We start from the raw sequence: 117,233 nt of genomic DNA on the forward strand, positions 1-117,233 counted from the left end.
AATTGGTTTATCAATGTGTTTATTCTTGTTTCAAGAGAAATACAGTGTGAATGAGAGATATTATTTTTGCCCCATCATTTAGCTAAATAACACAATAAAAATAATATATTTTATTTTTTGTAATAATAAAAATTATTTGTAATAATAAAAATAGTATAATGTATCACACTATGAGTCCTAAATAATAATTATTAATACCGCTGTGACAATTTCACACAAACTGAGCATTTTTATCTTTGTTTTGGCAGAATTTTGAAAGATTTTTACATCTCATTTTGCGGTATTACTTACATTTATTGTATGACCAGTCTAACTTTTCTTCTCATTCACGTAACTCCAAATTTTGATGATGTGATATATTTTATGATAACACGTAAGAAAAGAGCAAGAGAACACATTTTTTAGTTTTTGGTGTATTTTAGTACTGCTGTGCTGACAGAGACAAAGAGAAGATGACAGGTCAGAGGCTGTGTTGACTTTATTTCACCACCGCTACCCTCCGGTGGCATATCGTTCGTCTCACGCACGCACGCACGCAATGCACATGTCTTGCATCAGCACTTCTTTGAAACCAAGATAAGGTCTTTTTTGGAATATAACTCACATACATTCACCAGACACTTCATACATCGGCACAATGTATAATGCAGTTTAAATTTACGCCCCAAAAAACCTGAAAAGCGGCCTACCGTAAATTAATACTGACGAGTTACACCCCTTGCATTTTTTGAAAATATCTTTTTAAGACATGCATCTTGTACAACAGTGGATATTTATTGTCTCCTCCAAACTCAAACTTATCCTAATGAGGACAAGAGATAATGAAGAAATGTAGTCATCCACTCACATAGTCTATCGCAGTTCACCTTTTGCAGGCTCAGTTAATCACACATTCTTGCATACTTATATGGTGGATTATTCATTATACGCCAGAAGGAAAAAATCTGAATATCCAAAATTTAGAATCATTTCATGATATCATCTAAAGTACAAAGTGTCTATTGCAAAGTACAAGTGGATTAAATAACACAACTATGATCAAATAAGCATCCTTAGCAAATTGTGTCGCTTACCACCGCGAGTTAGAACCAATTGTAATCCATAACAGGTGGTTAGGATAGAGGGGGAATGGAAACATCATCTGGTACACTTTCAATGGCTTTATTGAACAAACAGTAACAAAATACAGTAAGCACAAGCACATTCTCAGCCAACCTGCCGATGGCCTTAACCGACGCCGTCACGCCAGTAATGATTTAAAGTCATGGATATTACAATATGAGGATGGTGACCTCAAGTGGACAAAAATAATACCTGGACCTCACATGCATATATAGTATGATGGTGTTAAAGCATATGCATGTAGCTATCCATCTTTGTCTTTACCGCTTTGTCCCCACGGGGGTCGCGGCCTTGCTGGAACCTATCCCAGCTGTCATCGGGCAGTAGGCGGGGGACACCCTGAACCGGTTGCCAGCCAATCGCAGGGCACACTGAGACGAACAACCATCCGCAGTGCTCAATCGGCCCACCTACCATGTTTTTGGGATGTGGGAGGAAACCGGAGGACCCGGAGAAAACCCATGCAGGCACGGGGAGAACATGCAAACTCACATAGGGAGGGCTGGAGGTGGAATCGAACCCGCACCCTCTGAAGTGTGAGGCGGATGTGCTAACCAGGCTTGCATGTAGCTAGTGATGGGAAAATGAAGCTTCAAATCTTCTTCATGAATCAGTTGTTATATTTTTTTACTCCTCTTGATGGCCCTACCGCCCTAAATATTTTCATGATATTGTGTGGCTGTACCCACTGATTTTATTTCGGAAAATACATGACTCACTTTGACTCAATTTCCCGTCTGTTTCTAAACATCAAAGTGTGTGATGGGTTCGTGTCTTTGTGTGTCTAAAAAGATGTGCATTCAAACCAGACTGTGTGTGTTTCTCCGTTAAGTGACACACATCTACTGCTCACTTGACTTGAGAGACTTTTAACAGTTTGACAGAAGGAGTGTGTGAACGTGATGCCGGCCATTTGGCAGACGCAGAGACAATCCCCTGCTGTTCGCACAGAGGCAGGCAGACAGGAGAGAGACAGACCCGGCCTGACATATGCTGGCTTAGAGGAGACGTGAGCGCCGCGTTGGGCCCCAAACTGCTGGCGTTATGTGCTGTTGTGTAGCTGCGGGGGGGTGTTATGTGAGGATCTCTGTTCGCTGTGCTGGGTATTTTCAGTCTGCCTTTCACTAGGCAAAGCAGCTTATGTAAGATTTTGGGTCCTTGGTGAGATCAAGCAAACAGCCTCACAGGGCCCTCCGAAAGCCGCTGTTGATAAATGTATTGCTGAATCTTGGCCTTTGCTGTTCAATGCTATTGAGTGAATTTCTCAGAGGATTTTTTTTTTCCCCTTCTGCATACTACAAAGTAGCCACAACTGACAAGTAGAAAATAAGCTGATCGCTGCAAATGGCCAGTGAGATGAGGGCCAAGTCACATGTGAGAGGAATAGTTAAATAAATTAAAGGTTGGAGGCAACCACAATTTTTCTCCAGTGCTATTGGATGGCCACATAGGACCACGCTCATGACAAAAATGCCATTTTAAATATGGACAAAATGTGTGCAAAATGCATGCCCTATATACATTTCATTTTTCTTAATAGATTTTTCAATGCACACTTAAAAGTTCCACTATCTAACCTAACAACTAAGGGTTTCAAACAGCAGAACAACTTTTTTTCCCACTGCAAAGGGCTCTCTTGCATAAAAGTTACCATTCAATGGATGCCACAAAACTGCTCAAGCTGCTGTGGACCACAGCTCACTTGCCAACGTCGAGGCCTTGCTTCTTACAAGCAAATATGTAACACACAGGCACTCCCATATATTTTATGGTTTTGTATGTGCTCCAATATGATTAGTGTGTTCAAATAAGTGCAAATGAATTTAAAGCATATGAAAGTGGTAAAACTACACATGGAAAAAATATGTTTTTTTACATGCCCTCTAAATATTGTTCATACTCACCCAATTACATTAATGAGAACTGCAACTGCAATCGTGAGGCAGTTAAATGTGAAGTTCTCAAGCAATCACCCAAACATGAGCATTTGTACAAAAATATGCTTTCAATTAAATTACTCTTCAGATGAGGAAATGAATGACCCTTACCACCATGTGAAGCAATGCGGTATAGCAAGGCCAGCATCGCACAGTTGTTGGAAATATTGTATTGTTGTCTAGATTTTCCGAGACTTCAGCCCATTTTACTCACATCGGCCATGGCTGGGTTTTTTTTTGGAGGATCTGAGAAGTGGATGAGATCCCCCTTGGCAGGAAGTCACTAGCATGATGAATGAATTAATAGCAAGTCAACCACCGTAAAACACTAAGGGCAGAAATGATGGTTTCACATTAAAATACGGTAAGGGCAGCAATCCACGAGAATTGCCATCTTTTTTCACTTATTTGACACGCTGTAAAAACATCAGCCACATCCTTTAGCCATTTTCCATAAGCAAATCATCTCTGCTCCATTGACGCGTGCGCCATCATATTTTCAATATTTCATCTCTGGATCCCTCCGCTTTCAAATGAAGAACTAGATGTGAGATGTTTAAAGTGGGACATTTTCTAAATCAAAACATTAGTACAGAAACTTCAAGATTTCCTTGAACCTGTGAAACAATTCTATTACAAGGCAAACTTGTTGAACAAAAAAAAAGGTAGTTGTTTAGCAAAAAATATTTTCAACTTATGTATATCATATCTATAGTGTGGATGAATAACACCAAATAGTCATTATTTGTAAATAAATATATATATATACAGTACAGAGATATACAGTATATAATTATATAATATGCTTCACCAAAACATAACTATTTTCTGCTGTTGCTCATGTTCTGTTATCACTTATTTTAAAAATATTTTATAAACTGATATGATGGCATGCATAATGAATCTGAATGTAGATTTATTTATTTATTTATTTATTTATTTATTTATTTATTTATTTATTAGAAGTCATTTTACTGATGTAGCTTGCATATCTTATTTATTTTGGATCGGATTTATGTTTTTCTTTGTGCACCTATTCATTTGCTATTATTTATTTATGAAAAACCTACTGAAAGAAGTTTGTGTCTTTTGAGTAATTTAGTCATGACCATCGTCATACAATGTAAATTATTCTCACAATTAAATTTTTGGATTAAAAAAAAGTTTGAAACACTTTGTGTGATTCCTGATGACTCGGCAATTGTGCAACTTTCAAGGTCATTGTTATTGATAAAACTGCAATTATATACACTAGCTAAACTGTGTACACTATATCTACTAAAACAGGCAGTATAACGGGAAAAATATAAGACTGCATATTTTATTTTCAGTGTTCTTGAACAGAATAGAATGCTCATCTTGGCTTGTTTTGTCCCTGACAAAAATACTACTCATAATAATCAATATATGTATCAAATGTTGATGTCAGTCCCTCCCAAAAAAATCCAGAATTTTCTGGGACATCAGCATGTTTGATTTTTAACACGTACCTTATTTTAATTTATGATTTGGTGAATAGAAAATATATTCACAAACTGCACAACGGTAATGGTGGCAGACACAAAATGTAGGAGTTAAAATAACACTTGGTCCTTTTTACTTTGAATGTTGTTTTGTTCTTTTCACTCACACTGATATTTGCTTCCAGACAGCTGAAAATAAAATGCTTTTTTGACAACCATGAGTGATGATACCCTGCAGACACGACGACTTCAGTTAAATGCTAAGCTCCAGGTGCAAACATATGTTGTATGAGCTTGCCCCCTGCTGGCTAAACACAACCAATTCTCGCCCCTGTAGTGTTGGCTCGTGAGTGAACGATTCGTTCAAAAGAACGAATCTTTTCAGTGAACGACAGTGAACTAATAACTTCCTCAAGTGATTCGTTCTTTTTTCAGTTCATATGACTTCAACCAGTAGGTGTCGGTAATGCACATTGAAGCTGGTGCCACCTCGCCGTAAAACAAAACGAAGAAGAAAATGACGTAGCTTCCCGTTCACGAACGAGTCGCGAATTGCATTTCCCGTTCACCAACTGAACGGAACGGATATGTGAGTGAAGGAGTTAGTGCTTTGCATTTCCAGTTCATCGCGAGACCGGATCAGTGAGGGAACGAATCCTGACTTTCCCGTTCGCGAACGAGTCAATAGGTGAACTGCCTTCCTTCCCGTGCATCAACGGATCAGTCAGTGAACGTGTTGCGTCTCCCTCCTGGCGTGAACTATGTAAGCCAGAATGTAGATTTACGATTTGCCAAGGAAAGAAAGAACCACTCACTGAAACACCACTTCTTTTATGCACGTTTAATCCAAGCTAACGGCTAACTTTATTGCATGAAGGGATGCGCCGTTATGCAACAACGGGGAGATTATGCTTCTCTTTGGGTAATCTTTATTTTATAACACTTAAAATAACGTGTATGCATATATACGCCTAAATATTGTTATCCATATATCTACTGCAATTTCACATTAGATTGCTGGTTTGAAATTTACTTTTATTATTATTCATATTTTACTAAACATTAAAACTTGTCTGGTGTTTTATTCCTTGTTTTTATTTTTTTGGGCATGAAAACAAAAATCTGGTTTGAAATGTACTTTTATTATTATTTTACTAAACATTAAAACCTGTTAAAACTTGTCTGGTGTTTTATTCCTTGTTTTTATTTTTTTGGGCATGAAAACAAAAGTCTGGCATTTGGTTAACTGCTTTATATGACAATATGTATGTGTTTTACATTGTGTAAAATGTGTTGGTGTCCCCCAAAATAAAGAGCAAGTAGTCAAATATGTATTCTTGACACGCACAAAAAATGCATAAAGTTATTAGGTACACCTGAAAATGGTGGTGTACCTAATGGAGTGTCCGTGTGACGTCACAGATCAACCAGCCATTCAGGAGGTGGGGGTGAGGGCGGGTGTGGCACGTTTCACTTTCAGTTCAGCTTTGGCCATGATTTTTCCCTAATGAAGTGGCCTGTTATTAGGTACACCTGAAAATGGCGGCGTACCTAATGGAGTGTCCGTCTGACGTCACAAATCAAACAGCCAATCAGAAAGTGAGGGTGGGTGTGGCACTTTTCACTTAAACCAGGGGTGTCGACCTCCAGTCCTCGAGGGGCCGCGTTCCAATATGTTTTCCAGGTTACCCTCGTTAAACACACCTGCGTGAAAAGATTTTGTTCATTTTCACGTTCTGCAGGAGCTAAAACTTTTCACGCAGGTGCACTTAACGAGGGAATCTTGGAAAACATGTTGGAATGCGGCCCCGAGGACTAGAGCTTGACACCTGTGACCTTTGACCATGGTATTTCCCTAATAAATTAGGTACACTTGAAAATGGCCGTGTACCTAATGGAGTGTCCGTGTGACGTCACAAATCAAACAGCCAATCAGAAAGTGGGGGTGAGAGCGGGTGTGGCACTTTTCACTTAAACCAGGGGTGTCGACCTCCAGTCCTCGACGGGCCGCGTTCCAATATGTTTTCCAGGTTACCCTCGTTAAACACACCTGCGTGAAAAGATTTTGTTCATTTTCACGTTCTGCAGGAGCTAAAACTTTTCACGCAGGTGCACTTAACGAGGGAATCTTGGAAAACATGTTGGAATGCGACCCCGAGGACTAGAGCTTGACACCTGTGACCTTTGACCATGGTATTTCCTTAATAAAGTGGCCTGTTATTAGGTACACTTGAAAATGGCGGTGTACCTAATGGAGTGTCCGAGTGACGTCACAGATCAAACAGCCAATCAGAAAGTGGGGGTGAGGGCGGGTGTGGCACTTTTCACTTAAACCAGGGGTGTCGACCTCCAGTCCTCGAGGGGCCGCGTTCCAATATGTTTTCCAGGTTACCCTCGTTAAACACACCTGAGTGAAAAGATCAGTTCATTTTCATGTTCTGCAGGAGCCTAACTTTTGACACAGGTGCACTTAACGAAGGAATCTTGGAAAACATGTTGGAATGCAGCCCTGACAACTGGAGTTTTACACATGTGACCTTTGACCATGATATTTCCCTAATAAAGTGGCCTGTTATTAGGTACACTTGAAAATGGTGGTGTACCTAATGGAGTGTCCAAGTGACGTCACAGATCAAACAGTCAATCAGAAAGTGGGGGTGAGGGCGGGTGTGGCACTTTTCACTTTCATTTAAGCTTTGACCATGATTTTTGATTATTTGATTTATAAAAACCATGATTTTTGATTATTTGATTTATAAAAAAAAATGAAGGTTCAGTGTGTGTGTGGGGGGGACGATTCGTTGAACGATTCGTTTGAACGAATCTTTTGAGTGAAAATATTCTAAAGATTCAGTTCACTTAAAAGAACTGGAATGCACATCACTACTCCCCTGTTCTGTCAAAAGCTGATTTTATTCCCCACAAAATGTAGTTTTGAGATAGTGATTTTTGAGAGGGGAAAAACTATTCAAAGCCACCTGATCTTGAGTGGTAAAAGTAATTGTTGCCTTTGTTAAATCATGAATTTACTGTGGCCAGTAACATTATTCAGTTCATTTTCACCGGCTAAACCAGTGTCAAACTCAAGGCCCGGGGGCCAGATACGGCCCACCACAGCATTTTATGTGGCCCGCAAAGACAAATTGTGCATCAAATTGTCAATATTAAAATTACTAATTGTTTTCACTTTTAAAAAAAATAGATCTATTGCTAGCAATTTTTATTACCATTCATATTTTTAAAATATGTTAAGTTTTTCTTGGTCTCTGTTTTGAAAACTAGTTATTCATCTAGTCATTCACTAGTTTGTTGAGTACCGTACACTATATATAATTTGAGACATTCAGACATTTATTTGGGTTGGCAGTTTCAATGGCCCTTCAAAGGAAACCATGACTATGATGCGACCCGCGACAAAAATAAGTTTGACACCCCTGGGCTACACCAAGGCCTGGCTACATCTACAACCTGTCCGATGCAAAAAGTCACTTGACAGAAGACAACATACCGTTTGAGTCATATTTTTCCATCAGGTGAGGATTGATGGTGAGCAGCTATGTGTTTGTTGTCTAAATACATTTAAAAATGACACATTTGGAGATTGGGCTGACTTGGTCTCAATTAAAAGTTAATCCATTTTCATTATCAAGACCAAAGTCTTGCACAAGTCCGGCCAACATGAACATACCACTACATTATCAGTAACCCTACTAAAAGAGACAAAGATGAAATAACATTCAGGAAAAGTGGGAGAGAAATGGAGAGGAAGCAATGGTTTGATAAAAATATTTTATTAGAGCAGACTTGTCTGATATTACATCAGTTTTAGACACCTTCATACAGTGTTAGAAATACTGAACAATCAATTTAAAGAGGGCATTATTTTGTTTTCTTTTGAAATACGGAATATAGTGGGGCAAAGTGGAGTTGACATTATTTTAAGACAAAATTGCTGATTACTAATTTCAAAGGACCAAGACGTTCAGTCGCCAGGCAAATCTGCTGTGATTTCTTGAGAATAACACACACTTATACACACTCAAACTAGCCCTTCAAAAACAGCAAATTCTCATATGAGTATCGATGCTTTAAAAAAAAAAAGTATTATCAGCCTATTAACTTGATGGATCTGGATTTCTGGGAACTAACCCTTAATTTTGAATTATATTTTTTGGAACAGAAAAATGCATGTTTATCTGAAGAAATTTCAGTCATTTTTTTTTTACAGACAGGAGTCAAAGGTGCTTCTAGGGTAGAACTTGATAATGAATCTGCAGGAGACAGCAGTGTACCAGCCTGGTAAACAGAGAGAGGGGAGGGCAATCAAAACATTGATTACATTTACTCATAATTCCAACAAACAAAAGTGAAAATAATTGTGTGTTGTCGTTTTGTCCGGCCGTTATAAGGCTACTTGCTGATTCAATGAGGTCATAATGGTGCCATTATAATTGTGGGTGGTATTTTTGTTTTGTTTAGTCAAAAATACTACCACCATGAAAGGTGTAATTAAGACAAAAACAAAAAATCCTACGACTTTTGCACAGTGCTTGCTGAACGACTGATATGGGAAGGAAACGTTCTTACCAGCATCCAGCTCAGAAGAGCCCATTGACCTGTTCAGTCTCAGGATCTAAGTCAATGTCATAGAAACAAGGCCTGGTGGGCAGGCCAGGGATTGTGGGCATCTAGCAGCAAGAGAATAAAAAAAAATAAAAAAAAAGGGGCATTGTAATTACACAATATGAAATCCTTATTCATGCACTAATGCAGTATATTATAGGGAAAAACTTACAGTGCCAACGAGTGGGAAGAGGAAGCCTGCACCAACGCTTGCTCGGATGTCTCTGATGGGCACAATGAAGCCTGTGGGCACACCTTTCTTGTCTGCCTCGTGGGAGAGCGACAGGTGAGTCTTTGCCATGCAGATTGGCAGGTTGCCAAAACCCTGAGGGAAAAGGAAGTGAACAAAAACACATTTTTTACCTTGGCAATGCTGATGTGGATCTTGTGATTTAATCAGCAAGAGGAATTAGCAAATATCAATACCAGGTATCGTACCTATACCATCCTTATTTCAAGTTATTGTACTCGCAATGGCGGCCGATACCATAATTAAGAACTCGTACTAGTAATGGAGAAAAAAGAAGTGGTATTGATCTTCCCTAATAAGCAAATTGGGATGACTCTCATCCCTCTATAGAGGGGAAAAAGGCAGACAGGATGAGCTGCAGACCTGTTTGGTGTAGAGCTCCACTTTGTGTTGGGCCTCTGGGAGAAGCTCAATATCATCAGCTCCATAGATCTTCTGGGCGATTATTCGGATTTTATCGGCAATAGGAAGCTGATAATGAAGAAGGAATTTACACACAATTATTTGGCTGAACACAAAGTGGGATTTTCAGTTGGCGGCCTGCCTTGAACATGTACTGTACCTCCAAGTCATAAAGGAACTTGAAGCTGCTCGGGGCCTTTGAGGCCCTCTGGACAGCCTGTCCCAGAGCAAGAGCACCTGCTCCACCTTCAGCCCAATGGTTGCAACGCACAGCGTCAAAGGCACCGGCATCTCTGGCCATGCTGCAGACCAGGTCCAGCTCAGCATCAGTATCAGTCCTGTGTAAGAAATGAATTCATCATATGTTCTATTTCCTCAATTTAAAAACAGCTTGAAAATGAACAGCAGTGTTTGGGGAAAAAAAGAGGATCTACTTACTTGAAAGCATTGACAGCCACCACCACTGGCACACCAAAGTGTTTGGCATTCTCAATCTGTTTTCTCATGTTGCTGCAGCCTTTCTCCAGCAGCTCAAGGTTCTACCCAAATAATCACAGATGCACATATTAAGTTAAGTTTGATTGCTGATCTGTGTACTTTTTTTTTTAATTTCAAGCTAACAATGCACCATACTTTTTTTTTTTAATTCAACAAAACGAAAGATGGGGCCCACGTAAATGCCACACTATATTAACCCCATATCACATATGTCATCTCTATTAATTAGATAACTGTTTAGATGTCTATGAAAATATGATAATATTCTCTCACAGGTTTAAAATTAACATGACTGATCTTAACGAAAATAACAAAGGACACAGTAGCTACTGTGGGTGGGAAACATTGTCCATCAGCAGAAAGTACATTACCTCCTCAATATATTCCTTTGGTAGCGGCATTCCAGCAGTAACCTGAAAAATAAATAAATACATTGTTAATGCTTTAGATCTATCCATTAATAGAATGAATATATTCAAAGTCACTCTAAATGATGAAGACGCACCAGTTTTAAGGGAAAGCAATTATTGCAATTATTATTATGCACAATTGCTCCATTTCAACCATGTTGCTCATATATTTATTTATTATTTATTCATTGCTCTTATTTATTCATTGTATGTGCCCTCTTGTTTTTACTTTTTGTATTGTTTACTTGAATGTTTTGTTTGTCCGTGGACCAATATAATATAATATATACGTATATATAATATGTAATATGTCTTGTCACCGTGGGATAGTAGGAAACGCAATTTCGATCTCTTTGTGTGTCTTGACGTGAAGAAATTGACAATAAAGCAGACTTTGACTTATTATTAAAATTAAATAATTATTGTGTGGATAAGTGGTTGAGGGAAAACAAACCGTTGGCCCCCCGCCGTGCATCTTCAGGGCGCGGACAGTGGCCACCAAAACCACCACGTGGGGTCTCAAGCCTGAGTATCGGCACTTGATGTTGAAGAACTTCTCCATGCCAATGTCAGCTCCAAAGCCAGCCTCTGTTACTGTGTGGTAAAAGTCACAATATGTGTAAGTTAATCTGATTCAAAGCTGGAGGGTACACAGAGTTATGTTGCCAAGAAATTTATTCTTGAGAGCACACGCAAACAGTAACTGTTTTTCTCCACTTACCAACAAAGCCCTCTGGTCCAACCAGTTTCAAAGCAATTTTATCAGCCAAGATGGAGGAGTTGCCGTGGGCAATGTTGGCAAAAGGGCCGGCGTGGACAAATACAGGGTTTCCCTGTAAAATTGGATGACTCAAATAAGACTCAAAACTGCTAAATTAAATCGGATCGTCTGCACACTCTTCTCTTTTTTGTGATAAACTAGTTGATAACATAATAACGTTCCACCCACCTCCAAAGTCTGCATGAGATTTGGCTTGATGGCATCTTTCATGAGCACAGTTAGAGCACCACACACACCCTAGAAGACATAAAAACATAACAAATGCTCAACAATGTTTTCTACCATCCTATCACAAATTGTGTATATCTTGTTTAATTGTCATGCAGTGCGTGAAAATTTACAGTGGTACATTGAATGATATCAGGAGCTCTGGCCCCTCCTACTACAGGTTCATTGCCAGGTTATCATTCTGTATTTGGCTACTTTTCTTATTTAATAAATATTTGTAAATGCACATCTACTGAGCAACAGTTTGTAACTCCAAAAGTCCATAAGTCAAGGTACCACTGTATTGTTAGTTCTAGTTACTTAATGCTGCTAACCAGGTCTTCAGTGGTGATGGGCTGTCCTCCACGGCTAGTGGCCACCACCATTTTGGCTAGCCGCTCACGCATGTCCTGCAGGCTGCTGGTGAGGGCGAGCACCGCCATGATTTCACTGGCTACTGTGATGTCAAACTGGGCCTGGAGGGTAACAGAGACATAAAAAATGCATGTTCTTTGTACAACAATGCCTCCAGAATTACTGCAAAAAAAAATTCAGTCACAAATTCCTATAATCTGAAGACTTCCAACACAAGAGCTGCATAAAAAATGTTGCATAGCTTCCTTTCTATATACCTCTCTTGTATAGCCCTTTTCAGTCGGCGATTGTCCAATTGTGATCTTTCGAAGGAATCGATCATTGGTGTCCAGCACTTGTGGTATAGAAAAACAACATAACAATTGAATGAACACGTATACACAAATGGGGGTTATAAAAAGTCTGTTGTTTTCACCTCTCTGCCAGGTTACTGCACTTGGGTCAATGTCTAAACGCGCAAAGCGAGAGATCTCATCCTCAGTCAGAGTGGTGGGATCCGTTTTGTCAATGCCTAGTCTCTAAAATGAAAAAGCACAGAGCACAAATGTGAAAGCACTGCAATGGAACAAGATGCAGAAAAGAGGGAAACAATGAGACTAATGAGAGAAAGTACTTTTAGTCGGTTGATCTGGAGCGGGGAGAACGTCCTCTGTCCTCCACTGAGGGGAACCAAGCGATTGTACAGAGCCTTAAGATGCACACAGACACAAAGACAGTAGCGATTAATATTGTAATTTAAAAATAAAATAGACAACAGACAGAAGAGAGGAGCCACCTTGTCACTTTGCGTGGCCTCATGGAACATGCGGGCATCGATGGCAGCAGCCACCAAGTTATTGGCTGCAGTGATGGCATGGATGTCACCTGTGAGGTGGAGGTTGAACTGAAAAGAAAATTAGTTTACTATTTAAAAAATACAAACTTTTTTAAATACATATACAGTATACTCGGGGCGTGTCAGTAACATTTAAGGACTGGTGTCACAAGATTTATTTAAAACCAAAACCAGTTGCCTTGCCTTGCCCTTGCTTTACTACTGTTCTGACGCCATCTAGTGGCAACTTTGTGCCATAGAATCAACTTAAAGTGAGTCGGGCATTTCATGGAGACGAATTCGGCCATTTGCGGCAGGGCTGGGTTCACATGCCATGTTTTTCTTTTCTTTTTTTCATATATTAGAAGTCAGAATTTTGAAGGACAGTACCTCTTCCATTGGAATGACTTGAGAATATCCCCCTCCTGCAGCACCACCTGTGGACATAAAGCAAAACTCTTCAGTATAAAAAGTGTGACACTAAAAGTTCAAATTTCTGCAGATCTTAATTCAGGTCACCTTTAATGCCAAATGTGGGTCCCTGTGAAGGCTGACGGACGTTAGCGAAAACATTTAACTTCATGTGGGCTCCCAGTGCTTGGACCAGGCCGATGGTGGTGGTGCTCTTTCCTTCTCCCAGTGGAGTCGGAGTAATACTACACAAGCAGAATCATGTCAGTGAATTCTGTGAATTTTGCTCTAAGTTACAAGTTAGGATATCTATATAGCCAAAAACAAGCACACATTTTCAATATGGATCACTGTCAAGTCAAACAGTAATGTGGAGGGGTCTGAAAGTGCAACGTACCCAGTAACCACCACATATTTGCCGTCTGGTTGCGCCTCCAGCCGCTTAATGATGCTCAGGTGGACCTTGGCCTTGGTTTTACCATACAAGTCCACCTCATCTGAGAGCAGACCCACTTCTTTTGCTAGACGGTCGATGGGCTTTGGGACGCAGGAGCGGGAAATCACGATGTCGCTGTGTGTACACAAAGGTCACCCCCCCCCAAAAAAAAGGAAAACATTAGACCCATGTCTAATTGCTTGTGGATTGTTGATTTTTTTTTTTTTTTTTTTTTTAAATACAGATTAGATGACAAACCTTGGCACAGGATTCTGGAGTTTGAGTTTAGTATAAGAAATAGTCCACCTCCCTGGTTGATGGTTCTCCAAGAAACGCTTTGCACTCAGCACTGTATTCTAAACACATGCACGTGTGCAAAAAATAAATGTTCCGGTGATATTCTTTAAAATAAAATGACTCCATTTAGTAGTTGTCATTATGAATTAACCTTACCGCCATCAGCATGGCCACTGTCATGGGTCCCACACCTCCAGGAACCGGCGTGATGAAGCTTGCTTGCTCCTGGGCCGAGCTGTAGTCCACATCGCCCACAACCCGCTTGCCACTGGGTTTGCTCTCATCTGCAACACAAAAATTTAAGGTAACTACAACAGATTTACTTACAAAAAAGAAATGACCACTGATTTTTTCAAAACATGGAACCTGGAATGAAGTTGATGCCACAATCAATAACTACTGCTCCTTTCTTGATCCATTCCCCTTTCACCATCTGTGCTTTTCCAATGCCAACAACAAGGATGTCTGCCTTGCCAACCTAGAGGCAAGAATAAGAATTAAATCAAATTAATTAAATTTAATAAAATATAAGAGACACCTATTATACGTATGTAAAACTGTTTTAACCGTACCATTCACAATAAATGAAACAATTATTTAACGAGATTAATAAAACCTGAACTAAAAAAACAAATTGATGAAAATAGGCCTACATTTTAATTGACAGTTTCAATTTAATCAAAGTTTCAATGGGGGGAAAAAAAACTCAGTGGGCTGGATTAAAGGTTGTACTTTTCCTGCCCCCAATTTAGAAAATAATTTCGATCTGACAAGCAGTTACCTCCTCAGCCAATTCCAGAGTTCTGGAATGACATGTGGTGACGGTGGCGTGGTTCCACAGTAGAAGGTCATGCATTGGTGCGCCTACAATCTTGCTACGACCTATCACCACTGCACGTTTACCTGTCACTGACACACCTGCAAGGAAGCAGGAGAGAAAGAGACATTTTCATTGTTGATGCTGTAGGTATATTGTAAAAGCCTCTTTAAAGCCCCTGTAAAGTCAAATGGTGGCTAGTTGCTATTGGCCACTATTAGCCGCAAGCAGCCCTGGAATTTTTTTATTCATTCAAATTTGGCAGACTTGTTAACAGTAATGTGTGATATGTGAAATTTACAAAAAATGTTTGTTACTTTACAGGGTCTTTAGTGATGTTAGTATCTTGCTCTATTTACCAGTCTGTCTGATCAGTTCCATACAGCCATTTGGAGTGCATGGGATGAAACAGTCGCTCAGATCTCCACGAGACAGCTTCCCAGCATTTATGCTTGTAAGCCTTAAAACAGATACAAGACACAAACACATATCAGGGCAATTATTCGATCCTTACTGTCAACTTTAAGCTTTCTTTTTTCAACCGCATTCTTATAACTAACTGAATAACCTAGATAGCGATAAGTAACAATGCATATTCAAGTGAAGAAAAAAATAGAAAATGTCCTTACCCATCTACATCCTTCTCAGGTGCCACAGCATTTGTCACCTTCTCTGTGTCGATCTTGTGGACCGAGTCTAAGGGCAACTGGACAATGAGACCATGGACAGAAGAATTCTCATTCACCTCTGTGATGCTGTGGAGAATCTGAGGAGAGAAAAACTTGTTCAAATTTAACTTGTTAATTTAACTTCTGTGCCACATTCTTTTAAGGCCTCGGTAGCCTAAATCTAAAAGTTCATTACAAAGGCGTCGACATTCCAGACAGTGTTCTCACCTCTTCCTCAGTTGCTGTGTTGGGAAGTTTCAAGTGTGTGGCTTTTATTCCAATCTACTCGACAAGACAAAGAGGTCACGTTTGATATGTCTTACAGGACAAGTGAAGCTGGGAAAGAAAACACTTACCTCAGATGCAGCCTTTAGCTTCATGCCAATATAGAGATTGGAATCATCACGATCTCCAACCTATTGAGACAAACACACCATTGCTTCAAGAATTACAAAACACTGACTTCTGACAGAGATCCACTTTAATATGGAGATATTTGGAAAGCAGAAACAATAGGAGAAACGCATGGCAACTCATGTGAACAAATAATGCACCTGTAAAATCACTAGACCAGGTTGGAAGTTGGGGTCCTGAAGCTTCATCTGCTCTACATCCTTCTTCAAGTTCTCCCTCACCTGCCTGACAAAGAAGAAACAAAAGCAAATTTTACTTGTTTAATCTTTGTCGCGAAAGAGTGTTATATATACAAATAGTTCATTGTGTTACTTTATTGGATATATTTATGTATGAATTATATAACTGTGTTTTTGTAGCATTTGTAGTTTTATTTGTGCAATATATTAGGTTATATTGTGTGTAATATCAAATGAAGATATATGCCATAATATATAAATATTAATACAGTCCACCTAAGATGACCAAACAATTAACGTTAATCATTTAATGGTCAGGAATTGGTGAAATAAAGCAACTTTTCTTGAGGCTAAACTAAGTCAGCTGAGTCAATCAAAAGTTAAACGCACAAGACAAAGGTGATGGAGTTCACTGGACTTTATTTTGCAGCAGTCAAACTATTGTTATCATTTCCTCTCTGTGAATAAATCTTAACACTGATTGCAATTATTTGTTTTATGGCACAAAACAAAGTCCCACATTGTTATTATAGCCACATCAGATGAAAATGAGAGACAAACCATGACTTTCTAAAGGAAGGGAACTAATTTAACTAAGCTGGAGTGAACGTGACTTTGCACGAGTTGCACACAGCAAGTCATTTAATAGTTTTTGATTACACATGCATGACAGCATTTACCCAGACAAATTAGGAGGGAAATATCCATTTGCTGTCTGGAAACGTGAATAAAACCACAAGTTAGTTGATTGTTGTACTTATTTGAAAACGTAACAGCAAACTTTAGGTCCTCACCAAAAAATTATGGGAATATCAGTTGAATAGTATAAAATGGAAATTAGAATTAGAATGCCAGATTGTGTAATGATTCGTGTAATAAATAATCAGCTAATGAGTGCATGGCTGCCAGGTCTTCTGACTACTGCACAATGCAACTAATTGTTCTGATTATCAGAAGAAACGTTACAATTATTGCTGACATATATTTTAACATCAGACGTTATGTTGTTGCAACTAACAGAAGCTGACAAATATTCCTGGTTAACGAACCGAGCCATTTGAGATTAACTGTCAAAGAGGACAAAGATCAAGTACCCTAAATTGTTGCGTCATTCGGTACTCATCACTCATTGCACAGTAAGGCCTGTTGAAGTCAATATTGCATAACAGATCTTTGTTAATCGATTAGTAAAATAAAGATTCCTCGGCAGGGTAATCCTCATCACATTATGAACATCTAATTTGTTAAACACATGCGACTCTCACGTGGTCTACACCTTGCACAAGCAGACGCCGCAATTTACATTAATAATTATTCTTCAAATGTGGTATGATGATTTCACAATATATTCAGGTAAGACGCACAAAAGTAATTCTGCTTTTGCAGGATAAGGAGGCAATGCTTGACTTAGTGTAGTTGCCAATCGTCCCGCACACATGACCACCACCATGCCGCGGTGAGCTCGGTCAAGTCAACACTGCTTTGAGGCACATGACTGTAAAACTCAAAAATAAAAAATAGACTTACGCCGAAACCTCTTTCCCAAGTATGACTTGTGCTGGCATCTTAGTAGGTTGACAGATCGTTCGTATCTCCTTTCTGGACCACGCGCACTGCTGTATTTCTAAAATACTGTATATGCCAAAAGACTTTTGGGACGTAAAGCGACAAAAGTGACGTAAAACGCTCTATCCGCGATCACTGTACTCACTTTGACCAATCGGCGTGCTCATCACAGAAATAGGCGGGGTTATTGTGAAACTGTCACTCCTTGAAAACCAATCGAGTGCTTGCTTTAGCCCGACTAAAGATTCAATCCACCAATTAAGATTCCATTATTTGCTTTTAACAACCATTGGTGTTTAGCAAAGGCGTTTCTTCAATGTCATTGGTGCAAAATGTTAAAACGTCGCACTTGAAATAAGGGAAACATACTATTATTTAGTGTCAGTCGTGTTTTCTTTTCAATAAAGTGTGTAGCTCAGTACTCCTTACCCTTTGTTGAGCCGTAGCTCGCATTTTACATTAGAAAATTCTAACAGATTGGACACTGATAGGTGTTTTACCCGTAGGTACACACTAGGGGGCGCTACGCTCTTGAACAAAGAGGCGCATACGGTATTAATATAATTATTTCCTGTGCCCCTACCATTTGGATTGCATATGCATGTTGGCTTTTAAGAATGGCACCTGATTTAGCTGCACAATCTCTTATATTTATTATATTTCTGCGTATATGTGAAGTTTATTTGTAATACACAGCATTTGATGATACTTTGCATTGTATTGACATGTATAAGAAAAGCAGACTGTACCGTTTAAGGCAGGCATTTATTTTAAAACTGGGTACAACTGCACCTCACAGACTGACTACAATGTATGTAAAATGGATTTCATTCGAAAGTGGAAGGCTACTGTTGCTAGGGTTAGCATGTATTTCCAGTACTAATCCACAGGATAGTTAAATTCAACATCATTGCCCGTCGCACAATGGGACATAGAAAAAATAAAGAAGAAGAAGCAGAGTGGTCATTTGGCAAACATTGACATCATTTTTTTTTTTTCTTTACACAAACGTACAAGTGGTCGTCCATCAGATTTCTTTGAACAAGCACTTTGGTGAAAGTGGTGCCAATGACATTAGATAGGCCACAAGTGTACAAACTCGGGTTTAACATCCTTTTTCTTTTTGCAGATTTACGTTTGCAGATTTACTATCAGCTTCACGCCAAAAGCAGTTTGGCCTACACGAATAGATAAAACAAAAACATTGTACTTAACAGACATAATGGTGACGGCACAAAATTACGCCTGCATAATTTGTGCAGCCCATTCTGGAAGGGTGTTAACAAAAAAACAGTTGATAAGACTACAGGACATGAAACAAAAATTTAAAATCATAAATACAGCACCCATTCACATCTTACATGTTTGAAAAATTGAAAGAAAAACACAAATGTCACGGCCTTTATAAGTTAAACCTAATTTAAAGTCTCTTATTTTAATTGAAGAACTAAACGGTTACCTTTAGCATATCAGGGGCAATGCAGAAGAACGCATCTTCTCTGGAGCGACAATGCACATACACACAAATACACAAAAAGTTGCAATTCTTGTACACATGAAACAGTCCGTTTGAATCTACCTGTCCCTAAAAAGAAAACATGAATGGAATGAACAAGCATGCACATCAAAATGAGTCTCACGTCATCAACTAGCCTTTGATCGGACATTAGCGGCCACAAGTGTTAAATCAACACGTGCTCCGTTACAGCAAAAACAAGATTGCCTTGGCTTTTTAAAGACGCACAACTTCATATTTTTCTTATTGCATGACGTAAATGCCATTATCGTAAATGCATATATGCGCATCTTACAATATGTGTCAAACATTTTTGGGGGGGGTTAGTGCAACTCGGACCTTGCAAACAAAAGTGTTCATATTAGTATGTTGATGACACTCAACCATGAACAACACTTCCATTATTTCGATTAGTTTCATAATGTCTTCTGAATGCTATTGATGAGATTCTTATTTTCAGACAAATGATAGAAATGTTTTCGTTGTTACCTGCTGCTGACAGTTTCGACTGCGCACTCCAGTCTTCCTCAGAAGACGCCAAATTCCGCTGCACTTTCCTGGCCAACGGTTCCACGTTGGTGAAGACGGCTCGGGCACTTGGCCTGTGACCAAAGATTCACTTGTGTATATCACATCCAGCTTCATCAATGGACTCAAGTCGAGTTGAAGGAGGACTTAATGTCACCTTAACCATCACGTTACTCATGTATGGAAAGGAGGTTGGAAGTATCATTGGCAAGAAAGGAGAGTCAGTGAAGAAAATGAGAGAAGAAAGTGGCGCCCACATCAACATCTCTGATGGGAACTGTCCGGAGAGGATCATAACCCTGGCAGGACCCACCACCTCCATTTTCAAAGCGTTCTCCATGATCATAGAGAAACTGGAGGACATCAGCACCTCAATGACTAACAGTACAGCCACCAGCAAACCACCAGTCACCATGCGCCTCGTTGTGCCTGCCAGCTAGTGCGGCACGCTCATCGGCAAAGGGGGCGGCAAGATCAAAGAAATCAGAGAATCAGCAGGAGCTGTCCAACTCAACAGAACGTGCCATCACGGAAGATTCGCAATGGGAGACCCACTATCCGCAATAATGAGCAGTTTTTTCCATGGAGGACCTGGAAACCAAAGCCATCAACACAGCACCCACTCTCTGTAAACCCACATTCTGGAAAAGATACGTTGACGACATCCTGGGAAAAAAAAAAATCAATCTGGACACACACAAGAGCTCACCAACCATCTGAACACCATGGACAACACTGGCAACATACAATTCACACACGAAGAGGAAATAAACCGGACCATATCTTTCCTGGACATGAACGTCCACCACAAAGACGACGGCAGCATCAAGATTACAGTTTACAGAAAACCCACCCATCCGGACCAGTACCTCCTCTGGACATCAGAACACCCCATAGCACACAAACTATCAGTAGTCAGAACATTATACGACCGAACCACCACCACCATAACTGAAGAGAAAGACAGACAGGAGGAGGAAAAACACATTCAACAAGCTCTCACACGTTGTCAATATCCAAGATGGGCCATAAACAAAGGAAAACAACAAGTCAAAAATCACCAGGGGCGGACGGGCCGGCTCAGCGGACTTTGAAAGGTCTGCCGAGCCGCCCAATGAATAAATGACGCGTCACCAACACGTCGGATGACGGCTCTGAGGAAGACTGGAGTGCGCAGTCGAACTTGTCAGCAGCAGGTAACGACGAAAACATTTCTATCATTTGTCTGAAAATAAGAATCTAATCAATAACACTTCCATTAATCTACTGGGGCGCAACTGTTAGACAGCATGACTGCACGTAACGCCATGACAAAGAAAAACAGACATTTTGAGTTTGTGGCACACAAGGACTGACGGCTGCAATTTAGGATAAAAAAAAAGATGCTTTGGCACTTTATTATATATATATTATATATAATATATATATGTTATATATTTATATATTTGTGACCAAAGTCTTGCTTGAATGGGGAATGCGTTTTAACCTGCTTGGAGGTGGTCAATGAGTCTGCTTGTTGTCTTTGGAGTGGCTATTCTTCGAAGAGATAGAGCGAGCTTCTCTTTCAGTGCTCTTTGTATGGTGCATGTGCTTTAACAGATGAACACCAGACAGCTATAAGGAGCAGACAGAGGTTGACCCAGTTGTGCGAGGCAACACAGACCCGCATTGAATCCTAAATATAGCACCAGTTGGCATTGCAGACAGACCAAAGGGTGCACAAAGGGTCAGGTTCGACAAAAGACAAGCGAGAGCACGATGTGACTTTTAAAGATGCAAAAGGGGTGAGAACAGAGAATGGAGGAACGCGACACCTCTTCACACGCATACACACGATTGACCCAGTGTGATCAAACATTTACAGGCGATGCACTAAGGATATATTTATATCTATACATTTAATTTAGACTATTTACAAGTGAGAGAAACGCAGCCCTTGTTGAGAAAATAGAAAGAGTTGAAATCCTAGTTTTGTGAAGCATATATCGTAATGCAGAACCTCGTGTCTGCACGCACGAGTATCTATTCTGCATGCAGACGCGAAACCAAAACAATCCTATCCGACATGCAGATACCCCTTAAGCATACACACGGACACGCGCACGGACACACAGCTACCTGGCCAACAAACATTCATACGACTACACCGTCTACTGTTTTGCAGCAGTTGAACACAAGGTCCTCGTTGCAGCGGGGGGGGAGAAGTAGAAAATAAATAAATAAATGATCAATGGCTAAATAGGGGCAAACAGTTTGCTCAAGTACAAGAATTTTTAAACAAAACCGTGACAATTCTTTTTTTTTTTTTTTCCCCCCCCATAATCCTCTGGAAAATGGCTCCAAGTCTTCATTGTGGTCCAGCAGACATAAAGCAGACGTGTCCTCATGGCCGGCGCAGCAGCCATTGCCATGTCAGCACAAGGCTCTTTATCTTCTCTCCAGACGCATCCCCCAACACCCCACCTGACCAGCCAGGAAGCCAGCCGATCGCATCCATCCCGCCAGCAAGCTTGTTGTCCACTGCTGCCTATGCTGGTGTTTGGCAATCCTTTGCACCTCGAGGATGAAAAGGATGTGGGGACGGAATAAGGATTCAACGGGGGGGAGGCGGGGGGATTGCAGCTTCGTGTTCAAGTTGACTCATTAGGTGCTCGTTGGCTGGGCCATGGGTCAAAGGGAAGTCAGACCAAAGTTACAGCGGCAATAAATCATGCCGCTGGAGTCCAACCAGCTATCTGAGATGGGATCATAGCGTTGGACAGTGTTCAGGTAAGATGATCCTGAGTGACCTCCCACGACATAGAGGTAATTGTCCACTATGGCAGAACCCACACCTGCAAGACACAAAAAGTGGAACAATTCTATGAATGTTTACTGAATCCAAATTTATATAATTATAATATAATTCATATGCCAAGATGACAATTTGGAAAAGTCGAACGAACATTTAATTGTTGAGTCAGGTTAATGCTAAATATCATGGCTTCTCCAAATTTTGAATAGATACCATATGTGGCCCGGCAATATTAAATGTAATTTCAACGACTGTACAATATTAACTCACCAGTACGTGGATCGTTCATTGGTCGACAGGCTGTCCACTGGTTCTGGTGTGGGTCATACCTCTCGATGCTGGACAGGTGCGAGACCCCATTGTGTCCTCCCACCACAAATATGAAGCCAAGCATGACACCCACGCCGAAATTAATCCTCTTGTCTGCCATGGGGGCTACCATTTCCCAGGCATCTTTGCTCGGGTCGTACCGCTCCACACTGTATGAAAAAGAGGCATGAGTAACATTTACTAGTCATCTACTGGACAGTAGCCGTTAAGATAGTAAAAGTAACCTACGACGGCATGGAATTTGTTTGCACTTTGGAATTTCTAAATATATTTGTTGAAACTGTACCAACATAATTTGCAACCAAATAAAACGAACCGCACCTCGTTGTGACCCATGCAACATAAATTTGGCTTCATACAAATCGATTAAATGAATCCTACCAAAGACAAACTGGAACATTTGCAATCTGGGATTGTTTTGCACGAGGCAAGAGAAAAGCCATTGGGAGGAAAGGGGGGGGGAATCAGTCCCCTGAGGGTTTCTGTTCAAAACACAAACTCCTGAAGGCTTTTGGGAGTCAAGGAAACGAGCAACAGAGACAGTGCTTACCAAAGAGCCACAGCAACGGCACTCACTGAAACTTCAGCTTCCACTTCACTTTTGACTTCACTCATAAACAAGCCTCTCGCCATTTTCTCAGCAACACGACATCCGGCGCTTTGATTAGTAGATTTAAAAAAAAAACTACCAAACTCTCGTTTGTGTGCCACTTCCTGGTTTTAATAAAGCAGCTCATGCCGTCCCACATTTTGTTATTTCACAACTGAATCGTACCTGTTCATATGAGCCGGTCCATATCCTCCAATAGCATAAACCATGCCATCCAGCACAGCGGTGGCAAAGCAGCTGCGGGACTTGGTCATTGGTGCCACAGGCTGCCACTCCTTCAATTTGGGGACGTACTTTTCTCCTGATTGGAGGTAATATTGGCCATCATAGCCTCCAAGTGCATACAGCTCTCCAGCCAGGACCACCACGCCAAGTGTGCTGCGACATTCGGCCATATGCTCTACTGAAGACCAGGTGTTACTTTCAGGGTCCCAGCTCTCCACCGTGCTTTCGTGCCTCCTGTAGCTAATGCCCTGTCTCATGTGTGTGGCGATGCCTCCCACCACATACACCTTGTGGTCAAGCACTGCCACTCCAAACTCATATCTGGGAACACTGAGAGGCGCTAGTCCTATCCATGAATCCGTCTGAGGGAAATACATTTCCATGCTGCAAGGAAAAAAAGCAGATTACATCTGTTAGCTACACTGCTAACATACAAAAGGGAAGAAAACAGCTGCTAGCATTTGGTTATTACCTTTCTAATGTGGCGAATAGTCCAGCCTTGCCTCCTACTGCCAGCAGTACCTTTGGGGCACACCTTGGTACTTGCAGACAACACCAGTCTGATAAGAGAGTCTATGCTCAGGCATGAAATGATATTTGAGGGCCTCGTTGAGCAAGTGCTTCACGCTGTTGGTCATCTCGTATGAGATGATTTGCTTTCATATAAACGAGTTAGAAATTTGACGCTGAGAAGTGGAAGGCGTACGCAGTGCAGCAGCTGAGCCAAATGCTGCTGTCGTTCCGTTACATCGTATTTATCCAAGACTCCAAGGCATAAAAATACAGTCTCCTCCGTACCACCCTTAAGACAGTCATTGGACACAATTTCATCCAGCCTTGCCCTAGTCAGTTCAAAACACTCTTCAGTCGACAGACCTCTTCGAAATTCTCACAAATGAACTTGTTGCAGCCAGGCATAGATCATGACAGCATATGTCTCTGCAAACGGGAGATACCGATACAGTTCCCAGCATCCAGCTGGCTTTCCAGGAAGGAACAGCATTCCTTTAGTACTAGCTTGACCTGGAGTAGGTTGGCTGCCGGTAGCAAAGATTCCACAGTTTCCTGGGAGATGAACACTGTGCCAGTGTATGCGTACTCAACAATGGCCTATCAGGGGTGAAAAATAGAGTCAGGAAAATAATGGTAGAAAAATTATTGTTTCATTTTAAGCGGCTTCCATCTTACCTGCAAGGCTGTCTCGTCAATACACTGGAATTCAACCTCAGCGGTTTCTTTTTCGGACAGGTTACCTGTGAACATGGCCTTGAAGTAGGGACTAATGCTTGCCAGCACTACTTTGTGGGCATGGATTTTGGCATCGCCCACCCGGAGCACAATGTCGCATAGTTCGTGGTCCTGCCGCAAGAGCTGGAGGCCTTGCAGCAGTTGTTCAGAATGCGGCCGTGTGAGACTGGCAAACATATAAGACTGGTCCTGCTGGTCCATCTGGAAGCAGAAGCACATCAAATAACGTTATATTGACAGTTTTTCTCGAAGCCAAACTCGAATATGTAATATTTTTCTGTGGTTAGACACCTGAAAAGACAAGGACATGCAAGGAAATGACATGCTGTTTTAGATCCATAAAATATTGGAGAAAGGCTTCCATCATTCAGACCAGCTGATAGGTTTAAGGAAGCATGAGCATCTTGTGCTAAAGATGCAGGTTCAATGGCAGGCAACGTTTTTTAATTAAACGTCTAGAGCTACAGCGCGTGTGTGACAATAGACTATCACAATCGAGAGGGTAGCGAGTTTATTGGCAAGTGCTTCTACACGGTTTTGTCAAATAATTGCACGATTGAAAGCTTGCTAACTACCTCTTAGCGTCACATCAGCTTGAGCGCTAGCTAGTACAGTCAACCCAAACACCGCTAAATTTAGCACTAACACATTTCTGACGGCCGTGTGTTAGCATTTACACGAAAATGCGGAATTGTCAGGAACATGACATTACAAGAAAAAGAAAAAAAACACTAGACCTATATGTTCTGTATGTAGTAGCACTGCAGAAAATAGCTGCTAAAAATAAACACGGTTACTAGCTGCATCATTGATTGATATACAGTAACATGGCTGACAGAGACAGACAAAACGTAACGTTTTGGTAAGCTGTCCGCTAATAAGTTGCGTGTCATTGCGACACAAGCAAAACGAACCTGGAACTTAATCGTACGCCGTCTGCTGAGCCGCTGTGGTGATCGATTTTGCAGTGACGGCAGTTCAGCAGTGACGAGAGGGAACCCCGGGCGGCTATCAAGCAAAACAACCCACTGCCAAGCTAGCCACAAAGCTACAGATAAGTTGGTTTTATAATGAGCGTGTAAATAGCACACCACTTCCGTTACTTTCAAACTAACAGCACAACCACTTCTACTCCTTTCAAAATAGAAGCTATTATTATTTGGTTTTATTTCAAATATAAGGATGTGAATAATGCGATTATGAGTACTGTAAAAACAATAAAAAAAATTAAAAAGATTATTTATAATTACTAACACGAACACTACTACAGTAAAGTACGTTTAATACTACTACTACTACTACTACTAATAATAATAATAATGATGATAATAATAATAATAACTGGGTAGCGCGTCCGCCTCACAGTTCAGAGGGCGTGGGTTCGATTCACATCCAGCCCTCCCTATGTGAGTTTGCATGTTCTCCCCGGGCCCGCGTGGTTTTTCTCCGGGCACACCGGTTTCCTCCCACATCCCAAAGTAATGACACACGAATTGATGCCCAATTTGTCTTCGCGGGCCACATAAAATGATGTGGCGGGTCGTATCTGGCCCCCGGGCCTTGAGTTTGACACCTGGGCGCTAGAGGGCGTCCGGGACCTCACTCAAATGACATCATCATTACGTAGAAGAAAGTAGCGACGAGAACAAAACCGCACTCGGTTAAAAGCACTCAAACAGAAGCGTATCGCCTTCCATTCGGCTGCATCCGATAAACACGCAACTTTTGTGGCTGATCAGTAACATTAGCTACACGACAACCGCAACGACGAAAGTGGTAAGTTACGACGATAGACCTAAGTTATCATGTTAGCAGCACGTTAGCAACGTTATGTGTAGTACTGCTTGGTTGCAGTACAGAAGTGCGGGCTGCTTTCATTAGTATGGTAGCTACCACAGTGCTAACTTTATGATATTTAGCTTGATTATCCTTGACGAATGTTGGATCTCAAATGAGCCATCATCACATGCTGGTTCTTGCCTGTACCAAGAGCAATACTCAAAGTCAAGGATTAGCAGTGATAGTTGCAGGCAGGGATGCTCTGGATTTTAAATCTCAATGCCTTCATGCACTCGACCGGATGATAACGAGTAATCACGTTTGCTAAAACGGGTCCGATCTACATGAAATTTTGTTTCTTGTATTAAGTCGCTTTAAGTTAACGTTGTAAACAAAACAAGTATTGCGTGTTGTTTAAGATGTCTGTCGTTGAGAAAGAAAACTAAAGATGTGGAGTTATAGTTGGTTCTTTATTGGCAAGATCTTGGGTTCTTTATTGGCGGTCAGTACACGCGGCAATACAGCAGATGAAACCACAACCCCCACTCTCCAGGTAAGAAGGTTTTGTGCTGTCCGGAAAAAGCGGAAAAGCAAAAAGATGTCCTAATAAGCCTTATAATATAAGGTAAATGTTAGGGTTTGCAGAATATCTTCATCTTCTGATTATGTTGGAATGTAACCTGTAATAATTTACCTAGCTTGTTCTGTCTTACCAAAAGTAGTAGACCAAAGTGCTAAGATCTTTTCACCTGATTGACTAGCTGCAGAGGAAGCAATCAAAGTTGCTTTGTTTCCACAAAGTCGTAAAAGGCCCCCCTGCTATGCTTTGATCAGCAGGGGAGCGGCTTCACCCCATCCTGTGTTCCCACACCTCCACTTTCAACCCCACTGTGTTTCTTCTCAATAAATATGTACCTGATGAGGCCTGAGTCAGACTTCATTCGACCATCGCTGTAAGCACAGCGACGAGTGAACTCTCCGCCTGCAGGTGTCTGAAACGACTAACTTGTCTCCAGTGTGGTTCTTGCAAAATAAGTTAGAGTGAGCACTACCCTAACAGTAAATCTCTGCTCTGCTGTTTCCTGACTATTTGGTATCTATGCGAGAGTCACTGCCCTATGTGTGTGTGTGTGTGTGTGTGTGTGTGTGGTGTGTGTGTGTGTGTGTGTGTGTGTGTGGTGTTGTGTGTTTGTCAGTGGTCTGTGCCTATGTGTATTGGAAGGTTACACAGCTCTTTGTGCTGTATACGTGCTCTGATGAGCAGTCATGTTTATATAAAATAAGACGAATGGCCTCGATCAACAACAGTCCATAGATAAAAGCTAAAGAGTTGATCTAATTATCCCAACACCTATTTTCATTTTGTTAGGAATACCTAGGTACATAGGCGTTGTGGAACAATGCGAGCGACTAGACTGTCTTTTGCTAAGTGTATTTTCTTGCCAAACTATCTAGCACAGCACAAAATACTATTGCGTAAATACGAGATCACCTATATTCAATTACTTCAACAAATAGCTTGCTCGCCGCTGTCCAAAAGACACTTTTGTTAGCCAAACATCGTTGAACAAGTGTTGTGATTGCAGTGTGAAAATGTCTGGGACCACAGCAGAGTACGTGAAGGAAAAGGACCGCAGTCGTCGACGACTGGAACATCTTTGGCTGCAGCCTTATGTTGTGTTGCGCAGAGCAGGTTAGTACACATCTAGCTTCTATTGTGAATCCTCTTCCAGTGTTTATTTTTAGTAGAATTCGATTGAAATCCTGTGTGATATGCTGATTGAAAAAGTCCTTGTATAGGTTTTGGCAGTTTCTCTTCAACTGTAACTTTCATTGTTAATATGTGTTTGTCTTGTTTTGCAGACATCAGTGAAGCTATTCGTCCTAAGCAGGAGGAGCCAGACCGCACTCGCATTAAAGAGGAGGATGTGGGCAAAGAGGTCCACCACTTCAATGAACAAATGGAGCAGAAGTTTCTATGCACTATAAAAGAGGAAGAGCCGGAGCGGCCTTGTAATGAAGAGGAGGGAGAGGACTCCTGCGACATTAGAAAGGAGGAGGAAGATACCTGCAAGATGCCATTGACTGGGGTTCCTGTGAAGCGTTTAGATGAGGGTCAACATAAGGTGAGCACAGGGGCGGAGCCTCCCAGCTGCAGCTCAAGTCAACAAATGACCAGAGGTGATGGAGACCACTGTGGAGGATCACAAGCAGCTCCACCGTCAGATAGTGATGAGGTGTTGTCACATGTTCCTGATGATGATGATGAATCTCAAAACAAACACAGGCAATGTTCTCACTGTGGATTTTTTTTTGCTCATAGCAGTAGCTTGAAACAACACATGAGAATGTACACAAGAAAGAAAAACTTTTTCTGCTCAGATTGTGGCCAAAAATACTCTCAGAGGGAACATTTAACAATGCACACAAGAATCCACACTGGCGAGAAACCTTTTTCATGCTCAGTTTTGGCCAAATATTCTCTCAAAAGGGAAGCTTAAAATCTCATACAAGAATCCACACTGGCGAGAAACCTTTTTCATGCTCAGTTTGTGGCCAAATATTCTCTCAAAAGGAAAGCTTAAAATCTCATACAAGAATCCACACTGGCGAGAAACCTTTTTCATGCTCGGTTTGTGGCCAACAATTCTCTCACAGGGCAAATTTTAAAACGCACACAAGAATCCACACTGGCGAGAAACCTTTTTCATGCTCAGTTTGTGGCCAAATATTCTCTCAGAGTGGACATTTAAAAAGGCACACAAGAACCCACACTGGCGAGAAACCTTTTTCATGCTCAGTTTGTGGCCAGAAATTCTCTCGGAGGGTAAATTTAAAAATGCACACAAGAATCCACACTGGTGAGAAACCTTTTTCATGCTCAGTTTGTGGCCAAATATTCTCTCAAAAGGAAAGCTTAAAATCTCATACAAGAATCCACACTGGCGAGAAACCTTTTTCATGCTCAGTTTGTGGCCAAATATTCTCTCAAAAGGAAAGCTTAAAATCTCATACAAGAATCCACACTGGCGAGAAACCTTTTTCATGCTCAGTTTGTGGCCAACAATTCTCTCACAGGGCAACTTTTAAAACGCACACAAGAATCCACACTGGCGAGAAACCTTTTTCATGCTCAGTTTGTGGCCAAATATTCTCTCGGGGTGGACATTTAAAAGGCACACAAGAACCACACTGGCGAGAAACCTTTTTCATGCTCAGTTTGTGGCCAGAAATTCTCTCGGAGGGTAAATTTAAAAATGCACACAAGAATCCACACTGGTGAGAAACCTTTTTCATGCTCAGTTTGTGGCCAAATATTCTCTCAAAAGGAAAGCTTAAATTCTCATACAAGAATCCACACTGGCGAGAAACCTTTTTCATGCTCAGTTTGTGGCCAACAATTCTCTCACAGGGCAACTTTTAAAACGCACACAAGAATCCACACTGGCGAGAAACCTTTTTCATGCTCAGTTTGTGGCCAACAATTCTCTCAAAGGGTAAGCTTAAAATCTCATACAAGAATCCACACTGGCGAGAAACCTTTTTCATGCTCAGTTTGTGGGCAAACATTCTCTGAGGTGGGACATTTAAAAACACACACAAGAATCCACACTGGCGAGAAACCTTTTTCATGCTCGGTTTGTGGCCAAAAATTCTCTCAAAGTGGACATTTAAAAAAGCACACAAGAATCCACACTGGCGAGAAACCTTTTTCATGCTCAGTTTGTGGCCAAAAATTCTCTCAAAGGGTAAGCTTAATCAGGCACACAGAAGCCCACACCTAACCCTGTTGCCTGCTCAGTCAGTTGCCAAAGAGTCTATTGAGAATTCTGAGTGTCTTGGGTAGATGAGCAATGATCCATGAAGTTTTCACCTTCTATTTGAGCAGACTTTATGATAATTCTATTCTAGTATGCACCTTTTGATTGAGATGCTGAACTCCTTCCCTTTACTGCTGTGAGAAGTTCATTTCATTTTAGTTTTACCAATGAATTTGAAAATAAAGTTAACTGGCCTCGAGATGATAATAGTTTTGTATTTTTCATTATACTTTATTTTGTTTTTAGTTGTGTGTTCATATTCAGGGCAAGTTGCTTAGTTTTTATTAGTGGCTGTTTAGGATTTTGTATTGCTCTGCTTTTCATGTTCATGTGGATCAATAAAATGAAAAATAAAATCGTGTTGGATATCCCCCATTTTTCTTCAACTGTTTTTTTGTTACTTTGCCTTGCTAATAATGTTAAAATGTACTTGAGATGCATTAAGACATTTCATTAAAGAGTTGTTTACTTCACAGTACTCATATTGAAGTCTCAACCTCATTTGCTGCTTCATATTTATATTATTTATATTAAATTCTTTTTAAATAGGATCCTAATTAAGACTATTTGTTGTTTTAGTCTCAGTTTCTGTTCTTGCAATGTGATGTCCAGAGATCTGAGCCGCTTGAGGAAACCGTGTTTGGGCAGGACGCAACGGCGTTGTTTCACAGGTCCTCTCAATGGAAAAACTATGTGACATTATCCAATGAACTTTAACATTTGCTGGACGACTTAAGTTTCACGAGTGCGCATTGTTGTTACGTAACATGTCCCTCTCGTGTTAAACAACACGCACGACAAACGCACGCTAGTATGCTATTGACATATGTTAAAAACCACTCAGATATCTGAGTTGTTGTTTTTTGGGGGGGAAACGTGCACAAAATGTTTTTCTTACACGTAATGTAAGTGGGAGTGGGAGTAATAAGCGAGTTCAATTGGATATATGTCACTTTCTACCAAACAGGTAGACCTAATGACCTAATTAGTATTTGGGGCCCACGCTCATTACCATTACTAACCTTGTACGTGCTCTAGTCACACTGATATAACTTAAACTGACATTTGATAACAAATTGTACGCTTTTGCTGCAAAGTTTGGGTGCGTTTATTTATCATGCTAGATGTGAAAACCGTGTACCCAACATTTTCTCACCGTGACGATTCCTTCCCCACGCCGCCGCTTTGCTACTCACCAGGTCAATATAGATTTCCAGCCAGTCACACACAAACCGGATTCGGTTGAAGATGGGAAATTGTGTAAAATGTAAATAAAAACAAAATACAACGATTTGAAAATCCTTCTCAACCCATATTCAATTGAATACACTACAAAGACAACATATTTAATGTTCAAACTGATAAACTTAATTGTTTTTTGTCAAATAATAATTAACTTAGAATTTCATGGCTGCAACATGTCCAGTAGAAGTTGGGAAAGGTGGCAAAAAATACTGAGAAAGCTGAGAGAAACTCATCAAACACCTATTTGGAACGTCCCACATGTGATCAGGCTAATTGGGAAGAGGTGGGTACCATGATTGGGTATAAAAGGAGCCTCCCCAAACATGCTCAGTCATTCACAAGCAAGGATGGGGCGAGGTTCACCACTTTGTCCACAACTGCGTGAGAAGATAGTTGAACAGTTTAAGAATGTGGGGAATTCTCTTCGATGGTCAGCTGGTCTTCCAAACAAACGGTGAAAAAGTGGCTGGCTTGGGGAAGGAAAACTTCAGTCACACACGGCTGATAGGGGAAAGATTTTATTCAACCGATGTCAGGGAGAAGTGTCTCGCGCCCTAGCCAAGATGTCGAGTCCCTTTGTCTACTCTCGCCCTAAAACCTACACCCCCGCGCTTCCCTTCACTCGGGTGCGTGCACACGGGGCTGTTGGATGATCTATGACCCCTCAGTCAGCCTCCCCAACTCTACACGGTGCATATCTTGTCAGTTGTTCATGGAAACCAGATGTGTCTGGTGCCAATGAGTATACATTCCTGGACCAAGCCCCAAACAATCCCGCACGAACCTGACCCGAACATGACCTGGTCACACTTAGGCTTACTAGTGAGATATACTACATTGCATGATACCAGAATAAAAATTTACCACAAGAACATTTCTCAAAGCAAAATTGCAAGGAGTTTAAGGATTTCAACATCTATGGTCCATAATATCATCAAAAGGTTCAGAGAATCTGGTGAAATTACTGCACGTAAGCGCCACGGCCGGAAACCAAGACTGAATGACCGTGACCCTCGATCGATCCCTCACTGCCTTAAAAACCGACTTGAGTGTGTAAAGGATATTACCAAATGGGCTCAGGAAAACTTCAGAAAACCACTGTCAGTAAATACAGTTCGTCACTACATCAGTAAGTGCGGGTTAAAACTCTACCATGCAAAGCAAAAGCCGTTTATGAACAACATCCAGAAACGCCGTCGGGTTCTCTGGGCCCGAGCTAATGTAAAATGGACTGCTGCACAATGGAAAAGTGTTTTGTGATCTGAAGAGTCCACTTTTCAAATTGTTTTTGGAAACACTGGATGTTGTGTCCTCCGGACCAAAGAGGAAGCGGACCATCCGGACTGTTATCAACGCAAAGTTCAAAAGCCAGCATCTGTGATGGTATTGGGGTGCATTAGTTCCCATGGCATGGGTGACTTACATTTCTGTGAAGGCAACATAAATGCTGAAAAGTACATTCAGATTTTGGAGCATCATATGCTGCCATCCAAGCGACGTCTTTTTTTTGGACGCCGCTGCTTATTTCAGCAAGATAATGCCAAGCCACATTCTGCACGTGTTACAGAGTGGCTTCGAAGTAAAAGAGTCCAGGTTCTCCCTTGGGCCGCTTGCAGTCCAGACCTGTCTCCCATTGAAAATGTGTGGCGCATTATGAAGCGTAAAATACGACAGGGAAGACCCCGGACTGTTGAACAACTGAAGCGGTTCATCAAGCAAGAATGGGAAAGAATTCCACATGAGAAGCTAAGAGAATTAGTCTCCTCTCTTCCAAAACGTTTATTGAGTGTTATTAAAAGGAAAGGACACAGCTCAGTTTGTCTTCAAAGCAACCCACAATCAGTTCCCCATTACACTCAATAGCTTTTACAGGAGAAGGGAAGACTATCAGTGTCATAACACCAGAAATAATGCTAGACTTAAGTTGCCCCCCATACGAACTTCCCTGTCCAGATTTAGTCTTCATTTCAGGGGTGCCAAAGTATTTAATCAACTTCCTATCCATTTCTTTGACCTTTCGTCCTTCATGTTTAAAACTGCTGTTAAACGACACATATTCACAAATGACATATGCACTATGAACTATAGTAGTATTACTTGAGTTAGGGTGCTTGTTACTATGGCTACTGTTATTATTTTGCCTTGATGTTGCTATTATTTGTTTACTAAGGATTTATTACCATTATTTGTTTATTAAGTTATTATTACCATCCCTTTGTAATTACATTGATTTTAATCCTACTTCAAATGGTAGGCTGATTGATTGATTATATATATTTTTTATAAAACTTTCTTTAATTTTAACTTGAAGTCTGAGGGTGACACCTTATAAGCCCGTTAGGGTTTCTAGTCTTCCTTGCGCATGACTATTTTCTTTAAATTATTTTTTTTGTGTGTGAAATGTGACATTTGTGTTATTTTGTGTGTGCTAAATAAAAAAAAATTTAAAAAAAATTAAAAAAAGGTGATGTAACGAAGTGGTAAACATGCCCTTTCCCAACTTCTACTGCACGTGTTGCAGCCATGAAATTCTAAGTTAATTATTATTGGAAAAATAAAATAAAGTTTATGAGTTTGAGCATTAAATATATTGTCTTTGTAGTGTATTCAATTGAATATAGGTTGAAAATGATGTTCAAATCATTGTATTTTGGTTTTATTTACATTTTACAAAATTTCCCAACTTCAACCGAATCCGGTTTGTGTGTGTATATATACACACAGTCAAACCTCGGTTTTCGACCACAATCCGTTCCAGAAGGCGGTTCGAGAAGTGATTTGTTCGAATTCTGAATCTATGTAGTGGCTTGAAAGCGCATGCGTGGCATATTTGTTATGGTATATATTGGACGTTTCGTTCCCTTCTCTTCCCAGCGACGTGCGCCTGTGACAGTGTAGCGGTGGCAGCGCGTGCACGATCCCGCAGTTCGCGTCACCATGGAAGCGCTCAGTTTGCGACCTGGATACGCCATTTTGCCTCCCAGTGCTTTTGTGTGTGCGGTCGTGCGCTTGTATGGTGTGTGTGAGTGCTTGTGCGTGCAAAGTGTGTGTGTGCGTGGGCGCCTGTCGGTGAAAATACCTCTGTAGCTTCCGAACGTTCAACACAACACACGCCATCTAAACACGACCAAAATGTTCACGCTTGGAGAATCAGCACTCCGCTTTTCAACCGGACATGGGAACGCGGCCGACATAACGTTGTAATAGTCTCGACGAACGCTGTCGAAGTAAGAAACGCGAGACACTACAAGGTTTGTTTTCTTCTTGCTTTACCTTAACTTTGCTAGCTCAAGTCATCCAGCATTATATAACCGAGTAGTGAGCTAGCTTAGCACAATGTACACAATGTTATTAACATCAGAAAACTCAATATATCGAGTTTGTGTCTTCTTTAGGGTGCCGTAGGGGGGTCGCTTGATAGAAATCCACTGAAGCCACTGTTAACGTTCCGATGCGTGGGGTTGCCGCAGTCGACATTTCTGTTACTTAATATGTTGAAGGGAATTGTGTAGATCGGGATATATTATTCAGAGCCATGCTCCAGAATGGTAAACAGCCACAAGTGGTTGGATGTTCAAGATAAGTGTGTTGTGTCCTATAATGCTATCGTGAATCAGTGCAGCAAGATGATTGCATCAACGAGTCTGTCTCCATGATGTTTTTTATGTGGATTCATTTTTCATTGTGCATTTGTTTTATTGTGTTGTGTGCCTCATTGTTGTGGTTTGGGGTTCGGATCCGGGCTCCGATCTTAGTGTGGTGATAGATGCAACTCCAATGGGGATAACCGGAATAGAAAAAAAAGACAGATTAAATATTTCTTGACACTCTGCCCATGATTTTCCAAATACTGTGTTATTGGTGATTTATATGTTCTTTTCGCAGTTCCCACCGCCAACCACTCAGAATGAATGCCAAAGGGAAGGAAGAGGAATATAATCATCCTCGCAAGATTGCCCTTGGTTCTTCTCATGTTTGACCACATCCGTCAGATCACCAATAATGATACGGGGAATAATCTCCAAGGAGTTATACCAGCAACTTCTGGACCCCAAGAATTACCAGAATCGCACAAATGGGGTGGAAGAACTCAAGCGAGTCCTCTCGGACGTGGACTTGAAATCGGTTCCTTCTGACAGTATTGAGGAGTTCATCAATTTTCTTCCCAGACTTCTGGATGACAGTAATTTTAAAGTATTGTATGGCACCTTACAAGTTTTGAACATATTTATTGAGAGGTTAGACACTAGTATTCACAAATATATCAAACAGATAGCTTTGGTGGCCGTCAAGGCTTTAGGCGACACTCGTACCATCGCCAGGAATGAATACATAAACATGTTTCGTCTGATGATGAAACATGTGGCCCCGCAACAAGTTTTAGATCTTGTAATTTGTAATTTAAAACACAAGAATTCTCGAGTCCGGGAGGACGTTCTTAACATCATTATTGCAGCTATGCTCACTCATCCGAGGAAAGAGTTCAACATCCCCAAGCTTTGTTTTGAAGTTGCACCATCTCTGGCAGACAGCAAAAGGAACGTCCGCCACGCCGCGCTTGAGCTGTTTGCTGTTTTTGACTCCTGCCTCGAGACAGGGAAAAAGCAGCCTCTCACCAAAGCTGTGGACAACGTTGAGCTCAAACAAAACGCTGAGGGTCTTATGGCAGCTGTACAGGCCAGACGTGCAAGACACGTTCTCCCCAAACTTTCACCTGAGGGAGTGGTCGAGTATGGTTTGTTAGTGCCTAAATCAGGGCTGCACTGCGCCACGCAGGCCAGTTGCTCAGGAGATGATCTTGACTGGGTGATGACTGGAGGACGGATTAGCAGTGCAAGGAGTCATCGAACTGAACCAGACTATGAGCGACCGTATGGCTATGGCAGCTTAGGATCCCTCACTGATGAGCTTCCCTCCCAAAGGAGAATTGTCAGCGCAGGTAAAGGGAAGAATAAACTACCTTGGGAGATGTTGGACTACTCATTGGCTGAAAATAACCATCAGTGCCACTCCCCAAATGGAAAGTGCTCCGAGCAGGTGAGGTCAAACTACTCGCTACTCTTGCTGTCATTCTCTGAGTCTCTTATCAACATATTGGAGCAGTTTAAAATCAGATTCAAGGAGTATTTGAGTATCAGTACAAAACTGGAATAATCACTCACACCTAAACAATTTTAAATTATTTGTGTGTCATTTATATTTATTAAATAAATATCTATTAGGGTATTCATTAGAATAGTGTTGATAAAATAAAAAATACATTTGGAATTTTTTTAGATATTAGAACAGTTGAAAAAACTTGAAAAAAATGACACTCGATCAAAAGATGTATCTTTTTAAGCTATTTATATGTACACTCTTCAGTTGTCATATTCATGTGATTGGATGGTCAAAGGGCGCCTCCAAAAGGTAAAACCGGTGAGAAAGAGAAAAAAGGAATCACTTGTTCTGGAAGTGAATTTCTATAGGTTGTCAGGTCTGTATTTGCTGGTGACTCATTTTCTTATTTTAGTCCCAACAACACTTTTACACACCATGTACTGTACGTATATACCAAGCCAACGGAACTAACAGCAGTGCTATCAAACACATTCTATTAATGATGTTCACAGATCAGGACGGGGGTGTTAATTGACTAAATTCTGTTCCGGGCACTGTTGGCCAGTATCGTAGTGCTCGTGTTCGTTTCAAAAACCGTGTGTTTACCGCAGCGTCTGTTTCCCAGCAACCCCATGATTGCAGAGCACCACTTATAGGTGTGCGTGCATGTGTGATTGCGTGTTTGGCAAATAGCATATCACAAGGTTAGACTTGCTTATTTACAGCTCGTATATGTGCTGGAGTGCAATCAAGAAAGCAGGCTGGCAGAGCAGTAACTTTTCAGTAAGAGTGAGCTGAAAAGATGCAAAAAAGCTCTCATTACTCCAAATGCACATTTAATCCAAAAGAGGCTGTTGTCAACTTCTCTGGGTGTGGCCAAATGGGGGAAATGTATGACAAATTCCACTCAATAACCACTCACCTCTTGCAATCAATGCAAAACCATCTCTGTCTTTTCACAGGTGACCATTGAAGAAGTTATTCCGCTGTCCAGAAAGTTGAGTCCAGAGACCTACATATCCACTTTTAGTAAGTGCCAATCCATCTATGTCGATCTAATCGAAGTACAGTTGAATGCTTGTCACATATTAGAGCCGCTTGGAATTGGATTAGCGTCTTGAGTTAAACGAGTCAAATGCTGAAAGGGAACCTGGGAGATACCCACCATACGTGACATTTTGCCACAAATAATAATTAAATGGACATTTACAATTTGGCTTTTCCAGCCCTGTGTTGACGGGCTGGTTACTTGCCCTGTTAGTTGCCATTGGACTATTCTGCAATGCTGTGAATAATAATAATCATTTGTTCAAAGGTTCTGCAGAACCACAGACACCCCAAACATCCAAGAGGATCTTTCCAGCTCGGCTCAGAAGAAGCGGAAGCCTCAACTTGGACCCTGACGTCTTCAAAACCACGAACTTCACTGAGTCTGATAGCGGTACGGCAATATGTATTTGTTATTTAATTACATGTGGAACTTATCTTTACGACAGTATTATACTTTTAGTTTGAATGTCCTAATGTGTAAAAAAAATCTGTTATCCAGCGTTATCCAAAGGACACATGCTCTCAAGGAACGGCAGTGTTGAGCGCACACTTTCTCTCCCGTCCAACCACACCATACCGGGCTCCTTTCTGCTGCCTTCCTACCCTCTGGCTGCACTCCCAGGAAGCGTGCTCACTCCAACATTATCCCATCGCCATGTCGACACGTCCCTCTCTATGTCGAATACCTGGCCCAACAAGCGGGAGAACAGCCCTCACCAGAGAGAGCCCAGTTTTGGAGGGGACGCTGCAGTCAAAGGCAAGAGTTAGCTTGTCAGCTGAATGTAAAATTAGCTGGTCTTGATTTTGCAATGATAAATTTTCTGCCCGCACCAGGGGACTTCCCTAGCAGATGCTCTCCGAGGCCAATCCGTGCCTCCCTAAAGAGTTCCTCATCAACATCGTCGTCAACATCGTCATTCCGCCGAGTCCTGAGCAGCAGCAGGACGTCCCTCTCCATCTCACCAGTCATTCCTTCCGGAGAGCAATTTTATAACAATGACCCGAGGCCCGGTGCACGCAGCAGCCCCCAGAATCAGGGACTAGAGAGGGACCTTCAATTAGAGCCCATGGGCTCGAACACAACACATGATACTGAAGAGGAGGAGCCTCTGGATGTGCAGGAGGTAAACAGCGTTGCATTGTGTTGTCGGTATTCTGATGATTCTGTACACCCTTAGTCTTGAGCCAATCGGGTCTGTAACGTCTGATGTTCTCACAGATGTTGAACTCGCTGCGTTCGTTGCGCAACAGCGCTGCTAAGAAGAGGGCCAAAGTGAGCCTAAGCAGTTCAGACACGGACCAGGACAGCCAAGATTCTGCCATAAGGTCACCACTCAGTCAAGAGGTGCACACCTCTTCCATGCTTACCAGCTCAACCAGCGAAAGTGGGCTTTCCAGTTTGAGCCCCACCACCTCCAGTGTCTTTGGCATCAAAAGGTAATTAAGCATCCATCTCTTCTGGTTGCATCACTTTTGCACTTCATTTGAACACACGATTTGCAAGACCAGGTCAATCAGGGGTCTTGTGGGAGGAAGGAGTTATATTTAAAATGACAATTTGAAGATCCTCTTCCACTATTCTGCCATCTTGTGAAATATTATAGCAGATTAGCTGATGTTCCATTAACAAAAGGGGGTTGTACAAAGTATAAATATCAGTGATGCTAATAATTGTGGCACATATAATAAAGAATTATTTCTTTATGGGGTATTTTTTTCCCACTGGTATATTTATTATTTCTGAGTGATCTATTTTAGTTGTTCACTGTTATTTTCTGTTTTTCGACATTTGTTCTACTGTTGAGTAAAAAAGGTTTTAATTTTCTGTGTTCATTATCTTATTTTGTTTGAAAAGAAATAACCTCATACGGTACATTCCTACTGTATGTTGATTCTTTAGTTATCTTGGTTTTACATACAGATTTTTTTAAAACTGTTTTTTGTAAATAGTGTAAAGTTGAGATAATGATAGTGTTTTTGTTTTCTGTTTTCTTTTACGGCTTCTTTTTCATTTTACTTTTGATTCCACCTCCAGGATAATGGCCAGCTGGCTATCAAGCATTAATAATTACAATTAATTTTAAAAGGTCTCTAAATATTCCCCAAGATTTGCAATTGGTTGGTTACGACGAGTCTAGGGTGTATCCTGCCTTTAATAAAACAACTATTTTCCTGAAATTTGTTTTTAGACATGTCAAAAGGATCTTGAACTTACCCAAGCAAAAAAATAAAAAATAAAACATGCATGAAGGCTATTCTTAATGCCTTGGCTATCCTTTCCATTTCACTTTTCTCTATTACATCAGATGGCCGTTATCTGGAAAATGAAGAAAATGCACAGCATAAAGATGGTTCGATTAAAATGACAGGAGTTTCAGATTACCTCAGTTGCTCAACAAAAACGTTTTTTGCTAGATACAGTCACATTTGACCAATGAATACCACAGGCATAAATACGGATGATAGTAAGATATAGTAATTCCTCGTTTTTCGCGGATAATTGGTTCTAGAAACCACCCACGATAAGTGAAATCCGCGAAGTACAGTCTCCAACAAGAAGTACTGGGCAGGCTAACGAGTTAGCGGAAATATGCTAATTCGCGATCGTGCTAACACGCGAAAACGGACTTCTAAAGGAATGTAAACGAGCATCTGGAATAATAATACATTGTCCTAAAGGTTAGACACGTTTCTTCAATTTAGAAGTTTTATTTTGACTTTTAAATGTTTTTTTTTAATTTGGAGGGGAAAAAAATCCTCGATGTAGTGAAGCCGCGATAAACGAAACGCGAAGTAGCGAGGCATCACTGTATACATATTGATTGCAAATATATACTATGCACATTTATTGCAGTGTTCACTGGAGTTGCTTTTTTTTTTTTTTATGCCAAACAATCAAAGCACGACTTTGTTACCACGTTCGTCGTGTTATTATTAGCCTGCAAGTAACATTTACGCCGTCTGTCGAGCTGTCTATACCAAAAGTAATCCGACAAAGCGTGTGTGTCGTCACCCGTCGACTCTTCACATACTTGCTGTAGACATAACGACAACTACAAATAACCTCATTAGCGCCGATGACGGGATGTTGACAAGTCCGTCGCCTCGTTTGTCAAACGTCATCCACGCCACAGTGTTTGTCACCTTTCGTGGGAGCGCTTTTTTAAAGACTTCCCCTTGAAGCCCGTCACAAATATTAAGGTGACGCTCGGAAACCAGCGCACGTCAACCCTTTTACAATTGCCGCGGCTGTTGAATGGACGCCGTACGGTGTTGTTTATAAAGAAAATCTAATTCATGGTTCACTGTGCAAGATTCTGGTGGATTTGAGGTGACGCTAAAAAACAAAGGTACTGTAGATGATCGCGCTTGAATTTAAAGATAATTTAAGCACCGACATTTTGGCAAAACGGACCATTCGTTTTAAAAGTTTATTTTTCCAGAAAAGAGACAATAAAGCAAAATGCAATATGATTTTTGCTGCTCAACAACCAACAGGACATTTTTAAATTTAATATTTTGGACTCAAAAACATTTTCATTGTAGCGGACTAATTTTTACATTTGAGTAGATACGTTTTATTTAAATACTATTTTTATTTTAGTACCATGATTACAGTGATTACAAATCAATGCAAGCTTCAATTAAAAAAAAAATAGTGTGCCCCAAAAATTATGCAAACCAATATTTGTTTTTAAGACCCCCACCCCTTCAATAAAATCAAAAACAAAAAAAACAAGCTTAAAGAACACCTACAATTAATTTATTGCACATGATTTTTGTATATCAGCAAGGTGGCAATTGTGAATTTGTGAGGATGCAAGTTAAACTAACGTTTCGCACCCGTCAACAGTTCCGGAAGTATGGCCTCCCCGGGAGTGAATCCTCGCAGAGTGCCTTCCGCAAACCTGAGGTCTTCTGTGTCCATGGACTTTAGCAACCCTCCAGGTAGGAGTCAATTTTAATGCTTTAGTCCAGGGGTGTCAAACTAATATTTGACGCGGGCCGCATCATAGTCATAGTTTCCTTCGAAGGGTCAAAACGGTTAAAATATTTTTAAAAATGAATGGAAATAAAAATTACTAGCAATAACTATTTTTTAAAAAGTGAACTAAATTTTTAATTTAGTATTGACACATGAAGTCGATGCACAATTTGTCTTCGCGGGGCACATAAAATGATGTGGCAAGCCATATCTGGCCCCGGGCCTTGAGTTTGACACCTATACTTTATGCTTTGTATTCAAATTTGTCTGCCTTTTTAAAATTTTGTATCTGAAAGGACTATCTCAGAGGAATGACTTGTCATCTGAGACGGGGGTTGTTGGGCAGAGAGTCACTTACTCCAATGGAGGGCTCAGAGCCAGTGAAGAAGCATTAGTACCCTCTCCCCCATTGGTCAAACCATTGTTAGGTGATGTCAAATCTACAAAAGGTAAGCCGCTAAAGAAATAAATGACAGTTTTCAGGGCTATACTGAGCTTTTTGTTTTTGCTTTTTTAGGACCCCGAAGCAATGAAAGGAGGAATTTGCCAGCCACAGACATGCCCGAGGGAGTCATTGGTAGAGGTGAGTGTGCCCAATTATTAGTTATGCCTTTTTTTTTCTCAACAGAATAATTTTGTTTCTTGCTGGTCACATAATTTATCTGCAAATGTCCGGCTAATGTGACTTAGGCATGTTTGGTACTGTAGTGTCCTCCCCTCGTTCGGATTTGGCCTTGTCACTGGAGCAGGGTGATTCAGTGGCCAAACCCACCGCTGATCCCTTAGGAGCCTTCCCTGTTATCTCCGGTGATCACCGGGGCCGTGACGACTTCTATCCAGATGAGGTAACATTTGGCTCTATCTTTCAGATGACGACGAGACATCTGCATTTGTCACAACAGTGCCTAATGTGTATTTCCATAGAGGTTCATCCGGGATAAGATCCAGCCACAGCATCTGGATCAGCTTGAGGGGCAGTCCAGTCAAAGGGACAAGATTCGGCACCGGGTCAGACAGATGCTCTCTGACTCACCCAATGAAAAAAATATAAATAATAAAGGTGTGGTATCTCTGGACAACATGATTGTATCAATTAAAAATGAGCATTATTTTTATGAAGGCTGACATTTTTATGTATTCTTGTCATATCAATGATGATCTCTGTTTTAGATCCGCATATGAATGGTAGTGCAATCACTTCTTGTGTGGAAGACCTCCCCTTGGACGGGTCACCTTTAAGCCTCACCAGTTCGGTCAGTCCACTTGGACCCCAGAGCCCTGTCAAGTGCCTGACTCCACCCCATCAACCAAGTCCCCCCACAGTGCCTCCCAAACCCAACAAACTTTCCCGTATGAGGAGGGCTCATAGCCTCAGCAGAACGCGGCCCTCATTGTCCCACAGCTCAGGTGAGTCGGGTATTAACATGCAAAAAAAAAAAACCATCCACAGCGTTCGGAACGCCTGCACTACGTTGGGCTTTCTTACACTGTTTGGTCTCAGCTATATTTTCATGTTCACAAACAATGAATCTACTTTAACAGCAGAAGTGTTGGACAGCATTGAATGAAGAAGAACCCTTTCACTGTTTCTCAGGCAACTGAGGAGTAAAGGCCATCTGCAGCAGAATTTTCATGTGATTCAACAAATTGTACTGAATCCCATTAGATGTGGAGCTTTAGCTATTGTGGCCAACGAGTTTGTCTTTGTTGCACCTTATATATTGGTTTGTAATTATGCATTTAGAAAAGCAGCGCTTTAACTGGACTTGGCACATTTGCTAGACCATTAAAGCAATTGGAGCGTGAGGAAATTGTATTTTTCTTCTGTCAATTATGCAACAGTGGCTTGTTTTGATAACTCATAAAATGCAAGTCTTCTTGTCTTTGTGGGCCTTTTCAGATGAGCTGTCCCCCGTTACTATGGACCACAAGAAATATGTCTCTCCGTCACCAAAACTGCGTCCCTTTTCCAAACCCGACCTGGCGTTGATGCAGAGCTTCGACCTGCTGAGTTCAACAAAGTGGTGAGCAACAGCTTCAGAAAAAAATCCATCCCATAACTCAATTTGATGGAGTAAAGAATCCTATTTATTGTCTCAAATCCCACCTGTAAATTTACTGGACATCACATTGAATAACAATGGTTCTTTTAAAAATTGCTAACAATGTTAGCATGCTTTCTGCTACTGTCCTGCTTTTCAGGGAAAAGAAGCTTGAAGGTCTTACAGTTCTACGCACTCTGGCCCGGTACCACGCTGACACACTTCAGGGCAGGCTTCGGGATGTCTGCCTGTTTCTCATTGAAGAGGTTGTACCTCACGTAATGACAATGTGATCGATCATAGGTCTATGCATCTCTGATCTGTTTGTACAGTATTTAGGAAATTGTAATCATCCCTTTGAGGCTCATAACTAACCAACTATATATGGGCTATTTTAACTAACATTTTAACAGATTTAAAATCCAAAATGTGCCACATTTAGGGGCTGTTCCATGAGTATCGAAATCTTTTTCAGGTGAATAACCTGAGGTCAGTCGTGTCCAGGACTGCCGTGTATACACTGGGTGACTTTTACATGCACCTACAGAAGGCAATGGACCAGGACCTGGATGAGACTGTTAAAGCCTTGCTGCCCAAGGTGGGGGTGAGCAAAGCTTTTATGAGGGATGCGGTTGATGGTGCATTAGACAACATGGTACGGCATTGCACTCCAACACGAGGCATTCATGCGCTACTCTCTGGAGGACTTAGGTCAGTATCCTTTTAGCACACAGCAATATGCTGTTACTCAGAACCTGGAATTGGGATCATAAATTTGCTTTTGCTTTTTGCTAGTCATCTCAATCCACTGGTAAGGAAGTGCACTGCCCAACACTTGGCAGATTTGGTGGAACAGGTCGGAGCCACTCGCCTCCTTTCTGGAAGTAAGGATCTAACCGAAAGAATCTTACCTGCAGTCACCAAGCTGTCACAGGATTCCTCACAGGAAGCAAGGTATGCCTTCTGACTTTTGGGACTGCTTAGGCTCGCAAAGACTTGTAGTTTGTGAACTTATTGAACTGAGATGATGTAGTAGTCACTGGACCAGAGAGAGCAAAAGAGGAGCAGAATAGAAGGAAAATTATAGATGACTTTCCCTGTCTTTCTTGCCTAAAAATCCATGTACTTGTCTGAAGGTCTGGAATTGACTAAGAATTAAACTTTAGGTACCATGGCCGCCGAATGCTGCTGTCCCTGTCGTGCCACCCAGACTTTGAGAAGATCCTGGAAAGAACGATCCCCTCCAAAGACCTCCAACCTATCATGGACACCATCTTCACTCTCAAGACCAAGGTACAACCACCACACCTTTAAAACAGCAGTGCTGTGTTTAATTTGAATCTTAACTATATTTATTGGGGGGTGTTAGGGGCTCGGCAAGATCCCTCAGGACAGCCAGTCAGCCAGGGGCCGACGCTCCCTCCGAGGCAGCGGTACGGTCCGAGCCTTGTCTCTCACCAGAGAGCCACTTTACCACAACGTCAGGTATGCGTGTGTTGCTACAACCAAGTACCGTATTTGCCGCACCATAAGGCGCACTTAAAAATCTTATCAAAAAACAAAGGTGCGCATTTTAATAAGGTGCACCTTGACTGAATTCCAAAACCTCTAAAGTTGTTTTGTGTAGCTTCCGCCACACAGAGACATAATATACTGGCGTAATATGTAGACTCGATAAACCAATCAAAGAAAATTACGTTTTACGTAGATCGGAGCAGAAAATCAGGATTGTACATAACACGTAGAGTACGTACCTCCGCCACCATTGATAAATTCATACTATCGTTTGTGGAAAGCATTAGGACCCTCTAAAATGGCATCGACAAAGAGACATGCTTACGAGGCCCAACTCGAGCTTTCTGGAAAGCCGGCATCATTGCCGAAAAATAACGTGACAACAACGAGACAATGACAAGAGGGAACTTGTCATGTTTAATGGCCAACTGTTCAATTTGGATACAGAAGATGAGTACTTGGATTTGCATATTAATATCAATTAACAATGCGAGTACAATACAGTAGATGATTAAATAGTAGAATAAAGTACAACTGAACTCACTGTCTTGTTCCTGTGACGTTTTTCTTTTTTTACCGTAATGCAGTGCGGCCTATGTGTGGCTTAAGTACAGAAACCCCCCCGGAATTGAGTCTGCGCCTTTTAACCCGAAGCGCCTTATGGTGCAAAAAATACGGTACAAAAAAAGATAAATTGCACATAAATACACTGACAGGTCAAAAGTGGTAATGACGACCACAAACATAGGACTGACCAAAACGATGTACATCAATGAAGATAAAGAAGTTTTGTACATATTTATATACCATGCAAGGCTCGTCTGACAGTAATGAATCACATGATGGATTGTGTGTCCTTTACAGATTGTCCAACAGTAATTACGGCAACAGATCTCAGACGCGGAGTATAACGGACAAGAATGAATACCTCAAGTACATAACAGCCCTGCTGGGCTCCAAGGACTTCCGAGAGAGAATCAAGGGAATGGACCAGCTCGTGGCTGACTGCCAGCACAACCGCAACGTTGTCATCCATAATCTATTCCCGGTAAGGAGAAAGCTATTTAACCGTCTAATTGTCCACCAAGAGAGACTTTTGACCCCAGCTCTTTGTTTTTAGGTTTTTGATGCGCTCAAAGACAGGCTGCAGGAAGCCAACAGCAAGGTCAACCAGTACGCTCTTGAGTCGCTGCAGAAAATCATTCCCTTGATGAAAGATAACTTGTCTCAAGTGGTGAACATTCTCGTCCCGGCCATTGTGGACAATCACCTTAACTCTAAAAATAACGCCATCTACTCTGCTGCTATTGGAACCATTGATGCACTTATCTTGAACCTTGGTATGAATCTACAAGTCTTTCATTGTTTGATTTGGCTCACCGTCTTCATTCAACTTCATTTAATCTTATTGGCAGATAACAGTCTCCTTCTTCAGCCTTTCTGCACTAAGGCTCAGTTTGCAAGTGGCAAAGCCAAGGTGGATCTTGTTGAGAAGGTTGAAGGTAAATCTGAAACATCTGTGCTAGTTTTGTTGTTTTACTTTTCTGTATTCATTCTAACATAGAAAATGGAAGGATATACATTACAGTAGAGCTGTTGTGGGTAAATAATTCTGCCACATGAGAAACTGGAACGATTTTCCGGTGTCACCAGTTACACGAAACCTCATCTGGGTTCAATAATACTTGATACGGGCTGTTGACATGATGTTTTCTTTTTTCCATCATGTCAGATTTTTAATCCAAATCAAATCATTCTCCATTTTATCTTTTTTTATTTCAACTTCAGACGCAACAAATTACTTTATAATCACAAAATAATGATCCATAGTCTTCTTGATTCACAGTCTTCAGCGGGCCACTTATGATTGATTTTATGACACAATGCTTCGGGCCAGTTTAAATTTAGATTTGGCCCGCGAGCCGGAATTTGGTCCATATATAAGGCGCAGTTTTTAGGTGCGCCTTATAGTCCGGAAAATACGGTAATTTTAAACCTGAACTTGCTCAAATGTTGCTCTTTTTTGACCATCCGGTCTTTGTATTTCCAGATCTTGTGAGCGAGCTGTACCCTCGCAAGCCCCAAATGGTGGAGCAGAAAGTGTTGCCCTTACTGTGGCACCTTCTTAGCACATCAGGCCACAGCGGCACCGTTCACGGACGCGGCGGCAGCGTGCGCGCCGCCACCGCTAACCTGTGCCAAGCTCTTCACACCCTAATGGGGCCCAGCCTGAACGAATGCGCCGCATCCCAGTCGGCCAACGTCCACAAAGGTTTAAACGAGTTTCTGAAGCAAGCATCCAAAAGATAAAAAGCAAAGCGGTCGGAGGAGAACATAGACACAACACTGACTTTACTTGAAGACAGAGATGTTCAACATTTCTTAGTGCCTGCACTTTTATCCCAATGAAAAGAAAAGTCTTTGAAGATGAGGAACTTTGACTCTTTTCTCAGTGATATTTCTTCCTCTGGTACAGAAGCCGGGACATTTGCAACATCCTGACACCAGGTCCTGCTTCCACACAGCATTGCTCTCTTTGCACATTGACAAGGTAGCTCATTATGATGAACACGAGATTCACACACGAATCAGTCACCGCTTTACTTCATCCGGTGAACGCGACAAATCAGAGCCATTTGCAGAATGTAAAGTTTAAATGCACAAAAAAGGACAGACAGGGATTGGAAAGTTGTATCGTGTTTTTGCGGTGTCCGAAAATATTTTTTATGATGTTTTATGTGGCTGTTTTTTGCTGAGTCATCAAATGAGATTTACATGTAGTACAAAATACTTCTGTACAGCTGGTATGTATGTATTTGCACAGTATTAGCTTCCGCTGTAGTCATTAGGTGTATGATGTTCATTTAGCAATTTTATCTGTTGTATAATTTTTAAATCTTGTTGATGTGCTGCAGACCCGTGCGTTTGTTTGCATGATCATTTCTCTGGAACAAGGCACACTGTAACGGTTAGCTGTGTATTGACGCCTACATCGAGACTATTGAAAAGGAGTTTTGGGTATGACTGTTGTTGCATGAGAAACAGAAGGTACGGATGGAGGATTCACAGTAATGCCAGTCTTCAAGTAGCCTTTTAACGTCTTCTATTAAATTATATTCAACTTGTTTGCAAATGATGACAAGGACAAATTGATATATAAATACAAATATAAAAAGTGTTTTATTTCTGTAAATTGAACTTCGTTCCTGTGCCTTTGTCTACATTGTTTCCATACTATTGCTCATTGCCAACTTCATTTGATAGTTCATTTACCTAATTTAAATTGACCTAAACTAATTTAAATTAATTAGTAATGATAAAAGTATTGTAGATAGATCATGTTTTTGGGGCCATTGAGTATCAAGTACTCTACACACATTTTAAGTTGACCCGAGTTTTATGACATGATACACGGATTTTGCAAGTTATGTTGTCCAAAACGAAGGTTAAAAAAAAAATTGTCATGTTGCCTTTCACAATGAAAGCGGAGTGCAATTCCAAGAGGCAATCCCAAAGGAGTTTATTTATAGAGTCACAGGAGACAAAAAATTAATTGGTTGGGCCAAGCAATAACTTGAAATTGCCTGTCATGGAGCGCATTTGTTATCACCCTTTACATTCCCTAAACTTGAAGTAGCTGCCATTTTGAATCCTTATTATAAAGACACAGTATAATATACACATCTTAATTAAACCCCAAAGACAGTCCAGATAAATTAGAAGGGCTCATTATGTCATAACTGGAAATCTGGATTCCAACAACCAAGTTGCACATTTGGTCTTTAGGTAAAGATTGTCTTACAGTAACATCTTATTCTATCCTGTTCAAAATATTAGCAAATATATAAAGTGTCTGACTGAACCACAATGTAGGTCAAGGGTAATGTGTCATTTGTCCTTAAAAAAGTCACAATGCTTTTGAAATGTTTTGAAATTGAAAAATAGACTCAATGGAATCATAAATTACTTTCAGATTGTTTCTTGTGCTAAGAATAAGTTTGTCATTTGTCACCTTCAGTGACTTAACAGGAAAAGTACATTCCGCCCTTTTATGTGTCCGCCGTGTTACTATGGCAGCCGCGTGGAGTAAGTCCATGGTAACCGCGTCAGCTGGGATGTTACAGCCTTAACACCTCACTTAGTCAGGGAGCAGATGTCTTGGGCAGGTCTTGGTTCTCAGCCAAGTGGAGCTTTTGTCTGAACACGCACATTAAAGACTACCACAAACATTCGGGTTTATTTTACACCTGAATCGACGAAAAAGGATACATGGATGTGCTGAGCTCTTCCAGCTGCAAGATGACGGGCAGAGACAAAAGAAAAATTTGATGTGCATAAGTGGAAACCGAACCTGACACTGATCCGTAATGCGATATTGCGTAACTCATTTGCGTGTCGATACATCCATGTAATGCCCATCAAGGCGAGCTCAGCCACAGCGGTAAGGACTGAGCTCACCTCCCGGCAGGGGGAGGCAAAAGGGACGATTACAATGTTGTTTTGGCCCGATTAAATATTTCATGAGTTTTCCATGAAGGCTAATTAACCACATCAATAGCCCAGTTCTCATTCTTGTTTGACATTTTTCTGGAGCATGATTTAGGCACTCAACCCTTCAGCAAATGCTGTGCAATAAAACATGACACAAAATCGCTGCATGCATTTGAAAGCTATTAAAAAGAAATATTTTTCAGTTGGAATGTGAGTGAGTCATTCAACCCAGTTGCATCCCCAGTTAATAGAGGGTTGTGCAACCAGTTTAGTTTGTATTTCATCTCTGCTTTTTTCAATTGAGTTGTATATGCTATAACAGCAAGCAATAAAAATGTTGTTTGGAAAAAAACTATGGTTCTTTTGACAAAGGACTTAGAAAAAACAAATCACTGTTTTCACTGTTCACTTTTGTGCTTACGTTGCCGAGCAGGTGTTCCAAGTTGTGGTCCGAAGCACACTTCCTCTGGTCCTCGGAAAGCTCCTCCACGTGGCTGTCCATACTGAAGTGAAGTCGTGCCAGCTTCTCCTGCATCTCGCGCACGTGCTCCAGTTGCTCGAAGGAGCACACCTTACCTGCGCCACACACACAGCCATGATCACATGCACATCTTCTGCGCAACGAGACAGAAAATCTTTCCGTACGGGTAAAACTAGCACTACGGATTGTTAGATTAGGCCTCTTTGGAAGATGACTTGAACTAGGCCGTTGTGTCACTGTGACCCTTTTCTTGGTTCTATGTTGTCCTGTCTATTCAAACCCTTTCACACTTAAAAGTTGAAACTAGTTAAGACCGTTACTAGCCGAGTTAGTATTTTTTTCCTTGACAATGATAACTTAGGGAATCCGCGAAACAAAAACAATATTTTTTTTACAAACTCCAACAATTCGTAAAAAAAGAATCCTGAAGATTCACTATATGGGGGGACGGGTGCAAATGTGGAAAGAAAATACTGTAAAAATAAGGAAATACAATTATCTGGCCTGGCACATGGAGAGGGGGGTCGTTGTCCCCCCCCCGACCACCCCTCTAGCTCCGCCAGTGAAGATTATTGGGTCACACATTGTTACGTGAACGAGGCGGAGCTGCCCTCCATTATGAATGCAGCCAAGAGAGTATAAGAGTAAAAATCATTTTAGAGACCTTCTTCCGCATAATTCCGCAATAAGGCCCCACGGCCGTGTCTCAATCGTTCTGGCATCCCTTAAATAGTTCAACAGAGAACACGCAGTCTTCTAGTAGTAAATGTTAATGCATTATTGTGACCGGTGAAAGTTCACTTGGAACTTTTCAGTTGGTGCAGTGACCCTGATATTAGATCTATTCTGTGAGATGAGCTGCAGACATGGCTGAAATTCATCTTACCAAAAGCCTGCAGCTTTCCCGAGTGGAAATCATTGAGGAGGTTCAAGAGGCCTCCTTCCATCTCTCGCACGTCGGACACATCGGTAAGAAAGGAGTGCTGCAGGGGGGACGACTGCACTACTTTACTGGGCCCTGCAGGCTGGGGGGCCTTGGGCTTGTCCTTGTGAGCCCTGCAAGAGAAAAAAAAACTAGAAAGCACGCAGATCATAAAGCCATTTACAGTGTACCATAGAAGGTCAGCAGCGCCGACTGGATTTGCAATAAATATTTGTAAATAAATAATTCAAAATGATTAAATGCAAATGTATTCTACTATAATTAAAAGTTAAATACAACTGAACCGCACTGAATAAATACTGTGCAAGATTTTTTCCCATTAAAGTGAAGCTACTTTAACAATATGCCCAGTTTGAAAATGTAATTCTGTGAATTTTTTATGTACCACTAGGGGAAATACTACCAACGGCAATCTTGGGACGTAGTGGTATTTCAGTGCATGAAAGTACATTTACCTGGTAGTCTTGGGTGGAGCCACCACTCCAGCGAACACCTCTTTGGGTTGTCCCGCCACTCCAACAGACCTTTTGTACTTCCCTCGGTTTTTTGGTGAGGGGGGCTGCGGCAGGCCGAGAGAGAAGGTGGCGCTTTTGCTGGCAGGTAGGACAGAGACCTTCCGTGGGTTGATAGGGGGAGGAGGTGGCTGCGGGAGGGACACTTTGGGGCTCCTTTTCTTGCGCTTGTCCTCCATCGTTCACCAATTGGCTCAGCAGAAAGTTGGTGAGCCTTTTTAGTGGATAGGCACGTGATTTTTTGGGGCTATTATTTTGCAATTATATATTTGACAATGTATGACTATTCTGGAAAAGATGCCTTTATTGTAAAAAAAGATGACTATATTTTCCGAACAATTTTGTTTAACTAAAAAAACATGATTTTACACCTGTTTAAATAATTATTTTGACTCAACTCTGCCAAAAAAATATCCATGCATGTGATCATAAATCAAAATGATGAAACATAATTTATTACACATTTTTTCGGGCCTCCAGTTTGAGATCCACCACCAAGTAGAGGACTACGTGTATTTAAATGACTTTACAACAATATACATAGTTTCTGTTTCGCTATTTGGTCCCCATTACAGTGTAAATCAAAAGTGACCATTATGTTTGAAAAGACTAATTGTTTTGTACATAATATATTGTGGATTGTGCTAGTGCAGTGCCAACAACTCTTTTCAAATGGACCTCATGTGAAGACTTCCAGCGGTGGGATGGGGGAAAAAAATCAATTTTCAGGACAAAAGCAATAGAAATATTCAAATAAGATTTATGTAAAATGTCTGCAGCCATAGTTAGTGTGGGCAAACCATAAGGAGTGCAATTTTATAGTTGGACACGTAAATGGGATTACGATCATGTCGCCACTTCATCCCATTAGATTAAATCAATACTAATGGCAGTTATTTTATGGATTAAACAGAGTACACACGGAAAAAAAATCTGCGTTGGGATACAAATATTTACACTTTAAAAAGTCAAATTTAAAACTATCGTTTGCCTGAAATTGGGTGTCTTTTGTTTGTAAATACACCGATTACATGCATGCGGAAAAAAATCGATGAGACAAATGGCACTTACCGAATCAGTTACGCACGAGGGGATGCAATGGTTGCATCATCAAATTTGTCCTTGTTATTCACCTCATTTATGAGGGTAGAAATATATAACCAAGTTGTATTTAAAACCGATGCATCCGTGGAAATGTTTGTGTTAAATCGCGTCTGCGACGAGCGACGCTCTCTGCGCAGCTGCAGCCTTCAGCGGTCTTAAAGAGACAGTACACTTATTGAAATGTTCGCCCTGGTCTATGTCTGACAGGTACGTGGACGCCCTTATTATTTCCTTGACCTCGTTATGTGAAAACAGAAATTGGAGGTAAAACTACCTTACAGGTCTCAAATTAATAGAGAAATGTTTAACTGCAGAAACCGGTGGTATCCAGGGTGGCAACAATGTTAGGACAAACAATCTTCAAGGTCAGAAAACAATTTACAACCAGACCACATTTTAAGTAATACAAAAATATCTCCTTTTTATTATGACAGATCAGAACAAAAGCATGACACAAAATGCAATTTGTAGAAAAAATACAGACCTCTTGAGCCTCTTTGTCTTGAACGCACAGTAATTTATACTTAACTGACTTTCTGCTCTGATGGACTGTTTGAGTAGGAGTACGCTTTGCCTAAGACAATTCGGTCTCTCAGTAGCTTGAAGAAGGCATAATAGTTACTGAAGAGGATCAGTGCCAGCGATATGGTCTGATGCCACTTGTCGGAGCATATCAACGAGTAGAGCTGGTAAAAAATCATGGTGCCTTCCAGGATGATGAGGATGTTCAATATTCGTAGGGGCTTGTTGAAAAAGAACTGCAGGTGGAAAAGACAATGAGTCAGTTGCGAGGAATTAATTTTAATTAATGCTTGGAACTCTTAAATATTGATGACGAAAACTAGCACACTATACTCAACGTGTACTCGCCGCTTTACTGATGGGGCCAATTTGGCTAATCATCAAGGCACCAAGCCCTTTTTATTTTATCTTCTAGTATTACTCACATAGAAGCGATAATGTGACACGTCTGATGGTACTGCGACGTTGTAGTGTCCCATCGCTTTGTAGACGTTCTTATTATGTTTGACCAGGACCCCCTGTGGCCACATGTATTCTTCCGTCCACCTGAGAGCAAACACAACAGAGGCGATATTTCAAATTGTTCTCAATTGGCCTTATCTGAGTTGCCTCTGCAGTTCTGAACTGTTGAGTGTTACGTACATGTGCTGGAGGACGTTGGAGCAGAGGGACGGGTCGACTTTCTGCCAGCAGCCCAGGTGAGCTGCAGCTTTGTGGAGCAGGTCGCAGTAGCGAGGTGGCAAAATGTGTCTCATGAGGATGACCGACGTGCTGACAGACACCAGGATGAATAGCTCGCAAGACCAGCGTTTGTCTACATACTGTGTGCTCTAAACAGGAAACAAAAACAAAGGAGAAAAAAATCCATGAGGTGTGGCTTAATCCTCTGGTAACCAGGACAGTGATTCTATGAGTGGGGCTCCCTCTAGTGGTGCGTCAAAGAAAACCAGCAGGTTTAAACGTTTTTTCTTACATTTAACATTTGTCGGGTGCGGGGGGGTATTTTTTATTATATTCTAAAATCTCACCTTGACAAACCAGACGGGAACAAAGGCCACATAGTAAGCACTCAGCATGGAGCTGAGCAGCATCTCCTTCATTCTACAGTTAAAATCCATTTTGAGGAACTCCACCTCTTTGCGAATCAAGTCTGGAGAAAGGCAGCAGGCATGAGTTGGCAAAACCTGGACGCCGTACAGCTGACTGGTGTGCTGCTTCCAGGTTTCCTTGAGCACCGTCAGATAGTCCCGCCCTCTGCCTACGCCGCCAAGCTCCTTGGAGCCGATGCTGGCGATGGGGGAGAGGGCACCTATACGACGCAAGTCGCAGCTCAACCGGACAAATGGAATATACATCCCGAATCTGTGGTAGAGAAGATGCACAAGAATAGCTTTTAGAGTTGTACAGTAAACAATTACTATGGGTTAAGTGGGCAGCTAAAACCCAATGGCTCCAATCAGGACCAATATATATTAATTTAATAAATTGTTTCCCTCCAAAAAGGGCACACTCATCCTAATGTTCCCTTTTATTTACATTTCATATTTTAATTCATATGCTATTATTCTACACATTCTTCAGTGGAAATAAATAAAAAATGATGGTTAAGTGTTCTCCACATTATTGAGTAAGGTGACATTTTACTCATGAACCAAACTGTTTTAACAAGGGCAACTAATGTGCTTAGGATTGAATGTATGAAATGTAAATGGTGCGGAGGGGAAAAATGTCAACAAGATTAAATGATAATAATTATTTAATAATATTTTTTAATAATTCCAAATTGAGCCTGTGAAACAAGTAATTGTCAATGAAAACTAACTTTCAAACTTTTAATTGTCCCAGTGTTAAAAATGTGTCAAAAAAAAAAAACTGAGGCATTGCGTCTTATCAGCAGAGGTAATGACGTTGTAAATGTAATGTGATAGAGATAAGAATAACAATCAGCAATGTGAAAAAACAAGTATTTGGATGGCAAACAAGAACTGCTTATTAAAAACAACAAAAGGATTGCAGTTGCTCCTTCAGCTACATATCTGGTGACATAACTAGCCCTTGATTTAGGAAGAGCACATTGTTAATCAGATAAACTCAGGGTGGTGTGGGGACAAATACCAGGTCAACTATGTCAAAGTGTCCATGCAAGCGTACTCGGTAGCTCAAGGTCCAAAGTTCCCTGAACCAAGCAGACATGATGGTACTCACGGGTAGCAAAGGAAGAGCAGGCTTAGCACAGAGTAAGTTCTGAAGAGATAAATGAGGGAGCGGCACAGACTCCAGCCTGTTAGCGTAAGCACAGCAAACCTTGCCGTCACTAAGAAGATGGAATGAGGAAATGAGAGCTTCCCACTCTGTGATGCCTGCAAGAGGACATTAAGTTTCTATCACATTATGTATCAAAGTCAAACAGTAACAAGAGAATTGCTCAAATTCCAACATCAGTTATTTTTATTTGAGTACTCAAAACTCCTCAAATGCAGCATTAAATAAGGGGGAAAATAAATGTTCTCACCTCTTTGACGATTGCTCCGATTAACCTCCGAGCCAGAATGATGACTATGAACACGAGCATGTTATAATCAATCAGGTGGAAGTTCTGTAAAACACATGCAATTCTTGATCATCAGTTTACCGTATTTTCCGGACTATAAGGCGCACCTAAAAACCTAAAATTTTCTCAAAAGCCGACAGTGCGCCTTATAGTCCGGTGCCTTATATATGGACCAAATTCCTAAATTTAAACTGGCATTGTGTCATGAAATCAATCATAAGTGGCCCGCTGAAGACTATGAATCATGAATCAAAAGACTATGGATCATTATTTTGTGATTATAAAGTAATTTGTTGCATCTGAAGTTAAAATAAAAAAGATAAAATGGAGAATGATTTGGATTAAAAATCTGACATGATGCATTAATGGTGCGCCTTATAGTCCGGTGCGCCTTATATAAGGACAAAGTTTTAAAATGGGCCATTCACTGAAGGTGAGCCTTATAGTCCGGTGCGCCTTATAGTCCGGAAAATACGGTAAGTTTTACATTTCATTCTTTTAGATTTAACTCACATGACAATCACAATAATATCCACGTCGCTGTTCAGGTACTCACCAGTGAAGTGTGTGAGGGCGGATGTGATGGCGGGTACCACCACACAGTCTTGTAGATGTTGACATAGTGGACAAAGAGGGCAATGAGGTGGCAGAAGAAAAGATGGAGCTCAAACAGCACATTGTGATCCCCAGGCAACTCAGGGATCTTGCAGTGTTTCAAGGGCACGACAGTCTGCGCAGCCAACGGAGGGCTGGACATGCAAGCTCCCGTACCACTCCTGCAAGTGGGGGATAAATGGATTAGACTCTTGACGCTTTTTTACATATTGCAACCGAAGGATTCAAACAACCTTGTGCGAGATCGAACCCCGGTAACAGGGGAGCTGGTGGAGTGGTTGCCATTGCTTACTGAGCCTGGTTCACTGCCAAGTGGGGGTCTGCAGTAAGTCGTGCGGTTGGCCCCTCGCCTTCCACCTGCCATGACACCCACCAACAGCTCACTCCTAAAAGGGATCTTCTCCTTTCTATGAGACCTGTTTAGAGAAGGGGGAAAGTGTCAAAACAACCAGAGTAGCACCTATGGAATGATGCTATATAAGTAGCTGACGTCAGCATGCAAGTAACACATTAGGAATCCTATTTTGCTCGAAGGTGTGGTCTAAACAAGCACAAGCAATCAATCGCTATTCCGGAAATATACGTTCACAATATAGTAACTCACTCTGCAGTCAAATTGTAACTCTAATAAACACCTTATTACAAACTTGTATAGTATTTCGCACTTGCTGCACAGTCATCCCTTAGAATTTCACGAACTGAGCTACGTCACAAAGCCGTTGTACAACATGAGCCTGGAAACATAATCATCCAAGCCATAAGACAAAAGCTGCAGGGAAGTGGGGGATCGTACAAGGACGAATGGGCCGGGAGGGTCTTTCCGCCAAGCACCATGCTTGATTAAATACAAAGATCGAAGGCCTAAGCTAAGAGTTCATGAAGCGAGCTAACGAGCGTTCAGCTAGGATATATTAAAAAAGATGAAAGCCTACCAGCACACTGATCGTCAAATAATGTTTCGCAGCATCAATTTCCAATTAAAAACAATAAAATTTAAGAAGATCTATTGAGACACTGGCGTGTTTTTTATTGGAATCACCAAAGGCGTTCATTGTTGTTGTACAAGCGCTGATAGACGGCAACGCAGATGTTAGCAACCAAGGGGGCGGAGTCTCAGTTAAAGATACAGTGCCAACGTCATAACGCTACACTTCAAGGCCAGAACGTCAGCTTCCTAGCTCTAAGGTTGTTGGACGATATTGAATGTTTATATTATATTATTATTTTTTGGAATATATTTTCAAAACACTATGTTGAAAACATGCAGCGGGCTACTGACGCCCCCGTGCCAAAGTTTGCACACCACTTGACTACGCAATGTTTTGCAGTTGACTACCAGTACAGCACATCCTGCCTAATTTTTATGACAAAATATGAATGAACAATTAGTTATCCTTTATAAGTCTAATTTACTTATATTGTGAGCTGGAGGTTCATGGGCCAATGCAACTTTTCAATTGTGAAATCCCAGTGCATCTGGTGTGATCTTAAACTGCCACAAAAGGTCAAACATATCAAAAATGATAATACAACTTCCTCATAAGTTACATTGTAAACTTGCTTACATTGTATTTTGGTTATCTGTAGATAAAGGAAGTATTCATCTCTTGGCAACCATAAAAAATGTGCAATAAGTCAATGATGCATTAATTCCAATAAATATATTTTATTCAAGTCAACATTAACATTGCAAGTTTAGACTGAACTGGGTAAATTTTTTTATAGATATTGAAAAAATCCTCATAGAGGAAAGATGACTTGTCTCCTCAGAAAACATTCTGCAAAGCAAAGTGCGGGTTGAGTGACGACAAAGCAGCCTTGACTGCTACAAAGTTTCTCCCGCCTTTCAAAAGGACACTTGAATGACCTGAGTAAGAAACAGAGCAAATTTTAGTTTCTTTGACACAGGATGTAATAAAATGTTTTTTTCACCAACCGTGATTGCTTAGGGATCTTGGAAGCAGTTTTGTCTCCAGCATTGAGACATGTCACTTAACACCTAAAAAGGAAGACAAAATGAGTTCTTAGCAGCACAAATACGCACACTGAACATGGATTCGTACTCACACGGGCAAACATGCAAATCTAACATGATCTAAAGATTTAAGCAACTCAAACATGTTTTTTTATTTTCATTATTGGGATATTACTAATCACAAGTATTGTTAGGTGATATATTATGAAATGAATTTTCATTCATCACCAATCTCCAAAAATTGTCAAGGTATTGCATTAAGTTACGACTTATTTTTATTTGAGCAAGAGTTGCATCACAATTTCTGATCTATTTTTGTACGGCTTATTTTGCTCGGAACAGCTGATACCATTTTGCACTTTTTTTTTTAATTACCTTATACTTGGTCACAAAATAAAACAAAAATCTAATAGATGAGAGTTGGTTAGTTTTACCTTCATGTGGCGATCTTTTGGCTTTTAGAATCCTCCCCTCAGCGATTTTTGTCTTTTATAAAAAAGCAGCCAGCATGACTTTGCTTCAAAGTCAAGACCCCTGCAAGCTTGGTTTGAAATATTGTTGTTACTTCAAGTGGCTGACGCCTTCTAGGATTGCAGATACACTAAAGGTTGACGACAATGCATATTCAAGCAGGAGATCATCAAATCCAACTTCTATTTGGCAGACCGTACCTCGTGGAATGATGAACTTTATTATTGTCAGTGACATTACAAGTATAGTTTAGGAAATTTGGAAAAACAATACTTAGTTCAAAGTCCATACACTGTTTTGTTTTGCTTTAAAGAAAAATCTTACTGACAGTACACAGGTAGCTTGTTCAGCGTCAAATACATTTTTACATGTTCACCAAGGGAAATCTTTTCTTTTTTTTTTTTTTGGTACAAACAAAGGCAAAATACCACTTTTAAATCAAGTTTAAACTCAAAACTAGAAACTTTATTAAAACAACGCAATGCAGAAAGACATTTGGATAAACGCGTTTAGAATTCTATTTAGCCAAACGTACACAATTAAGCATTTTTTTTTTTTTACGTGTCTTACAATATACACAGTTGTCCTACAGTTATGTACAAACTATTGAGAAGGCTGCAGCCACCTGGCACACACATTGAGAATTGGTTGGCTTTCAGTATTTTTGAGAGTTAATTGTGACAAATCATATTATCAAGCATATTTTTTTTCCTTTTGTTGTATTTTATTACAATAAGATATGATTGACCTATTAGAAGACAAAAACTCTTATATAAGATTCGTGTTGGACCATAAAACAATTTTTTTTAGACTTCAAATTAACTAAGCTCTTTTGTTCCGTTTGTAAGAACTAGATATGGAAGCTAGATTTCTTTTGCCACGATAATTTTGTTATGATAATTAAAACATAACCAGTAAATATTGCTAAAATATGAATGCCTCGGAGGTTTGTCACGATGGAACCGCCAACTACTAATTTTAACAGTTACTACGAAACCACACTTTTTACTCCCGGAAAATTGAACACGTGCAACAAAATCTGTGCTAAAAATGAGAAACTATTAAAACTAAACCATAAAAAGAGAAGGGAAAAACCATGGAAATTACTTTTGAAACGTTAAGTGAGTTACAATCGAAGGCAGTTGCCGTGGCAACCTTCTACCGGTAGCTGTTCAGAATCTTCCATAGGGATGCTCTCGATAGGCTCCTCTTGCCTGCCTCGCCGGAGCAGCCTTGCCTCCGGCTGCAGAGGCGGCCCATGTGCTCTCCCAGTCCTCCTGAGCTAATTGGGTGGAAAATTAAGACAAAAAAATACATTCATCTATCTTTCAAATTTGGACATAAATAGCATTGAATACTTACAATATTGCTCATAGGCGGCTTCCTGGGGCTCTCCATGACCGTAGTCATAATACTCAGTATCCCTGTAAAGAGATTTCATATGTAAGTATATTGTGCTGAAATGTAATGGCAAGTTCTTGTTATAACATTCACTTACGTGGGTAAAGGTTGTTGGCTATAATAATTTTCATATCCCTCATAGGCTGGCTCTGCATATGAATCCTCATAAGCAGGCTGGAAGGAAGATAAATCACTGAGTACATTATCTTGGCAAAAAGATGTCAAGACGTGTGTTTGATAAACCATTTATTGAGATGTCTAAATAAGAAAGCTATGTTTAATAGCTTACATAGTCTTCATAGGACTCAGGTTTGGATTGGGAGCCCGACGGGGGGACTTGCTGGTGTGAAAGGGCAGCGGCGGGGAGCATCCTCGGTGCCCCGGTAGCAGGGGGTCTGGACCGTGAGGAGGAACCTCCTCGAGTGGGAGTCGTGGGTCCACCTCTACCAGCTGGCACGCCTCGAGAATTGCCCCGGCTTACTCCTCCTCGTGGGCCGCCACCGCGCATGGCCCCACGAGGACCACCGCGGGGAAGTCCACGCCCTCTGTGGAAACCAGACCAGTTGGCACTTTTTTGCCCCAAAGGAGCATCACTAGTTACATCAGTTTTACCTCGGCCCGGGACCTGGTGGTACACCTCGGCCTCTTCCCATAGGCCCGCCACGTCCCCTGGCTGAACCGTCGTGAGAGCCATTCAGGAAATGGGGGTCCATATATGGGTCATACTCACCAGGTTCCTAAAAAACAAATTCTTGTCAAAGCATTGACAATATCAAAGTAAAACAGTGTTATGTAAAATATGAGTGACTTACTGGGATCAGGAACTTTTTGACCTCATCCATCGCATGAGCCATGCGAAGGTAGGCGTCTGGGATGGGCGCCATCACTTCAATGAAAACGTGCAACTCCAATGCAAGGTGAGCATACTTTGCTTCACCGCCATTACGTAGCGCTTCCTCCTAATAGGACAATTCAAACTCTAGTACAACTAAAGACAAAGGGCAAATCATGCATTATAGAATTGAGAACATCTAAATTACGTGCATACCTTAGTCTTATCCCTCATGGAACCTTTTCCCAAAACTGAAATTTTTGCACCAGTTTCCTCTTGTAGCCTCTTGATGGTACTACCCTGTGGCCCCAATAGCTTGCCGACAAAGTTGACCTTTTGAAATTAAACAGAAACGATTTAGCACAGAGTCTTCCCTGGTGACCTCCAGTTAAGGAGCAAAACCGGCTGGTTTGCAGAAATCAGCTTAGACTCATGAACTTATTTTGAGTCATTTAAGATGAGCACAATGCAGAAACCTCTACTAATTACTATCCTTGATTATCACAAAACCAAATCTATCATGCTATAATTATACAATGGGAGTGCAGAATAGCGGCATTTTATTTTACGATTGACTTACCCTGGGATACTGCTTGGATGGTATAAGTACACGCTCTTTGAGCTGCAGAGTTTTTGTAGCAAAGAGGTCCAAGTATTTCTCTTTGTCTTGTTCTTTCTTAGGTTCACCTTTTTGGATCCTGTCAATCTCTGCAGAAGGTGAACAATGAACATAGAAACCAGGACACGAGGACATGCAACGACTCAATGTTGGCACAACGGGGGCACACTCAATGGGAAACATGAACAGTGACAATAAAGATAGTTTGTTGGCCAAAGGAGATCCAGGTTACGATTATTAATATTAATATGGCACAAATGATACTCCAAACCTATTCCATCAAATGGCGATGACAGTCACGCTAAGAATTGGCGGTAACACAATACTAAAATAACCACAACTAACTCAAGAATATAGTAGTCAATCAGGAATATATTCAGAAATCATAACGCAATCATGGATGATTCACGTGGACATCACGTGTTTAAAACGCCAATGTTTTGGATGAACACATTGCAATGCTTTTCAATGATTCAAAAAACGGGCCGTGGGTTGCTCATCACCAGACGAATCAACTTACCAGCAGAAATAAGCTTCATGGCGTGGGTGAAAGATGAATCCAAGCTGTCCTTCTCGGCCAGGAGCTCCGGTAGGTATTTTGTGTCTTCCATTTTGCTTTCCTCGTAACCAGGTCTCACACGATGGCGGACTTCAATTGGCCTCTTTGTTAGCACTTGCTAAGCTCAAACCTCGCTAACGCCACTGGATGGAACAAACGCAGCGTCGCTCGCCGTGCTGAGGCTTCGTGCAACTCAAGACAGCAGCAAAAAAGCGAACAATAGTCCTCGTGATCAACAGCGTCGTGATAATTTAGTCCAGTGGAGGTTCGGTGGCGGTGATGTTACCTTCCGTCAACGGACAATGGGGAGATGGCGCAGCTGCATATGAACGAGAGGAGAAAGAGAGGCAGCCGCCGGAAATGACGTACTAATCACCAATCTAAAAGTTTAAACCCTTGTAATTAAATAATAAATAAATAAAATAAATAAATCCGATTAAGGTAATCATTATCCTGTACAAGTAAAAAAAAAAAAAAAAAAAAGTACAATCTGAAATGTAGTTAAAGTCAGACATATCTAAGTTCCAAGTCTATTGATCAATCCAATCAACAATGTATTTTGCAATTATATAGAATTATAAAAGAATATTTTAATACATTGTTTTACATACAGCACTTGCAGCTGTTGCTTAAGTGCTCTAGAAACAGAGATTACTTGGCATGAAAAAATGCACACATTACATTAGCTCAGACTATGAAAAACTACATACCATATGCCACAATGACATGGATTTGCTAATGAGTTTTAAAAAAAAAAAAGAAAAAAGGGGGAGGAATATCTTGTTTCTCAGAATCCGATAGGTACCTATCACTTTTTGGGAGTAACATTAATGTGTCATCAGAAGTATCCAAAGAACACTGCTGAAACTGCTTTAAGATTGCATTTTTTCAAAATATATTTAATTTCCAACAACAGTTACCACAAAACAATGCAAAGGCAATTTACTTACATTCAATCAGGGGTCAGCAACCTTTTTTTTAACTGAGGTACGTAATTCATGCAATTGTGCTATCAGATTGATACATACATCTGAAATAGCAGATTTTATAAAACTACTCATCATCTATGGTTGGAAAAGGTCACAAGCACAATTTTGGTGACCCTTGATGTACAAAGATTCAAGAAAAAGTTAAAGGAGTGCATTTTCCATCCCTCCATCTATTTTCTAACCACCTTATCCCGTATGGAAGGAAATTCTTGATTGATGGACTTAAGAAGCATTGTTTTTCTTAATAGAATAAATATTCAGTAAAAAACAACAACATTGATAACCCTTTCAAAAATTAATCATGATTGAAATATTCAGACAATTCATAAGCTATTAATAGTTAATGTAGTATCATACATTTCTAACCTATCACAGAACCCAAAAGCAGCAAATTATATTTTACAATTAAATCATCAAGTTCTTACATAAAAAGGCCATTTAATTTGGCCATAAATGTACTCCAGTCCTAATGAACTAGCTGTGTGACCATCATTTTGAGGTATCAGATATCAATAATTGCAAATATCTCTGGTTTTTCTTTATCGTGGATTTGCATTGCAGAGTATGTGATGGCTTTCACCTCCGTACCCTAGGAGACAAAAACAATTTTTGTTACTTTGTCATTTTTTCTCTGAACAACCTTTTGTCAGGATTTGTACCTGTGGATGCTTCGACAGTGAGAATTCTTCACCCCACCTTCAACACACAAAACGTGTGGGTAAGATTGTGAGGTAATTTTAGGCAACATAACAGTAAGTAACAGTCCTGAAGAGGTCAACATTACCCGATGGAGCGAATCCTAAAATGCATTCTGTCAATAGACAAAACTTTGACCTCCTGTTGGAAGAAACATAAATGAAACCACAATGAAGATTGTAACAATATAATCAAATTGTTATTTTAGAAGTATAGTAATAATTGACTTGTCGCACACATTCCAACAATGTATCAGGTTTAATCGGCTATGTGTTAAATGCAAAATTCCTCATCTTGCAGTTGGCATAGGAACTGATTGTTTATTGCTTTTGTGAAGCTACAGGCAAGTTGTGAAAAACATACTCACCCGAGGAATAAAGAACATATCAGCACTAAACTTGTACAGCCAGTCGTCTAGGAAGTGGAAGAGTAATGATTCAAAGTCTTCCCCTGTAGACATCCGGAGAAAAGTATGACTATTTATAGAGAATTAATGACTGCATTCAGATTTCTCACCTTCTGACTCCACTTCTACAGTATCGATGGGTTCCACTGTTTCGGTGTCCGTCATGTAGCCAAACATGCCCATGGCACATTGTTCGAAGGCTTCCTCCAGAGTGTCTCCCCAGGAATGAATTCTGAGAAAGCATAACCAAATGTTAACACAACCATGACCTAACCTAAAACTGTGAATAAACTCTTGACATAATAGGGCACTCACTGTACATCGGCTGTATGATCCAAATCTGTAAGAAATGAACACAAGGTCATTATTTTAGACAAAACTCAGGTCTTGCTTTTGAAACAATGTAACAGGTAATGTTAACTTTAGAACGTCACTTCACTTTATTTTAACTGTAAATCAAAATTAGCCTTACTTATTACTAGGGCTGGACGATTTTAAAAAATCACAGATCATTCTGTTTATTTACTTCACTGGTTCTTCTATATCAAACAAATTATTTTAGGTGTATTTACCTGACATGTTTCGGCGGGTTCTTCCGCCTTCATCAGAGTCAAAATTCTGTTTATTTGTTTAAAGTGTGTCTTAAATTCACTGCTGAGATAGGCAAACAAAGAAGCCTATTTTGTCAACCGTAAATCACATTTTTATGTTGAAATAATTCTTATTTTCCAGCCATATCGCCCCCTAGTGAGCATCTGACGACAATTCAACATCAAGTACACACCCGTACAGTGTCACCAATTTAAGCTAACACTTAAACTCTAGTTAAAGTTTAACTTACATTCATATTTTTTTGTAATTGAAGGATACTTGGATTTAGTTTCTTTCATCGCATCTGTCAGATCTAACGCGCGATCGTCCATTTCAGGGCTGTGCGGTGTGTCAAGTGTAGAGATGATCCGAAAGAGACTTCCCGCATGTCGCACTTCTCAGTGGTTTCCAACATGGTTGATAGGGCGGGACCTAGTGTTGGCTCGTGAGTGAACGATTCGTTCAAAGAGAACGAATCGTTTCAGTGAACGAGAGTGAACGAATCACTTCCTAAAGTGATTCGTTCTTTTTTTCCTTTCATATATAACTTCAACCAGTAGATGTCAGTAATGCCCATTGAAGCTGGTGCTACCTCGCCGTAAAACAAAACGAAGAAGAAAATCAGCCAATCAGCAGCGCCAGCGAGCGTTAGATGGAGGAGGGACTTTACGAGTCAGTGACGTAACTTCCCGTTCACGAACGAGTCGTGAATTGCATTTCCCGTTCACCAACGAACGAATCTGTGAGTGAACGAATCACTCACTGTGATTCACTCAGTGATTCGCATTTCCAGTTCACCGCGAGAACGGATCAGTGAGGGAACGAATCCTGGCTTTCCCGTTCGCGAACGAGTCAATGAGTGAACTGCCTTCTTGTGCATCAACGGATCAGTCAGTGAATATGTTGCGTCTCCTGGCGTGAACTATGGAAGCCAGAACGTAGATTTACGATTTACTTATAGCAGGTTTTAAATAACGTGGATGCATATATATGCCTAAATATTGTTATCCAATATATCGACTGCAGTTTCACATTAGATTGCTGGTTCGAGATGTACTTTAATTATTATTATTATTATTATTATTATTATTATTATTATTATTATTATTATTATTATTATTATTATAAACATTTAAGTTATAACTTGTCTGGTGTTTTACTCCTTGTTTTTATATTCGCCAATCAAAACATAAAAATCAGACATTTGGTTAACTGCTTTATATGACAATATGTACATGTGTTTTACGTTATCTGAGTTGGTGTCCCCAAAATTAACAAATGTCGGCATAACGGTTTTTTTCAACCTTTTATTCAAACACAAACACATTCGATATATAATAACACCATCAACTACAAGCCAACAAAAACAAAATTAAAACCTCAATGTCGGCATAAAGTGTGTCGGCTGGCAATGGCATAGCGGCAACGCTGTCTGTCACTCACTCGTGAATCTTCGCGAACGACCAATCAGCAGCGCCAGCGAGCGTTAGATGGAGGAGGGACTTTACGAGTCAGTGATATATATATATATACGTATATATATATATATATATATATATATATATATATATATATATATATATATTGATATATATATATATATATTTTGATATATATATATATATATATATATATATATATATATATATATATATATATATATTGATATATATATATATATATATATTGATATATATATATACACATACACACACACACACACACACACACACACAAACCGGATTCGGTTGAAGTTGGGAAATTTTGTAAAATGTAAATAAAAACAAAATACAATGATTTGAACATCCAATACACTACAAAGACAATATATCATCAAGGCAAAATAATAACAGTAGCCATAGAAACAAGCACCCTAACTCAAGTAATACTACTATAGTTCATAGTGCATATGTCATTTGTGAATACGTGTCGTTAAACAGCAGTTTTAAACATGAAGGACAAAAGGTCAAAGAAATGGATAAGAAGTTGATTAAATACTTTGGCACCCCTGAAATGAAGACTAAATTTGGACAGGGAAGTTCGTGTGGGGGGCAACTTAAGTCTAGCATTATTTCTGGTGTTATGACAGTGATAGTCTTCCCTTCTCCTGTAAAAGCTATTGAGTGTAATGGGGAACTGATTGTGGGTTGCTTTGAAGACAAACTGAGCTGTGTCCTTTCCTTTTAATAACACTCAATAAACGTTTTGGAAGAGAGGAGATGTTGGGTTCACAACATTTATCTGAAAAGAATCTCACAGAGGCAGGAGATGTCTTCCATGGCAAGCGACTTTTGCAGAAGGGCGCAAACCAGACACACAGCAAGTGTGGCTGAGATTCGCGCTCTTCCTCCAGTTTAGTCGTGCCTTTTATTGAGGAACAACAATGGGGCAAGTGTACATGAATGCGTAGTTTCTTAGGCAGGAAGGACACTCCACAATTACATCTCATGACCACAGAACAACAGGGATACTATTATGGACAGGGCAGTATGGTCGTCTCATGATTTTAGCTTAACAAAGACGTAGTCTTAGTGCCCCTGGGATGCATACCTCTGTGGCGTACTCATGACTTCTACTTAAATAAGACGTTTGTCTGCTTCAGCCATCCCATGACAACCTCATGATCTGTTCATGTATAGCTAACTATGGGGCATTGTGTAGCGCGACTCATGACTCCAGTCAGGGGCTCCTTAGCCAGCCATATGCTCCCAAGTCATTATCACAAGGTCAAACTGTCACATACTGTGGAAGATCTTGCACACATAAGTCGATACATAGAATCCAATGATAAAAAGTACATTTTCCCCAACAATACTAGAATAGAATTATCATAAAGTCTGCTCAAATAGAAGGTGAGAACTTCATGGATCATTGCTCATCTACCCAAGACACTCAGAATTCTCAATCGACTCTTTGGAAACTGACTGAGCAGGCAACAGGGTTAGGTGTGGGCTTCTGTGTGCCTGATTAGGCTTACCCTTTGAGAGAATTTTAGGCCACAAACTGAGCATGAAAAAGGTTCCTCGCCAGTGTGGATTCTTGTGTGCTTTTTTAAATGTCCACTCTGAGAGAATATTTGGCCACAAACTGAGCATGAAAAAGGTTTCTCGCCAGTGTGGATTCTTGTATGAGATTTTAAGCTTACCTTTTGAGAGAATTTTTGGCCACAAACTGAGCATGAAAAAGGTTTCTCGCCAGTGTGGATTCTTGTGTGTGTTTTTAAATGTCCCACCTCAGAGAATTTTTGCCCACAAACAGAGCATGAAAAAGGTTTCTCGCCAGTGTGGATTCTTGTATGAGATTTTAAGCTTACCTTTTGAGAGAATTTTTGGCCACAAACTGAGCATGAAAAAGGTTTCTCGCCAGTGTGGATTCTTGTGTGCTCTTTTAAATGTCCACTCTGAGAGAATTTTTGGCCACAAACTGAGCATGAAAAAGGTTTCTCGCCAGTGTGGATTCTTGTATGAGATTTTAAGCTTAGCCTTCGAGAGAATTTTTGGCCACAAACTGAGCATGAAAAAGGTTTCTCGCCAGTGTGGATTCTTGTATGAGATTTTAAGTTTCCCCTTTGAGAGAATTTTTGGCCACAAACTGAGCATGAAAAAGGTTTCTCGCCAGTGTGGGTTCTTGTGTGCCTTTTTAAATGTCCACTCCGAGAGAATTTTTGGCCACAAACTGAGCATGAAAAAGGTTTCTCGCCAGTGTGGATTCTTGTGTGCGTTTTAAAAGTTGCCCTGTGAGAGAATTGTTGGCCACAAACTGAGCATGAAAAAGGTTTCTCGCCAGTGTGGATTCTTGTATGAGATTTTAAGCTTTCCTTTTGAGAGAATATTTGGCCACAAACTGAGCATGAAAAAGGTTTCTCACCAGTGTGGATTCTTGTGTGCCTGATTAAGCTTACCCTTTGAGAGAATTTTTGGCCACAAACTGAGCATGAAAAAGGTTTCTCGCCAGTGTGGATTCTTGTGTGCTCTTTTAAATGTCCACTCTGAGAGAATTCTTGGCCACAAACTGAGCATGAAAAAGGTTTCTCGCCAGTGTGGATTCTTGTATGAGATTTTAAGCTTTCCTTTCGAGAGAATATTTGGCCACAAACTGAGCATGAAAAAGGTTTCTCACCAGTGTGGATTCTTGTGTGCCTGATTAAGCTTACCCTTTGAGAGAATTTTTGGCCACAAACTGAGCATGAAAAAGGTTTCTCGCCAGTGTGGATTCTTGTGTGCTCTTTTAAATGTCCACGCTGAGAGAATTCTTGGCCACAAACTGAGCATGAAAAAGGTTTCTCACCAGTGTGGATTTTTGTGTGCATTGTTAAATGTTCCCTCCGAGAGTATTTTAGGCCACAATCTGAGCAGAAAAAGTTTTTCTTTCTTGTGTACATTCTCATGTGTTGTTTCAAGCTACTGCTATGAGCAAAACAAATTCCACAGTGAGAACATTGCCTGTGTTTGTTTTGAGACTCATCATCATCATCATCATCATCATCATCAGCAGCAGCAGCAGCAGCAGGAACATGTGACAACACCTCATCACTATCTGACGGTGGAGCTGCTTGTGATCCTCCACAGTGGTCTCCATCACCTCTGGTCATTTGTTGACTTGAGCTGCAGCTGGGAGGCTCCGCCCCTGTGCTCACCTTATGTTGACCCTCATCTAAACGCTTCACAGGAACCCCAGTCAATGGCATCTTGCAGGTATCTTCCTCCTCCTTTCTAATGTCGCAGGAGTCCTCTCCCTCCTCTTCATTACATGGCCGCTCCGGCTCGTCCTCTTTTATAGTGCATAGAAACTTCTGCTCCATTTGTTCATTGAAGTGGTGGACCTCTTTGCCCACATCTTCCTCTTTAATGCGAGTGCGGTCTGGCTCCTCCTGCTTAGGACGAATAACTTCACTGATTTCTGCAAAACAAGACAAACACATATTAACAATGAAAGTACAGTTGAAGAGAAACTGGCAAAACCTATACAAGGACTTTTTCAATCAGCATATCACGCATGATTTCAATAGAATTCTACTAAAAATAAACACTGGAAGAGGATTCATAATAGAAGCTAGACGTGTACTAACCTGCTCTGCGCAACACAACATAAGGCTGCAGCCAAAGATGTTCCAGTCGTCGACGACTGCGGTCCTTTTCCTTCACGTACTCTGCTGTGGTCCCAGACATTTTCACACTGCAATCACAACACTTGTTCAACAATGTTTGTGTTGGGTTCACAACATTTATCTGAAAAGAATCTCACAGAGGCAGGATATGTCTTCGATGGCAAGCGAGCTTCTGCAGAAGGGCGCGACCCAGACACACAGCAAGTGTGGCTGAGATCCGCGCCCTTCTCCCAGTTTGGTCGTGCCTTTTATTGAGGAACAACAGTGGGGGGAGTCTACATGAATGCATGGTTTCTTAAACAGGAATGACATCTCATAATTACATCTCATGACCACAGAAACAGGGATGCTATTATAGAAAGAGCAGTATGGTCGTCTAATGACTTTAACCAGATTAAGCAGGAGGGTCTTAGTGCCCCTGAGATGCATACATCCGTGGCGTACTCATGACTTTAGATTAAATAAGACATTTGTCTGCTTTAGCAATCTCATAATAGACTCATGACCTAGTCATGACTAGCTAACGAAGGAGTTTATTGTATAACGCAATTCATGACCCCGGCCATGTGCTCCTTAGCCAGCCATATGTGCCCAAGTCATTATCACGAGGTCAAACTGTCACATACTGTGGAAGATCTTGCACACATAAGTAGATACATAGAATCCAATGATAAAAAGTATATTTTTCCCAACAGACATTACATCTCATGACCACAGAACAACAGGGATACTATTATGGACAGAGCAGGGGGGACACCCTGAACCGGTTGCCAGCCGATCGCAGGGCACACAGAGACAAACAACCATTTGCACTCGCACTCACACCTAGGGACAACGTGGAGTCTTCAATCGGCCTACCAAGCACGTTTTTGGGATGTGGGAGGAAACCGGAGTGCCCGAAGAAAACCCATGCGGGCCCGGGGAGAACATGCAAACTCCACACAGGGAGGGCCGGAGGTGGAATCGAACCCGCAACCTCCTAACTGTGAGGCGGACGTGCTACCCAGTGCGCCAACGAGCCGCCTGGGGGATATCCAACACTATTTTATTTTTCATTTTATTGATCCACATGAACATGAAAAGCAGAACAATACAAAATCCTAAACAGCCACTAATAAAAACTAAGCAACTTGCCCTGAATATGAACACACAACTAAAAACAAAATAAAGTGTAATGAAAAATACAAAACTATTATCATCTCAAGGCCAGTTAACTTTATTTTCAAATTCATTGGTAAAACTAAAATGAAATGAACTTCTCACAGCAGTAAAGGGAAGGAGTTCAGCATCTCAATCAAAAGGTGCATACTAGAATAGAATTATCATAAAGTCTGCTCAAATAGAAGGTGAGAACTTCATGGATCACTGCTCATCTACCCAAGACACTCAGAATTCTCAATAGACTCTTTGGCAACTGACTGAGCAGGCAACAGGGTTAGGTGTGGGCTTCTGTGTGCCTGATTAAGCTTACCCTTTGAGAGAATTTTTGGCCACAAACTGAGCATGAAAAAGGTTTCTCGCCAGTGTGGATTCTTGTGTGCCTGATTAAGCTTACCCTTTGAGAGAATTTTTGGCCACAAACTGAGCATGAAAAAGGTTTCTCGCCAGTGTGGATTCTTGTGTGCTTTTTTAAATGTCCACTTTGAGAGAATTTTTGGCCACAAACTGAGCATGAAAAAGGTTTCTCGCCAGTGTGGATTCTTGTGTGTATTTTTAAATGTCCCACCTCAGAGAATTTTTGCCCACAAACTGAGCATGAAAAAGGTTTCTCGCCAGTGTGGATTCTTGTATGAGATTTTAAGCTTTCCTTTAGAGAGAATATTTGGCCACAAACTGAGCATGAAAAAGGTTTCTCGCCAGTGTGGATTCTTGTGTGCCTTTTAAAAGTTGCCCTGTGAGAGAATTGTTGGCCACAAACTGAGCATGAAAAAGGTTTCTCGCCAGTGTGGATTCTTGTATGAGATTTTAAGCTTTCCTTTTGAGAGAATATTTGGCCACAAACTGAGCATGAAAAAGGTTTCTCACCAGTGTGGATTCTTGTGTGCATTTTAAAATTTACCCTCCGAGAGAATTTCTGGCCACAAATTGAGCATGAAAAAGGTTTCTCGCCAGTGTGGGTTCTTGTGTGCCTTTTCAAATGTTCACTCCGAGCGAATATTTGGCCACAAACTGAGCATGAAAAAGGTTTCTCGCCAGTGTGGATTCTTATGTGCATTTTTAAATTTACCCTCCGAGAGAATTTCTGGCCACAAACTGAGCATGAAAAACGTTTCTCGCCAGTGTGGATTTTTGTGTGCATTGTTAAATGTTCCCTCCGAGAGTATTTTTCATCATCATCATCATCATCATCATCATCATCAGCAGCAGCAGCAGCTGCAGCAGGATCATCATCATCATCATCATCATCGTCATCATCATCATCATCATCATCAGCAGCAGCAGCAGCAGGAACATGTGACAACACCTCATCACTATCTGACGGTGGAGCTGCTTGTGATCCTCCACAGTGGTCTCCATCACCTCTGGTCATTTGTTGACTTGAGCTGCAGCTGGGAGGCTTCGCCCATGTGCTCACCTTATGTTGACCCTCATCTAAACGCTTCACAGGAACACCAGTCAATGGCATCTTGCAGGTATCTTCCTCCTCCTTTCTAATGTCGCGAGAGTCCTCTCCCTCCTCTTCATTACAAGGCCGCTCCGGCTCTTCCTCTTTTATAGTGCATAGAAACTTCTGCTCCATTTGTTCATTGAAGTGGTGGACCTCTTTGCCCACATCTTCCTCTTTAATGCGAGTGCGGTCTGGCTCCTCCTGCTTAGGACGAATAGCTTCACTGATGTCTGCAAAACAAGACAAACACATATTAACAATGAAAGTTACAGTTGAAGAGAAACTGGCAAAACCTATACAAGGACTTTTTCAATCAGCATATCACACAGGATTTCAATAGAATTCTACTAAAAAATAAACACTGGAAGAGGATTCATAATATAGGGTGTTTCATAAAGTACGCAGTTTTTAAAAATGCAATAAATCAGCCAAAATCGATGCAAAATTCAAAATTTTTATTTAATTTCATTCAACATATACTTCAATTTAATAATGAAAAATGATATCGAGCATATGTCCACCTCCAATGGGACGTCAAACGCTTTGTGTGGCGGGCTCCATCTAGTGTGGAAACTGAGAAGTGCAACAGAGTTGAGCTCAAGCTTCTTGTGCGGGCCATATTCAATTATGTTTTCAGAATTTGCTGCGGGCCAATAAGACCCCTGGTATAGAAGCTAGACGTGTACTAACCTGCTCTGCGCAACACAACATAAGGCTGCAGCCAAAGATGTTCCAGTCGTCGACGACTGCGGTCCTTTTCATTCACGTACTCTGCTGTGGTCCCAGACATTTTCACACTGCAATCACAACACTTGTTCAACGATGTTTGGCTAACAAAAGTGTCTTTTGGACAGCGGCGAGTGAGCTATTTGTTGAAGTAATTGAATATAGGTGATCTCGTATTTACGCGATAGTATTTTGTGCTGTGCTAGATAGTTTGGCAAGAAAATACACTTAGCAAAAGAGTCTAGTCCAGGGGTGGGCAAACCTTTTGACTTGCGGGCCGAATTGGGTTCTAAATTTTGACAGGGGGGCCGAACCAGGAGCAGATGGATGTAGTGTTTGTGTGAAGTAATATAAATGACATGTAAAAGTCATTGCATAAAAGGTTTTTACTTTTAGTAGATACTAAAGCATGGATATTAAAAAAAGCTTTTTGAAAACAAATGCATTTATTAACAGCATTAAAACAATATTTCACCAAAAAACTACTATCAGTGATTCTTATTAAATACGACACTGTTATGATGAATAACATTTTCCATCACTTCCACGCCTGCAGGTCACATTTATGAAATATGTTTATCTAATGAGGCGAAATCACATCTAACGGCAAACATTCTGACCAAATACATCATCTTGAAGAATCAGTGAAAGAATACATCTAAATAAAGCAATAAAGAAATCAATAGTATTGTTGGTTTCCCTTTTTTGCTAGTGCATCATAGTCTGGAGTAAAATTTGTTGTGGTAATTCTTAGGATAGAGCCGAGGTGTCGGTCCATTAACCTAGATCTGTGACGGGCTTTGTTGACGTTCATGTGGCTGAACGTCTTCTCACACACGTAGGTCGAGCCAAATTGTCCACTCTTTTTTAACATTCGGCACTCAGTGTCCACCTTTCTTTTCTTCGGGCCACTCATTTTAATGGAAGGATTCCAGGGGAAGGTTTGTGGGTGGCATTAGCGTAAAACTGTATCTGAAAATTACGAATTACGAGAATATTGACGTCACAGCCTACACTCGAAATTCGGCACTGATAGATGAAATTACTATGTATTCCTGAGTACGCACACGCACTTGTGAGTGTGCACCGAGCTTTCTGACACGGCTCCCGGGAGTAAATGCGCGGGCGGGCGCTTCCCCTACTACTATTTATTCAGGTTTGGCGGGCCGGATTAAACGGCCCCGTGGGCCGGATGTGGCCACGTCTGGTCTAGTCGCTCGCATTGTTTCACAACGCCTATGTACCTAGGAATTCCTAACAAAATAAAAATAGGTGTTGGAATAATTAGATCAACTTTAGCTTTTATCTATGGACTGTTGTTGATTGAGGCCATTCGTCTTATTTTATATAAACATGACTGCTCAATCAGAGCACGTATATGTTGGGTTCACAACATTTATCTGAAAAGAATCTCACAGAGGCAGGATATGTCTTCGATGGCAAGCGATCATCTGCAGATGGGCACAATCCAGACACACACAGCAAGTGTGGCTGAGATCTGCGCCCTTCCTTCAGTTTGGTCGTGCCTTTTATTGAGGAACAAACAATGGGGCAAGTGTACATGAATGCATAGCTTCTTTAGACAGGAAGGACATTCCACAGCACAACAGGATACTATCTGGACAGAAGCGATATGGTCGGCTCATGACTTTAGCTAGAAGAAAGACGTAGTCTTAATGCCTATGGGACGGATACCCCTGTGGCGTTCTCATGACCTCCACTTAAATAGGACGTTTGTCTGCTTCAGTTATCGCATGACAACCTCATGTCCTGTTTATGAGTAATAGAAATGGGGCTTATTGTATAGCGCGGCTCGTGACTCCAAACATGAGCTCCTTAGCCAGCCATCTGCTCCCAAGTCAACATCACGAGGTCAAAATGTCACATCCTGTAGAAGATCTTGCACACATAAGTAGATACATAGAATCCAATGATAAAAAGTATATTTTTCCCAACAGTATACAGAGCTGTGTAACCTTCCAATACACATAGGCACAGACCACTGACAACACACACACACACACACACACACATAGGGCAGTGACTCTCGCATAGATACCAAATGGTCAGGTGACGATACCAAATAGTCAGGAAACAGCAGAGCAGAGATTTACCTTATAACAGGGGTGTCAAACTAATTTTTTCACAGGCCGCATTGTAGTCATAGCTTCTTTCGGAGGGCCATTATGACTGTCAACCCAAATAAATGTATGAGCACCTCGTATTATATACAGTAAAAGCTACAAAACAAACTGAGAAATAACTCGTTTTCAAATCAGACGAGTAAAAACTGGTCAAATATTTCAAAAAGAGATATCGTTAAAAGTGAAGACAATTTGCAATTCCAGTAGTGACAATTTGTCTTCGCGTGCCACATAAAATGATGTGGCGCGCCGTATCTGGCCCCCGGGCCTTGCGTTTGACACCTGTGCCTTATAAGGACATCTTTTTGCTTTTCCGCTTTTTCCTGACAGCACAAAACCTTCTTACCTGGAGAGTGGGGGTTGTTGTTTCATCTGCTGTATTGCTGCGTCTACTGACCGCCATTAAACAACCCAGCTCAGTGTCCTAGTGGTCGAGTGTCCGCCCTGAGACTGGAAGGTTGCGGGATCAAACCCCGTCCGGGTCATACCAAAGACTATACAAATGGGATCCATTGCCTCCTTGCTTGGCACTCAGCATTAAGGGTTAGATTTGGGGGGTTAGATCGCCAAATGATTCCCGAGCGCGGCACCGCTGCTGCTCACTGCTCCCCTCTCCCCCAGGGAATGGATCAAAATCACACGGGGATGGGTTAAATGCAGAGGACAAATTTCACCACACCCAGATGTGTGTGTGTGTGTGTGTGTGTGTGTGTGTGTGTGTGTGTGTGTGTGTGTGTGTGTGTGTGTGTGTGTGTGTGTGTGTGTGTGTGTGTGTGTGTGTGTGTGTGTGTGTGTGTGTGTGTGTGTGTGTGTGTGTGTGTGTGTGTGACGATCATTGGGACTTTAACTTAACTTAAGATCTTGCCAATAAAGAACCAACTATAACTCCACATCTTTAGTTTTCTTTCTGAACGACAGACATCTCAAACAACACGCAATACTTGTTTTGTTTACAACGTTAACTTAAAGCGACCCAATACACGAAACAAAATCTCATGTAGATCGGACCCGTTTTAGCAAACCTGATTACGCGTTATCATCCGGTCGAGTGCATGAAGGCATTGAGATTTAAAATCCAGAGCATCCCTGCCTGCAACTATCACTGCTAATCCTCGACTTTGAGTATTTCCACAGTATTGCTCTTGGTACAGGTAAGAACCAGCATGTGATGATGGCTCATTTGAGATCCAACATTCGTCGAGGGTAATCAAGCTAAATATCATAAAATTAGCACTGTGGTAGCTACCATGCTAATGAAAGCAGCCCGCACTTCTGTACTGCAACCAAGCAGTACTACAAATAACGTTGCTAACGTGCTGCTAACTTGATAACTTAGGTCCATCGTCGTAACTTACCTCTTTCGTCGTTGCGGTTGTCGTGTTAGTGTTGGCAAGTGAGTGAGCGATTCGTTCAAAAAGAACAAATCTTTTCTGTGAACGAGAGTGAACGAATCACTTCCTAAAGTTCTTATGTTATAACTTGTCTGGTGTTTTATTCCTTGTTTTTATATTCGCCAATCAAAACATAAAAATCAGACATTTGGTTAACTGCTTTATATGACAATATGTATATGTATTTTACGTTGTTATATGAGTTGGTATCCCAAAATTAACAAATGTCGGCAAAAAACGTTTTTTTTTTCCCAACCTTTTTTTCAAACACAAACACATTCGATATAATAACACCATCAACTACAATCCAACAAATACAAAATTAAAACATCAATGTATGTGTGTGTGTGTGTGGGGGGGGGGGGGGGATTCATTGAACGAATCTTTTGAGTGAACTGATTCTAAAGATCCAGTTCACCTAAGAACTGGAATGTACATCACTAGCGGGACCCGAACGCTATGTCGCACTTCCGGTCACGTTTCCTCAACAGTGATTGGATAATCGTGCTCTACGGAGTTGGCGCCATAGCAAGCGCTCGGTGCTGTCTCGAAAGCGCTCGCCCCTGAAATACGCACTTGGACGAGTGTTAGCGTTTCAACAAAGGAGCGATGGCTGACAAAGACGGTAAGAATGGCGACTTTTATGCTTTACTGAGCTAAACTTGGTATATGGCTTCCCTGAAATACCGAAACTGTTGGACTAGTTGGACCGGCGTTGGTGCGTCGGCTCGCGTCTCATTTCATTGTTACAAACGAGCAAGATAGCTGTTAGCTACTGTAGCGTTAGCTGCCACGAGCGTGTCAAATAAACAGGCTTGAATCTACTAGTTTGCGGTAAGTAGTTGATCCATTGGGAGTAGTGAATAGCACTTGTGCAGTAGTTGCGGTCTCTTTCTTTATTATTTTTTTCTTTAATTTTTGTCATTTTAAAAATGTGCACCAGTGTTAGCTTAACATCAAAATGAAGCCCTCAAGCTAATTACCAAGTCATGCACTGTTTGGTTGTTGTGCAGTATAAATCAACCATCCGTCATGTGTGTTGCCGCATTTAATAGTGTTTTGTACGTATCGTGCCTAGTTGGAGAACCTTTCGGGAACTCAGAAATTTGATCTGCAATATTTCCCTGTCTGCAGCTGCCTTTGACGATGCTGTGGAGGAGAGGGTCATCAATGAGGAGTACAAGATCTGGAAGAAGAACACTCCATTTCTCTATGACCTGGTCATGACTCATGCCCTGGAGTGGCCCAGTCTCACTGCCCAGTGGTTGCCAGATGTCACCAGGTACAGTGGGTGGACTGTGCACACCGCCTGCACTAAAACAAAGAATTACATGGAAATGAGATGTATTGTGTTCACAGACCAGAAGGAAAGGACTACAGTGTACACAGGCTGGTTCTGGGGACACACACCTCAGATGAGCAGAATCATCTTGTGATTGCTAGCGTTCAGCTCCCCAATGATGACGCCCAGTTCGATGCCTCCCACTATGACAGTGAGAAAGGAGGTAAGGGATAGTATAATCTTGATCAATATTTACGCAATGCACATATTTGACAATAAAGAGAAATCAAATCCCTTAAGATATTATTAGATGAGATCTGGTATTTCTTAGTCTCAGCCTGACTTCAATATTTTACCTGTTGATCTGAATATATATATATTTTTTTCTTTTAAGTTTTAATCTTTATTTGTGTCCGTGTGCCTTGTTACAGAGTTTGGTGGTTTTGGTTCTGTGAGTGGAAAGATAGAAATTGAGATCAAAATCAACCATGAAGGAGAAGTCAACCGAGCCCGGTACATGCCCCAGAACCCTTGCATTATCGCCACCAAGACCCCCACCAGTGATGTGCTGGTCTTTGATTATACTAAGCACCCATCCAAGCCAGGTGACAATCAGGCCATGGTTTGCTGTATTCAATTAACCCGCGTCATTTCCCTCCCTCATCCTGCCTTATCACTATTGTTGTTTTGTTTGTTGCCTTCTAGACCCTTCTGGAGAGTGTACTCCAGACCTTCGCTTGAGGGGTCACCAGAAAGAGGGCTATGGCCTCTCGTGGAATCCAAACCTAAGCGGCTGCCTCCTCAGTGCTTCGGATGACCATGTAATTATTTTATTTTTTTAAATAAACTAAACAAGCAAAGTGATCATTTTTTTGTGCCATTGTTTTACCGCTGTCTGCCTCGTTTTCAGACTATCTGCTTGTGGGACATTAGCACGGTGCCCAAAGAGGGAAAGATAGTGGATGCCAAGACCATCTTCACAGGTCACACTGCTGTTGTGGAGGATGTCTCCTGGCACCTGCTCCACGAGTCACTCTTTGGATCTGTGGCCGATGACCAGAAACTCATGATGTAAGCCATCTTGAACAGCGTGTAAATGTTAGACCGCAGCATTGTTTTCAAACCTGCTGATTTATTCCTTTGAAAAGCTGGGACACACGATCCAACAACACTTCCAAGCCCAGTCATGCTGTGGATGCCCACACTGCTGAGGTCAACTGCTTGTCTTTCAATCCATACAGTGAATTCATACTGGCCACTGGTTCTGCAGACAAGGTGGGTTTTCGCTCTTCACGCCGTTCTGACTATTATCAGACTGACTTAATGTGAACGTGTTTTTAGACCGTGGCTCTGTGGGACCTGAGAAACTTAAAGCTGAAGCTGCACTCCTTTGAGTCTCACAAAGATGAGATATTCCAGGTAAGAGTGATTTTGATCTGACTGTGTGATTAATTGGTGGTTTTGTTTCAAAATCATTGTAAGGAATATTAGTCTGGTGGGTAGGCCCATTGATTTCTGTGCCTGGCACCAAATATTTCTGAAATATGTTTAGCATTTTAATTGTGAGCCAGTCTTGGAGTGGAAATGTCACATTGGTCCCATTTCTTTGTAAAACAGGTGCAGTGGTCTCCTCATAACGAAACCATCCTGGCCTCAAGTGGCACAGACCGAAGGCTAAACGTGTGGGATCTCAGTAAGATCGGGGAGGAGCAGTCTCCTGAAGATGCAGAAGATGGACCTCCAGAGCTGCTGGTCAGTTGGAGTGTTTATCTTAATTTTGGACGTTTAGCTTGGATGTATAAGTTCCTCACAAATATTTTTTTGTTTAGTTCATCCATGGTGGACACACAGCGAAGATATCAGACTTCTCGTGGAACCCCAACGAGCCGTGGGTCATCTGTTCTGTGTCGGAGGACAACATCATGCAAGTGTGGCAAATGGTAATTAATAAGTCTGGCCAACGTTGTGATTACATGTGTACCAATGACAAGTTTTGAAAATATGCTAATCCTTTTTTTTCTTCTACAGGCTGAAAACATCTACAACGATGAAGACCCTGAAGGGGTAGCAGATTCTGAGGTTCAAGCATGAATTCATTCTCATCTTTTCTTCTGACCTGCTTATTCAAATGATCTTGCCATTCTTGGGTGCATAAGCACTTCTTTTAAATCTACATTTCGGGCACCGGTGTTTTTGGAGATAATCATAAGATGCTCAGCTGTTGTGGTTCGTCTGAATTGCTTCCAATTCTTTTAGATTTGTTAGTTCATCACGATCCAAGTTATTCAACCCCGATGTCATTCTGGTTTTGTTGTGTGTTTTCCTCATTTCTGGAATTGCTTAGTTAAGTTCAACACATTTCTACTAAGATCCATTTTTATACAAATGTACATATGAAGGTTTCCACTTTTTGTGCTAAAGTAGTCAGGATTTTCCAGCTGTGTTGCATCTCAAATACATTTTCCCTCTTTCTTCTCTGTTTTGTTGTGCTGCATCTGAACTCTTGTACTTATATTCATAATAAATATTTGGAGTAAATGGGTCTGCTTTGTGGTGTGGATGGATGTTCGTCACTGTATCATCCATGTAATTGAGTTGCGAGCAGGGTGTGACCACCAATCACCCCAAGTCAGCTAAACTCACCCGTGACCCTAACGAGGTGCGTAGAATATGAATGGATGGCATGTAAAAAGAAATGAATCATAGTCCTTATACAACAGACTTCATGCATTGTATTTTCTTTACCTTTATAAAACAAATTTCATGCAAAGCTGTTCAACATTAGGTGGATTGACAGGAGGTTGAATCATTTGGCTGTTCTTCTGCTGTAGCTTCATCACAGACTCTAGAAAGAATATGTACATGTCAGACTCTTGTGAATTCACACACGAAGTCCAGAATTCATTCACAAATGCTATTGTGTGGTGAAAAATATACAAAACTTCCAGTCTACAAAGTCACAATGTAATGTTATGACTTATTTTTAGGGGAATGTCAAAATCTCCATTGTTGAAACTTACCTGAGATTTCCCATCTCTTCAACAATATAATTTATGAGAGCCTCCAAGTCGCTTTTAAGTCTCTTTTGAACCTCAAAGTCCAGTACTAGTTTTCCCAGAGCCTGTTTTAGTTCCTCCTCAGCTTCCTGGGTGGCAAAACATTTTGATGGGTATGAAGCCTTCATTATATCTATTCAGTTTATGATGTGTTGTACCTTGTGTTGTGTGATCATCTCTTCCCTCTCCCGCTGCATCAGGTTGATCCTTCGCTCCAGACAGAACCTTCGCTCCTCCAGTTTTTGTACTTCCTGTTTTAGGGGCTCCAGTTGTGCACTTAAGCTTGCTGCCTGCTCCTTGCTAACTCTCAAGGCCTTCTCTCCAAACTGCTTCCTTTTCAGCAGGGCTATAAGTCGGGGCTCGTACCAGCCCTCCAATTCCTGAAGGTTGACGCTGAGCCGGCGCTGGAGACGAGTAGAAGCTTGCCGGCATAGGGTGACATCGCTCATGGCTCTTGGTCTACACGGGTTCTTGGCCTGATCCCTTAAAGAGTTCAGATGATTTCGGTGGGACTCCTGGAGCTGAAGCAACTCCTCTGTCAGACATTGGACTTGGGCCTTGAGCTCCTCCTGTGACAAGATGACTCTTAAAAATATTATCACTGTAAAATATGAATTCAATTAAAAAAATATATCAAGCTCAGTCAAGTTTCAGAATTTCATCAATACGTATTGTGGAATTTCTTACATTTAAGTACCCACAAAATGAAGACATTCAAGTTTCATGAAGGGAAAGTTACTCTTTGAATTTACAGCTTTTGACCATTAAACACAGAGTGTGCTTCTTCTCACTTAAACTAAAATGTAAATATAATTGGAAAAAATATCTTCCAAAGTTCCTAGTATGAATAAAACTCAAGGTTTAATATAAAAATAATTGTAGGATGTTATATACATACTGCACACATGCAAAATCAAATAATCATGGTAAAGCCTGATTAATATTGCACGAAATGCACTGCAGAATACAATAAATCAGACCTTTGTTAGAGCAGCTTGAGCCAGTTGGTACTTTTGCTCAGCCAGCATCACCTGACTGCGGATACAGTCTCTGGCAGTGTTGAAGAGTTTCCTCTTCACCTGCTGCACTTCCTGAAACACATCCGCATGATCTATCTGAGCCAGGGTGATTAGTCTCCGCTTCTCCATCAGCTTTTCCCTCAGATCATCCACAATTCGCATCATGGGCTTCTGCAGAAACAGGAACATTTGTATCAACTCTTCTCTCCGTATCTCTAGATTGGACACTTGCTCGATGCAGTCCTCAAACATCTGTCCAACATTCTCCATATCTGGCTTGTCCAGATTTGAAATGTCGCTGTCCAAAATGCCATCATCAGTGCTTTGTATAATGTCTTCAACAAAATGAATGGGTGGCTCCTCAGTTGGTGCCTTCTCCTGATTGTCCATACCCACTGGGAAAAAAAAAGAGGACTGATTAACAAGTCATTAATCAGATGAAATAAATCACAATGGTACAAGATTAGATTATTGCTGACTGGAGTTATTTTGCATGACAAGTACAAAGAAAGTCAAAGCTAATGATCTTACCATATAAGTGATGACTGTAAATAAATACGATTGATTAATTGGTCATTTTATCCTCAACCGATACTTACGCAGTTTGAAGATGGCAGTTTCAAGAGACGGTAAGTTGAATTTGTTGGTGGTTTAAAGAATCTCCCGGCTGTGTTTATGTCGCTAGCAAAACAGAGGCCCACTTGGAGCGTATTAATAACAACTGGAGTCAGTGTGGTAACCCTATCCCTGGGTTAGGCTGAAGTCCGTCAGACCCCCACGGGGGATCAAAAATTGGTGTCAGTGCCACTTGCAGACTGCCATACTGTGTATGTATATCTGTATGACCTTTCAACAAAGTGGGTCATTTTCATAATTTGAGCAGTAACGGTAAAGTCATTTGATTTTCAAAAAGTTATTGGTGATTAAAATCTTGAATGAATATAGAGGCAATCCTTACATGGTGGCAGCCCACTGAAATACAGTTCTTGCATAAGAGTATAGCTTCATAGCAACCATGTGTGTTGCACAATTTATGTGTTGCCCTATAAGGTCTGAAGCCCTAACTTTAAATAATCCTAACTACTCATCAAACCCAAGACTCTTGTCTTTAAACAATCACAATAATGATAAAGGCATGCAATTATTTTGACACATTCACACATATCTCAGAAATAACTGCCTACTATATTGTGTAATGCAAAATAGCCGCCACAACATAAAAGAGACTCTCGAGTCGCATATTTATATTTATAAAAGAAGCAGAAAAAGGAACTCTGTTGTTTCATGGAAAATTCACATAAGTAAAAAGAGAAAAGTCTTATATATAAAGCATTTGATGAGCATATTCAGAAAACATGTGGAGAATCATGAAACTTTATTTGGGACACATAACAGTAAAGATATTTTGGCATTATAGTTTGAAAAGTATTACTTTAGAATTTGTTTCCCCCTTTGGACCAATTGCCAACAAGTGCCAATAATTCAAATACTCATATCAGTAAAAATAACAGATTAATAAAAGGAAATTAAGTGTCGAATGTTTTTACGATTATTGATTAATTAAAATGACCTCCAAAAATAATTCAATAATTTTGCCATTCAGCTTATAACAGAACATCAAGATCTACTGAAATATTGAAAAAATGAATATGTGGATATAAACAATTTAATGAAGGTCAAGTTCACCTGTAAACGTTATAGTATAATAGCAAATTCCACTAGAAAGTTCAATATTCCTTTTTTATGAGTGTTTTTATGATTGCGTCTGTGGCGTTTTTACCTACTTCGAGTTAGCGATGGTTTGTGTATTTCTCCCTATTGACCTCTAGATGTCGTCCTTATACAGACGGCAAAGCATGGCCGCATCTACACCTGAGCGAAACCCGGCCAGCCTTCTCCAGGTGGGCCGATACATGTTCACCCGAGCGCCACCTCTTTTAGCCATTTTCACTCCGCGGCCCGGTGGGGCGTCATCAGACAGCTGACAGCTGGGTTACAAAAACTTGAGCTGACCTCCGAACCAAGCGCGTCGACGCTCTCATGCAGTGTAGCCTTCCAGACTCTTCAATGCCTTTTGCGGAAATGTCTCACCTGAAGTTTGCATGCTCGGGTCGCTGAAAAGTTTTGGACTCAAAGTGGAAAGAAAGGCTGCAAATGGAGAGGGGTTGAAGGGACATCAAACCATCCGAATCATCAAAGTTTAACAAGGTAAGCATTTTCTTTGGGTCACATTTAGAATTTCAATTTCGCTGCGCCACATTGCAATGGAACTAATACACCAATTTAAAAATCTAAATCACCAAAAATGAATTAAATCCCCTTTTCAATCGATTTTACCCTGCTCGCTCAGATGGTGACGCTCGAGTACCAAAGTGTAATGTGAGAAATTGATTCAGGTTAAGTCGAGGCAAGTATGGGGGAAGAAAAGTAGGTGTGGGACATTTGCTCAGCTTGGCCTTGAGGGATACCAAGTATAGGTAATTTAAGACCTGTCTCGCTTCTCTCAACCGCGGAGCTCATGACAATGAAGACTATTGTGTTGTTTCTCATCGCTGGTTTGGCCTGACAGCGTGGAGCTCACACACTTGGCTTAATCCATTCAGTGACGTGCGTGTGCGTGTGTCAGCGGTACGAAGTAACAAAGTACAAATACTTACTGTGTAGAAATAGATTTTTCAGGTAGCTGCATTTGATTTTTTTATTTTGTTGCCCACGTTTAAAAAACAGAAATGTTATCATTTCTACTCCTTACTAGTCATCATACACTTGCCTTACTTTTGGCAGCAGTAATACGGATGAACATGAACCATGGAGCTCTCATTATGACAACTGGGAAAAGGAGGTTACAGTAATCCCTCGTTTATCGCGGATAATTGGTTCCAAAAACCACCCGCGATAAGTGAAATCCGCGAAGTACGCTCACCAACAAGAAGTACTGGGCGAGTTAGCGGAAAGATGCTAATTCGCGATTGTGCTAACACGCGAAAACGGACTTCTAAAGGAATGTAAACGAACATTTGGAGCAATACTACATTGTCCCAATGGTTGGACACATGTTTCCTCAATTTAGAAGTTTTATTTTGACTTTTAAATTGTTTTTTAATTTGGAAAAAAAAATACACGATGTAGTGAAGCCGCGATAAACGAAACGCGAAGTAGCGAGGGATCACTGTATTCCCCACCATAGGTTTTATTTAAAGAACGTTGTTGTCAACAAAAATGATTTGTGTTGAATGCATTGTGTGTGTGATTGTGACAAGCTTGAAGCCTTTTTTTTATTTTCATAGCTAATTTAGTATTTTCTGTTCACATTATTGGGAACATACTGTTTTATGAGCATAAAAGCCTTATCTTTACACCAAACCAAAACAGAACAAAAAAGAACTAGTACCAACATATCAGGTCACACTGGAAGGAAAAGTCTTTTTAGTTGGTGTACTTTACGCTATAGGTGAGGCAGAGGCTGAGCCATTTGTTTAGAAAGGGTGTGTCGCATACTGGTGCTCCTTCTTCACCAGCCTGCCATGCCGGGGCATGTATGTACGTACCCATGGAGATTACAGGTGAATTATGCAATCACCTCAGGCACAGCAGATGCGTCTGCTTGAAAGGGAGATATTCCGTAATAAGTGCGAGAGAAGACGGTAACACTGACGGGGCTGAAGACAGAAGAAGACAGAAACATGGTTCCTGCTGAGGTGAAGCTCTTTTATTTCTCTTTGACTTGGGTTTGGAGGTGTTTAGAAGAACTACAAGCTGTTAGTTACAGTAGGTAGACATGTGAGCATGTGTCTGTATGTAGATTAAGTGTGAGTGAGCCGAGGAGAAAACTCAAGACTGATGAGTGACAATGTTGATCAATAGGCTTAGCTGATGAGTAACTCAGCAGGAGCTTCTTATCACAAACAGTATTTGGCATGCGCAAACATGGCTAGTTTTACTTACTCAAGTTTGTGCTACCATGTTTTATAACTACATTAATTATATTAGTCTTCATTCGACTGTTAGACTGGCTCAATTTAGTTCTGAGAGGGTGTCGTACAATACATGCGTATGCACCAACAACAATGATGAATTTGAGCAATTTTCAAGAAGAGCAGGAAAGGCCCGATTGTCAATTCTCTGTAAATGATTCTAATCTTGTATTTTGCTGTGATTGACGTGGGACTGAACAGTTTATCCATTTCAATTTGACATTGCAGTTTTTCCAAATTGCACTGTTTCATTGTAGTAACAGTAATTGTGAGGCAAAATCCAACATAATTGAAATGAATAACTTTTGATCACAAAGAAAATATGTTACAGTTCATGTTAGTTTTCTTCAAATGACTCAAGCCTCCACTCTATCCATTGACTTGTTGCGGCATGTGGCTGGTCCATCGTGCTCAAGTGTATGAAGGGATGTAGAAGTTGAGGATACAGTCAGGTGGTGAAAGGGAGAAGGGAGGAGGCCAGTCAGACAGAGATGGTGGGAGGGTGCAAAGCAAATTTGGATGGAAGTGTTCCTCAGTGGGTAATTATCAATCTCTTAGGAATGCAGCCTGTTCTCGTAGCAGACATGCTGCTGCAAGGCTACAGTGGACTCATGGCACGACAAAACTTACTCAGCTCACTTTGGTCGCCTTTTTATGCTTTATTTACAGTATATCATTGTATTGAAGACTGCATTCTCTCTGCCTGATACTTTATCCCCTTTGCTTGAGACAAAAGTGACATCATATGACGTTTTCTGGAATCAATTTGCGGGAGACTGGAAATTCTAAAGTTCTCCTATCATTTGATATCTTAGTTAATTCTTCAACTGTATCTACTGATAACTGATAAGTAGCTCTTGTATTTTGGTGTATAACCAACAAGCCATAGTTTAGACCATCGGTGGGCAATATATGGCACGCAGGCCACATACGGCCCATTACGTTGATAAATCTGGCCACCAAGAATCTACGTTCTAAGCAGTCTGGTAAGAATCTATGCATAGATTAGCAATGGTTTTTTTTTTTTGTTTGTCTTAAAATGTATATAGAGTGTTCAACCAAGTACCGTACCATCCTGTTAAGATGACAAAAATGATGTGATTCCATAATCATAAGTGTCAGCTATCCAATTTGTTGCATATTGATATTAATCTGTTTCTTCCATGTTGTGAAAAACCCTGAACTTGAACAGAGACTTCACAAAAATAAATATCTTTAGTTAGAAAGAAACAATATTCACATAATATAACATCATCAATAAATGTAATTTGCTGCATGACGGTCAGTCAACAAATGTCCACTCGGTAAACATGAAAGTGAACCCCAGATATAAACTTCACGACCTCTGAACTGTGAGACAGATATAATAAGCAGGCATCCGCCTGTATAGATTATTGATGGGCATAATTGAAACTCTCCAAATTCCACACTATTGATGTATTTGTCATCCAATAAGTGTTTTCACAGTGTATACATATATCCACGTGAAGTTGAATCCTCACAACGATTGTATTCAAAGCAAAGTTAAACATCTGCATGTGTGGTGAAAGGAGACTGGAAACAATCCAAAACGAACTACTATTTAAGGACACTATTGTGCTTTCTAATGTGTTGTTTCCCGCTTACAGACACCGTCTAACCATATCCAGCTGATCACAGACTGCTATGCAGGACCATGTGAGGCACCACAGCATGTACTAGATGTGAACGTTCTCATGGTTAAACTGAGCTTGTTCTAGTCCAAACAAAGATGGCTGCCGCTATGTTCTGCCATGCACTCTTGGCAGTGGTTCATCCACACAAATCAGTCTGCTAACCCCACTCCCAAAATGGACCTTGCATTATTCACGTTTACCAAAGTTCAGTGAGAGATTTATCTTTTCACTCTCACTGTTGCTGTTAGAAGCCTAACCCTGATGCTAACCCGGATGTTTCAAATCTAATCTTTCGCTGCTGCCAAATCGATTATGGAACGCGGATTTTGGGTATGAGTCTGAGCTGTAGAGTGCTACTTCAAAAAGAGGAATTCAGAAGAAGACTATCTAAAGTTTACCCTTCACACACATTTTGACTAACAAGCTGTACAGTCAAGATAAACACAACACAACACAAATGCCAGGATAGAAAACTGTAACAAAAATAAGTAGATTCAAAACGTTTTTCGACACTAATGTGACCTTTAACCTATAGTACAACTTTATTAATTAATTTTGCGTTCATCGGACCACACCGAAAACGAATTTGGTATAGAAAGGCAATGATTCCCCAAATCTCTCTTTTTGCAACTTCCTCGCTCATCAAACCTCCCACCAGGGGGGTGCACACTTATGCAACCACATGTTCTCACTTGTTTCCCCTCTTGAAAAAAATCATTTCCAATTGAGTTGTACACATAATGTTAATTTTGAATTATTCATCTTATTTTTGTAACTTTACAAAAACCTGACATTTGAATGGGGTGCGTCAACTTTTTTAGATGTTCTGTATACTGCCACTGCATTGTTTCAGGGTCCGCACTGTGTCTCCTATCCAGAGTGATAGTCTAACGTCCATCATGAAGGATAAGTAAACAGCACGTTGGAACACATGACTAACATGACTAGAAAAAACACAGGTTGTGTTTGTCTTGTATGAGGGAGGGATGCAGTATGATGCATGAATAATATTGTACTGCGGCTAAGTTTTCACGACAAAATGGGACATACGTGTTACAATGCAGGAGTTGCTTGTAAAAGATCCTCTCGACAGTGAACACTGTTAGGATTTTTAACATTTTGTCTGGCTTGCTTATGTAAACCTCTCCGCTAAGTGTACAATAAAAGGATCCTATCAATTTTGTGAGTTTGACAGTTTTATTCTCAGTGCGTGTTTCTTTTTTTAAATGGGTTTGCAAGACTAATACTTGGGAGGCTTTTAAGTGTAACCGTGGAAATATCATGAGTCAAGTCCTTGAGAGCGGACTCCTGGCTAAGTCACTGGGTGGTCCTTTCACCACATCCTACGACAGAGGAACTTCTCTGGTTCCTCTTTGGAGCAAATAATCAGGGAGTTTGTGGCGCTCACATCGGCCCCTGGGCTGTAAATAAAGGAACCAGCCCCTGTCTCCATAGAGAGGCGTCTGACTTTTTTCTTCCAATACACATGGACAGGTTTTCGTCATAGCTAAATGACTGTAATTCAAAGCCGCAGAAACACAGGGATCAGCGAAGCAAGGTTGACCTGGTAATTTTGTCTCATCAAGATGTATGCATTGTCTTTTTAAAGGCCTTTCTCTCGATGACTCACTCAAACTCGAAATGCTCCGGACAAGTTGAACTCGGCCCTGTGAAACTAAGGCAACCCCCAAACAAGCTAAGCATTGCTGTGTGCATATTTTATGTGGATCACCCTTTTACCGAGAGGCCAGACCCACATTTAACTTTTATGGCATTTAGAGGCATATTTTCTAGTTCCCATGAATTTCCCTCACTGGCTTTTGGCAAGATGTGATTGCTAAAATGTTAATTTGCCCAAAATGTTCCTCATGTTGCATCCAAATGGGTTCTTCTGTTTATTCTGCATGTCTGCTTTGACAACCGGGGTTTATTTGGAAATGTTTTCTTTCAGTGTGATTCACGCTGAAGGACACAAGTATGCCCCCCACCGCACCCCCATTATATTGAAATTAGTTTCGAGGGGGGGGGCTGGTTAGCATGCTTAACTGCATAGCATGAGCCAACAACATTGAGCAACTGATCTTGACAAATCAAGCTAAGATTTATGATTCTTTCTTACCCAACTTTTGTCAGGTTTTTACTTCCTCGCTTATTTGCTTGATCTTACTGCTGTCATTGTGGAAGCACATTCTTACTTTTATCCTGTGAGCGGTAGATAAATATCCAATAAAGTATGCGGCTGGAAGACGCCCAGTAAATGCTGCAGAGTCCCAGGAGGGAGTAGTAGTTAAATCCAGGTGAAGTGGAGGAGGATGAAGGAGGATGATGAGATCATGGCCAAAGATGAAACGGCCGAGGTGATTTTAAATAACATGGAAACGTCCCTGATATGAACGTTGATGGACAACAGGGATTGTTTATTTTCCTGCTTTAAGCTTGGTTGTGTGTAGTTGTGCCTGTGTGTAGTAGTGTGCGCTGTGTGTGCGCTGTGGGGTGCGGCTTTGTGAGTTATGACTCCGTGTTGAGGAATGAAGGGAGCGGTGCCAGGTCTTTCTTTGCAAAACTGTGAAGTTTGGTTTAGAGGCTGGACAGGGGACCAAGTTTGGCTGCCATGTGGCCGCCTCAGTGAGTCGTGCCCACAAAGTAGCACAAACACACACAGGCACACAAATGGACCTGAGGTTTCAAACTTGTTTATCGCTGATAATCCGTCAATGTCACGCTACTTTTGTCGCGTATCCAGTGAATCTTTAAAACCTACCAACCAGACACTGAGGAATAACACGAGCATTGTTAACAAACCTATTATTTTTGTGTGTGTGTCCGTTCCAGGGCTCAAATCCAGCAAGTGGTGGGATGTCCAACCGCGACTCGCTGGGCTTTGGGGAGCTGATTCCCCACGATGTGGTTGAGATCTTTGCCCAAGAGAAGCATCATAAAAAGGGGAGGAAAAAGCGCAGTCACTCCCTGGGCCGGGCCTTGGGCTGGCTAAAGGGCAAAAAAAGGAAGGATCTCGGCTCTAATGGACAGAACCCAGGTCTCGGCCCCGCGTTGGACTTGGCTTTGGATGGACACGTGGCTTCACATCACAGTGGGAACAAGGGACGACACAAGTCAGGAAGACAGACTCCGACACAAGGAAACAGTCATGGTAAGAAGCCCTCGCGACCCTGTAGTTTTCTTTTTTTGCTACAGCTGCAAGGTTTGGCCTCTTCTTCATGCATTTGACTTTTGCTGTTACAAAATAAAGTAAACAAAGTAGAATACAATTTGTTCTGAGACAGTAGCTGCCTTTTTGTATGCACAAACAATACAAGATGACAATGGTGTAATGTAATTCATTTTGCAGATTTGTTTCACGCGAGTCACTTAAGTCACTCAGGCATCAAACTCATTTTTGTCCCGGCCCACTTTGGGGTTACGACTTCCGCCGGATTTTTCCCAAATGTTTCATCATATTATTGCATAATACACAACAAATTGATAGATCTTCGAAATCCAAAGTCAAGAATAGTCATTTGCTGAACTGTTGATCAAGTTACTGCAATAACGGTAACAAAAAAAAACCTCAACATTATTTATTATACATGACAATTTAAAATGTTGGTACCGATTTTAGCACAAGTCATGAAAGTTGACACTTGACATAAATGATTTGTTTTCACGGGCCAAATAAAATGATACGCTGTGCCGCAACTGGCCCCTGGGCCTTGGGTTTGACATCGGCGCACTACAGTAACAAAAAGGATACCAACTGTTTTCTGTTGACAATAATAAGTTCCTCCAGGTAACTGGAGTATATTCTACTTTTCTTTTTATATCCCCTTGTTGAGGCTTTTCCTTCAACAGCAAACCACAGAAAAAGCAAAACTCTTCAAATACAGTTGTCCAATAACCATTCGATTGTAGTCAGCCATTTTTCTGTTGTTTTTAAGTTTCAAATTCAAGCTCAAGGATAAAATATACATTTGCAAGTTCTCCTTCACACCTTTCAAATTGGGCTGATGATTTGTTCATGTTCCGGTTATGTAACTCGGTCATGCAAAATTCAATAGCTGCCTGTGCCAATGTTGGGAAATCATCACCAGTTAGTTTTGAATATCTTTGTATTGCGTCAAATAAGGAAACGATGTTTATGCACAAATATAACTTGATTTCAAATGTTGTATTGATACAAAATAACACAAATGTCTTACCACAACATTTTCTAGGTTGATGCAAACCAGTGAAATGACTCGCTCCTTCGCCCCAGGCATACATGTTTGTTCACTGAAGTGCTGTTTGAGCAGACTAGCTTCCTGCTCACCTGCTAACCTTTAGGTTTGCTTTCTTGCTTGCTCTATCCCATTCTGTGATACAATCACCGCCTTACCCGTTCCTCGTGTTACACCGCCAAGTGTTGCTCTCAGACTCTGTGAATCAGGGCTTTTTCAGACGTGAGGGTACACTCACACTCCCGTATGAAGGCGGTCTAAAAACACAGACTTTAAACATCAAAAAAAGAAAAAAAAGATTCACACTCACCTGCAAAAAAGTGACTTTTCCCAGAGGTGTGTGCAGAAGTTCTTGTCTGAGCTTGCACATGCCGGCTCCACAACCCCAAACCAGTTTTCTTTTCATAGTCTGTGCATTCCGTTTTGTCAACTGGAAAATGGCATACTTTCGTCTATGCTAAATTTAACATGGTCATTACTCAAACGTCTTTGTCACAGGTACAATCAAAAAAGAAACATCAGGCACACGAGCAGTGCTTTTTGCAAATGAGGCGGCTCTTGCAAAAAAAAAACACAAAAGTACTGCTTGCTTTGGACTGTTTTTTTCTTTTTTTGTCCATGTTGTTCTGGCAGCAAGCACTCTTATTGTTTTGGATGATTACATTCCAGACGAGACTGTTATGCTCACTGCTACTTCTCAAAGTGTGAACCCAAAACCTAGTAGGGTAGGTGTCAGGGGATTTCCGCAGAGCCCAAAATAATGTCAGCTCACACAGATGTTTCACTTCCACAACTGTTAAATCAGAACACATGTCCAGATATAACTATTTGAATCCATAACGGAAACCTAGACGACACGGCTCGTTGTTTTCTTTTCTCAGGCGGGTTATCGTTGTAAAAAGGTTGTTGATAGAGCTGTCACATTAGTTCCTTTTCGTTTATGTGTACCTAATGAAGTGTCTGATGCGTGCAGACATTTGTTGCGCAACTTTTGCAGTTCATAGTGCCCCATGCGGTTCATTGCGACTGCAACAAAAAGCTGAGAGTTTTGTAAGAGAAAGTAAACTAAGCCGCTGATAAGAAGATATCGTTTTGCAAAGACAGCTTGTACGTTAACACGTAAGCAGGGCCATGTTTATTTCTGTGTCTGCACAATTTCCACATACATTGAGAAATATAATATAATATTATTATAAATAATATTAATACTAATAATATAATATTAATAATACAGTATAATTACTACAATAATAATAATAATAATTACAGTTTCATTTAGGATCATTGCACCGTGATGCCTCTGTGGAGTTCTGCAACCCTTAGCAATGAACAGTTTGTATACAAATGGTTGCTATTGGTAACAAGCAATGCAAACTCCTCTCCCTGTGTTTTCTGTAAGTAACACATTTCAGGTGCAGGACCCGTTAGAGTGAAACACACTGGCTCAGAGAATTAGATCCCTCCACTATGATGATGATGAGTACTGATGCCAGAAAGGGGCCTCCTGGTCACTCAATGCCTGGCACACGGCCAGTTCATTAAAAAAGCTATGCCATGCACTGTTACATTGACGGAGGAACAAGAGGTTTTGTTTTTCCTGACCTCACCATTCCTCCTCTTTGAGAAACTGGCACCCACCAAGGATCACAATGTGGCGACTATAGCAATATCCAAGAATTGTGCTGATTACAACCTGAATGTTACAATTGCAACTCCAAAGTGTAAAACCAAGGACCTCACTTGATTCATTCGAAAAGTTTGTCTTTTAAATGACATATTTTCTGTATACTATAACAATACAATTACATAAATGTATCAACTTATTTAGAAAGGTTAAATCAAACAAGTAACCCTCCATGTTGTGCTTCTGGCAGCTTGTCGTGTCACACGTGTTTGTGACCCCTCATCGAGATGGTAAAGTTTGTCTGACCCTTCACCTCGTTTAGGAATGTTTTTTTCTTTAAACAAGGCAGATGGAATTTGAACAGCACAGTGGATGGATTGAAGTGATAACCTCTGACCTTTTGGATCTTTTAGTGTCATTCTGCATCTTCTTCCTTGGTAACCAACATTGTGTTTCAAAAAATAAGCACTTCTAGATCTAGTTGCTCAGTTTATTTATTTTGTGCAAGGTGGCAGGTGAGGTGTCCAAGGTTTTATTAATAAGAGGAGCAATTGCATGAATTATATAATTGTACGCTGCACATGGAGTGTGCTGTTGACTTTTTTGAAAGAGATTCATTTTTAATTGTGTTTGTTTCTGTCGTCGCATTAATTATATATGTACATACGAGCATTTTTCTTAGAGCAACTATATTATATGTGCATGAACCATGTTGAGCAAACAAGTTTTTCTTCTCTAAGTGTGTCAAAGATGGGGAAGTGTACTGATTCTGAGTACACATTAAAGCACTCCCACTAGTCAAATTGATATACTAAGCTATGTTTAAATATCATTTAGGCACAAGCACGGTTCGAGTGAGGTCAGTGGACGATAGTTGCGGTTATACACTCCTGAGATATAAGCAGGTCACCTGCTTTCTCCAAAAGGCTTATTCTAAGATTCCTCACATGCCTGACCTTTACAAAACTATTTGTCCGAGGAGGGAGGATTTGAGGAGCCTTTGTGCGATTGGGTGGATTTCCATTGATGTCCAGGTTGTGCAAAGGTGTGCTGTCGTTGCTACCGTCCCAAATACGGGTTGTTCAATTCCAACGTCAGCTTTGTGTAAAAATAGTGGCATTTTTAGCTGTGAGATGGCGGGCAAGGAAATGAATCATACTGACTTTATTTGGGGAAGTGAAAGAAGAGGCATTTGTGCAGCAGAAAATGTAGAGGGATTATGATGTCATCTTTCAAATTTGTTACCTTTTAACCACCAAGGAGTAAGTTGGTACGCAAGGTTTCTGTTTTGATTGCCAAATGAAGTTTCGGGTGAAATTTTTGTGTCAACACTTGCACAGACAACAGTAGAAAAACACCAACAAAAAACTTTTTGCATGATGAATTAAACTTAAGCATCGACAAAAATAATACAGTTTAGGTGCAATATATATCAACAAAATTGCTCAGATGTTTTTTTTTCCCAGTCACACGTTTTTACGATCATTTGTTGCTAGGCAGAATTTATGTAGCACAATTTCCCAAAGCTCCAATAAAATGACAGGCATGTGCTAAACAAATAACGCTAATGATCTGTTCCAACGTGACGCTTTCCCCATCATAAACAACTATTATTACGCTTACTGTTCATCAGATTGTGTGTGGTTCTCAAACTACCTTGTCATTGTTGTCTTTGTGACGATGATGCAATAACGATAAGGACAAACTGGTTTGGCGCACTCCTTTCATTATGGAAAGTGACTGAAAACATTTTTAGCACTGGCTTCAGGGAGGCATTGTCCTTTGAGTACAGGTTCAAGTCAGTCTCAAAAAGACAAGTTGGTTCGCAACGTGTGCTGTGATGACGCTTGATGATGTAATCAGAGGTTCTTTAGCTTGCCTGAAAGTAAATGATACCTATGCATGGCAACAAACTTTTGCAGATATTCATGGGCCTTTTATTTTGCATGGGGTAGTGACCACACCCAAACAGTTACTATTTCCTACTTCCTTCTATTCTGTTATATTTTTACTGCAGTCTACCATGTTGTCTGTTGTTAGCTAAAAAGACGGCTGGCTGGCCTCCATTGATGACATCACACACGGTTCACTTGCAAAATATGCTACAGTGTAACTATTGTCAATAAAGGACAATGCTTGACGGTGCGGTGTAGCAAGTACACACAAAGACTGATAAGTGTGTTTTGTGACTCACCAATAAATGCAGAGTGCTTTTGAACACTAAGACACAAGATTTAAGAGTTGGAATTCAGAGGATGGATGACAACTTGGCACTCTAGTACAGAAGGTTTCAGTAAAACAAAGGTGCCGGTTGTTTCCACTCTTAGCACACAGGAGTCTCTCAAGGTCAGGAACCCACTGCGATAATCTCACACTCTTCTGATATTCCAATGACTCAGTCTTACTTAAACATGTCTCGACTCCATTATAGCGAGACACAGCATTCTAACTTCACACCCATTTTATTGCATTGAATAACATACAGTAAGAGTCTGTAAAGCTACTTACACACACACTAGAAGGCTTAAATAGTTTCCATTCTCCTGTTTTTATTGGACTCTGGTTACTTGCTGATGTTTGATTATACTATCAAGTCCTTAAGTTTTGGAACATGACTTCTGTGAAAGGATTGACTTATAATAAAACGCACAATAATTTAGCATCTGTAAGAGGCCACAACAGGCTTGGTCACTGGCGTGCACATCATATAAGGCAACAGTCACCTTTCCCAATTGGATTGTATAGTGCAATGGCAAAATGAGATGAATTCTGAATGCTTAAAAAAACAGTGTACATGGAGTGAAGGACAGGAGAAGGGAGGTGGAATGGCCGCCAAGTCTGGCGCGGTTTGAATGGCCTCGTGTGGGGATGGCCCTGAGAGACCTTTTCGACAACACTGTTTATCTAAAAATGGTTGATGGGTGGTTTAAGTGTCTACACAACTCTTGGACCCTCAAAAATAGAATAAATCCATAAAAAAATACGATAAAATGCATCATACTCAATGGAGATGTTGATTATTAAATATATTAATGTGTTCTACAAATGTTTTTGCTCAACAACAGTTTTGCTCTGATCAACTAAACAATTATGTTTTCAACCATAACATTTTAGGAATACTGTAATGATTATTTTGGATTTTAATGGAATGTCACTGGTGTAGCTATTGATGTCATGAGTGCAGATCTTTTAATCATTAATACAGTCAGTCAGTGGGCCATTCATGTTTGCCACTGTGGTTGTGTTCAGGCCTCAGGGGGGTTGTCTCTGGTTCACAAAAATATTTAAAAGCCAGGGGGTCTCAGAACTGAAAGGGAAAGGTTATAGGGCAGGGTCTTTGAGGTATAGAGACTATGTGCATGAAGCAGTTGTTGAAAGAGTCGTATCACATTTACAAACAGCTCAAAATGCTACTTTTTTTGACTTTTTTGGTATTCATTTGCATCAAACTTTTCTAGTGGTGCATATAGTATAATGTCAGACATCCCCTGTGTAGCAGCAACAAATGTAATCCCCACTTGTCAACAGTAGGTTTAACAAGTCAGTATGGTGTCATTGTAAGTACTGTGCAGGTCTAAAAAATGTTTTCATATGACAGGCTGATTTGTAGATTTTCTTCAAAGTCAACAATAATTTGAACAAATTGATTGAAAAATGCTATGAAAGTTCTTATACAGCAGACCATCAGGTGAATAAAATCAACCTTGTAGTGTAACAAGTATGACCCGTATTAAATTACCGTATTATTGTGACCAAGTTCAAGTGGACGATGCTTTTGTCATTAACTATTAATGAAAAGGAAAGTTTTAAAATTTAATGGAAACAAACAACTTCATTAGCTGCACTGTCAAAATCTCCCGTATCATAAATATATGGAACATTCTACAGTATGTAGTGTACCTAATGTTATGACCATCAATTCATTTATTTACATAATTTTGAAACCCTGTTTTCTTTTTCCAAATAGAAAGAGAATAATTATCAACAGTATGTCTCTTGAATGTAATCATATTCCCATAAGCAGATTATCTGTCACACAATGTTTTTGCCTTTCTGGAGGCTGATCTCTGGAATTTGAATCGACTGGTTACACAGGATCATGTCCAGTGGATTTAGTAAGTTTATTCAAATCCAAGATGTAAACATCAGCCCGGATTTGATTCATAATCACTTCCAGCCTGGTAATACTGTCAATCCACCACGGACAGATGGTACTTTTAAGAGGTCAGTGATTAATATCCACACATATTTGAGTGTAACCAGTGATAGTTAAGGAAGCTCCTCATTAACTGCCAGTCGCACCCCGCCCATGCCTGTCCTGTCAAGCGTGTTCAGTCATGGTAACTAAACACTCTTGTCTCACTGTGTATCCATATCAACTCACTCTATATATTCTATGTGTGCCACTATGCAGCTAATTTTCTTCGTTTATTTGTTTTTCCCTATTTATCAGGTACAATTTAATTCTGCTTTTCTATGAACTGCTTTTTATTTTAGACAAGCATGGGAACTTTTCGCATCTGTTCAGAAAGTTTACAATACATTACTGAAGAGGTACGTAAATAGAAAATAACTGAATAAAGTCACAAATGAAATCCGTCAGCTCATTATCAGAGTTTTTACTGAGTAGATCACAAATAAAATGGTTTCCTATTGCTGCCTGTGCACATTATTACATCTTAAGCAAATTTGTCCCGAGACTACAGGAACACATTTCACATGCGTGACCATGTGCTGTGGAGCTTCAGGCCTCTTTTGAAACATGTTTTTAATCTCGGTTTAGGAATTCATTTCCTCAGTGTACATGCTCCCCCTTGTGGATAAGACCTCGTGAGGAAACTTCAGGTTTTCACAATTCCATTGTTTCAAATTGGGGGATCTCCATTCAGTTTCTGTTGTTCAACAACTCCCTGAAAACAAGTTTTCTTTCCTTGTTTACAAGTATGAGCAATGTTTGATCCCCATTGACCAATCGGGGTGTTTGCAGACGGGCAGCAAGAGGGATGGCAGGAATTAGGCTGCACAGGATTAACGCCTGAGCTCTGATTGTCCATTGGCGGTTGAGACATTCTCCTCTTTGAATGGAATGGACAAAAACAACTTTTCAATAACAACACAGATAATCATTTTGTCTGTTTACAGTGAATGTGGATTTTTTTTCATTTTTTATTTAGTTTAAGACATTTCATTCATTTTGTTTCACTTTTGGATCATTGACTTGGATTCGAAAAGAAGTCATGGTGGTGCTTTTGACTCATGACCTCAGTTTTAATTTCTACTGCTTTCCTACAGTCAGGAAGAAAGGTATGTGAAGGCAACACATGGATTATTATCCTTTTAATAATAAGATTGCTTTATGTGACGAGAGCAGGACTGCTTCATGAAAATGAGCTTCACTGTAGATGACACTTGTCAATTTCTGTATTTTGACCCGGTAACTGATGTATACATGCGGCAGGAGAGAAAGGTACATTGTTTATAAAAAATGTCTAGTCCTCGTGGAATGCTGTTACAAAATAGTTATGGAAGTTAACAGTTAAGCATGTGGCAAGTGAGGCTAATTCCAGCATGGCTTAACAGTGACTGTGGGTCAAATTGAAGATAGTAGGTGGCTAAATGTAGAGCGGCTGTCAGCATCACATAAAAGTGTCTTAGCAGGTCTCACCAAAATTACATCACTGTGCAAGTGGTTGTGTCTGTGCAGTAGCATGGAAAGCAGCTGTGATCCGAGCATGAGAATGCGACACATTCATTAGCCATTCAAAGTGGTTCTTCAGGTTTTTATGTTTGAATTTCACATGTGACCGAAAGTCATTTGTATCTCAAACCAGATTTTTTTTTTCTGGATTGAATCCATGGTTCTTATGTCATTGCTGAATTACCTGAGCAAAAATAGATTTTTATACATGTGACAGTTTAACGAATTCCCTTTTCACTGTCTAATGAGATTAGATCTAGTCCAGAAAAATTTGTAAATCCCATCATTAATTGCAGGAAAGTAGATTTTTGATTTGATAATCCACCTTTGTCAAAGGCAAAGTTTAATCCTGTGTGTGAAACAAAGGTTTAATGGCTCAGACATTTCTTTCTGTTGTATGCTCATAACATTTACTTGTTTGGGTTTAAATAGTAACAACATGATTTCCTCTTTGGGGTCCATATGGGCAGCTAATCTGTTAGATTAACAATGCTAACCATCACCCCTCGCTTTCTTGTTCTCTCTCTGTCAAGCTGTGCTAAATCTGCATGATGAAAAGACCCCGCCTCCTCCACTGCTCCAGGAGAACGTGTTCATCGAGGCCAGCAGGCCCAAGTACCTTGAGGACCTTCACACTGAGGCCTTGGAAGGCTTGAAAATGATGCAACAGGAAGGTAAGAGGTGCTGCATGCCGTAACTTTGCTTCAAAAGGTGACACACTGGTGAATGTTTGGTAGTGGTCGGAGCCACGCCTCTACATAGTTTGCAACCACCAGAGTGTGAATATGTGAGTGCATGAAAAATGTATCCACTGTGAAGCATTTTTGAGTATCTAGAAAAGCGCTTTATAAATCTGATGCCTTATTATTCCAAAAACTGTTACTCTTTTTCCAGATAACAATGCTGGAGTGGAGTTCCGAGATAACGAAAGCACAACTGTAAGTGACAGTGCAATCTAAATTTCACAATTTCTAGGGTAAATCTAGTTTCTGAAGATTTTGTGTTATGCCCTGTCAGTCGACAATGACAGCCCAGACAGATGGGGAAGGTGGAGGCTTCACGTCTGACAGCACCATTCCTGACTCATCTTCTGTTGCTTCTATGCGATCGTCTGTGTCCACCAGATCCTCCCGCTCTGGTCTCACCAGGCAAGGTAACTGCAAAATAAACCACAATTTACAACTTCTGGCACTTAAAAAGAAAAAAACAGCTCTGATTTTAAACATAAAGTTGGTGAGAGGCACACTTAAGAGACCTTTCTTGCCCCCTTTCTGTTTGAACAGGATCAACTTTCAGGCCTTTAAATTCTGGGAAGCCATCAGAAAAAGGCCGGACACGAAGACGACACAGGAAGACTGTGGGAAGCATCCCTCGGCATGTTCAACAACAACTTGGTATGTTCGTAATTCATCACGGAAAATCATATCTGATTTTGAGGCAAGGCAGCTTTATTTATAGCGTATTTCATATACGAGTTACCGTGATATGATTCACATAGGTACAAAACATTTAAAGGCGGGATTATTTTCCACTTTGATTCAAAACAAGATAAATGGGTAGAGCACCTACTGTACAGTCCGCCCACGTCTTTATGGAGGTGTAGTTATGTCTCATGCAAATGATGCATAGCTCACTCTGTTCAGCAAGGCTTTCGTTATCATGATGACCGGGGCAGAGCGAGGCTATTACGACTAGGGGAGAGGCAACGTGTTCCCAAACTTTCCAGACTTTGAAGAGAGTACCGTATTTTCCGCACTATAAGGCGCACCTAAAAACCTCCAATTTTCTCAAAAGCCGACAGTGCGCCTTATAATCAGGTGCGCCTTATATATGGACCAATATTGAGCCACTACAGCAGGCGTGTCCAAAGTCCGGCCCGCGTGCCAAATGCATAAATCTTATATATGGACAAAATTTTAAAACGGGCCATTCATTGAAGGTGCGCCTTATAATCTGGTGCGCCTTATATATGGACAAAGTTTCAAAATGGGCCATTCATTGAAGGTGCGCCTTATAATCCGGTGCGCCTTATATGTGGAAAATACGGTTTGTCAGGCAGGAACCCCGAGTCAACACAACTCCCAAAAACATTCAACTGTGTATCGGTTATCAGAAGCCGTTGTTTGTTTTAACGTGTGTTATTATGTTAATTAATTTTCCTTCCATCAGGTTTGGACAGAGTTGGCCGTGCGATGTCTTTCAAGTTGAACCAGGATGAGCATTTCAATGACAAGAGTGACAGTGAGCATCCAGAAGGATCGGAATCCGATCAAAATGTCATCAGCGAGGACCAAGATGAACAGATTTGTTCTGCTCATTTGGATGACCTGGCCTTGCTGCGCCGACTGGGTCCTGATTTATTGGATGGGCAGAGGCCTCGGTCGTTAGCAGTTGCCTCGATGACCACTGCCAACAGCCAAGAAGAGATGCCCTCCCCGGTCATGTCAATGTCCCCTCAGGCTGCTTACATGTCCAAAATCATTCCCAATGCCGTGTTGCCGCCATCTATTGAGGTGGTGGAGATCAGCCGAGGCCAAAGCCGCAACAGCCTCCGCACTCTCAGCAAGAGCAGCCTTTATCTGCCCAGCCCTTCCCCATCCCGTACCTCAAGAATCTCCAAAATCAGCTCAACCTGCCGTCACAACCCCTACAACCTGTCAGACGCTTCTGGCTGGAGCCACTCTGAGTCTTCTGAGACTTTGGTGTCGGATTCGTCAACTATCTCCAGCGGCAATATCTCTAGAAAGGAGACGTCACGAGATCCCACTAAAATCACTGTCAACGGCAAGCTCATCAATAAGGAACGTGGCGCTAAGCAGGAGGGGCCCTTTGCACGCAGCCTCTCTGTTATGAAATCCAAACGGGCACCGCCTCCGCCGAGCCGCTCCTATTCTCTGCACAACAAGATGAAACGGCGGTCACGAGATTTAGCAGAGGTGGTGGTCATTTCAAAGGAGTCTTCTCATCAAAGCGGCTCAGCTTTAAGCGGGGGAACTGATGAGCCCGAGACTTCTCCTGTCAGGACCGTCGAAAGCCCCGGCTACAACGGAGACACCAGCTCTCTAGAAGACTCAACCGGCTCGGTCATATTTCGCATGGGAAAATCACCAATGGCTGGTGACTCAGCCAAGGTGGACAAAACTGTTTCTTCTTCACAAGAAAAGTGGGAACCACCACAGGAAAATAAAGTAAGCAAAATAACCTCCCCGTCCAGTGGCTACTCCAGCCAAGACTGTACATCCCCACAACTTCAGCCTTACAGTTCTTCACCAAAACACAAAAGAGGAATTCTGGCAAAGCTTCAAAGGTTATTTCCTGGTGCCTCATCTCCATCGCTCCTCACACATTTGGAAACTACTGAAAACACGAAATCCTCCAAGGACTCAAAATCTCAACCAGAAGAAACAGATTGTAAAAGTGTCAGCCCCTCTGTAAAGACCTTGAGGGAACTCTTTGACATCCCTCCACACCCTAAAGTCCATGCACCTCCAGCCCCTCCTCCGGAAGTTTGGGCTCACAGCAAACGCACCTTTGAGTTGCTTCTGGGACCCCCAGCCCCAGACAACGTCTATGCCATCATAAAAAAGAATCCGAAAGACAGGAGGAGGTCCTCTGCAACTGTGTCCGCAGAGGGCTCTGTGAAAAGTTTAAGCGGAGAAAGAAAATTAAAAAATCCCATTGCAACTGTGGAGTCTACGAAAGGAACTGAGGTAGGAACGCAGAAGGTTCAAGAAAGTGCACTTTTGAATGTGAACGAGGTTCACAAAATCAGCAATGAAAGACTGATTCAGAATGTAGATTTAGAAGGAAACGGCAAAGTGGAAGCCAATGACGAGAAGGTACGCGTAAGTGACGTATTGAATGGAATGTTAGTGAAAGCTGTCGAGAAAAGGGAGGAAAGGTTGGCGATGAGGAGCGGCGTGGGCAATCATACTAAAGTAGATATCAAACATGGCATTTCATTAACACGCACGAGCCCGTCCCCTTCTCCTCCTCCTGCACACTTCCCCCCAGAGCCCCCCGGCAAACAGAATCCGACGTCCCCGGAGTCATCCTGGCCGCCACCACCTCCACCAATAATCCAAGTTCTCAGCGTACCTGATGAGGTAGATTTCCCTCCTCCACCTCCACCCTTAGTTAGTGACGTGGGGTTCCTTCCGACGAGGTCCGTACCTGCCCCGACAATTATTGTGACCACGGAGCTGGAACCACAAAATTCCGTAGCACCACATGTGGTTCCACCTGGACCTCCCTTGAATGTCCCCCCTCCACCAGCGTATGCAGCCCCGCCTCCACCAATTCCAGCTGCCACCCCTCTGAGAATGACAGAAATCATTACTTCTACACATCAAGAGGTCTCTTCGATAATTCAAAAGGTTTCTCCACCGCCCCCAGAAGTAGTCCCGTCAGAGTCTGTCTCACGACCGGTTCAAGTACTGCCTTCTCTGATAACAAAACACGTGCCTCCACCTTTGGTCACTGTCAAAGAAGATCCTCCAGCGCACGTGCCTCCAGAACCAGCACCATGTTCTGAAGAGACTGTTAGAGTATCTTCTCAAGAAAAGAATTCACAGGGAGAAGAAACCCGGTCTTCCAAACTGTATCCGCCAGAAAGCATTCCACCGCCACCCCCGAGTCAATCCCTGAAGTCGGACTCAGAGGTCATCCTTCAACAAGAGAGCATCTCATCTGAATCTCAAAGTCAGCTGATTTCATGTCAGGGTATTCTTACTCCCCCTCAAAGTATTCCACCTCTGCCACCCTTAGAACTTCTCCCTTCAACTGCGATTGAAGTCCCAAACACTGAGGCCGCCATTTCAAATTTACCAGAGAGGCCTGAGGAACCGCGGTCATCTCCACCTGCACCGCCACCTCTTCCTGTTGAGGGTCTTGCTACTCTTTTGCACCAAACAAATACAGCAAGCACAGAAAACAAAAGCCCTGAACTGTCTTCTGATAATGTTCATGAGGAACCCATCGCTGTGGTTACCCCTTCCCTTCTTCAGATGGTCAAGCTGCGGTCTGTTAACAGCAGCCCCCAACCTCCTGCAGCTCAGGAGCAAGCTCAAGCTGAAGACGTTTTGCTTTTGCACCATACAAACACTGCAAGTACAGAAAACAAAATCCCTGAACTTTCTTCTGATAATGTTCATGAGGAACCCATCCCTGTGGTTACCCCTTCCCTTCTTCAGATGGTCAAGCTGCGGTCTGTTAACAGCAGCCCCCAACCTCCTGCAGCTCAGGAGCAAGCTCAAGACGTTTTGACGATCCAACAACGCAACAACCTCGTCCCATCCACCCAAGCTAATAACGAGGCCCCACAGAAGCCCATTAGAAGATCTCTGATCTTATCCTCGCCTACGTCCACATCTTCACCTGCTGACATCACCTCCGTACCAGCGCTGCCCGAGCCTGTTGTTGTTGCTCCACCTCCACCTGCACCATCACCAGCAGCCCTCAAGTCTCCGGCAACAATCACCTCTCCTCCCCCCTCCATGAACCTCCAGGAGGTCATCCGCCTGCGGACAGCTGCCAGATCAAAAGACAGCCCCGCACTTCGCCTCAGCTTGCAGTCACCTACATCCCCAAAAGATCTTTGTCAGTCTCCAACCAGCACGGCAAGCTTCATCTTCTCGAAGAACAAGAGGGTGGGGCTAGACACCAAGGCTCCCTTACAGAAAGCCCAAAACATTTCTACCAAGATGGTCAAGGAAGTCGAGTTGACAAAGAATGTCAAGATGCCGCCACCGGTTGCAAGGAAACCCAAAACAAAGTCCACAGATGTGGAGAACGGCGATGGAATGGAGCAGACTGCGGGACAGCCAGCACAGTCCGACAGCATCGGGGGTAAGAAAATTATCTTTTTTTTTTTTTTTTGTATCTGAATTTATGTGAGTCGAGTTGGAATACGGCAACCATAGTGAGTGCCAAATATTTTAGAAGGATTAATTACGACGAGTACATTGATGCCTTGAGATATGAGTTTAATTTATTCCCTGACCTTACTTGTAATTTAAAACATTTGTATCAACTGTTTCTCTTCAAAAAATAATGAGATATCTAATTTAATGAGGAAAAATATAACTCCAAATTTTGCACTTTATAAAAACATACACGAATCAAAATGAATTATACTATTTTTGTCACACTGCACCATCAAGCTCTTTCTGTTGTTCCCGCCTTGGCCACGTGGGGGCAGCATCAGACACTTATATCTGACTGTCACAGTGCCCAAAGCAGCACATTGACCAAAATTTAAACACAACAACTTCTGTTCTCATCTTCAGATGCAGCAGAGAAATCAAATGGTGCCGAGGCGGGTATTGCTGAAGAAGGAGGGACATGAACCTTTTCACACTGAAGACAAGATGGATTTTTGTTACTAAGATGGGGGGGAAAAAAACACTTTGATGCAAATGGTGTGGGTTGTGTGCACATTCAACAGTTTTGTAGATACAGTACGTTTTCCGCGCCACGTGGTGTTCCGAGCTTTACTGGTGCAAAACATTGAAATATGCTGCCCTTGACTGTTTGTAATGTTTGTGTCCTGCTGAATCAGTGCTTGTCAGAATTCTGACATTGGGACTTCAGGGGGGCGCATTTCTGTAAATACAGCTAATATCAATAAATTCTGTAATTTACCAAAGATGTTTCCTAACACATTAAGATAACAAATAAGTTATTTTTTCAAAAAGAGTCCCCTCAGACCTCTTTACAAACTTGTGTCAATCTCTAATATAAATCACTTATATTTGTTCTCTGTGCAACAATTTACAAGGTTATCCTTTAATTTCAGGTATTCTGTTTTCATGGCCCTTTGTGTAGTCCTGGGTCAGTTAATAATCGTCAAGTAATACGGAAATTCCTTATTTAGAGCACAATTTCTGCTGCTGTTATGTCTCAAATAGTGGAATCATTCTGCTTTGAATGTTTCCCTTCAGACTTTAAAAGACTAATGAAATAAATCATTTATGAAAGGGAAAAAAAATAAAGATTTATGGACACACTTCATTGCTGCTGTTGTATTTGTCAAATTTATTGAGATGGCAGAGTGGAATGATTGATGAAATTCAAATTATGTCCATGTAAAATACCAAGTCGGCTCTTCATCATTTACCAGCTCATCGTGGACGACAGAGGACTTCGTTCTTGTTGTCTCTTCAGTCCCATTCGAGCGATTCCAGTTTTCTTCAACTTTGGAATCAAGTTGTGGTGCATCACTTTGCAGAGTGACTCGTGATGCTAAAATGTGTTTCACCGCTTTTATTTTATCTTCTTGGAATACCAGTTCGGCATCTCTTCCTTCCAATGTATCTCCAGATCCATCCTCTGTGAATTCTCTCGAAGTTCTCTCTTCAGGCTTTTGACTCGGAAGGGCAATCGTGTCATGTCTCATCTTTTCTCCTACAATCACACTTTCTCTTCCATAATCCTGTTTACTCTCTGTTTCTTCTTTGCCATCAATCTCGAGTATGTCTTCATTTTGCCATGTGATGTCATCCCTGAGCACATCACGTACAGGATTGTTCAGTCTTCTGACACGCAGGAAGCCTTCCTCTGCAACAAGCGGCTGATCCGAAACCATCAAGCCACTTCTGACGGAACCTTTGTAAAATAACAAACGTGTGGATTAAAACCATTCACAGGAGAAAAATAACTTGAGTACCTTCCATTCTTGTTCTCTTTGACTTGGAGCTCACACACTGAGAATCACAGCATTTGCAAATAGAGTCATCTCCCAAAAGGGCCTTCCACCTAACAAAAGATGATCAAAAATAAACCCCATCCACTTGGGGAAGAATAAATTGATTTAGAATTCAATCTCACCTATCTTCTTTGTATGTGCATGATTTCTGCGCTGGACCTGGCTCTTTTGATGTAGCAAATAGTTGACAGTGAAGGCTGATCTAAACACAGACATGGGTCACTTTTGACTTAAGGACATGGCTGCTGATTCTTACCTCACTCTCAGGGTCAAAAATGAACTGGAAGGCTTTGAATGAGAATCTCAGGGTTCCGTGAACACGGGAGATGAACTGAGAAGCCCCTCCGGGGTCTCGCTTACTGTCCAGCATGCAACTGTGGATGGCATGAACATGACATCACAATTGGAACACTAAGGGGGAATAATAAACTGCTGTACACAATCCATACCCCAAATTCCCAATGATTGTGTACTTATGGGATGATGAAGACTCGCTGTCTGGTGAAGCGTGGCAGCTGCTGATGTACAGTTTCCTTCCAGTGGGCAGATGTGGAGCAGAGACTTGGACGTTAACCTTCTGACCTAGCTGGAACACTTGATTTTTGATCGGGGTGCTCCATAAATCTGAATTTGACACACTATTTAGTGTGATATGATGCACATAATGTCAAGTTGTATTTCGACATACCATCCATAAAATTGATTTGAAACTCATTTGGATTGGCTCTTAGAGTTTTACGCACAACTGCACTGGTCCAGGTGGGCTTGACTGCCAATTGGTACACATGCCCATACCTTGGCAAAAAAGAGCATGAGATATATGTAGGTTAAGTTCTCATAGAAAAATATTCTTTGTTTTATCATTGAATGTCTTTAGCTGTTTTTTCATAAATACTTTCACATTGAGTTGTATGTGGTACCTTAATTGGCTTATTTGGCTTAATTGGCAAGTTTGTCTTACCTATTGGGAAAATTGGTAATTGTTGGGCCGCTAGGAATTACGGCCATTGATTTTATTTTTTACACTTAATTTCTCCTTAAGTAACGAGTGTGAGTACTCTTGTCACCTCTTCATACCTTTGATAACGACATTGAATGACGACGTCAATCCGAGACGCTCCGCTTGGAAACCTCTCGGTTGAAGGTTCATAATGGAGAGTGAATTTGTAGACAATAAAATCGCGCTGCAACTGCCGTCATGGTGGGGATATGTTGTTATTTCTGAGTACAAAAAGTGGCCATGGATATGCATGCATATAGGTCTACCTCTTGCCGGGAGCCACACGCCGTCAGGGGATAGTTGAAGAGCAGATCTCCATAGGGTCTCAGGATACCGTTGCTTCTGCAGCTTGGGCCCAGTTGGAGCTCCGACTCATCCGCGCTGAAGCCGTAGAAAGAAGGCTTGACCCGGACGAGCAAGTTGGACGCGGAGCATGTCACGGAGACGTCTGGAAGGTTTGTCAAGCCGAAGCCGGTGTTTTTAATAGTTGGTAACACACGAGTGGGTTTGGTTGGGTTAGGTTTGGGTTTCGGGGTGCCTAGTTTAGTTGATTGATTTAGCCATACGGCAGACGTTGAGCCGTCAGTGCCCGTTTTGCAGCAACCGAGGCTGAAAAGTAAAAAAGCACAAAATAAAGTGGACAGATGTTTTGCTGTCATTTTTTTCGTTGCGCGTAAATCCACGCACGTTCACAGCTGGAGGTTATTAGAGGTGATGGGTGGAAAAAAAAGATCATTATTGGAGGAAACTACATGCGCATTGAAAATGTATTTTCTACGTATCGGTTTTCATAAATTGAATTCGATTTAAATTTAATTTAACAGTTAATTCTGGGATGTGGCGGCGTCTATGTGTTAGCTCAAGTAGTCGATAGAACAGGAGAGTACTGCATAACGTATATGTTTCTAGATGTCAGCTGGGATTTTTTTTCTGGGTTTTAGTTTTAGCATTTCAGTAAGTCGCTCGTCCCAGCCATACTTGATGTATTCTAAATGCTATCACACCAACGTGGCATGTATAGTGGCCGGTTAGCTCAGTTGGTTAGAGCGTGGTGCTAATAACGCCAAGGTCGCGGGTTCGATCCCCGTACGGGCCATGTGTTTTTTTCATTACCCCTGTTTTTTCTTTAAAAAGAAACTCCAAGGACACAGTTCAGCACGTCGTGAGAATTTTTAAATTGAATTCAGCCAAATATAAACGGAAAATGATTTTTTCCCAGTTAAAATAATGGATTGTAGTACTATACTAAATATATTACGAACAACAAATCTATATAGAGATCTTCACAATATTTTATATTCAATATACATGTGGTTAATTCAAAATTACAAAAGTACATTGACATTTGAACTCTTTTTACCCCTTATGACGAGCGTTTTTCCCGTCTTCACAAGCATGTAATTGCGCATGTTAGCCACCAAGCGGCGTGCTACTACCAGCTGTCTTGGATACAATAAGCACATACTAGCTATTTGATTCTTTTCAGTGGAAGCAGAACACCTAAAAAGTTGTCATCCATTAGAAAAAAATCTTATGGGGTTGATTTGAATTTGGAGCTCACTGGCTTTGAGTTTCAGTCCTGATTTAATCTACAAAGGTCCCCAAATGTCAGAAATAATAACCATAATTTAATAATAGTAAGAATTATGGGACGACAAAAAATAAGTCAGCTATATGTCATTTTTGGCAGGTGAAGCTGTTACCCGGCCTGTTCTTTCTTTTTGGGGTGTGTCTGAGTGGTGGTGATTTGACCTCTCGGGGGAGCAATAAAACGTGTGTGAATAATTCACATTAACTGCATAGTCTCTGGTTGACTGGACCTGTTTTGAAACCTGCTCGGGATCGGGATGTACAGGTCAAAGGGTAGTGTGAGTGTCACAGAGGTCGTGGGGAAAAGGAGGGCTCCTCTTGTATATAACATGATCACATCCAACCATCCAAATTCCCTTACTGCCAACTGTGTGATACCCCTCCATGGGTCATGTGACTAACACGAGTGCTCACCCGAGGTGAAACCCACCCCCTCGTTCCTTTCTTGAGTATCCTCACACATATGCTACTATAACAATAAAAGACAATAGTGGCCACTTGAAGGGGATGGAGGGGTGACAGAGGGAGTGGCCTATTGTTAGTGTTAAGCATTGTTACCCTGACAAAGTTCCAGCTGAGGAAAAATAAAATTTTCAGATTTTCTTGTTTTCTTCTTTCCCTTGGCATCAATAAAAATGTTACGAAAGTAGGCTAGAAAACAGGTCTGTTTGGATTTCAAAACAAGTTTGTCTTCATCAATACTATCATCTTACCATTAAATCCATTAAAAATATAATATAGAATTTGAGCTGATTCAAATGATGTCTGTGAAGTGGGGAAATGTATTTTATATTTTATCTCCCTTTTATGTTGATAACGGTGTGCGACATGGCAGCATTTTGTCTCCTTGCCTTTTTAATGTGTATATGGATGATTTATTCAAGCCTTTGAATGAACGTAGGACTGGATGTCGAGTTGTCAATACAACTATCAACGTCCAATGCAAAAAACAGCAACATTATATTCATTAGGCATAATGAAGACATAAAACTATCTTTCCCTTGTATGCGACAAGCTAACATGCTTATTTGAAAGTTTTCTATGTGCTCAGTTAAAATAGCACTTTTTAAAGCATATGTACTCGGATTTATACTGCCCACCTGTGGAGGTGCTACAGAAAAACAGTATGCATAAACTTCAGGTGGCATACAGTGATGATATGAGGAGGCAGGGGGCAGTGCCAGTCAGAAATTTGTTAATAAAAAATCTGCCCAGCCCTGTTAAAATGCCAGGATGTTTGTGATATCAAAAAACGACACTAAGATAAATCACTTCAAACTTTTGCACCCTTAAAACCTGTGCAACCAAAATGGAAGGGTGGAGTCTTTTCAAAAGGGGAAGTAGAAATAAACAACTGAGATATGTGGTTGCACAAGTGTACATCCTCTTATAACTGGGACGTGTCACTCATATTAAATAATTCAGCGCACATTTGCCACCAAGTTTCTATGTTTAAGAAAGGGCAAGTTAGTGTCTCCAAATCTCCAAGAGTCAAAAATATACAAGTGGTTCATGAAGCAAGTCTGAAGCTTCAATTTCCCACCAATAGTTTTTACATCGACCTGCTTAATTTAGATGTTAAAGGTTTGTTATTTCAACGCCTCAATCTCATAGCCCAGTATTCAGTCGGTGTACAGGGGTGTCACCGTCATGTGATGATCAAGATTCAAGCTGATCAATACGCTAGCTCAAGGCTGTCAAACTTAATTTTGTGGACGGCCACTTAGTAAATGCGGCTTCCTTCGGAGGGCCGTGAGGACGATGAGACCAAACAAATGTTTCATCAAATTATCATATATTACACAAAAAAATGATACGTTCACAGCTTTCAGATGTCAATGATATCAGTTTCTCAAATTATTGTTCAAGTGATTGTAAATAAAATCTTTCGAAATATTATTTATTGCAAATGAGAAAACATTTTGATGAAGATTTTAGCGAGGGTCATGACAGATTTGCTTTCACGGGCCACATAAAATGGTGCGGATCTGGCCCCCCAGGCCTTAGGTTTGATACCTTTACGCTAGCTGCAATAAACCTACATTTCTAGGAATTTGTTAAAATATGACCTTTACAAAAGGCCAAAACATATATCAAATTCCAAAATAAAGACTCATTGAAATATTGGCAAATTAAGCCAACCTGAAAAATCAAATTGGTACATATTGGTACAAGAAAAGTCCATGTGTGGATAAAAGACAAAGACAACAAAGAAATAAAAGACAACAGAGCATTTGGGGACAGTTTGATGCATCCATTTGGTAGCCCCTCCCTACACGTTGGTCGTGCATATAACAGGATTCCTACTGGCGCGAAAAACGCATAGTGTGGCTTTCCGTACTCGTCGCGGGGCGGAACTGCAGCCAGCGACTTGTTGGCTATTCGAGCCACAACTAAAACAAAAGACAAAACCGCTCGGGTAGGTTTTAGTCCGTGCACGCTTCCAGTGGATTTGTTTATTGACCTGCATTTTTTGGAGTCAGTGAGTTGTGGTTGTGCACGATCTTTTGTGCAAGTTTTGTTTGGATCGAGTTGAGAGAACTTTGCACGTTGCATGTTTGTGGCGTTCGAGTTCTGAACGGACCAGTCTTCATTTCCAGTTAAATGTAGTTACCGCGGAAATTTATTTCGAGTATTTAGCGCAATATGCTCATGTTTTGCGGCGTCACCGTCACAATCAATTGGAAATTCAAAGCGGTTAACTTCCTGCAATGTTTCCTTCAGGTTCAAAGGACTAAACCCAAAGAGGAATTTTATTTTTGCTTTGTTTTATCACCAGCCTAACAATGGAGTACGACTGTTACCAGCACTATTTTTTCAATGACTTTGATACCGAAGAGGATTTCTACAATTCATGCGCTCCAAGCGAGGACATTTGGAAAAAGTTCGAGCTGCTGCCCTCCCCTCCCACGTCTCCCCTCCAGACTCTGGAGAGCGGGGACGGCAACGTGGGCTGGCTATCCAGAGTCCTGGCTCAGGAAGACGAGTGCGAGATTCAGAGGCCGGTCCCCAACATCAGCTCCATCATCATCCAGGACTGCATGTGGAGTAGTTTCTCAGCCAGCAAAGCGCTGGAGAAGGTCATGCACGGCAAGCAGTCGGCTCCGCCTCAGCCCCCAGCAGCTCGCCCTGGTTCGCAGAGCCTCGCGAGGCCAAGCAGATCATTCGGCTTCTCAGCTGCGGACTTTGTTGACCCTGGGGATGTTCTCGCCTACCCGACGATTAGCTGCAGGAAAACAGCGTCATCTGGCTCCGATTCTCGGACTGACTCTTCCGGTAAGGGCGCAGCCTGACCTCTGAATTATTTTCTTTTTAACAATACGTAATGTGAAAACATTGCGTAACTGAGTGTACCACATGCGTCCCGAGGCTGCACCCCCCCCCCCCCCCCCCAATCTTTCAGCAACCTCTGTTTTACATTTGATTGGATGAGCCCCTGTGATTTGTGATGGAAAAGCATCAACCTTTCAGGTCTCTCAATTGGGGCACGCCTATTGGCCATCAGGTCCACTCATTACAATTGCTGATGAATGTTCCTTGTGGTCCATGACAAAGGCTCAAATTCTTCTCTGCTCCAATGCCTCGAAGCTGTGTGGGGGAAATAGTGATGTGCTTGCTTGACTCTGGAATGCACTTCCTATTGTCACCTAAATTGGATTGTTACTGTTCCTAATCCAGTGGTTCGAACCCAGAAGAACAAGAAGAGTCTTGCGGCACAGCACACAACCAAAAGTATTCATACTTAATGTTGTCATGTTATTGATCTCAATTTATACTCAGTGGTTTACTTATTTAGTATCATACATGCTCTTTTTAGTTTAATTATTTCTTGCGTAGTTATTGAGATCAGTCTTGGTCTCGAGACCACTTTTTAGGGTTAATCTCCCCTCAAATCGAAGGCGTTTTTCCTCAGTGTCAGACAGGGCGGACTTGAATTTTTTCTTTATCAAGGCTGGTTGATACCAAGCTAGTACAACTGATCAATGGGAAACACAGAAACCGGGTGCTGCACTTTATCTGTGTCGTGTGGAGTGCCACGCCCCCTGCACACAGAGAGTGAGAGGGAAGACTACTCGAGACGCAGCATGCCAGATAAATAAGGAACAATGTCAACAAACTCGTCCAGTAATTGAATTTGGCTTCCAAAGCGATTTCATCTGCCAAGCAAAATGTAAGCGGAAAGATAGCAGCGTGCAAATTGTGGTGCTGACACATCGCCTTACAGGTAAAGTAACCATTAAATGAACCACACTGGCAAAGGTAAAATCAGAACACTACATTCTAAGACATTGAGAAATTGTTTTATACCTGCGATGTTTTCCGACCAACGTTCAGAGCTGACAGCAATTTAATATTACACCCAAGTTTGCTGTCAAAAGCAGGCTAGCACAAAAACAAACAATGAACAATCTTGGTCAGCGTTACTTGGGAGGTTCATCAAATTTGTTGAATAACAAATATTGCTTAAAAATGCTTTTTCCAGGACAATAGAAACTCTATAATGGTATTGTCAAAGGCCATTTAAAAGAGAAATCACTTCAAAGTGAAAGTAGCTTACTGAGTAATGTATGATGTGTTTCAATGGCTTCTATAATTTGATGCTTGTGTGCACTAAGCACAAACTTCAGTTGTTGTATTTGTTTTTGTTGCAAATGTAATGACACTTTTTTTTTTTTTTTTTGGTAGACGCCTTAGTCTCAATCTCGACCCCCAAAAGTCTTATCCCAGTTTCAATTCTCTAGTCTCTCTAATTAATATCTTGGTCTCGGTTGGTGTGGTCTTGACTACAACACACGATTAGCCAATTCTTTGTTGTTTGTGTCATTAGTTAGATGTCCAAGTTAATTTTGCTGACATTTAGTGGAAGACTATTTAATTGTTATGCCTGTCACTACACGTCATTGGCATAGAGAGATAAAAACAGATGTTATTTGTTGTGGATTTTTTGTCAATGTGTGAAAAAAATCACTGTCGCGATGTCTGTTGTATAATTATTGATTTTTCTTTCCCCTAAAAGTTGTTTTTGTGTATTATTTACAGAAGAAGAAGAAATTGATGTTGTCACGGTGGAGAGCAAACACAACCAGGCCCGACTGGCGAGTGTCCACAAGCCAGTGAACCTCACAGTGCGTGCGGACCCCTTCCCTAAAAGCTTCCACGCCTTGGTTCACCAGCAGCAGCACAACTATGCAGCCCGCTCCCCCGACACCAAGCCCGACGCTCACGATTATGCTTATGATGATGATGATGATGAGGATGAGGATGACCTGGAGGAGTTCCAAAGCAAGCGTACGAGCCCGGCGTCCAGTCGTCCGATCTCACCTTCGGGAAGCTCCTTGAACTCTGACATGGAGGACGTAGACCGCAGGAAGAACCACAACTACCTGGAGAGGAAGAGGAGGAACGACCTCAAGTCCAGGTTCTTGGCCCTCCGAGATCAGATCCCAGGTCTTGAATCCACCAAGACCCCCAAGGTTGCCATTCTGACCCACGCCACGGAATACCTCAAGGAGCTGCACACCAAGGAGAAGCAACAGCAACAGGAGCGCAAACGCCTCAAAGCCCGGAAGCATCATCTCCTGCGCAGATTAGCTGCACTGAAGCGTTTGTGAACCTCCAAATAAGAACTTTAATCAATTTTGCAAAGCCACATTTTTTACTATACGACAACCTCCAGCCTCCAGTTTTTGTTTTTGATTTTTTTAAATACATTTTGTAGCAGAATTGTTACCCTGAGCCTGTTATTGATGGAAGGGTTGTTATCTCAGTGGGGTTTGTTTTCCTGTTTTGCACAGTTTTTCAGTGAGGATGATGCAAACATTTTTGTAGCTTGGCAGAAGATATTTTCTGATATGCTGTGATGGGAGCTGAGATGCTCCATTGTGTGTTAACCGGTTTAACACATCATTCAGAGTACGTGTGGAGATGAGCTGAGATGAATTCATTCCGTCATTGCACATTAATAATCGAATGGAGTGCCATGTATGGTGCGAGTGCATGAGCTGGTTGTTTTTGTTTTGATTTTTGTGTGGCTGTTCACATTTGTCAGTAAATAATAGCTTCCTGCTCTCTGTTGCAGGAGCATAACAAAAATCATCAGTTGCTGCTGAGCTTTACTTTTCTGTTTGATTGCCCACCGGGCATCAAGGAGCCTCTATTTTGTTTAAGAAAATGTGGAGTTAAAAAAAAAAAAAAAAGTTGCACTGCTGTACTTTATACTCACACGTCACTTTGGAAAATCAATGCATCTGATGGTTTTGATTGATTTGTTAAACATGTGCATTCAAAAGCAACATTAAATTTTGATACCTTATTTGCAACCAAATGTGAAGCTGTTCTTTTTTTCACCCAAAATATTGGTAGACCTTTTTTTTTCTTAAATATATTCTCAAAAGCAAAGCAAATCTGCTCTACCATTCAAAACTTTCGGGTTGCTTTGAAATTTCCCTCCTTTTATTTATTTAAAATTACTTTTTTTTTTTTCAATGAGGATCATCTTAAACTAATCAGGAATACACCCTACATTGTTAATGTAAATTACTCTTGATGCAAATATCTTTTTTTAATCCAATATCTACATAGGTGTTTAACGGCCAATTTCAACTGAAGAAACGGCAACCTTTTGTCAGCTGTTTGTTGAACAGATCCAAGAGGAACAAAGCCTTCTGAGTCACTAGTCTAGTGTTAGTACATTGCAAAGCAGCTGGCCAACACAACGTTAGACAGCCTGCCCTTGAAACTTACCCTTGACTACGCTGTGAGTTCTCCTAGCTGCTGTAGCTACTGCATTGATTTTTCTCTCTCATCTGTTACACTCCAGGGAGTGGCGTGGTGTCAATCTGGACCTCTGCGTCCATTTCTCAACTGCGTTATCCTATTGTTGCCGAAACATGACCCACTTTTACAGAAGCTAAAAACAACGAAGACCATGCATTCAATAAAGCCAGTAAGTCGCGGTCGACTGCTAGCACACTTCTGGGTCCAGTCAGAATCATTGTACTTAAGAACTTCTTGCACTTTGTCATAATTCCGCTCCTAATGTAGGAAGACTGCATTGACGAGAGTTAGTTGCTCTAAGGTTCTCTGTATGTTGGATGACCGTGTTGATGACCCCGCAGACGAGTCCCAGCAAGCCTGGCTGATTCTGGCTGAGGAATTCACAGTCAGTTGCACAGTTTTGTTCAGGTACAGCCTGATGGACGAGCATGACACACCCTGCACTCC

General features: G+C 41.2%; 14 protein-coding genes, 1 long non-coding RNA gene, 1 other non-coding gene and 1 pseudogene across 26 annotated transcripts; 7 read left to right on the top strand and 10 right to left on the bottom strand.

The window, feature by feature from the left end:
- Positions 1-8,297: 8,297 nt before the first annotated feature.
- Positions 8,298-17,776, bottom strand: mthfd1b (methylenetetrahydrofolate dehydrogenase (NADP+ dependent) 1b). The gene is made up of 28 exons (XM_037241814.1): positions 17,632-17,776; positions 16,066-16,150; positions 15,868-15,927; positions 15,740-15,793; positions 15,473-15,609; positions 15,203-15,303; positions 14,808-14,944; positions 14,393-14,504; positions 14,183-14,310; positions 13,988-14,085; positions 13,691-13,864; positions 13,402-13,538; positions 13,273-13,319; positions 12,844-12,951; positions 12,682-12,756; positions 12,484-12,586; positions 12,326-12,402; positions 12,029-12,169; positions 11,655-11,723; positions 11,427-11,538; positions 11,160-11,299; positions 10,667-10,708; positions 10,236-10,336; positions 9,958-10,135; positions 9,759-9,866; positions 9,318-9,470; positions 9,110-9,210; positions 8,298-8,818 (listed from the first exon to the last, which is right to left on the bottom strand). Exons 1-27 carry the CDS (start codon positions 17,667-17,669, stop codon positions 9,121-9,123), a joined length of 2,805 nt encoding a protein of 934 aa, XP_037097709.1. The 5' UTR covers positions 17,670-17,776; the 3' UTR covers positions 8,298-8,818; positions 9,110-9,120.
- A 1,999-nt stretch (positions 17,777-19,775) lies between these two features.
- LOC119116347 (poly(rC)-binding protein 2-like) lies at positions 19,776-20,346 on the top strand. Its single transcript, XM_037241657.1, is given in 1 exon segment — positions 19,776-20,346. A coding segment is annotated over 1 exon segment (513 nt). The 5' UTR covers positions 19,776-19,833.
- A 1,238-nt stretch (positions 20,347-21,584) lies between these two features.
- On the bottom strand, positions 21,585-26,014 carry LOC119116402 (kelch-like protein 28). The gene is given in 10 exon segments (XM_037241728.1): positions 21,585-22,548; positions 22,779-22,987; positions 23,614-24,057; positions 24,146-24,213; positions 24,216-24,302; positions 24,304-24,330; positions 24,332-24,543; positions 24,546-24,783; positions 24,862-25,122; positions 25,836-26,014. Coding segments are annotated over 9 exon segments (1,710 nt in total). The 5' UTR covers positions 25,836-26,014; the 3' UTR covers positions 21,585-22,384.
- Positions 26,015-26,957: 943 nt separating this feature from the next.
- LOC119116656 lies at positions 26,958-30,996 on the top strand (annotated as a pseudogene).
- Positions 30,997-34,611: 3,615 nt separating this feature from the next.
- On the top strand, positions 34,612-48,656 carry LOC119116655 (TOG array regulator of axonemal microtubules protein 1-like). Of its 4 annotated transcripts, none has more exons than XM_037242223.1 (23): positions 34,612-35,017; positions 35,652-36,803; positions 37,829-37,895; positions 38,182-38,307; positions 38,416-38,673; positions 38,751-39,040; positions 39,136-39,353; positions 41,770-41,864; positions 42,198-42,350; positions 42,419-42,484; positions 42,592-42,746; positions 42,826-42,961; positions 43,072-43,308; positions 43,802-43,925; positions 44,104-44,209; positions 44,419-44,654; positions 44,739-44,897; positions 45,110-45,236; positions 45,313-45,428; positions 46,323-46,506; positions 46,579-46,798; positions 46,874-46,960; positions 47,509-48,656. In XM_037242223.1, exons 2-23 carry the CDS (start codon positions 35,769-35,771, stop codon positions 47,766-47,768), a joined length of 4,455 nt encoding a protein of 1,484 aa, XP_037098118.1. In that variant the 5' UTR covers positions 34,612-35,017; positions 35,652-35,768; the 3' UTR covers positions 47,769-48,656. The 4 variants fall into 4 exon arrangements, with proteins under 4 accessions (XP_037098118.1, XP_037098119.1, XP_037098120.1 ...); XM_037242224.1 differs by having other exon boundaries at positions 42,610-42,746; XM_037242225.1 differs by lacking the exon at positions 42,198-42,350.
- A 202-nt stretch (positions 48,657-48,858) lies between these two features.
- Positions 48,859-53,147, bottom strand: ccdc28b (coiled-coil domain containing 28B). Its single transcript, XM_037242231.1, has 6 exons — positions 52,957-53,147; positions 51,829-52,080; positions 51,317-51,486; positions 50,371-50,525; positions 49,728-49,750; positions 48,859-49,655 (listed from the first exon to the last, which is right to left on the bottom strand). Exons 2-6 carry the CDS (start codon positions 52,062-52,064, stop codon positions 49,601-49,603), a joined length of 639 nt encoding a protein of 212 aa, XP_037098126.1. The 5' UTR covers positions 52,065-52,080; positions 52,957-53,147; the 3' UTR covers positions 48,859-49,600.
- A 236-nt stretch (positions 53,148-53,383) lies between these two features.
- Positions 53,384-57,802, bottom strand: tmem39b (transmembrane protein 39B). Its single transcript, XM_037242228.1, has 9 exons — positions 57,610-57,802; positions 56,911-57,093; positions 56,619-56,838; positions 56,024-56,107; positions 55,717-55,871; positions 54,540-54,873; positions 54,154-54,341; positions 53,937-54,057; positions 53,384-53,747 (listed from the first exon to the last, which is right to left on the bottom strand). The coding sequence occupies exons 2-9, from the start codon at positions 57,039-57,041 to the stop codon at positions 53,514-53,516; spliced, it is 1,467 nt and encodes a 488-aa protein (XP_037098123.1). The 5' UTR covers positions 57,042-57,093; positions 57,610-57,802; the 3' UTR covers positions 53,384-53,513.
- Positions 57,803-58,319: 517 nt separating this feature from the next.
- Positions 58,320-62,897, bottom strand: khdrbs1a (KH domain containing, RNA binding, signal transduction associated 1a). Of its 2 annotated transcripts, XM_037242230.1 has the most exons (11): positions 62,496-62,897; positions 61,937-62,064; positions 61,573-61,689; positions 61,337-61,483; positions 61,137-61,261; positions 60,814-61,069; positions 60,622-60,698; positions 60,486-60,547; positions 60,231-60,405; positions 58,614-58,676; positions 58,320-58,544 (listed from the first exon to the last, which is right to left on the bottom strand). In XM_037242230.1, exons 1-9 carry the CDS (start codon positions 62,584-62,586, stop codon positions 60,296-60,298), a joined length of 1,113 nt encoding a protein of 370 aa, XP_037098125.1. In that variant the 5' UTR covers positions 62,587-62,897; the 3' UTR covers positions 58,320-58,544; positions 58,614-58,676; positions 60,231-60,295. The 2 variants fall into 2 exon arrangements, with proteins under 2 accessions (XP_037098125.1, XP_037098124.1); XM_037242229.1 differs by having other exon boundaries at positions 58,324-58,544; positions 58,614-60,405.
- Positions 62,898-63,405: 508 nt separating this feature from the next.
- zbtb8os (zinc finger and BTB domain containing 8 opposite strand) lies at positions 63,406-65,645 on the bottom strand. Its single transcript, XM_037242030.1, has 7 exons — positions 65,467-65,645; positions 64,941-64,965; positions 64,736-64,857; positions 64,587-64,669; positions 64,308-64,360; positions 64,183-64,219; positions 63,406-64,112 (listed from the first exon to the last, which is right to left on the bottom strand). Exons 1-7 carry the CDS (start codon positions 65,546-65,548, stop codon positions 64,026-64,028), a joined length of 489 nt encoding a protein of 162 aa, XP_037097925.1. The 5' UTR covers positions 65,549-65,645; the 3' UTR covers positions 63,406-64,025.
- Positions 65,646-69,113: 3,468 nt separating this feature from the next.
- Positions 69,114-70,109, bottom strand: LOC119116349 (myeloid zinc finger 1-like). The gene is made up of 2 exons (XM_037241658.1): positions 69,336-70,109; positions 69,114-69,118 (listed from the first exon to the last, which is right to left on the bottom strand). The coding sequence occupies exons 1-2, from the start codon at positions 70,015-70,017 to the stop codon at positions 69,114-69,116; spliced, it is 687 nt and encodes a 228-aa protein (XP_037097553.1). The 5' UTR covers positions 70,018-70,109.
- Positions 70,110-77,662: 7,553 nt separating this feature from the next.
- rbbp4 (retinoblastoma binding protein 4) lies at positions 77,663-81,016 on the top strand. Its single transcript, XM_037242447.1, has 11 exons — positions 77,663-77,817; positions 78,327-78,474; positions 78,552-78,697; positions 78,906-79,079; positions 79,180-79,295; positions 79,385-79,545; positions 79,623-79,749; positions 79,816-79,893; positions 80,092-80,226; positions 80,304-80,414; positions 80,503-81,016. The coding sequence occupies exons 1-11, from the start codon at positions 77,802-77,804 to the stop codon at positions 80,563-80,565; spliced, it is 1,275 nt and encodes a 424-aa protein (XP_037098342.1). The 5' UTR covers positions 77,663-77,801; the 3' UTR covers positions 80,566-81,016.
- Positions 81,017-81,186: 170 nt separating this feature from the next.
- On the bottom strand, positions 81,187-83,717 carry LOC119116771 (syncoilin-like). Its single transcript, XM_037242448.1, has 5 exons — positions 83,149-83,717; positions 82,511-82,944; positions 81,689-82,099; positions 81,495-81,619; positions 81,187-81,319 (listed from the first exon to the last, which is right to left on the bottom strand). The coding sequence occupies exons 2-5, from the start codon at positions 82,937-82,939 to the stop codon at positions 81,256-81,258; spliced, it is 1,029 nt and encodes a 342-aa protein (XP_037098343.1). The 5' UTR covers positions 82,940-82,944; positions 83,149-83,717; the 3' UTR covers positions 81,187-81,255.
- Positions 83,718-84,484: 767 nt separating this feature from the next.
- Positions 84,485-106,725, top strand: LOC119116769 (uncharacterized protein KIAA1522 homolog). Of its 2 annotated transcripts, none has more exons than XM_037242446.1 (8): positions 84,485-84,757; positions 91,011-91,329; positions 100,248-100,388; positions 100,609-100,652; positions 100,732-100,867; positions 100,998-101,108; positions 101,884-105,561; positions 106,002-106,725. In XM_037242446.1, exons 2-8 carry the CDS (start codon positions 91,035-91,037, stop codon positions 106,058-106,060), a joined length of 4,464 nt encoding a protein of 1,487 aa, XP_037098341.1. In that variant the 5' UTR covers positions 84,485-84,757; positions 91,011-91,034; the 3' UTR covers positions 106,061-106,725. The 2 variants fall into 2 exon arrangements, with proteins under 2 accessions (XP_037098341.1, XP_037098340.1); XM_037242445.1 differs by lacking the exon at positions 84,485-84,757 and adding an exon at positions 86,110-86,247.
- Positions 90,857-93,150, bottom strand: LOC119116773. Its single transcript, XR_005096358.1, has 2 exons — positions 92,703-93,150; positions 90,857-91,412 (listed from the first exon to the last, which is right to left on the bottom strand). It is a non-coding gene; the product is annotated as an uncharacterized LOC119116773 (long non-coding RNA).
- Positions 106,726-106,729: 4 nt separating the features above from the next.
- On the bottom strand, positions 106,730-109,311 carry zpcx (zona pellucida protein C). Its single transcript, XM_037241659.1, has 9 exons — positions 109,307-109,311; positions 108,686-109,028; positions 108,497-108,609; positions 108,108-108,214; positions 107,869-108,043; positions 107,676-107,793; positions 107,542-107,621; positions 107,381-107,469; positions 106,730-107,319 (listed from the first exon to the last, which is right to left on the bottom strand). The coding sequence occupies exons 1-9, from the start codon at positions 109,309-109,311 to the stop codon at positions 106,790-106,792; spliced, it is 1,560 nt and encodes a 519-aa protein (XP_037097554.1). The 3' UTR covers positions 106,730-106,789.
- Positions 109,312-109,441: 130 nt separating this feature from the next.
- On the top strand, positions 109,442-109,515 carry trnai-aau. Its single transcript has one exon. It is a non-coding gene; the product is annotated as a tRNA-Ile (tRNA).
- A 2,795-nt stretch (positions 109,516-112,310) lies between these two features.
- Positions 112,311-116,334, top strand: LOC119116536 (protein L-Myc-1b-like). Of its 6 annotated transcripts, none has more exons than XM_037241975.1 (5): positions 112,311-112,428; positions 112,734-113,285; positions 113,702-113,714; positions 114,063-114,065; positions 115,048-116,334. In XM_037241975.1, the coding sequence occupies exons 2-5, from the start codon at positions 112,796-112,798 to the stop codon at positions 115,619-115,621; spliced, it is 1,080 nt and encodes a 359-aa protein (XP_037097870.1). In that variant the 5' UTR covers positions 112,311-112,428; positions 112,734-112,795; the 3' UTR covers positions 115,622-116,334. The 6 variants fall into 6 exon arrangements, with proteins under 6 accessions (XP_037097870.1, XP_037097872.1, XP_037097873.1 ...); XM_037241976.1 differs by having other exon boundaries at positions 112,331-112,428; positions 112,789-113,285; XM_037241977.1 differs by lacking the exon at positions 114,063-114,065 and having other exon boundaries at positions 112,322-113,285.
- Positions 116,335-117,233: the final 899 nt, after the last annotated feature.

Source organism: Syngnathus acus, chromosome 22, assembly GCF_901709675.1.
Source record: "Syngnathus acus chromosome 22, fSynAcu1.2, whole genome shotgun sequence".
Classification (NCBI taxonomy): domain Eukaryota; kingdom Metazoa; phylum Chordata; class Actinopteri; order Syngnathiformes; family Syngnathidae; genus Syngnathus; species Syngnathus acus.

Bases quoted from the DNA above. Each gene is read 5' to 3' on its own strand.
- mthfd1b (XM_037241814.1), bottom strand. From the start codon at position 17,669: ATGCCAGCACAAGTCATACTTGGGAAAGAGGTTTCGGC. The intron at 15,794-15,867 runs GTAAGTGTTTTC...CTTGTCGAGTAG, and splicing joins AGCTAAAGGCTGCATCTGAG to ATTGGAATAAAAGCCACACA. The intron at 12,757-12,843 runs GTGGCTCCTCTC...GTGCATCTTAAG, and splicing joins AGGCCACGCAAAGTGACAAG to GCTCTGTACAATCGCTTGGT.
- LOC119116655 (XM_037242223.1), top strand. From the start codon at position 35,769: ATGATACGGGGAATAATCTCCAAGGAGTTATACCAGCAACTTCTGGAC. The intron at 39,041-39,135 runs GTAAACAGCGTT...ATGTTCTCACAG, and splicing joins AGCCTCTGGATGTGCAGGAG to ATGTTGAACTCGCTGCGTTC. The intron at 45,429-46,322 runs GTATGCGTGTGT...TGTCCTTTACAG, and splicing joins CCACTTTACCACAACGTCAG to ATTGTCCAACAGTAATTACG.
- ccdc28b (XM_037242231.1), bottom strand. From the start codon at position 52,064: ATGGAGGACAAGCGCAAGAAAAGGAGCCCCAAAGTGTCCCTCCCGCAG. The intron at 51,487-51,828 runs GTAAATGTACTT...TTTCTCTTGCAG, and splicing joins GCTCCACCCAAGACTACCAG to GGCTCACAAGGACAAGCCCA. The intron at 49,656-49,727 runs GTATCCTTTTTC...GTGCGTGTTCAG, and splicing joins GAAGAGCTCAGCACATCCAT to ACAAAAGCTCCACTTGGCTG.
- tmem39b (XM_037242228.1), bottom strand. From the start codon at position 57,041: ATGGCAGGTGGAAGGCGAGGGGCCAACCGCACGACTTACTGCAGACCC. The intron at 56,108-56,618 runs GTGAGTACCTGA...TGTGTTTTACAG, and splicing joins CGCCCTCACACACTTCACTG to AACTTCCACCTGATTGATTA. The intron at 54,342-54,539 runs GTGAGATTTTAG...TTTCCTGTTTAG, and splicing joins TTCCCGTCTGGTTTGTCAAG to AGCACACAGTATGTAGACAA.
- khdrbs1a (XM_037242230.1), bottom strand. From the start codon at position 62,586: ATGGAAGACACAAAATACCTACCGGAGCTCCTGGCCGAGAAGGACAGC. The intron at 60,699-60,813 runs GTAAGCTATTAA...TCTTCCTTCCAG, and splicing joins CTGAGTCCTATGAAGACTAT to CCTGCTTATGAGGATTCATA. The intron at 60,406-60,485 runs GTAAGTATTCAA...CCACCCAATTAG, and splicing joins AGCCGCCTATGAGCAATATT to CTCAGGAGGACTGGGAGAGC.
- zbtb8os (XM_037242030.1), bottom strand. From the start codon at position 65,548: ATGGACGATCGCGCGTTAGATCTGACAGATGCGATGAAAGAAACTAAA. The intron at 64,361-64,586 runs GTGAGTATGTTT...TTCTTCCAACAG, and splicing joins ATATGTTCTTTATTCCTCGG to GAGGTCAAAGTTTTGTCTAT. The intron at 64,113-64,182 runs GTACAAATCCTG...TTTGTCTCCTAG, and splicing joins CACTGTCGAAGCATCCACAG to GGTACGGAGGTGAAAGCCAT.
- LOC119116349 (XM_037241658.1), bottom strand. From the start codon at position 70,017: ATGGAGCAGAAGTTTCTATGCACTATAAAAGAGGACGAGCCGGAGCGG.
- rbbp4 (XM_037242447.1), top strand. The intron at 79,080-79,179 runs GTGACAATCAGG...GTTGCCTTCTAG, and splicing joins TAAGCACCCATCCAAGCCAG to ACCCTTCTGGAGAGTGTACT. The intron at 79,894-80,091 runs GTAAGAGTGATT...TTTGTAAAACAG, and splicing joins ACAAAGATGAGATATTCCAG to GTGCAGTGGTCTCCTCATAA.
- LOC119116771 (XM_037242448.1), bottom strand. From the start codon at position 82,939: ATGGACAATCAGGAGAAGGCACCAACTGAGGAGCCACCCATTCATTTT. The intron at 82,100-82,510 runs GTCTGATTTATT...ATCTTGTCACAG, and splicing joins CTCAAGCTGCTCTAACAAAG to GAGGAGCTCAAGGCCCAAGT. The intron at 81,620-81,688 runs GTACAACACATC...TTTGCCACCCAG, and splicing joins AGATGATCACACAACACAAG to GAAGCTGAGGAGGAACTAAA.
- LOC119116769 (XM_037242445.1), top strand. The intron at 91,330-100,247 runs GTAAGAAGCCCT...CTCTCTGTCAAG, and splicing joins GACACAAGGAAACAGTCATG to CTGTGCTAAATCTGCATGAT. The intron at 101,109-101,883 runs GTATGTTCGTAA...TCCTTCCATCAG, and splicing joins GCATGTTCAACAACAACTTG to GTTTGGACAGAGTTGGCCGT.
- zpcx (XM_037241659.1), bottom strand. The intron at 108,215-108,496 runs GTATGAAGAGGT...TTTTTTGCCAAG, and splicing joins ATTCAATGTCGTTATCAAAG to GTATGGGCATGTGTACCAAT. The intron at 107,320-107,380 runs GTACTCAAGTTA...TATTTTACAAAG, and splicing joins AAAGAGAACAAGAATGGAAG to GTTCCGTCAGAAGTGGCTTG.
- LOC119116536 (XM_037241975.1), top strand. From the start codon at position 112,796: ATGGAGTACGACTGTTACCAGCACTATTTTTTCAATGACTTTGATACC.